General features: G+C 39.8%; 5 protein-coding genes and 1 long non-coding RNA gene across 6 annotated transcripts in view; all 6 read right to left on the reverse strand.

Moving 5' to 3' along the window:
• Window positions 1–55: 55 nt before the first annotated feature.
• Window positions 56–5,898, reverse strand: LOC145442224 (uncharacterized). The gene is made up of 2 exons (XM_080320137.1): window positions 5,749–5,898; window positions 56–1,147 (listed from the first exon to the last, which is right to left on the reverse strand). Exons 1-2 carry the CDS (start codon window positions 5,847–5,849, stop codon window positions 928–930), a joined length of 321 nt encoding a protein of 106 aa, XP_080176263.1. The 5' UTR covers window positions 5,850–5,898; the 3' UTR covers window positions 56–927.
• An 11,345-nt stretch (window positions 5,899–17,243) lies between these two features.
• On the reverse strand, window positions 17,244–20,695 carry LOC145441044 (uncharacterized). The gene is made up of 3 exons (XR_013915711.1): window positions 20,536–20,695; window positions 19,532–19,698; window positions 17,244–18,689 (listed from the first exon to the last, which is right to left on the reverse strand). It is a non-coding gene; the product is annotated as an uncharacterized LOC145441044 (long non-coding RNA).
• Window positions 20,696–33,946: 13,251 nt separating this feature from the next.
• Window positions 33,947–41,060, reverse strand: LOC145441050 (uncharacterized). The gene is made up of 5 exons (XM_080318834.1): window positions 40,050–41,060; window positions 39,259–39,390; window positions 38,490–38,603; window positions 37,636–37,738; window positions 33,947–35,552 (listed from the first exon to the last, which is right to left on the reverse strand). Exons 1-5 carry the CDS (start codon window positions 40,132–40,134, stop codon window positions 35,288–35,290), a joined length of 699 nt encoding a protein of 232 aa, XP_080174960.1. The 5' UTR covers window positions 40,135–41,060; the 3' UTR covers window positions 33,947–35,287.
• A 4,926-nt stretch (window positions 41,061–45,986) lies between these two features.
• LOC145441061 (uncharacterized) lies at window positions 45,987–71,275 on the reverse strand. Its single transcript, XM_080318842.1, has 16 exons — window positions 71,118–71,275; window positions 69,362–69,442; window positions 69,129–69,305; window positions 68,896–69,070; window positions 68,633–68,707; window positions 68,287–68,361; window positions 63,510–63,623; window positions 55,501–56,994; window positions 54,602–54,909; window positions 54,273–54,371; window positions 54,004–54,147; window positions 48,858–49,010; window positions 48,670–48,750; window positions 48,439–48,615; window positions 48,191–48,380; window positions 45,987–47,694 (listed from the first exon to the last, which is right to left on the reverse strand). The coding sequence occupies exons 1-16, from the start codon at window positions 71,262–71,264 to the stop codon at window positions 47,642–47,644; spliced, it is 3,543 nt and encodes a 1,180-aa protein (XP_080174968.1). The 5' UTR covers window positions 71,265–71,275; the 3' UTR covers window positions 45,987–47,641.
• A 1,489-nt stretch (window positions 71,276–72,764) lies between these two features.
• Window positions 72,765–77,677, reverse strand: LOC145441072 (NACHT, LRR and PYD domains-containing protein 1 homolog). The gene is made up of 3 exons (XM_080318852.1): window positions 76,203–77,677; window positions 74,664–74,968; window positions 72,765–72,929 (listed from the first exon to the last, which is right to left on the reverse strand). Exons 1-3 carry the CDS (start codon window positions 77,512–77,514, stop codon window positions 72,798–72,800), a joined length of 1,749 nt encoding a protein of 582 aa, XP_080174978.1. The 5' UTR covers window positions 77,515–77,677; the 3' UTR covers window positions 72,765–72,797.
• Window positions 77,678–140,400: 62,723 nt separating this feature from the next.
• LOC145441085 (uncharacterized) overlaps window positions 140,401–144,179 on the reverse strand; it is an 8,765-nt gene continuing 4,986 nt past the window's right edge. Inside the window, exon 4 of the mRNA XM_080318876.1 lies at window positions 140,401–141,568. Coding sequence (XP_080175002.1) covers window positions 141,310–141,568 — 259 coding nt within the window. The 3' untranslated portion in view covers window positions 140,401–141,309. The remainder of the gene's footprint in view (window positions 141,569–144,179) is intronic.

Raw genomic sequence — 144,179 nt, forward strand, 5'->3', positions numbered from 1 at the left:
TAAACACCTTGCGCGATTAGTAAACGTTAATAAAAAATATGGTGAATCGTAAAAATGCCATGTTGTGTAGCTTTATTTTCGGAAATTGAAGGCATTACTACACTTGCTTTTATACTTCAATATGTATGTTATCCAAACAAAAGAACTGATATTAATTAGAACTAAAAGTGTATGATACTGGGAATTGAAAGTGAAATATAAATACTACTTCTAAAAGCTGAAATTGTATTTAATGTCTTTAGTCCAGAAAGTTTCAAAGGTGGTTTGCTAAAAACAGCTCTAAAACTAAATCAAAAGTCCCCAAATTTCACTTTTCCATATTAGGACACACCATGGACTGCTAGATTACGATATGATAAGTAAATGCTAGATTGCGAAACATCAGTTTCAAACGTTTCATAGGGGCGAAGGGCGACAATACGGTGTGAACCGAACAACACTAACCTGTAACCTAAATTATATTCACCGATACTTTCGTGAAACCATACTGGTTACTCCGTAGCCACTGCTCGCGCAGCACGACGAAAATTCTGGGCTTTACTCAAGTTTTATGAAAATTAGGTGTTGATACTTCGTGAAAACAGCCCCGAAATTCCTCAGGCTATCTTCCTGAGCGGGGGATTAAACTACTTCTACTTGACAAACTGAAAATAGCGAAAAGTAAGTAAGTAGATCACAGAATATTACGAATTAGAAGTAGAAGTAGTGATGAATCAGATCTACTTGAGTAAGTACCAGAAGTAGAGGGAAACTACTTGAGTACTTCGAAAAAGTAGATGTACTTCTTTGCTGACCACCTCTCTATTGAATGTATGTCGCGAATTGTAAATGGTTGGAAAGCACTGAAAACGATATAAATGAAATGTTGTAATATCAAATCCAATTGGTTTCCTCATCTATTGATGTAGCGCCGTCGATCAACACTCGTCATCCTTCAACAACTTCGTAGATGTGATCACTGGATTGTGCAGAATTGAAAGTCACACCGATCACTGATTCATACGTATTGCTGTCTTCTAGTTTCGCTCCAGAAGAAATCTCATCGTTGTCGTACGGCGATTGCTCTTGCGACCCATCCAATTCGTAAATTTCGTATTCGTTCACCCCTGAGTGAGCATTTGAGCTGCTGTCTTGTTTACGTCCATTTCTTAAAAGCATTGAAATGATATGCTCTAATACAGTAGTTCTTAACCTTTTTTCTTCCAGCGTCCCGTTTCAAAAATTATCGTGCTCCAGCGCCCCCCCCCACCTCATATTGTAAGGACTGCAATTAAGACAATGGTCGAGAGGGAGGGCCGTTACAGCACTTCGTCATCCCCAATAAAAACGATTGTCTTGGGCACCCATAGCGTGATAAACCAAACTCATGCGGGCTTCGCCCCCAGGAACTCCGTTGCATGATTTCGATGGTCAGCAAAGTTTTTGTGGCCTGGTCGCCCAAGGAGCCAATATTTTTTATAATGCATGAATGAAATAGGTTGTAATTGCATCTCAGCCCACGTAATCAAATTTACCAGCAGCGCTGAGTGAGCTGTTGTATTGAAAAATGAAGGCCACTTAATTTATAATTTAACGTATTTGGGCGTGCCCGTTGGTACGATTAAATCGTTACATGTTAATGTGTTACCTCCTGTCGGCTATATAGTCAAAATATATTGGAACGCATAAACGTATTAAAATAAAGTAAGCACGCGATTCCAAATTGGTATTTTGTCACTGGCGAATAATTTTATCTGATGGATGTTATTTGTCCTGTGGGGTGCAGATTGCGACGACATGATAATTCGTCACGAGCGATTTAAGTACCTATGGACAATTTGACTTATATACATCGAAGTACACGCTCAGCAGAAGGGCAATCCTCTTCGGCTAAGGTTTTCTCGCTTACGATCTTTTGTGACACACTTCTCGGAGACCCATATTCTCCGGAACTTCATATGTCTTCGTGCATCGTGACGTGGTAATGGTCGCTGCCGAAATGCCTATTTCTATTTTCTATAATAATGCGTATTCTTTCGTAGGAGAGTCGTCAAAACATGATGTTTAATTAGTGTTCATTCACCGAAAGGGGGAAGCGAGTGACGCAGTTGGTTAAACACTGCAGTCACGACACCAATGGTTGCTGGTTCGAATCTAGGCTCTGCCATGTTTCTACGTGTCGGAGGTTTATCTGGGCTCCTTATCGCCTATCCCGCTGTAAATACAGCACCTTGAAAAGCACAGAAGAAGAGAGAGCCGAACTCTGTAAAGATGGCTGCTAAAGACCAGAAAAACGAAGCAATACCGCAAAAGACATTGTGTTAATACTAATAAAGTGCTGGGCGCGAAAAACCATATAGGCGATAAGCGCCAATGTTGTGAATAAACAAACAAACAAACATTAACTGAAGTAATTTAGGCACCCTTCGAGCTAACCGATTGTTTGATTGGTTTTGGTTGCAGCAGTTTCGGTCTTGGTAAGAGGTCAAAGTTCAGTCGGTCTTTTTGGAACTTTGGTAATGGAAATATTTCGCGCTTTCATAGCGCTCGAGGACCATTCGAGGACTATAATAAACCATATAATAATTGTGTGTGGTATATTAAGGGTCAAATCAAGGTTGTTATAACAACAATAGGGTACGGTCTCATACCCTGTGGTTCAAACCAATGTTCCCTCCAATTTTTGACGGGTCTGCGCACACTCACCAACTCACTGCGCAGACCCTTGGAAAACAGTGCGTAACGACTAAAAAAAAGGTCATCACTTCGGATATTTTGTGCGCAACTTGAATTTTCTGTGCGCAGAGACCGTGAAAGAAGTGCGCATTTCCGCACGTGCGCAGCTTAGAGAGAACATTGGTTCAAACCCTCCCGAATTCACATCGGCGATTGGCAATACGGGATAATTAATGGTATTGGATTTTGTCTTAGTGCTTTGTGTACCTATAAGTAAGTCAACTGATAATGGGATGCATATATATGTCCACATTGAATTTAATACTGTAACCAGCTATTTATTTTAACATGAATGTATTCCACACAAAGCAACTCATATTATATAACGTTCATGCGAGGTTGTGAACCACAACACGAAATAGTATCATCCTTTATGATACGTTGGAGAAATATTCTGACGATTTAATTTTGTAGCTCTCAAATACAAGTATATTTAGTTATTCATTTTGTGCACAAAGCTTCAAAACTAATTATATGTACAAGTGGCTCTCACTCTCAATCAAACGTGATATACAGTGTCTCATTTTTCAATTTTCACACGCTGTGCGCTGCGGGATATAACACCTAATTCCAGACATTTTGCTGAAAATAACCCCAGCAAGCGTGACGGCAGCAGAGATGAGCATGGATTAGGATTAGGTTTTGAAAAAACAGGATTTGTGAAATTTTGTCGGATTTGGATTGGATTTAGATCCGGCCCTTCAAAATCGCCAGCGCCCCTTCAGGGCGCCGGAGGCAAGTTTAACAACCACTGCTCTAATATGTATCAGTTTAAATTTCCATACTGAGCCAGTGTGTGACTATCGCACTACCGGACAGTGTTGGGATCAAGTTCCAACCTTCGAATCATACGTCATATCGAGCCATTACATACATAAGTCACAAAGTGATGTCGAATTTCCAAAGAAGCCAGCGGGCGTGTTCCAAGTCACTGCATTTTGTAGGATGTTTAAAATACCGATTGAGTCGCTATTAATTCTGAATGGAATAATGAAGATCGAGGTAATTAAACCTTGTATGCTTAACTACATCGGCATCTGTCAGTCAAATTGATGATGGAATATAGATCCTCGTGAATTAAGTTGAAACAAATGTATATGATGCAATATACCATCCACCATCCATACGACACAGATTAAGCTTGTGTCAAATGTTTATAAGTCTCTCCATAGGGATATAACATGATTATGCTTAAACTTTATACGGAGTCAAGCTCGATCAGACCGAGTTTAGCAGTGTTCCGAAGTGATATTCGCCTCGATACAGATGCTATACTGGAATATCATGGTATGCAATCAACGCAATGTTTTTTTTTATTCCAGCTTTCGTAGTGGCCTAAATATTGTGCACCACGGATTGGGCCATGTGGATCTACATACAAAATTGTCAAACGAAAATATTTTTTGAACGAGAGCTGATCTACAATTTTAATTGACATTTTTGGATTGAGCTCACAAAAAATAATAAGAGTCGACCGTTTTCTTATCGGAAGTAAACAACTTTTCAAAATTTGTTGAACAGTGGTTACCAAACTTTTTCAGCTTGCGGAACATTCGAAAAAACAAAAAAGTCTCGCGGCACACTTGGGCTGAGAAAACATGCTCTAAAAACAGATCGATGTTTAATAGTACATGAACAGTGGGGCTGTTCAAAAATAACTTTTTTTCCGGATCCCGGTCATTCATCGTCAGGTTATCCTAAAAAACACTGCACTCAAAATTTGGTTCAAGTCTAACAAGTATAAGCCGCTGCAGAGCCAATATAAATTTTTAATTTAATATATTTTTTTTTAATCAAGATTTTCTGTCAACCCCATGAAATTGTCGAGTTGTCTTCAAACACGATGCAAAACAAATTTGACTCAATTCCAACCTGTAGAAGTTATTCGAGTGTTTTTATTTGAGTTTCTCATTCATATTTCTGGTATTATCCACCGTCAATGCTAGTTTTTCAAATCCAGAACTTTTAACTGCAATAACTGTGAATGGCTGGAATCCGGGAAAAAGTGATATTTGAACAGCCATAATGAACAGGCATTATAAAATAAAAAGGAAGTTGAATTGTTCACAAACCTACCCGCATTTTATCATTAATTCTAAGCAATGTCTCTCGTTTACAGCTTTTAATTTCACTCAAATAATAAAGGTGTCCACCTAGCCATAAAGATGCAAATTTTAACTCAATATTGATTGTTTTGCACCAATTATGGAATAGGATTTGCTAGTCGACATCTAAAAATCTTCCAATTTCTTTGGGAGAAATAACTTTTAAACAGGGATTTTCGTAAATCATTTAGCTGCTCTTCAGAGATCGCTTGATTTATTAATTTGCAATAACTAGTTTCATTGTTACTTGTGCTTATTTGAAGAAGGTAAATCGTCTGTAAGTCGCACATGCTAGTCTGCGGTCCTTTTTCAAAATATTTATACCGCTCTTTTCCAAAACTACAAAGTTGTTTGCGGCACGCCTGATAATCTGTGGCGGCACACCAATGTGTCGTGGCACAAAGTTTGGGAAACAGTAAGAATCACTGTAAACAAGTATGATATCGTTTAAAACTTTTACCAAAAGCTATTCACGCTCATATAAACGACATGCCCGTGTAGTGATCGACATGCAGTGTTTCAGCAATTCGTCATGATATATTATTGCCAATATATTATTCAATAATATCAAGTCTTTACTCATTATGTGGGGATGGCATTATTGGCGGTCCAATAAGAAAATTCAACACCGGTTTACTGAGATGACGTCATAATCAGTGGTCCTCAGATACTCGACTCTACTCAGAATCGACTCATCATATCGTTACAGCGACGAAATTCTTTCTGTATCTCCAATATGGTTACGACTGCATTTCATACTCGCTCCTGATGAGAGTCGGTCGAAATGCTCTGACTGGACCAAACTTGGCCATATTAACATATTGCCTGTTGCGATTATCCATATGATATGCAAACTAGGTAATTTTCAGAAATTGTGGAACGATATGCAAGGTTTTTGTAGATGACGTCAGCGGCAATTGAAACTCACCTAATGTATGTCAGTATGAATAATGCGATGAAAATCAGTAGCAGGAAGCTTGCCGCAGATGCAATGATTGGAATACTAGTTGCGTGACTTTCTGAATCCATGCCTGAAAGGAATGAATACAATTCTTATCCGCTTTAAAATTAGCAATTATGAAGGTGATCTCCAGTTTCGCACGGATTTTTATCTGCGGCCCGCGACCTGGTTTCATATGTCGATAAATATGTGTGATTGTAGTATTTCGATATGCTTAAAATAATTATAATTGGAAAATTGCGATCGATATTACAATGATTCCTTCCCCCTCGCTTAATATAACCATTTTCCGCTATAAAATGTATTTGGCGGTACTAATAATGTGATCGCCCAAAGGCAACATGCCGATAAGACCGAATTCACCTCGCCCTCACAGTACCAATGAGATGAGTAAGCCAACACCGTAATGCATCTGCCGTGCGATCGAGACGGACAAAGCATCTCCAAGAAAACCAGCACCGACCTATCGGCGTGCATAGTTACAGCAAAGCGCGGTCAGATATCAAGTGTCGGGCCTACTACATAATAAACACGATGCTATAATCAAGACACATATTTGACGGATTTGTAAATCTTTCAATCTTTTTAACAATGTGTACCTCGCGGGTTTAACAATGTGTGCGACGCGTTTTAGACAACATCAAGTTAAATTGATTTAGTGCCTTTTCACCTTTGCAAAGAGCTAATAAGGTTTCAGCAACCAATGGTTGCTATGTTACGCGTGTATTCTCTAATTATATGTAAGCCTATGAGTTGTGGGTGTGCTGACCTCTAGGGAACCTACGAAACTGGCCCAGAGAACCCATGGTGTTCCGTGAAGCACCGGTTAGGAAACAAGGATTATACCTAACACATACCAACCATTGATCTTTGATGCCGATGTTGATATTCCGGTAGAAGCTGAAATATAATCTCAGATCAATGTCAGACATGAAATGCCTTAATTTTCATCAAGAGAGGAGTAATAATACCGTGTATCTGTGATCAATCAGTTGACATAGCGATTTACAATTTACCATGCGATCAATTAGGAAGATAAACTGAATATATGGAAAGATATTCCAACACTCATGGATGATCTTATTTGACAATCGATATCCAAGCTTTGGCATCTTTACTAGATTGGCTCAAGCGAACTTTTCAGTCTGAATACATGGAAATAAGATTTTCTAAAACGATCCATGTTAGCATATAGTTATGCGGGGAAACATATAATTGTCTGGCAGTGGTGTCAAACTAATGTTCAATTATAGTCTCATCTTGATTGTTTCACTTGCAGTAAAATGAGAGTCGCTAGATTATTGATAAATGTATATATGGATAGGAATAATTTTGCTTATATTAAAAGTTGAAATGAAGGATATAACAGTATATTTGTTTCGTCTTTATTCTGTATTAAAATAAATCATTTCATCTTGGACTCTAGTTTACCTCTTACCGTCACCCTTAACGTAGGCTTACCGTATTTTGAAAATGCAAAAAGAGGACACTTTTTCAGAAATTTGCAAGATACAAAACCGGAGTAGAATTCTCGAATACCGGTGAATTTTTCCCACTTTGCGGTCGGTTGACTAAAAAAAAAAAAAAAAAAAGGTCATCACTTCCGCTCAGAGCTCAAAAACACGTTTTTCACTCCACATTGCTAGGTGGATGACTAAAAAAAAAAAAAAAAAAAAAAAAATAGGTCTTCATTTCGCTCAGAGCTGTAATCACCGCTTTTCCTCCGAAATACCCGCCGGAGCTTCACTTCTGCGCTAATTTGCGGCATATCACTCGCAATTTCCTCTATATCTGACCTAAATTTTCAAAAAAGAGGACAAAATCTCAAAAAAGAGGACAAAAAGGCGTCCTCCGAGGACACTTTCAAAAAAGTCAAAAAAGAGGACAAATCCTCTTAAAAGAGGACGTATGGTAAGCCTACTTAACGTCACATGTCTAAATCGATTTTCTGTTATGAATTTTAAACGTATGATCCATATGTGAGGTGTCTGCCTCTCAAACCAAGGATTTCTAAAATAATATTGTCGGTGTACCGTTTACGTACCGTTTAATGCTGTTTAGTTCTTTATTTGCCTCATTTTTTCCAGCGAAGATGGAAATAAACCCTCATAGGTCATTTTATCCCACGTTAAGAAACTCAGATCTGAGAGCACGAAAAAAATAAAATAAATGGCAACATTCAGCAGGTTTGGCATTTCTACCTTCCATGTTGGCGTCGAATATTCGTCTTTATGTGGTATGCCTCCAATTATCGTGAAGATGTTTGCACATATTGAAACCGGCAACAGTATTTGTAATATGTGTTTTTGTAGGGACGATAGCGTCAAATCATGCATATGAATTTCAAGAAATGTCATGACGTACCATCAGCGCTGAACATTCCGCGAGTACTACTCGATAACATCGTTACTGCTCTGCCAGACTCGGTGGTTGTGGCTGAAAAATATTTTGTTTGCTTTGTTAGGATCGGAGATATTTTGATTTGCACTTCAGAATCCGCGAAAGTTATCTATCAAATTGAAATATATTAAGGTTAATCCTGATCAGTTGACCGCAACATTAGTTTGCGCCCGTAAAATATCTATCAATCTGTAAAATGGTAATATTATGAAGGTAAATAGTTAAATTGATGCCACAACGCGGGTGTGCGACAATTTCACCACACATCAGTAATTTACATTTCAAGCGCAAGTTTGTTTGTTTCTTTGTGGTATTCATGGTATTCAATGGTAATTTACACCAGGCCAAAATTATTTATATTTTTATTCCATAGCTGCCGACTTGTATCATGGCTCACTTCCAGGACTTTAGGAAAACGCATGCCCGGATGAGATGGCGCGGTGGAGCCTAGATGAACCTCCAACACTTAGGTAGGAATTCTGGAGTCGACATCGGTCGGACTCGAACCTACAACCTATTGGTGTTAGCTGTGGATTATACCACTACGCCAGTGGTTCTCAGCCTGAGGGCCGCGCCCCCCTTGGGGGGGGCGTGAAAGCATCGAAGGGGGGCGCGAAGACGCGGTCAACTGAAAAAAATCTTCGCGCTTCGCGCGATTTACCTACTGTTCGCGCGTGTTTCTCTATATACAGACCAAATTTCATATTTTTAATTCTCTCATCAACACTTATATCCTTCAACGCCATCAAACAATCTGTTCGGGTTGCTAGCATCCCGGTTGGATTTTGTGATATGACGATAAGGGGGGGGGGCGCGAAATTTTTCACTATCAAAAAGGGTGGCGTATCTACAAAAGGTTGAGAACCACTTCACTACGCTATTTAACAACCTTTGACGCGCATGTGATGAGACCTACATGCGCTTTTCCCATTCACCACTCAAACAATAGTTGAATATATATATCAAAAAGTTTCAAACTACCACGAATCCAACCTAAAGAAATTCATTATCACATTTTATTTCTGATGCCTGGGGCATGCGAACGCATACTGAGACTGCCCCAGATGCGGTGAGTTATTCTGGATCTGAATTAAACTTGTCAGAATTTAAAACCTGAAAAATTTTCAGTGGGTCCAAGTTAGAATAAAATTTATGATTATTGCAGTACATTTTTTTCGAATCAGATTCTAGGCGGGGCTACTAAATTCATGAAAAAATAGAAATTGAATTGATTTGAAAAGGAACACAACAAAAATAAAGTTCAATTTATAGCAAATCAGGGTTCGTTTTCATAAATATAAGTGTTCTTGATGCCATTTTCCCAGTGTGTCTCTTCTCCATTCGACAGTGTTGACATGAGACTGACAGCGGCTAATCAAAATATTCTTATTGCAGTTCATTTAATATTCCTTTAAATAGGCTTTTCGAAGTACAGAACTTCGATATTGCAGCAAACGTTACGTTCATATTGCCAAAAGCCGATCCTCTGTCGCCAGAAGGAACATCTCTACGCGCTCGGAATCTTCCATTAGTGTTGTTTTGTCATTCGGCTGATTTACAGCTGATTTTGTGTGTGTTGTACCGTAACCGTGCGTTGCTTACTGCTGTTCGCGAATCAGTGTACTTGTAATTATTACGTCACAATGACAACATTATTTCTGTATTTCGGACTTGGTCAACGTCATTTACTGGCGTTTGCTCCTGAAGGGAGTCAGTCGAAAAGCTTCGAGTGGAATAAGTTTGGCAACATGACCGTATTGTTTGCTGCAATATTCCTTTACAAATAGTCGTTTGAAAAATCATAAATATGGTGATCAGTTTTTGAGATTTGCACTTGCCCTATGTAATTGTGTAATCATGAAATATCTCCATAAACCACGGAAGTGATATCTCAAATATAGCCGAATGGAGTCAGGAAAGAGGAAATCATGACTGACAGGTATCTGATAACCCCTCAAATATCGCTTTTTTCGGATTTTCAGATCCAGCTGCAATATAAAAGACATTACAATCAGGTCACCGCAGACTTCATGGACAACTGCGGAAATTCAGATGTCACGAGAACGTTTATTGTGAGACATGAACTACAGCGAAACAGTGGAGGATATTGATTTCCCTTCAGATCAGTGGGTCTCAATCGACAGACCTCCGTGCGTTCCGGTGCATGTTACTTTTTCTGTCTCCCAATTCTACTGTAATCACAAATGTGGCAAGATTGTACATTATTGGGGGGTGTGATACTGATCCTAAATTAATTTATATTTGGAGATCTAATGTATGACAATACTACAAGTTTTCACTAAACTGTTCGAAATAGCCTAGGACTGGTTTATAAGGGTGGAGTGAAAAATGAAAATTTTTGAATTTCAAAAAAGTGTCTTGATATGTGGTGCCAAATAAATAAATTCTATCATAATTTTGGGTTCGTACACCCTCTAGTGGTCGTGAAATTTCACCAAACGAGCCAAAAACAGCTAATTTCGCCATATCTTGAACATCGCTCACACTAGAAAGTCAGTTTTGGGCTTAAAAGATGCAGAAGCAACATGTTTCTATCTCACTTCCATGGAACTTACTCTTTAAAATAAAAATAAAAAAGTTACAAGCAAATTTCTGATTTTATAGGTAAAATTAAGCACTGAAGCGGTGCTTAGGATGTCAAAAGCGTGTAGTGATTGATCTTATGACTGAGCAACATACCCTATCAATTAGAACTACTTTTCAAAACTTGCTCAAACAAATGAAACCCCCTCCAAGCATAAACAGGGCTAGGACATCGAATAGAGACTGCTAAAACTGTAACTGGTAGTGCAGCGTCACGATATCGGTAAGTTTATAACAACGGCCCCCAAAAATTCTCATACCAAAATGCTGTCGTAAGGTTTGCATCATATTTGTCACAAAGCTCCTGAATGAAAGCACCACAATTGAAAATACACATTCAAAACACAAACATCGATTCTATACTGGAAACAGGAAATGTTTGTAGCAGTATCATATGAGTATCAGTGTGCAAAAACATTGAAATCATGTTTAGTATTGAATAATTTCATCTGCTTTCAAGACTTCAGTTTTTGCCTGTTGATGCTATCTCTACGTTTAGATCCTGAAACATGGGTAGATGCTTCAGTAACCACGTTTTAATGTCTTTCCACTGCCTGGTTGTGACAAGGATGACTGAGCCTTAACAGTGATGATCTTAGGTTTCCACCTCGACATCTGACAAGGTCTTGATTTCAGGCGGCTGTTCAATATCTTTGTGTTTTAAGTTGACAATTTGGTGGAAAGATTAAGCCTGGATGCTGATAACTGGAATTTGGAAGAAATTGATGCTCAATATCGTTGTTTTTGGGTTTGGTATGGCGTGGTTGTTCTGCGCATAGCTGTAATCTTGTTAATTGTAAATCTTCGAACGTTTCCCTCCTCGTCACCAAAGCATTCCCAGCAAAATATTTTCTGGATGTTCAAAATGAGCATTTCTTCGTAGCAAAGATAGGTGCAAGGGAGTGAATTCGGGTATCTGTCAGCTTTGTAATATGGGAAACTATATTGTGGAAATTTTTGGCACCATCTACAATGGAATTGTGCATTTTTATTTCAAACCATGACGGAAAATAGACCTCCATGCAGAATTGAGCAAGACAGTTCAGATTTCTCGATGGACGACTCTGTCTCACATAGTACTTTAAAATTTGAGATGCGAGAGTCAACCATATTGAATGAACGACGGGCCTAGCCTCTAGATATTGCAGATCTGGTTCCAATGGACGACTTTGAAGGAGGATATATAAATGAAACCAAACCCTAAAGCAGCAGCATTGACACCAGCATCAGATTCTTCCAAATTCCAGTTATCAACATCAAGGCTTAATCTTTCCACCAAATTGTCAACTTAAACCTCAAAAATATTGAACAACCGCCTGCATCGCAATCAAGACCTTGTCTGATCACGAGCTGGGAAACCTATGATCATCACCATTAAGGCTCAGTTATCCTTGTCACAACCAGGCAGTGGAAAGACATGTGACAGTGGTGACCAGAGTTGGATCAATTGTAATTTGTAATTGAGCTGAATGTAATTAATTACATTTTTTCATGTAATTGTAATTGTAATTGAAGCATTTCTATTTCGTGTAATTGTAATTGTAATTGTAATTTGATCAAAATTTTGCTCAATTACAATCTCAATTACATTTTCATGAAAACCTGACAATCACAACATAAAATAATAATTTAATCAATCATTTATTCGTCGCACCAGTGAAAATCCGGTACGAACCACGATGACGACGAGGGGCCTTAAGGCCTTAGTAAACAGTCACCACATGTAATAATTAGCCTATTTACATCGGTGTTCTATGCGTGCTGCGTTATAACTGGATAATCTAATCACGCTAAACTTCAGTAGCAACAGAAAACTTTGAGAATTACAATATCAGCTAAACCAGTGGTTCTCAAATTGGGGTCGTGCCCCCTCGGGTGGCGTGAAAGCATCTGAACGGGGCGCGTCGCTCCAGTGAACTGAATTCTTTTCCGTGCTTGGCCCGATTCACCTCCGTTTTATGGTTATTGCTCGGTGTAGCCCAGGCATGGGCAAAGTACGGCCCGCGAAGCTATTCTGTGCGGCCCGCGAATGGTTGCTTGGAAATCAAAATATAGTACTTGCTTGTTGAATGACTAAAACCATAGGCTGCGTATCAACTCAACAGGAAATTAGTTTACTTCGAAGCCTGTTCATTAATATGCCACGATTACGCCGCCTACGTACCTCGCATAAATAATCCAGATTCAAAACAAAGGGAATGTGACAAAGTATGAGTAGCAATTAAAATAACAAGAAATCACTCTTTCCATATAGTTTAGTTCAAACCATCTTTGTTGCCATTGTCGCATTACGCATTGCAGGGCATGTGTTTCAAATTGTAACGCGTGCTACGTTTCCAAATCCCTAATTCGTAAAACAGGTCAATCAGTGCTTGCGATTACTATGTGACTCGGCAAGTCATCATATCTATCACCCATATAGAATTATAAATAACAGACATGCCAAAAAAGAAAGCCGAAAACTGAAATTCAATGAAGATTTTAGACTTTAAACTTTCTATTTGTATATTGGGGTCACGGGTAAACCCGTCCTTTTAGTTTTTGCCGAGCATGTCATCGAGATTAGGGATTTTAATTAATGTCGGTCTTATGACAAAAATACGGAATAAGGGCGAATCTCAGAAAAATGTATGCTTCGCTCGCCATGAAGGCTAATAAAGTGCGGCCAAGAGAATAAGCTTTGTACCGTTGCATATACATTTCAGTGCAGTGGTTCTCGAAGTGGGGGGCGTGAAAGCATCAGAAGAGGGATGCGAAGCCGAAGCTTGGTGAAAAAATTTTCCGCGCACCGCCAGATCTACCCCAGCTTACAGCTATTGCTCTGTGTATTGTTCGACTTTCATATTTAAGAATTCACTCATCGACAACCATAAACTCCAACGCCATCCAACTATCCGTTGGGAATGCTAGCATTCTAGCTGTACTTTTAACTATTTTGTGAAATCATGATAAGGGGCGCGCGAAATTTTTCACTATCATAACGGGAGGCGTGCCTAAAAAAGTTTGAGAACCACTGTTTTCGAGTCTTAATAGAAGAACGTGGATAGCGGTTTAAAGTGAGTTAAAATGTATCATGTTTAACATTGTTTCGAATCAGGACAGCAAATGAATATTTTTAATTAACCGTCAATTTCCCATCACCTGACATGAACACATTCACTGATCAGCATTTATTGACAATGTTATTTAGAAATAAAATTGAAATACGGCCCGCCAACGTCTTTTCCACTTCTCATTTGGCCCGCGGAGGAAAATAATTGCTCACCCTTGGTGTAGCCTATAGTCTGAATTTCGTATTGGAGAATTCTCTCATCAACAGTCATAACCTTCCATACCATCAAACTATATGTAAGGATTGATAACTTTCTGGTTTCATTGTGGGCTATGACGATAAGGGGGGGGCACGAAATATTAACTGTCATAAAGGGGGCGTGTCTAAAAAAAGTTAGAGAACCAGTGGGCTAAACTAAATCTTAATATTCCAAAAATGGATGAACAGCCTATAAACTCTTCTGAAACCTGTGCTGAACCATTTTCTACACCACGGTCAAAGTTTTTTTAATCTCTGACCAGTACCGAGGCTTGTTGCAACAATAGCAAAAAAAATTCAAGTTTCCAACCAAGGCTTCATCAAACTTGATCACGCATTTGTAGATATTATCCCAATCTTACCTCCAATCTTGGCCAAGTTTACTGGGGCCAGAAACTTTTTGCACCCTAATGTTCATCAAATGCAATCTAACAGTTTCCGAGCAAGTGAAAATGTAAATGCGAACCAAAATATTTAAATTCCTAATTATCAGGAGGTTCTTTTCTTTTGCATTTATTTTAATTTAACGCACCTTATCGGTATCATCATTATCGCTGACGCCTTACCAATTATTTTTCATTATCCTGACTCAGCTCTGAGTAGCCTAATCGTTTGATTACACTTCATTGACTGTCCTTTAGCCTATTCGCTGTTAGTCGCTCAAACCTTTGGTTCTTAACAGTCGCTTGAAACATTTTTCTATGCTTCTAGTTTTCAGTACTCATAATTAGGAATAGTTCGAATACGTTCGAGTTTTTTTAATTAAAGGGTATTCTACATATCAGGAATGAAACACGAATAGCTTGAGATTGTTGCTAATTACGTCGGTACGGTTGTCAAAGAACACCTCTTTACTGAATCAATTACCTGTTTAAAAGTAATTGTAATTGTAATTATAATTGTAAATTAATTACATATTTAACAGTAATTGTAATTATAATTGTAATTTGATATTTTTAGCTTTGAGTAATTGTAATTGTAATTGTAATTGTAATTGAATTGAAATATTGTAATTGATCCAACTCTGGTGGTGACATCAGCATCTGCTCAATGTTTCAGGATTTAAACGTAGAGATGGCCTCATCAGACAAAAACTGAAGTCTTGAAAGCAGATGAAATCTTTCAATACTAAACATGACTTTATTGTTTGTCCACACTGATACTCGTGTGATGCTGCCACAAAAATTGTATGTTTCCAGTATAGAATTGATGTGTGTGTTTTGAATGTGAATTTTCAATTTTTGCGCGTTCATTCAGGAGCTTTGTGACAAATATAATACAAACCCTATGACAGCGTTTTGGTATGAAATCTCATGAGGGCCGTTATTATAAACTTACCGATATCGTGATGCCGCACTACCAATAGACGCTGTTTTAAATACAGTTTTAGCAGTCTCTATTCGATGCCCGAGCCCTATTTATGCTTGGAGGGGGTTTCATTTGTTTGAGCAAGTTTTGAAAAGTAGTTCTAATTGATAGGGTATGTTGCTCAGTCATAAGATCAATCACTACACGCTTTTGACATCCTCCCCACTGCTGCAGTGCTTAATTTTACCTATAAAATCAAAAATTTGCTTGTAACTTTTTTTCTGTTCATTTTTAAGAGTAAGTTCTATGGAAGTGAGGTAGAAACATGTTGCTTCTGCATCTTTTAAGCCTAAAACTGACTTTCTAGTGTAAGTGATGACCAGGATATGGCGAAATTAGCTGTTTTTGGCTCGTTCGGTGAAATTGCACGACCACTAGAGGATGTACGATCCCAAAATTACGATAGAATTTATTTGTTCACTATTTGGCACCACATATCAAGACCCTTTTTTGAAATTCAAAAATTTTCGTTTTTCACTCCACCCTACTGGTTTATGATCTGTTACAAGTAAAAGATGAGAATACCGTTTTAACAGAATTCTTCAAAATCGAAAGTTTAATTTAGCGACACGCGACAGTAAAATAGAACTTGACAAGTAGCAAGGTCACAATTACATATTGGATTCATTTTGATGTTTCGAAGATTTTTCGAACATTTTTTCTGATTCTATTTAGTGAGCCCATCCGTTGAATCAAGGGTGGGCAACCTTCTTGTTGTACACAGCCGCTTTTCAAATACTTCGACAGCATACGGCCGCCAGCCAATGGTGGGCTGACTAAAAAAGTCATTCTTCCGTTCGAATCCCGAAATACCCGTTCCCAGTTCCTTTTTATTTTGGTTGACCAAGTCAACCATGCCCCGTTGCCCTCGCTAGCACCAAAATCCACATTTCACGCCATCTATTTTATTTTCGTACAATCCCCTGCCATAAAGGAGGACGAACTGAAAAAGAAACGAAAAAGAAACTTTATCTTTATAGAAAAACGTGGAAAAATCTTACTAAAGGAGGACGTGTGTCGTGTGGTATCCCTACCGTAAATTCTTGATTGCTTAATAGCAAGTAATCTTATGATATCTAATAAATATCAAACCCATTTTGAAACAAATTTATTTAATTAAAGTCTGTAACATTGAAATCATTGACTTTCTTGATTTTCATTGCGAGCAGACGAACTTGCAAAATTGGAAACCTCACGCGACACCATAAGTTTCAGTTGGGACTTCCGGTTTCCGTCCTGCAAGCGAGTTCTATACTCGTTTTCCAGGTATTTAGTTGCAAAAAAGCAGACTCGCACACGTGACGTAGGCGCTTCCGAAAATGACAAGAGTTTCTATAGTCAATACTCGCAAAAGTGGATATTCATGGGCCATTTTCCGCGTGTCGTGTCTATCAAATTTTCCTCGCACTTGCAACATGAAATAATCCAACTCCCATTAGATATTAAAGGTTATTTTCTCCTCTGTTACTGTTCTTTTTCGTTTTACGAACCTAATGCAATGTTGACTAACTTTATAATGTAATTGGGCTGTAGAAAAAGTTTTGTCTCAATGTACTCTCCTTCCATTTTCTCAATACACCCACAGAATGCTATCCGTTTACCAATGCTTTTTTAAACTACGGCTGAACCTGTCGCAGTATCGCCGATAAGCTTCTCACATTTAGACTCCGCGACAAGGGTGATTAAGCTCAGTCCTCATGCTCGACAATAATACGAATATTACTTCCAGAACTGCATTATTCCAATGGAATTTACTATCTCAAAGACTTTTTGTGCATGATTATGGGAAGAGGTTCAAATGAAACCCTAATTGGCAAAGTGTGTCGTAACAATGCAATAATAAGAAGGAAATATAGGTAAAGTCAACTGTACCGGTAGTCACAACAAGAGACGACAGGAAATGAAATCATCCATTTGACGAAAGGCGTCACACAGACAATCATCTGTATATGTTAATGGAAAGTTTTAAGATTGTATAGAAACTCTTTCTGCCCACATAAATAAGGATTGGACAATTTTATGATAGTTGACCAAAATACAGAAAGTTCGAAACAGATTTACATTTAGCAATCATTATTGTGCCATGAGCTCTTGATACGGCGAACACGGAAAGTCTTCGAGTAGATAAATTCTACTGCGATGAATGTAGTTTTGAAATAAATATTCAAGATTATTACCACCATTCACATATTACCATAATACGAATATTCGATATGTAATCCGATAGTATACTGTACTTTCACGTATGGCTTCATCGTCTTCTCAACTTTTAAGTAATTGAACCACAGTAGTCCAACCACTTTCATTTATGAAACAGACTTATGTCAGTGTGTATCGAAGGAATCCAGGGGCAAAGATGGTCCCACATCTGTATTGCTGGAAGCCTAATAAGCAAACTTGAATTTGACAAATTCGGACGAGGACGAGGACGGGGCTCGTTCACTTTCGGACCAAAAACACATTTTCTCCATAAGACTGTAGTGAATTTGGTCCGAAAGTGCACGAGCCCCATCAGGTCCGTCTTTTAGTCGATAGGTTGCAGTATCATATTATGTCGCTTGAAGCAGCTGGAAACGTAGTCATAGAGTATGCAGTGAAAGAGTTTAGCACACTGATTGAACTATACCCTCCATCGTCGTAATAAGTTTTATCATACATTTTAACATATGATCCATCAGCACACGGCCTCCAGCACATGCATTTTACATCACGTGCTCACGGCCACACAATTATGCCTCCACGCCTGCAGGTTGCTCACCCCTGCTTTAAATGCGGAGCGTGTGGTTACCATATTTCGAGTTCCGAACAAGGGGTAACTTTTTACAAGTAGCAAAATATATCGTAGCGTATAAGAAAATGGGTAATTTGAAATTTAGTGCGGAAAACACTATTGGGTTGACTAAAAAAGAGCATTTTTCTAACTCGTCTCTTAAAAGACTTACTCTCACTTGAAATCGGTAGGAGTTGACCTTTTATTGAGTCAAACTTGTCGTCACTGCCTTCATATTTCGCGTATGGAGTAGATATGGTAAGCCTAGTTGAGTATCTCTGATTTATAATACATTCAGCTAGCACACCTTGATCACAGATGTAAGTATTTCCCAGTGCTGGACCATAAGCGTTCTCGACATCGTCGCAAAAAGTTCCACTTACTAAACATGGCAAAATATTCGGACAGATTTCTAGCAATGTGTGGCTCAGATCAAAACAGCATCCTTGACCGGACCTATAAAAAAAAATTGTGTGTATATTGAGATTATTCTGATGTAGTCGAGACAGGCCTTATTTTTGTAGCCAATGCGAAAAAACCTCGATTTAAATGAACAAAATTAAAGTACAATATGAAAGAATCGTGGAAAAAGCAATGAGTTGCTAATACAACTTCATATATCCCTTGTGAAATATATACTCTTACGTAATCAGAAATGAAGGGAACCAAACTCTCCGTGTATCAGCAGTGCAGTGATGGGAATTTGTGGTGATCGGTCACTTTGATCATGTCAAGGTGCCGCAAATCAGTCTAGACAGCATCATCTACACACTGACTACATCAGTGTTGAAGGTTTATGCAGCGTGTGAATGCCCATCCCGTACATGTAGCCATAGGCAAAGTGGTTCCAGCTATAAATCGACATCATGAATGTCATCTAAAGGTCTCATACCCTGTGTCTATATTGACTCCATAGATTTCGCCTCATACAAATTAATAGCAACAACTTGCCCCGAATGACATTTTTTCAGAGAAAATTCTGTACAGAGACTAGACATATCTAATCCGATATCATAGCGATTTCGCTTTAACGCAATATCAGTAACACGGATAACAGTGACTCAAACAGTATTTGTCGTTTTAAGCATTTATAACCATTCCGGTATCGGTGTAATCGCCAGATTATTTCAAATAATGTATAGTCACTTCGGTCTAGTGTGGAACATCATTGGTGTCCGGTATTATATTTGCTCTACTTTTCCGTGTGTGAAAACACCGCATCGCTGGAGATATTAGTATATGCAATCTATACAGAATCGTATTTAGAAATGATTTCTAGATTTTCAGTATAATCTCACCCGCGTGATGGTGAACGGTAGATTTTAGATATGAGGTTTAGCACTCCTGCGTAACATTTTATTTCGTGATATGGAATATCACAATCCTCAAACACAACCGTATCGGACATGTCTCCAGTCCGTCGAAGGTATTCATCAAAAGAATCTATACTCCAAGTAGAGAAAATCTGTAAAGGAATGCAATAAGGTTTTGAGTTACAACGTATCGTCAGTCATTATATATTGATATCATCGAAACAATTTCTGAGCGACCGCAGCACCGTGTCCTTCTGTATCAATTCCGTTTAAAATTATTTGGTGTAAGTGATTTGGGTAGCAGAATAAGGAAATCGGGTGAATTGTCCAATTTCTCCGCCTATATGCATTGATCAGACTTATTAGCTTAATTATCCAACGCTAGAGGAATCAATTTTTTATTCAGAGAAAACCACATTTGATGAAGTTACAATGCTTGTTGAAATGATGTAACTTGGCTCCGAAAAGCCATATGTTCGTGACATATCATAAATCGTACGTCGAAATTGATATACCACCGAGCGAGGCGCAGGAAATGAATTCCAAGTTTAATAACATGATATCAATATTCACGTAACTGCTACATTTTCAGAGTCTACAAGTTTAAGACTCGTCTGATTGGTTTGCGGGGCGGAATTTACAATAAACTGTATGTACCGCAGGGACGCGACAGTGGTCGAGTATTTATTTTCTTCTTTTCTATAATGTACGGATTATGATATTGATACTTGATAATATTTTCAGTTGTATACGGCAGTGATTCTTAACCGAGTGTCAGCTAAACTTCGAAAGCATTGGTTCTTAAACTTTTCTTGCGGCGACCCGAATCTGAGTATTAATCGCATCTTGTGACCCTAGAGATGGGCTACATACCAAGCAGAATACATTTTTACCATTAGTATGCTACGTTTTCACGGGCATATATGACAATGAGAACGCGTAGACAACAGTTCCGCGCAACCAAGTTCTATGGAACATGTATGGCGCACCCGATTTCAAAGATCCAACAGTTTCCTCTGTGTGTTGCAGTTGTACTACTGGCATCCTATGCTGGCCAAAAGTTTGTGTCTTCGCGTGTTCCGGCCCGTAAGAGGTGAGCCTTGAAATATATAGGTAGCATATTCCCGTACCCATTGCACAGCGCTACAGCCCCCCCCCCAACAGTTCTCCGACAGTGTTTCCCAGAGAACCAAATGTCGGACAGCTCTTATGCAGTCATACCAACTTGTGTACTACACAGTAGGGATGGTGTGAACGTGAGGTTCACGTTCGCGTTCTGTGTGTGAACCTCGGAAATTTAGAGGTTCGCGTTCACAACAGAACCTTGGTAGGTTCTGCACTGTGAACCCATAGTGTCCTATATGGTGTCGACACAAGCAAATCGCACGGTTCAATGAAATTGTATCACGTCACAGTTTCCATTTGGCTACAGGCAATTTGACGGTGATTTTTGACCGACTTGCCGAGCATCAAATTTGATAAAACGGGTATCAATCGAAAGCTGCCGCCGCACTGATTACGAAAATATAAATTTTATTCCGCTCGCGGCCCTGGAACCCCCACAATCAGCCTCTAATTTTTCATTGTTATGGAGATTGGCATTGGGACGCAACAATGCTGTCTGGCGAAACGACAGACGCAACAATACTGTCTGGCTCCCTTTTTCTCAAGCACCTGTCTCGTTTCGCTAGACAGCATTGTTGCGTCCCAATGCCAATCTCCATAACAATGAAAAATTAGAGGCTGATTGTGGGGGTTCCAGGGCCGCGAGCGGAATAAAATTTATATTTTCGGAATCAGTGCGGCGGCAGCTTTCGATTGATACCCGTTTTTATCAAATTTGATGCTCGGCAAGTCGGTCAAAAATCACCGTCAAATTGCATGTAGCCAAATGGAAACTGTGACGTGATACAATTTCATTGAACCGTGCGATTTGCTTGTGTCGACACCATATAGGACACTATGGTGAACCTTTTTCATGTATTACAATTTTCACTTCATTATGGCATCTTTGGTTCGAATTTATTGCATTTCAACTGCGGGCCACTCTATGCATGGCGCTGGCAGCATAAAAAATCAACGCAAAACGAACACGCACCTTGACAATCTCAAAAGTTTTACTTGTTTTGTTACAAAAGTTTGCTCGAAATATCCAGCTTCCCCTTTGTGAATATTTAGTGACGCTCTGCTGTGAGCTTGACCCGCAATCACACAACAGCACGAGCGAAATACACTACATGTAGTCAGCGAATGATGTTTATTCAACCAATCAATGAGATTGATATAGTTTTTTGATGTAACAAATCTAGCAGGTGTACGGGATCAATCTTGGATTCATATGTTTACTGCATCATTGAAACCAAATCCGTACGATTGAGGTGTTGGCTACAGCTGTATAACTTGTGGGGTAGCCTAATATCGGTAGCAAGTATAGAAACCTGTTTTACACTCTGCTCGATATCAATATGGCAATACTCAGACGCCGAATACATTGTCCGGTCTGGCCAAGATCGTTAAGGCGTAAGCTTATATTCCCTGGCTAGTCCTCGTCGAAATTGTTGGCAACGCGACGGATGATAGTGATTTCATGGAAGTATTTTATCATCTGATTGCCTCAGTTGATACACCTAGCGACGTTTAAAACGCCGATATGAAGGCCTACTTCAGCATTGTGGCATTATGTGGCTCGAGTCATTGCTAGGCTATCACTTCATTGAAAGATAGGTTTGGAATTAGCAATATGACGTCACGTGACGTCATGAGGTTCACGTTCGCGTTCACACAGAACCTTTCAAAAAGGTTCGCGTTCACACGAACCTGAACCTTTCAGAGGTTCACACCATCCCTACTACACAGGCCAACACATTTTCATGATAAAGTCATATTATGATGATGATTTTTCTACTTGGCACGCTTATTCGCAATAGTACTCAACAGCCAACATAGCGGCTTCGAAAAGTACATTCCATCCACAAGATTATCAAATGGTACGAAATTTCATGTTGCAAGAAATTCAATAAATATTACATTCATATCACCAATAAAAGATCACTCTGGTACCATCGCGACCCAAAATTATACCCTTCGGAACCCATATTTGGGTCACTACCCATAGTTCAAGAACACCTGCAACAATGTTGCAAAATGGTTGATAACCTAATTTGTAGGGATGGTGTGAACGCGAGGTTCACGTTCGCGTTCTGTGTGTGAACCTCAAAAATTTAGAGGTTCGCGTTCACAACAGAACCTTGGTAGGTTCTGCACTGTGAACCTTTTTCATATATTAAAATTTTCACTTCATATTGACATCTTTGGATCGAATTTATTGCATTTCAACTGCGTGCCACTCTATGAATGACGCCGGCAGCATGAAAAAACCAACTCAAAACGAGCATGCACCTTGACAATCTCAAAGATTTTACTTGCTTTATTACAAAAATTTTGCTCGAAATATTCAACTTTCCGTTCGTGAATATTTGGTGACTCTCCGATGTGAGCCAACCCGCAATCACACAACATCACGAGCGACATACATAACATGTAGAGAGCGAATGATGCTTATTCAACCAATCAATAAGAATGATATCATTTTTTGATGTACAAATCTAGCTAGCGTACGGGGTCTATCTTCATCCTATGTTTACTGTATCATTAAAACCAAATCCGTGCGATTGAGGTGTTAGCTACAGCTGTATTACTTTTGGGGTAGCCTGATATCGGTAGCAAGTATAAAAACCTGGTATACGCTCTGCCCAATATCAATGTAGCAATACTCATACACCGAATACATTGCCCGATCTGGTCAAGACCGTTAAGGCGTAAGCTTATATTCCCTGCAACTCCTCTTCGAAATTATTGGCAAAGCGAAGGATTATATTGATTTTATGGGAGCATTATATCATTTGATTGCCTCAGTTGATACATTTAGCGACGTTTAAAACGCCAAATGTACTTCAGCATTGTGGCATTATGTGGCCCGAGTCGTCGCTAGGTATCGTGTACATTAATATAGGCTATCACTTCAATGAAAGATAGGGTTGGAATTAGCTATATGACGTCACGTGACGTCATGAGGTTCACGTTCGCGTTCACACAGAACCTTTCAAAAAGGTTCGCGTTCACACGAACCTGAACCTTTCAGAGGTTCACACCATCCCTACTAATTTGTATTCTTTTAAACTAGGAAAATCATGAGGCAGTTTCGCTTCGTTAGTTGTAAAACTACAGGACTCATATCAACAGAATGGCCGTCTGAGATGAGATATTCTACTGTTCAAACTCATTTTAATTACTAATTGCCGTTGGTTTACTGATGAAAACAGATGTTTTATTATGGATAGTGGATTAGACGAATAAGTTGGTAAGCAAGGTCAATAATTGTGACTTCGAAATGATTGTAAGAATCCATTTTCTCCTTTTATATATATAACCATTCCAAAATAACTTGAGGATGGGCTGCTGGATCAGTGGTTCTCAAACTGAGGGGCACGCCCCCTTGGGGGCCGTGAAAAGATCTAGAAGGGGTTTCAATTCCTATGATAGTTCCTGCTCAGTTTACCGCTAAAAAGTTACTGAATGGTTGCATTAAAGTGGAGATCTGGTTTGCTTGGCTTTTGGAAATACCTATCAGTAATGCTTCTGCGAATGTACTCTGGTAACTGCACTTGTACAGCGTGAAGAAAGTAGGGATTTCGGAGCTATGAATATCGCTTTGAGGTGTCTCGATTATATTCATTCGCCTCACGAAGTTTCGATGCTGGCATAGATAGATGCTCTTGACAGTACACTTTACAGACCGTGCTCTACGTGCCTTTGATGTTTCGAGACATTTAAATATGCTATACTCAATTCCTACTGCACCCTGTAGATAAGAAAAAGGAAATGCACAGAAAAGCTCTACGTACGCCCAGTCGTTCTGCAATAACGCGGACAACCAGTGAATTACCTGAAGAGATGCAATGAAAGTCACATTAGATCGCTAGGCATTTCTGTAACACTATCCATCAGTCATGACGACGGAGCTTATTAATCCTTGTGCATCATAATGTGACATACGATGGCATGGTATAGCTACTGTTTATGGTATCATTATTGCTACTCCGGTGCATGACTTATATCTATATTCAGCACGTCATCGCTCGTTGCACGTAGTATATTCAGTAAAGATTATTTCTCAACTTTTTCTCGGTGTGACCTGTATTTTCTACTAGGATCGTTCTATGACAGTGGTTATCAACCTTTTTGTCTTCGCGGACCCTTTCGGAACGTCAGGGACCCCGCGGACCCCCACGAAGTTTTACTTCCAATTTTGCTAAATCGTCGTGCAATCGTCATCTCTGTTTTGTGCAATTGATTTGTGTGGGCATAGTGATAAATAGTCACAAAATGACTTTTCTTGAAAATAAGATCACACTATTCATATAGAACTTGGGTTTACTTTTATTATTTCAAATCACATTCTGCAACTGCATTTCTTGAAATATACGTGGTCGTGTCTTGAAAATCCGCGTCTTCGATTTGATATGAACGAGTGCCGAAAATCCATTTGCACAAATAGATATGGTGGCGAATGTAATAATAGCACATAACGCTTCCGACGACGCATATGGGTATAATCGCAACAAATATGGCACGAAAATTGACAAACAAATTTTGTAATGAATATATACCGTCAAGCCTGGTGTTTTCTATCTAGCATTCTAGCAGCATATCTTGAAGTTATCATGAAAAAAATAGTTATGTATATCACAGGAGAATAACGATTTGTCGTGATTGACCTTACTCATCCAACTTTTTTTCACAATTCCTAACAAAACAGCAAAATGTTTGTATCAGTAGGCTATTGGCATTCAAATTGAGTCCGCACAGTGTAGGATAATTCATAATCCATAGTAATGAAGCGAAACTGTCTCGTGATTTTCTGAATTTAAAACAAAATTAGGTTATCAATTATTTTGAGGCTTCGCGAGCCCCAGGAAAATGCTTCGCGGACCCACGGTTGAGAACCGCTGTTCCATGAAATACTATTGCTAGGTACCGGACGAATTCATCCAGCTTCCACCAGCTCACCGTCTCACGAGATTTTATGATATCATAGTAGGCCTACTCGTTAACGTTGCTGGTTACTATGAACTTTATGTAACAAAACCGGCAGTAAAAGTGGACGTTTGTAAATAATTTGAACCCCACCACTGTTCTTAAAATGAAATAGGTGAAATGAAGCAATGTACGATTTATTAAAAACCAGACTATAATAAAATGGTAGCGGTCGGTAAAAGTCATCATCATCAAAAATCATGATATCTTGAACGAGAACTTAAAGGGGCACTGCGCTCTAAAAATGACGTGGTCTCAAATTGAAGGTAAAAACGAACAAAAATGGTTGGCCGCAGCCATTTCCTTCAGAACGCCACCGTAATGGAGCTGCAATTTATTGAAATTTCTACAAGACCAGCTGCCGCGGCTGCTTAACCCGTTACATGGCACGATGTCTTTATAGTCGCACTTGCTAGACGCGATAAGGCAGTCACGCAGAGAACGAAACTTAGACACATTTCCTTCATAACATCGGCTGACAACTATCTAAAATTTGTTCTCTGCGTGAATGCCTAATCGCGTCGAGCAAGTGCGACAGTGAAGATATCGTGCCATGTAACGGGTTAAGCAGCCGCGGCAGGTGGTCTTGTAGAAATTTCAATAAATTGCAGCTCCATTACGGTGGCGTTCTGAAGGAAATGGCCGCGGCCAAAAATTTTTGTTCGTTTTTACCTTCAATTTGAGACCACATCATTTTTAGAGCGCAGTGCCCCTTTAAAATAGTTCCCTTGCTTGTTACTTCCGCCGTGTATTGCAATACTGCGGCTATAGTTATCATGGATTCTGAAATTATAGTTACAGGTTATCGAATAAAAACTAGTGAGTTTCCGTCCATCGATTTTACCCAGACCTAAATACGAGCTTACGCTACGGCCGTCGAAGGTTTGAAATTATTTAAAAGCTGTCTGAACCCATGCTCGCGACTAGATTGGAGGGAAGGTTTACAGGTAGTCAAAAATCTTTGAAATAAATGCTATTTTCGGTAAAATAGCATAAATATTTCAGCCAGCGAAAGTTTTTTCAGTAGCCTACTCTCGCAATTTATAATAATCTCGTTTTTTATACTGTTATTGGCTAGGGCTAATTATATCAAATCAGCCTCTCTAGGGCTCTTAACAGATCGGGTTTGCGACGATGAAAAATGCTGTTGCAGACCCTATAACAGAGGTGGGCAAACTGCGGCTCTTTAATGATTGCCATTTTGCTAGTCAGGTTCAATCTCATTATAAATTGATGCATTCTATCAAGTATTAGCAGTAGGCGTATTGTTTTCGTGTTGTTTTTTTCCTTGTGGTTTACGTAACACTTGTAAAATTGAGAAGGTGGCACAACAGGGTTAGAAAATTGCAATTGAACTCTCGAATCGTGTTCACATTAGCGTTACACTCGTAACAATGTTGCATGATCTGGCCGTCAATCAGTGGTAAATCATTGTGTTCAACAATGAACTTGCTAATAATCAATCACGGTAGCGCAGGCAGACTTCGACAAATAGAAAATTTTCAGCTTTTCCAGAATAGATTAGAATTAGAATTAGAGCAGGGGTCGGCAACCTTTTGCTAGTCGCGGGTCAAATTTCGGGTGTACAACCTTTTGGCGGGTCGGATTTTTTCTTAGTATTATATTTTACGCTCACTTCGGTATATTATCCTACATTATATTAGGGCTGGGCAAAATCGAGTACCTGAGTGATTCGATTCTGAATCACGTAATATGCTTCGAGTCGAGTCGAGTAATCGAGTATCACTCATTATGACGTCACAACAGGATGTACCATGTCGAAGTCCAAATATGAACCTTTTATGCCACCACAAAGAACGTAATGCCTGATATCCATCACATTAAAGACACTTTGGTATTTTTTCGACCATACCGATTTCATTGCACTTCTTAACAATGTTGGTGGATGATAATGACTTCGGAAATGTGTTATTTCCAGTAACGTTCGTAGCTTTAAACTGTGCCTGGTATGCTGAAACACGGCTAATCAAGGTTTCACGGCTTCCTCAGTGGAAAATAGTATCAAAACTATAATTCTCGTCAGTAAATTAACTTTGAGTTGCGAGGACCGTATAATTTCAGTACTCGAAAAAATCGTCTTTTACTACTCGACTCGAATCATTAAAATTACTACTCGATTCAGATTCGAGTACTCGAATCATTTTGCCCAGCCCTACATTATATACATCCTACATTGCTGCAATCTCAATCATACCAATCCGAAGACACATCTATTTACACTTCAACGACACAGAATAATTGTGACAATTGACGCAGCTTGCTTTGTGAAAGGTTTTCAACTTCTGGTAACAAGTCAGATGAAACAAGAATCAGACCCTATTCAAAATGGACGTCCGAAATACGTGATCTTAGCTTGCTCTTCGTGGATTTCATTGTTCAAAACTATTGTTCACATGCGTACGTGCTTCCAAAAATCGATGCAATTTCTTTTACATTGCTGGTCAAGCAGGGATAAAGACCAATTTCAAGAACGTACTCTTGTCAAAGTCATGCAACGATCTGCACTTCGTATGAAATTCGTCATTCAATTCAACTGCATCGCATTTCAGAAAGGCCCATTTGAAATTTTCAGGCAATGGTATTGGCGTCCACATTAAACAGAGTACTGAATAGTCAGAATGCATTTTGTAGAGAAGGAATGTCGGAAAAGCGGGTGAATATTCAGTAGTTAAATTTCGTATCACAGTTACAAATGTAGTGTTGGTACTAGGTTTTCTCTCGTCCAGTATAGGTAAGTGAGCATAATTTTCTTTGTACTGTTGACATTTACAGAGTCACAGATTTGTTTTGAATGCGCCTCAACATCTCATGTATGTAGTTGTTTTCCCCCTGAAGTTGCAAGTTCAATTTGTTCAGATGTGACGTTAAATGTACAAGGAAAGCAAGATGAGATACCCATTTTCGATTACAAGATTATGGGTCGGCGATATTTGTGTTTTCGAGGAAAGTTGCTATTTCATTTCTCAGTTCATACACTCGTGCAAGCATAGCTGCTCGACTCCATGAGCGAACATGACAGAGATAGGCCTACATGACATCGCCATATTGATTCTCTGCTTCTAGTAATATCTGGCGTAACTGATTCAGTTGATGAGACAAAAATCATATTAACAGTTTTCACCATTGTGGCCAAAACACTATTCAGGTTTTTTGTCTTGGCACACAATGCCTTCTGGAAAATCAAACTATAGACAGGCTAACAAACATACGGAGGCTAGTTATCTATAATTGAATAGTTTGAGATCACGTCTGAGATGCTCCAAGCGTTGTTTGAAGCAAGAAAGAACACCTTTATTGTCACACTCACACCCCGTTAGAGTGATTAACCCTTTAAAAAAGCATGGAACACCTTCGGTTGCGAGATACACCCGATTGATATAAGCACTGATCCATCCTAGTCTATCTCCATCTCCTACTTCAACCACCTTCGTTTTATGGCGTAACAATAGACTAATACGATGTAGGCTACTATTACATCGTAGCAATGCCACATTTTTTTCATGCAGCGCTGCACTGCAGATTGAAACTCATTATGAAGCGGCGGGCCGTATTCTTGTGATAACTAATTATTATGTCGCGGGCCGGACGATTTCGCTTGGCGGGCCGTAGGTTGCCTACCCTTGAATTAGAGCTATCCAACTTTACCCAAACTAGATTAGAATTAGAATTAGAGCTACACGATGTTTTCCAAATTAGATTAAAATTAGAATTAAAGGTACACAGATTTTTCCAAATTAGATTAGAATTAGAATTAGAATTAGAATTACTGAATTCGCAAAAACCTGGAAATTTATTGAAATTGCAAATGAGAAATAAATACAGCCAAACGTTCAGTTCATGTCACATCACATCACAGTGCATTCCCATAACCATGGCAATGGGTATGGCAATAGTTATCGTCTGTACACCAAGCTTGGCTCGTTTTGCTGTTTGCTCGGTACTAGGGGTCATCAACGCGAGGTCATATTTCGGGGTTGGATATCTGTTTTTTTTATTCTTGAAGAATACGAAATAAAGCATTTTGAATTGATGAAATTGATTTCAGTTTCAAATTATTGTTGTTGTTAAAAATAGCTATTTGCCTGTGCCCAACAACACTATTCCTCTTTAGCTGAAATGGCTTCGGCGATGGCAGCAGCGTTCCATAGATGTAGGGTCAGCTGATATTAATAAGCATATTTCCTTGACGTGCGATGGTTCGGACACTGCCAAGACCGAGATGCTTAGAAAACGGCCTAGGGTCATGTCGACAAATCTATAGTCATTAGTCATGGCTAGGAGTTCTCGAGCAGCAGCAGCCTTCAGATGAGGAAAACGATTTTATTTTATCCAGTAACTCAAAACATCACGCAGTCCATGCTCTCACTCTATGCTGCGAAATATCTTTCGACCTCATCCTCTAATATATCTTCTTTGGTTAGATCTGAAGTAATCATCCTCTTTTTTGTTGGTGTAGTTGAGAGCAAGAAAGTGAACGAGCCTGTGATAACTATCTCTATTTCTTTGCTGCAGTTCTGTTTGCGATCGAAACTAGAATGTTGTTCGCATACCACAAGCTACTATGCCAGCATGGCTATCATTCGTCGCACAATACCGTACGGTGTAAGTAATGCGACGGCGGCTTGTCACTAGATTTCCCTGTGCAAGAGGGATATACTCGTTAACTCGCTGCAAACTGCCGCAGAAAAGCCAGCATTTTAAGGAAAACAATAAATTAGATTAGAATTAAAATTAGAGCCTAGGAACATTTCACAAATTAGATTAGAATTAGAATTAGAGCACAAGAACAAATCGCAAATTAGATTAGAATTAGAATTAGAGAATAGAAACATTTCACACATTATATTAGAATTAGATTACTGGCATTTCTCTCTAATTTAGTGAAATTAGACAACTAGAATTATCTAGTTGTCCGAGTCTGAGCGCAGGTCACGATCATTTCCAGCCAAACATCGGCGAATACGGCTCTTCCTATTTGTAATCTAAAGGCTGGCTATAACTGCAGCGTTTGGCCAACAAAATGTCGTTGAGAGATAAATGCAAAATGAAGGTAGGAACAAGAAAAACAGCACTTTCAAAACAGAATTGAGGGAAGGATTTGCATTCATTGAGTCTTATCTGTCAAGATTCAGTGAATAATTACAATGCCATAGTAACTTGATACGTCATTACGATACCAAGCACGAACACTTCGCCCCTAGTTGCCCAACGAAGACAGATTTACGGAGTAATGGGATTATCGAGCTACTGAAATCATCCTTAAATGCTCAGCAGCACTTGAAGGAACTGATCCGCAATGCTTTGACGTCATATTAGCCTGATTTCAAACACACTGCTGCCATGTGGGCCGCATCTATCACCACAAAATATTAAACTTCATTTGACAGCCTACATTTCGTTGTGACGGAATAAATACGAATTTTTGAATTTTGTGTCGCGGCCCTTTTAAAACTAAGATTTTTGGTATGCGACTCGAGCATGAAGTAGGTCTGCGCAACCCTGCTTTATGATATACCTGGGGACTCTGCGTCCCACGGGCCGAATGCGACTCTTTACGCAATTCTGTGAGACCCGCGAAACGCTCCATGGAATTTAGCCTATAACATCGAGTAAGTGAAGTTAATGCGTGGCCAAAAATACTGTATAAACTGATACGGAAATGCGTTCACTTTCAGGTGTAGTTTATCTATATGTACCGTGATTACGTTACCGACGTACGCCGTGCGAGTAATCCAGGTTCAAAATATAGCCAATATAGCTAAGTCTGCCGTAACAATTATAGTTATAATTCCCTGCTTCGATATTGAATGTAAAATTTTGTTTGTTGCCAGGTCTGTGCTTTAAACTGTTACGTCATACGTTTCCAAATCCTACTTCGTGGGATAATGCAATCAGTGCATGAGATCAGCGACCATCCTCACTCATGAACGATGTTATGTCAATCAATGGAAAATGCGGCTTAAGGTCCACATTTCAACAAGATTTGGAGCACTAAATATCTGTTTGCTGAAATCAGTCGTAAACGGATCTTTTTAGTTTATGGTGAGCACCGAACAGGTCTCTGTGTTTAAAGATTATACTTTCAGTTGACATTATGGAAAAATTATGCAGTGAACACATTTACTCGGCTGATTCCTGCCTGCTGGTGAGGCTGGCAAAAAAGCAAAGCCATTTTATCAACATACAGCAATGGACGCAGCCTAACATTAACGCATCCACTTAATAACACATGGTTATAGTGCAGGGGTGGGCAATTATTTTTCTCCGCGGGCCAAATGAGAGCAGAAATATGTTGGCGAGCCGAGTCAGAAATTTTAGAATATCCAGCGTGTTGATTTTATTTCTAAATTGGAGGCAATGTATTACACGAATTGGTGCTCACTGGATGTGTTGATATTGGGGAATGACAAAGTGACGGTTAATTACCCTAAAAAATACCTATTTGCCGTCATATTTTGAACAATGTGAAACATAATACATTTTGAACACTCTTTAAACCGCTATCCGCGTTTTTCTATCAATACCAGTCCCCAACGAGATGCACGATGCACGAGATGTCTTGTATACACCAATTAGCAACGTCAGTGCCCCAATCGCACCTAGCGCGGAATTTTTTGATGATTCATGATTCAATCGGTCAATAATATTGGTAATTGCAAATATATTGCTATATTTTTCAATCTCTCTCAGCCCACTAGTGGCCTACTCAGTTTTACCGCTGAAGCTGAATGGGGTACTGTCCTGGAAATATTCGGGAGGGCCCGTTGGTATTATTCCTAAGTTACATGTTGTTATTTCGTGACCTCCCGTCTGCTATGTGAAAAGATACGGAAATCGCCGAAGCGTACCAAACTAAAAAGACGACCCCGATTCCCGATTGTTATTCCTTCACTGGCAAATATTGCCTATGGACAATTGGACTTGAGGTTTTCGGTCAACATAAGGGCAGTCCTTTTCGGTCAAGATTTCTCGCTGTCGAGCTTTATTACCTTTACTTAGTTAATTTGATCTGCAGTTACAATTGCAGTGCCATCTCGGAATCCTGTATTGGGTAAAAGTTCATTTATCTTGGTGCGCCGTGGTGCGGTAATGGCTAACGCCGAAATGCCCATTCTAAAAACCATTGAATGAAGTTGCATAAATTTTCAAAAAAATACCCCATAATTTATGTTCACTCATGAAAAAATTTTGGGCGCCCGTCGAGCTCGCCACGCAATTGGGGGGTTTGTGGTGCGGGAGTTACGGTCCTAAGGATAATATATTGCTTATTGTCTTGGTAGCTGGTTTTTAGGAAGAGTGCAGCTTACCGAAATGGCCATGTTGATTAGCGAAGATTGCATCTTTAAATTTCAACTTTCGGCTTTATTTTTTTGACATCCTTCATGGGTGGTGATATAGTCATAGAAATCATGGGCAACGATTCACTTGTTTCACGAATTATGGATTTGGAAACACATCACGTAACAATTTGAAACACAGACCGTGCAATGCATAATGTGACAATGGCACCAAAGAAGGTTTGGTGACTTCTTGTGACTTGAATTCTGACGGCATAACTTGCTACATTGACATGCCCATTCTAAAAACCATTGAATGAAGTTGCATAAATTTTCAAAAAAATACCCCATAATTTATGTTCACTCATGAAAAAATTTTGGGCGCCCGTCGAGCTCGCCACGCAATTGGGGGGTTTGTGGTGCGGGAGTTACGGTCCTAAGGATAATATATTGCTTATTGTCTTGGTAGCTGGTTTTTAGGAAGAGTGCAGCTTACCGAAATGGCCATGTTGATTAGCGAAGATTGCATCTTTAAATTTCAACTTTCGGCTTTATTTTTTTGACATCCTTCATGGGTGGTGATATAGTCATAGAAATCATGGGCAACGATTCACTTGTTTCACGAATTATGGATTTGGAAACACATCACGTAACAATTTGAAACACAGACCGTGCAATGCATAATGTGACAATGGCACCAAAGAAGGTTTGGTGACTTCTTGTGACTTGAATTCTGACGGCATAACTTGCTACATTGACTTTAGTTTTAATCTGGATTAGGCATGCGAGGTACGTATAGGCTGCGTAATCACGGTATGTTAATGAACAGGCTTGATAGTAAAAGAATTTCCGGTCCAGTTTATACATCGTATGGTTTTAGTCCATGCAGCAAAATTAAAATGTAGGTTTGATATTTAAAATTTCAAACAGCCTTTCGCGGGCCGCACAGAATCGTAAGGCGGGCCGCATTTGGCCCGCGGGCCGCACTTTGCCCAGGCCTGTTATAGTGCAATTCACTGCTTTCAATTTAGAAATAAAGCAGAACGCTGCAGAAAATAGTCTGAACTTTTGTCTCGGCCCGGCCACGTAATTTCTGCTACACATTTTGGCCCCGGGAGATATAATTGCCCGCTCTTCTATGGCCTTGCTCTTCGCGAGCATCTCCATCGTCAAGCACACGAAAACGAACTTTGTTCTGACTTTTCTGACTTTCTAACTATTCACCGTGTACCATAATACAACTGCTGTTGTGTACCTATAGTCTTTTATGTGAATGCATGGGTAAATGACATGCTTGGCGATATATAAAACCCACATCATTGTGGCTTGGCTCATTAGTACCGTTTGATATACGTATTGTGACGGCATCAGTCAAATTTCGAGGCAAACATATCGGCCAGCCTTACATCAAAAGGATATATACCAAATGATCATTTATTTTGTGGACAATTCGTTTGCATAGGGACGTGCATGACTGCTTTTCTATTTGCCTTGGATCGGTTCTCAATGCTGTCGGCGGTGTCAGCGTGTCAAGTTTTGCTTAAACTAAATCTCGCAAAGCTACAACTGATACGGCATCAAGAATGTACTAGGCTTTTGACGTCGGCTAGAAACTTTCTTCAATTTTTTCCTACCGATGATGACTGGCGTAGCCATACCGTCGTTGTTCTATATAATTGTCATAATAGGATGACTACTATATTGCTGGTTATACTGAATCGAGTCATATCCAGATGTGACGAATATATTGCAATGTATGTAGGCATAATACATACAGAAAGCGTTCATCGACAGGCAGCGTAATACTTCCTAGTTTATAGGCATATCATTGCACGCATGACTGATCTTGTCGGTTGGAAATTACAGAGTCATTATGACTCCCCTGCAATGCGTGTGCCTAAGAAACGGCCAGTACTGCTATTATGTAACGACAATTTAACGATTTATTTATAAAGGAATGAGAAATGTGTCTAATGATCAAAATGGACATGATGAGTGGTAAATCCAAAAAAAATGGGAAGGTTAAAGCGATTCTACCAGACACCGACATATATAAATCCATAAATTAAAATAAGCAGTGCCCATCACGTCTGTGACGAAAGGAGATGTCCTCATAGTAAAGCCTAAAATTAATTGAAATCAATCCCGATTCCAATCCTACATCATGTCTCGTAAGTTACAGTACAATACACCATCAATCACATTCCTATATAATTTCAAATTCTAAACCTCCTTTAAAGAAAACCCATGTATGTAAGTTTATTATACAAAACCATTAAAGTTCGAAATAGTTGAACACAGATCCCAATAACCCATCATCTCCACTTGCATTCACACTGCAAAGCAATTAACAGGCTCCGTACGGAATGCAATCCTTCGGCAGAACTTTGTCGGTGGATTGCCGACCATCCCCCGCAAGATCATAAGTCGTCGACTTTTCCAATGTCGGATCTGTCCTATTCGTGCGGGAACTCATCGCTGAATAAGTCAAATTGTTGTCATCGAGACACGGGACGCTAGAAGCCCGGTCTTGAGCGTCATCCATCTCATGTATCTCGGTTTCTTTGACATTTGCGTCAGCACGCTTACGGATGCCCGTATTGGGACGATTCCTTAACAAAATGTTTTGATATAACCCAACCGTCACCAATACGCATCGTTGGGAATTGATCAGAGGTAGTGAGTAACGAAGCGATCTACTTTTTCAGAACACTGTAGTGGATATCGCCTACGGGTACTAGCCCTACTCACTCAAATGGCTGTTTTTCAATTACCTCCATTCGTGATTAATGACTTTATAGCTGTAACTAATTACGTTTTTTCCATTTGAAATTTAATCAGTCTGAGGTCGTAGATATATCCACGGTGTCACGTTCACGATGGTTCATATTGCATCTTCTGACGTAGCCACCATCGACCATTTGCTAACAGTCTACAACCCGTCGTCGAATCTAAGTATCAAGTTATGGCTCCTTCCGTCAACAGGAAAACCACAAACAAAACAGTTTCCGTCTTTCCTTAACTGGCCCTCAGACTCGCAGCACTTACGTGTACTTACAGCGTACTGACATTACACCATACACACAATTACATGTCGATTATAACCAGCATGTATTAAGCCAGAGAAAGGGCTCGAACACGCACCCCGCGAGACCATTTTGTGCGGCCCTCGGCGGTATTTTGGATTTCGAAGTATGCAACAATATTTAACTGCGAAATATCTTGTTTTTTAAATTAGAAAACTGCAAATTCACCCCAAAACTACTTCTGAAGCCTGAAACTACTCATTAAACTTCACATTACATCACTTTCAAAATTTACCACGCAGTGGAAGATCAATGAATACTTCGGCGATTAGAAATTTATATTGCTAAGACACAGTAATCAGTTTATTCAAGTTGTTATAGATCTGCTCTAATATTCGAAGGTAACTCTAACGCTGATTTCATTTGACTTAGGTAATGACAAGATCATTAGCCTTGTTGTCAGGAGTATGCCCGAAACCCGGATTTGGTTGTACTGCTCCAATGTTCTTGTATCAGATAAATCTTTGTAAAATTCTAAAGTATTCTACCTAGAATTGTGACACGTCAAATGTCCGCTGGCTGCAAAATTATAACGCGACAGCTTTTACGATGTCCTGATGCATTTTTACTCTCGCATGGTGTCTATAACTAAATATACAGCAACTATGCCAAGTACAGCAGCAACGTTATTCAACTATTTCTAAATGTGATTTTTTTTCGTGCCAGGCGTGAATTCACAATAGTAGGCTAAATCACATTTTCAACATGCGTGTGGAATGTCAGCCAGCAACACCCCGTCAAATAAGGCCTACTCGGAAATACATTGAATTCCCATATTATTGGTGCTGCGGCCCGCGGCGCCATCAAAAAGTAGGAAATTGGCCCGCGTGCACATTTGAGTTTGAGACCCCTTCATTGAGCCATCCGAAAAGCATCGTTGATATGGAAATATATAAGGCATGGAGTCACCACGAACCACATTCTTAGCGAGTTGCATCAACAACCCGTGACTCCCATGTCATCGTAGCAGTATGGAAATGGAGCGGCATCAAATTCGAGAAGTTTGACAAGGCTTAGCCTACATCCTCACATTAAATCTAACGGCAAGGATGAAAATATTATGGAACTTTAAATAGACTTGCATGGACGGGTTTGAGATGACTTGGTGTTTGCATCACCCGAGTCGTAGCTCGACTTGAAACATTTTGAAGTGACTTAGTTCGATTCCACATTTGCGGTGTATCGAGCTTAGTGACCTTATTTCAAAAATTCCTAAAAGCGAAAGTTTGAAATATAAAGCTTGTGGAGGTTGCATCCTGTTATCTCGCCAATTACTGTCACTGGCCTGAATAATGCTCATATAGCTTAACCACAGTTGAAACGTGTGGCGAGATAGCGTAGTGGTACGTTCCATCGCTGCGACACCCATCAGTGAGGGTTCGAGTCCGACCGAGGTCGGCTCCAGGATTCCTACGTAAGTGTCGGAGGTTTATCTAGGCTCCTGCTCGCCACTTAATTCGCGTATGCGGTGTCTTAAAAAAGCCTAGAATTGGCCGTGCTAAAAGTCGGTATATACGAAACATCAGAAGGAATATCGGTCTGGTGTAAAATGACCAATTTGTCGAAACACCCCGAATAACTAACAACAATAACAACAGTTGAAACCAACCTCATGTATATTATGATGCAAATCATTATTAAAATCAACACCACCAGGGTAGCCGTGGATGCAATGACAGCGGTAGAAATTCCTGGATCTGTTGTCTCCGCACCTGAATAGACAGAACAAACTCATCTTTTAAAACCGAAAGGCTTGAAGTATGGTATGATATCGAAATTTCTAAGTATTTAGCATTTTTCCAGAAGCATGGCTCTGATCCAACTTTTGATTTGTCAAATAGATTGCATAACTCAAAAAATCGTTCAGTGCCCGGTTTATGTGTAGCCTATATCTCAAATTGCAACTCAGACTCAACCACGCCGTCGACATCTATTTGAAGACAAAAAAAAAGTTGGTTGATTTGCATATGAAGGAATATAATAATAATCATAATTTACTAGTCCAATCTGAATATCATGAAAATGCATGATATTCGATCGCTGTCGCATTACAACGTTACAGTAAACATTTCGCTTATCGTAACCTCTAGTCCATAAACAACGAAGATGAGTTTTAAAATCGTGACTCTGTGAAGGTAGCAGTTACATAAATATTAATATCATTTTGTTGAACTTGGAAGTTATTTCCTGTGCTATTTTGCTCGGATGATTAAGGTATGGTATGGAATGATTGAGGCGGGTACGGAGTATATGGACATTTCCCATTCCATGCCATACCATTCCATGCCTTAGTGGAGGCTAGACGAGTTAATCAAGTCTTCTTTCATTTATTGCTGGTTACAATTATCACACATCAAGATTCTGTTTTGTGGAACAAATATATCGTGTGCGGCGACCTTTTACAATCCACGTTCCGCGTTGATGCCTTATCCTGACCCTGTAGTATCGCATGTCTATACATACCTGCCGAAGCAGTCGTATTGAAGCTACTCGTGTCGGCACTAGTCCTTGTCGGATTATTAGCTAATGTCGCATTGCTGTGGGTTGTGGAGTTCTTAGTCGTGTATCCAACCGTGACTGAAAAACATAGTGCAAATACTCGCATTGAAATGTTATCTAATAATACGTGGTCTTATCAAGCAAAATAACTCGTCATGAGAATTGACAATAATGCCTTATACGAAGGTCGACAGAAATTCGAGTGATTTCTACGAACGCCTAGTGAGGATCATTCTGACGAATACATTTTCCATATGCCATTAAATTTGCTGACGCGATACAACGGCCTCGAAGAAGGCAACGGCGACATTTGCTCTAGTAATATGAAAACGAACAGTGTAGTCCTAATGTTGAAATAGCGGGGTTCACAATTTATTTTGAATATTAGGGCCTAATAATGCTCAAATAGAGATACAAATAGCGTTGACATATGTCTCATTTTTAAATTGTACCATCATGCCTGCATTTATGTATTGCTGCATACTATGCTATATCATACTATATTGGAGCCTTTGCAAAATGCCGGTTTACCTAAATCTATGCGTCTCACCGGCGTGGAACTTGATCCATTTAGAAGTAAATATGAGTAGCATGGGAATGCACAACTAATGAAATGTGTTCTGGGTAGATCGAATAAAAACAAATTGATTTTGTTACATAACATAAGATATATTCATATATATCAAGATTCTATAATGGGGATTAATCCGCATTCTCATGTATCACTGCAAACCTGATGAAGTAGTCGCATTGAAGCTGGTAGTCGACTTTTTTATGTCGGCACTTGTCCTTGTCACATTGTCTTGTAATGTGGCTTTGCTTGATATGAAAGTAGTAGAATTATTCGCAGTGTCTGCAACCGTTACTGCGAAAAATAATGCTCATACTTGAGAGATATCCGATGATGTGTGATCACATCAACCCAAAATCATTTCCGATCGATTGCAATATCGTATACAGGAGGTTTGCAAAATTATGGATTCTTTCGAATCATGCTGCGTATTTATATAATCATTCATGAAAATACCTTTGAAAAAAAAACTATCATATATCATGGACCATGGAGACTGGAAGGCTCCAATATGTTCCATCAATCATCAACCTCCAACCAAGAAGACCCCGGCCATCGTCGTTGTAAAATTAGTAAATCTAACAGGCTTTCGATCCGTATTGACATATAATTAACACCGGTTACGTTACAAGTTACTAGTAGAAAGTTTGCAGGAGGGAATGTGCCTATTTCGTGTCCGGGTAAACCGAATTGGGAGTATAGGCAATTGCTATAGTGTATCTACGACAAAGTCATATTTCCATACATCTTTATGAAAGATTTCTCACGAGAAAGTCATATACTAATTAGTTCATAGATAGTTTGATGTGATCATCTTGGGCTTCAATGTTGGCTTGCTACATACAAGCGGACGAATATGAATGAATGAATTTGTTTTAAAAACAATTATTCTGATTTCTCCGGTAACTGAGGCAACACATCGGTAAACCTAACTAAGGCGAAGTAATAAATACCTTCACGAGTACCATCGATCAATTGCGTATACTTCGGGTGGGCGGTTGTAGTAATTGCACCAGTTGATGTCGTAGCATTATCCATTAGGAGAGGGAAAATAATACTAGGACAATTAACGACTTAACCCCTAAGTTTCTGGGAAGCTATTGAAAAAATGAAGTAGATACTTGGTATTACAAGTTATCTTTTTGATCGACTAGATGTAAGGTAGGGTGTTTTTTTTTATGGTAGACCGTTTATTGTAGACCGTGGATATTCTAACATGTGGACCCTGGCTAAAATTAGCACCGATACTATACAGGCTTATTTTGATCAATAACAAAATTCCTGAGATGGATTTAGGATGTATGCAACCTTGTTGTCATCCTTAGACATATTTTGTTCTAATAATCGCACAAATGGAAACAACAGAATTCTAATGCTGACGACACTGCTAAACCACAGAATGTACAGTCAAAACGGCCAGATGTTAATGGGTATATTAGGCTGAGTTACCAAATGACCAGAATTGATCGAAATGGGATTGAAGACACCTGAGGTACGAATGAGAATGCAAGGAGATGATCCGCTACAATTGGCAAACAATCAGACGCAAGATATAATCGTTTTTACCAGAGATCTAAGCGGACATATGGTCAGAATAAAATCATTTTAGATACGCTGTCATGAGTATTATAGTTTCTCTATCACTTGGGATTCTGTTGCAGAAAATGTTTGAAAAATATCGCCCGATTCATACCCGGCCAGCTACACAGGTTCACTTCTGTCATAATGTAACATTGTTAGCAAGGATTCTGTAAATCGCTTCAGGTGGTATTTCAATTAAATGCATTTCATTCACACTATGAAGAAAAACAGATGGGTGTCATAACGAAGCAATTCTACTGTTTGAAAGTACTGAAGTAGGCTATTCATCCAGTCCTGGAAATTGCTACGATTGTACTTGTAATTGAATAGATATTTAAAACATTACCTACTTGCATATCAATACCTGTTACGTTACACCCCCTGAAAAAGACTGTAATGAAATGAAATATTTTAGTACACAAAATTTTTTCGCCCAACCCATGACTCGCCTCAATATACTCGAAAACAATCGTAGTGTGATTCATGACTAAAACTCTAACATGGGTGAAAAGGCGTATCACATAACATCATCACTACGAGAATTGAAATCGCTTGGGACAGCCCTTTAACATATCCTATCCCAGGGTTTGCAAACCAGCATCCAGCTGAAACTCATCATCTGTTTCATTATTTGACAAAAGCTGCATTTTTACGATTACAAAAAGACTGAGCGACGGATTTATACGCTGTTCATTCTCTGGTAAATGTAACAAATACACCAGTTTAGTGAAATATATCATTTGCATTAGAAAAAACGATTTTCGCTTTTCGTCACTGCGAACACCTCGTTATGGGACGAAATAGTGGTTTGAGGTGACTAAAAATCACATCTCTGTCTCGGGTTCAACCTCCGAGCGATGTTGTCGAATAACCTGCCTCTCCAATAGGTTTAGCATAAATTGCAGGAGGAAACCATGTTCTGAATTCAGCGTGAAACCCTATTTCGATATCATTAAAGAGCATAATGGCGATATAAATTGGTTGGACATTAATCGAAATCATCTTTCAGTGGCATGTAAGCCTACATATGACCGCACTTACCTTATTGTACAGCTCGGGCATCTTAAAAGATTTTATGAGAATCGTAAGTTGCCACCCAGTTGAAAATACCTCGCAATATTTATGAAATAGCGACATGAGTCCATCAAATATTTTAGGGATGACCAGCAATGGCAAACTTGCCAATTTAACATCATCCATGATATAGAAATTTTTACGATGTCATGCTTTGAAATCTTGTACAGAATTTCCCCTGAATTCCCCCAATAAATCAGGAGTTTTCTTGAACATCCTAACTTTAATAGGTCCGTTTTAGTTACTTCCAGGATGAGATGGTCATGCCCATGCATATTCTATCAGACGAATCATGTATGTGCTTGTGGCTGTACTGTGCTGGCATATATTCGATGGCTACTGGGCTAGACAGCAGGGCAAGTCTTGATACTGGTATGTATAATATTACCCAATTCGGTCAGTGTCGGTTGGAATTGAATAAATTCCAATTCTACAACATGGGCAACACCAATGCCTCTATGCTAAGTACCGGTCGTCTTATATCAACGCGACGTTGTGTAAGCTATATTACTATGCATCATTCCTGAAATAATTACCAAGTGCAATGAGACCAATTCTGGTATATATAATTAATCGATAAAATCGGCAAAATTGTCTTTCACTATGCTCAACTAAAATCATTCGCTTGCAAATACTTGAAACTCTGTGCTTCACCGCATATGCTGACTTCAGTTTTAGATTTCCAGATTATATAGGTAGCAGAAAGAGCGATTAGGTAGTGTAAATATGTGCGAGTAATCGTTTCGCTAGATCGCATATGTCGTGAAATTAATTGTCAATTAAGAATTTGTAATTCTTCCTGCGAACGCAATTCGATAAATCGTGAAATATTCGCATAATATCGGACTCTTTGCGAGTCATGTTTAGGCTACATTGGTCTGTGACAGAGAGCAGACAACATACCCATATATTTCCGCGTAATTATTCACGGCAGCACAGTCATTTCTATCGCAGGTATTTTAGGATGATTTGTCCTCCTTTCGCACGTAAATGTTCTATTGTCGTCATTGTTCGCATTTCGTACCCCATGCCATGGTGGAAATATGATAAAGCACGAATTTTGCACCCGCGGATATACATGCTTTCTTGAATGTTGTTACATACATTGTTCGACATTCTCTGTAACATCTAGACCTTTTCACATGCGAGGATCTGTCGCAATTTTTAAAAATAGCATACCCTAACGATATCACCGCTAGTCATCTAGACAAGTTCTTGTTTTTACATTGGGGTATGTTGATACAAGTTCTTATTTCTTACTCAAACGTGACAATTCTACTTTGTTTCAATTGCCAGCAAAAAGTCTCTTCTTTTTGGGTGTTGAAATTATGGTAGGTTATCCGCTATCGGAATAAAGACGGCGCAAAGCGCAACCCATTGATGTTGCAACTGTGAATTATACCACTATACGCCACCTCGCCACTGCGCTGTGACTTGAAGTGTGGATCTAAGGTGGTTAGCAGTGTTGGCACCGAGTTCGCACTTTCTAGTCACAAGTTCTTTCGAGTCATGACAAGTTGTAACGAGTCTGTAAGTTACGGATAATTATTTGAAGAGCTTCTTATGAGGTACAGAACTTCAATATACAGTTGAATAGTATATTCATATCGAAAAGAACCCGAATATTCTCGGCTGACACTCGTCAGGGATATAATCGTCAGCAACTAGTAGAGAATTGGAAAGAACATTCTATATCAACAATCGTATCACAAAATATGAAGTCACGAGCATGAAATTTCGAATACGAGAGCGTTCAATGTACTATTTTTAGATGGAACACGACACAGCCTTTGATGGTTATATTGATAAAAGTCGACTCCAAGGCACTCGAATGAAAGTGAGAACGGCTCCATCCAACGAGGTGAAATCTATCGTCTCGATAAATATTTTCGCATGCTAAATATTGCGGGAATGTCGTTCAATGTAAGCGAATCTATTGACTAATTAAAATAAATTCGTCAACTGCAAATTGCGTCAAAATCGTGAAAACAACAAAGTCTTTAGTTCCTGATCAAAAATATGAGCGTTGAATAATGGTGCATCGTGGATATATGATCCCATTTCCCGAAAATCCATGCTGACCTTTAGTTTGTTTGTTTCATATTCACGGAGGCTCGACTACATTGGTCATTTTACACCAGGCGGATAGTCTTAATATTGTATTCCGTATTTACCACCTTCTGGCACAGCCTACTTCTAGAGCTAATTATAAGTGTCCGCTTATGCAGATCACGTGGCGAGGAGGAGCCTAGATAAACCTCTCACACTTCTGCATGAATTCTGGAGTCGACATCGGTCGGACTCGCACCCGCAACCCATTGGTGTTGCAGCTGCGGTTATACAACTAAGCTATGTCGCGCTGACCTTTAATATTGATGAGAATTCAATGGCGGAAATCCGTAATTGCGCACAAAGTTCAGTACTTTGTTATTCCAAATTCCAAATTGTTATAGCCCGTATAATTGGTGATGGTACATCCGGCATATCATCGGGCTCATGATGGTTTGAAGCATGTGTGACATGGTCGCTCAGCTAGTCTCACACAAACGATATTTATTGAATACATAATTCAAAACTGTTGTAACGAGAATATATTGCCCGTCAAGGGCTACTACTACTACAACAACTAATAAATAAATGATCTTCCACCACATCACGGGTAAAGTTTACTTATTACGACTAGAGTATGCCATCGTAATCACGGAGAGTATGCGAAGCTTTATATGTTGTCTAAATGCAGGGTTGTAACCAAGTCACACGGCTCTGAGTCACAAGACAATCTCATTTTTTAAGTTTTAACTCGAGTCAAGTCAAGCCTTTTTCAATTCAGCATCGAGTCCAAGTCATCGAGCAGAGGGTCGAGTCCGAGTAATGATATTATGACTCGAGTCCGAGTCCAAGTCATTGTGGTAACTGCTCAGTTTCCAGTTAAAGTCTTGTTAAACACACCTTCTATAACCCTGCGTGATGATATCAAATGGTTCCCATTTATAACATACTAATTATCCTCAATTTTAGCAGTTTCTGGTCGCATTATCAACTACCAGTACCAATAGACCAAATCACAATGGTTTAGTTACTTTACTATTCTTCGAAATTGCAATGAAATGTCGGTATTGCCCGTCTGAGTCTCGAGGCATGTGTCTTGGTTCGAGTCATGCGCAATGACTCGAGTTCCAGTCGAGTCAAAACACAAATTGAGTCGAGTCGAGACAGGTCATTTCTGTAATTTGGGAAAATGACTTGAGTCGAGTCACCAGTAAATCGTGACTCGAGTCGGACTCGAGTCATTACAACCCTGGCTAGATGCCCCACTTTGAAGTGCGATGTCATTTCTCCCTTCATTACAATGTTCGTGCCATCACAACAATATGTACATTGTCTTGCTCCTAAATTTCAGTCGTGCTACGCCACTGAAAGTTTATTGGGCAGAATACGAATCCTGCCCTATAGTTCGCTGCACCGTTGGCTCTTAATACAATTTGAAGTGTTGTAATCTGCCCGAAATCCGAAAAGATCGCCTATATCTTGTGAGGGGTAAGCAATTTTGAATCGATCATTTTATACAGTTGCTCACGCGTTGAAATAATGTAAGAACTACTGCTTCGTATATAATAAATTACTGCTATACTGCTACTCCAGATAATTAGACCACTTTGATATCCAACGAATTAATCACCGAGTGCTCAGGAAAACGAAATCTATGTTTCTCGTGGACATGCTACAAATCCAATGTAAATTGAAATTAGCATTTAAATGAACACTCGGGTTTTGTAATGCATGTGACACTTGGAACCCGATCGATACTCTGTCTAAAGCAGTGTTTCTCAAACTGGGCCCACCCCCATTAAAGGGCTTGAGAGTATCTGAAAAATTCCCGCGTTGAGCGATTTACCTTCAATTGATGGTTCTTTCTCTGTGTATAGTCCGAATTTCATATTGGAGAATTCTCTCATCAACAGTCACAATCTTACTTGTCATAAAACTATCCATTGGGATCCTAACACTCTGGTTGCATTTTGTGATGGGACGAGAAGGGGGCACTAAATCTTTCACTGTCATAAAGTGGGGTATGTCTAAAAAAAAGTTTGAGAACTATTGGTCCATAGGATATGAACCCTTGTTGGATTTCTACGAATCTCTAATAATACATGACTAGTGTGAGAACCTGAGTAGTAATTGCTATCGACGATCTTACTATCAGCATTTAAAACAATACGATATGGAAGATCGAATCTTCATCAAACGTGTCATATATTGTACATTTGCGATATACATGGTTCTAATACACACACAGTCACTACAAGATATACCATACCTAACAATGATACATATTCGAACATCATCACCGGATGCAATACATCTCATATGACGTGCATTTTGAAAGAATCTAGGAATCGTATGTTAGCGATGCTATTGCTACACATATAACTACACAATCGGAAGTAATTAGTATTATATATTGCCACACATATAACTACACAATCGAAAGTAATTATTATTATATATATAACGGAGGGAGGGGGTATACCATCGTTTAAACAAGTGGGCCAGATATCTATAACGCATTGAAACCGAGAGCGGCACATAGGATTTCTACTAGAATAGCCCAAGAGCCCATTTAAAATCGGGAAAAATGAAGGTGAGTCTCATCACTAAAGTTTGACATCGAACTATACATATAACAGTTGTAAATAGTCGAAAGTGATTGCGCGGAGCCCTAATTACTCAGGTCACTGAACAAATTGTCTTGAAAAGAATCAAGTGGTCGCAAGACCAATGAGCATATTTCGCTGTTACTACGCACTGCACTTCGCCCTTATCAGACAAAGCAAAATAAGAGAGCCATTCAGTGAGCAATATAAAATTAAAAATTCACCCGCAATCCTGAAATATTACTCTGCAGGCAGCATTCGGCCATTGACAGTACGTCGTATGTCCCTGCCATATTCTGTCATCTCGCGTACAAATTTAGGCTCATTCAACAATTGTGAAATTAAATCAATGTTGCATCTTGGGAAAATCAGATTGAACGTGACTTGAATACGTAAACATATAGGTTGATTAGTAGATACATTCAATATACAATCGACTAGTATATTCATATTTAAATGAACCCGAATATTTTCGGTTGACACTCGTCAGGGGTAATCGTCAGCAACTAGTAGAGAATTGGAAAGAATATTGTATATCAACAATCGTATCACAAAATATGACGTCACCAGCATGAAAGAGAGAGCGTTCAATGTACTGTTTTAAGGTGGTACACGAACTCCTTTTGTTGACAGAGTTTTGGTTGGTGTATTTTGATAAAAGTCGACTCCAAGGCACACAAATGGAATTGTGAACGGCCTCGCCCAACGATTCGAAATCGGTCGTCTCGATAATTATTCGCGCACATCGGATTATCTAACAGATGTTTGCCGATGGCAGAATTAATGGCCTTTGATCGATCAGCATCGATCTTAAGCGGATGAGTTAAGGGTGAGCTTTTCACTGAGCTTGATGCACTTGTTCTGATGAATCATTCACGAAATTTCATGCTGGTGAGTCATATTTTGTGATACGATTGTTGATATACAATATTTTTTCCAATTCTCTACTAGTTGCTGACGATTACCCTTGACGAGTGTCAGCCGAAAATATTCGGGTTCATTTCAATATGAATATACTGTTCGCTTGCATAATGTAGTTCTGCACCTCCAAGAAGCTCTTCATATGTACATTCGGCACATCGCGTAATGGTCATAATTTTAACAATCAATTCAAGCATTTACGGATGTTTTCGAAAGGATGTCACTATTGATTTAAAACGAATGGAAATCGATTCCAATTTTGAACGTATAAGTTTGTAGGCGAGGTCACAGCCTTGTAGTCACGACATTTATTCTCAGAGATGTTTCAAGTCCAGCATCCACCAAGCATCTCGACTGTCGCGTTGACCTGAAAAACGATTTTGTCTCTAAATAGACAATATCTTTCACCTGGACAACTTCTGATATTATGCTGTGAATTGCACTGACAAGCAGAAATAATTATTCAAGAAAAAATGAAATGTTCCTCATGCAATATTAATATACCATTTATTAGTATATTCATATTGAAATGAACACGAATATTTTCGGCTGACACTCGTCAGGGGTAATCGTCGGCAACTAGTAGTGAATTGAAAAGAACATTGTATATCAGCAATCGTATCACAAAGCTCTTCAAATTATTAATATACTATCTATCAGCTACATACTTCACTTGCTCTTATAGTTCAAAAGCATCGCAGTAGACAGCCAACAAGGAGTTATATATAATTATATATGATTGGTATTTGATTTTTATATGATTTTATTTTAATTCCAGGTATGCTCTAAATGTAGCACATTCACGATAATAAAACCCTAAAATTAAGCAACTGGATATCATCTTAAGCAGAAGATTGGCTCACAGCAAAGCAATTCCAGTCGAATACCATGATCTTCGGAAATATCATGAACTCTTCTCAGCTCCTCTTTGTCTAGCATACGATCTTCGTCGAAGTATACCAGAGTTAGTGCTTGCACATTGCTGGCGATAGCGATAATATCATTCACGAGTGGGCGATATCGCCAATCAAATACGCATCTGATTGATTCCATCTGCGGTGAGAGAAATCTTTCAAAAGATGCATATGATACCAGTTATGGTAAATACTACTTTTTTCTGCTGACAAGCGTCGAGTAATTCATGAACCTCTTTTTCATTTCCAGCACAGAACATCCAATGAATGCTAACGCAAACGCCAACATCATTGATCTCATTGCAGTGTTTCAAAATATCGTGGTATTGTTCATTGGAAGCTGCACCCTTCACAACAATATTCAAGAATGCAACCTGGCAAGAAGATGGATTTTAGTGACGGAACTATAATGCCAACAGGGTTCCGACCTTGTATTTATTGACAGAATCTTCGATCAGGGACCAATCGATATCTTTCTCATCATGACAATCCAGCAACATTTTACTGATCTAAACAGTAAATGGTCCGTGGGCAAGGTTTTACTTGTGAAATTCTTTCCCAATATGATTTATTTCCTATGACACTGACCAAAGGCCTGGAGCTCACTGGAACTAACCTTTTCCAATTTTGTTTGTGATATATCTCGCAAGTCGTTCTCCGTCGTGTACACAAGTTGATCGGGTACTTCAATATATTCAGGCTCGAAAAGTCTCAAATAATATGTCAAATGAGAGATCCAATGGACTCTGTCGAATGCGAATCTTGATTCCTATGAACGAAAATGCAGTTTGATACGTGATAATTTATTCGCGATATTTTCGTCATTTCCAATCAGTCCGGCATTCACTGCAAGTTACCCACAATCATTCTGCTACTATTTCAGGAATGGTATCATTGGGCCGATATTTTTTGACATGTCAAAATGTTCAAATTCAGTCCAAATTGTAGCGTTAATCAAAAAAAAAAAATTCAAAATTGTTTACGAAGTCAAAATTTCTCTGCTACCTGTATTTAGTTTGTATCGTAGATGTTTGCACTGTCGCTTAATTTATCATTAGACATTTTACAGCTTGTAGCCTACCGTTGTAGATGGTACATATTGTCTGCTCATTGCGAATCATGAAAGGTCAAATGAAACGAATAGCTTGACATGGTGTTATGCTCGACGTTCTGCAATAACCTAACTGAAGCAAGACTGAGTGGGCATTGGTTCTTATATCAAGAAGAGCATGATGAAAAATTGTGATGTATACAACATTGTCAGAATGATGCAACACGGTGTATCACCGGAAGTGTACGTACAACTTCAGTGTTGCCAGCCACCAACTACTGGTGCTGAAAGTTATTTCTTCATTCTTGCCGAACTGCTTTGCAAGGACAGACACTTTCGACCAGAGAATGCAGGAAAGTGACATTTCGTTGTTGTACTACAACATATGTTGATAATTTCCACCTTAAGACGAGAAGTAATTATTAGTCAGGATTCCGTTTAAATAAATCGTTTTCATGTAAAAATTGGTCAGTTTTTAAGTCAAGAAAGTTTTTACACACCAACCTACACAGTTCCAACCAGAAATGAATATACGTCGTACAAATCTAACATTACATGCGCAAATTCCTAATCTACATACTGGAGGGAAAAATTCTGTCAAAATTAAGTATTTTAAGGTCAAAAAATGTCAGGATTTTGATTTTTTAGATCAAAATCTTCCGATTTTAGGTAAAGAAATCGACCTAATTATCCTACATCACTAGACATGACATTAATATTGTACCAATATTGGCTCATTTGCACTGCGATCGATAAATATGAGTAGACATCGTTTAAGCCAGACCTGGGCAAAGTGCCGCCCGCGGGCCAAAGGCGGCCAGCGAAGCTATTCTGTGCGGCCCGCGAAAGGTTGCTTGAGATTCAAAACATAAAACTTGCTTTTTGAATGACTAAAACCATAGACTGTATCAAATGAACAGGATATTCGTTTACTTTTAAGCCTGTTCATTAATATGTCAAGATTACGATGCCTATGTACCTGGCATGCGTTATCCAGATTCAAAATGAAAGCAATGTGGCAAAGTATGAGTAGCGATTGAAGTCACAAGAAATCACTCTTTCTATATAGTTTAGTTCAAACCTTCCTTGTTGACATTGTCACATTACACATTATACCAGTGGTTCTCAACCTTGCCTCCAGCGGCCCCCAAGGGGCGCTGGCGATTTTGAAGGGGGCGGAAACGCTCAGGGGGCGATATGGGGGGCGCTGGGATCAGGGGGCGATAAGGGGGCGCTCAAGAAAGATGGCTTCGCCGTAGATGATGTGGTAGTAGGACATATCCTTAATGAGTATTCAGAACAAATTAACATTCCACAAAACATTTCAAATCCCGAACTTTTTGGTCGCGCTACACGACGATGTTTCCTTCATATGTTTTCATAAATGTAGTTGGTTATTATAATTCATATAAAACGAATTGCGCGTACTTTTAGATTGCCAATTTCCCGTTAGTTGAAACACTGCCGTCACACTTGCTAGGATTATTTTCAACAAAATGTTTCGAATTGGGTATTATATCCCGCAGTGGACAGCGTGGGAAAATCGAAGGAGGCACTGTATCTCACTTTTGATTGAGAGTAAGAGCCCCTTGTACACAAAATAAGTTTTGAAGCATTTTGCACGAAATGAATAACTAAATATACATGCATTTGAGAGCTACAAAATTAAATCGTCGCAATATTTCTTCATCGTATCATAAAGGATGATACTATCTCGTGTTGTGGTTCACAACCTCACCTGAACCTTATATAATATGAGTTTCTTTGTTTGGAATACATTTATGTTAAAATTAATAACTGGGTGCAGTACTTAATTCAATGTGAGCAGATATATGCATCCAATTTTCAGTTGACTTACTTATAGCTACACTAAGCACCAAGACAAAATCCATTACCATTAATTTCCCGTATTGCCAATAGCCGATGTGAATTGGGGAGGGTTCGAACCACAGGGTATGAGACCGTACCCCATTGTTGATATAACAACCTTGATTTGACCCTGAATATACCACACACAATTATTATATTATTTGACTATATAGCGGACAAGAGGTAACAAAATAACAACTTGTAACGAAGTAGTAGTACCAACTGGCACGCCCGAATATGTTTAATTATTAATTACGTGGCCTTCATTTTCCAAGACAACACCTCACTCAGCGCTACTGGTAATTCTGATTACGTGGACTGAGAGGATAAAAATTTAAAGCGACATATATATGCAATTACCCCCTATTCATTCATGCATTATTGAAAATATTTGCGCCTTGGGCCACCAGGCCACACACACTTTGCTGACCATCGAAATCACGCGACGGGGTTCTTGGCAGCTAAGCCCCCAGAAGTTTGGTTTATCACGCTATGTGTGCGTAAGACAACCGTTTTTTAGGGGGGCTGACGAAGTGCTGTTACGGCCCTTCCGCTTACCCATTGTCTTTATCACTGTCCTTACAATATGTGGGGGGGGGGCACAAGAGCCTGATAATTTTTGATAGAGGTCGCTGGAGGAAAAAGGTTAAGAACCACTGCATTATGGGGTATGTGTTCCAATTTGTGACATGATATGTTTCCAAATTCCTAATTCGTAAAACAAGTCAATCAGTGCTCGCGATTAGCCTATGACTCATCCTATCTATCACCCAAAAAGGATCGATTAACGGGCATGCCAAAAAAGCCGAAAACCGAAATTCAAAGAAGGTCTAGGTTTAGAATTTAGAGCTCTAACTATTCACATACTGGAGTCAGGGGTAAACCCATCCTTTACGTTTTTGCCGATCATGTCGCCCGGATTTTAATTAAAGTCGGTCGTATGACAGAACCACGCAACACTAGGTCAAGGGAGGGCGCAGTTCAGGAAAACTGCAAGCTTCGCTTAACATAAAGACTATTTAGCCTGCACACTGCTCGGAAGGCAGCCGTGCACTATTGCATATACAGTGCAGTGCAGTGGTTCTCGAACTGGGAGACGTGAAAGCATCAAAATGATGGCGCGAAGCAGTAGTATATTGGAAAAAAAATTCGCGCTAGGCGCGATGTAGTTCCCGCTTATAGTTATCGCTCTGTGTATTGTCCGACTTTGATATTTCACAATTCTCTCATCGACAGCCATAATTTTCCATGCAATCAAACTATCCGTTGGGATTGTTAGCATTCTGGTTGCCCTTTTTTATATTTTGTGATGTCATGATAAGTGGGCGCGGAATTTTTCACTATCATAAAGGGAGGCGTGCCTAAAATAGTTTGAGAACCACTGTTTTAGAGTCTTAATAGAGGAATGTGGATAGTGGTTTAAGGAGAGCTAAAATGTATCATGTTTAACATTGTTTTGAATTATGACAGCTAACAGATATATTTTTAATTAACCGTCACTTTCTCATTACCTGATATCAACACATTGACTGAGCAGCATTTATTAACAATGTAATTTAGAAATAAAATTAAAACACGCTGGAGAATACAGCTAAACTTTTTCACTCGGCCCGCCAACGTATTTATTTTTCTCATTTGGCCCGCGCAGGAAAATAATTGCCCACCCTTGGTTTAAGCAATACCTTTCGGCGTATTGCCTTTTATGTTTTGGTTGGCTCGTAAGGCCAATACCGAGAAAATCATAAATTTTGCTAACATGATCAACAAAATGCTGCGCTGTAAGGAAATTACCAACAATTGATGAGGCCTGGTGCGAATAACAATATATGTCGAACAGATTGCAAATCCTACATTCATCACTGTCCGACATCAAGTTGCCAACGGCCGCCACATTTCATTTCTTATAAGTAGGGCGATATTTTTAGCTAGAAAAGGGGAAGATATTGACCTAAAAATAACAATGTTGACATTTTTTTACCTCAACAATCTTTATTTCGAGCAAATTTGACCTAACGTCTGCAGATTAGGTGTCTTCCCAAATAATGTCAGTGTTTTACTACTTATCTTCAATTCTGGTTAGAACTGTCTGTCCTTATGAAGTAGTTTGACCCGAAATAAAACTTGCTGAAAAACTGACAAATTTTTACATAAAACATCGTTATCTTAACGAAGTCTGGCCCTATGAAGAATTCCAGTAGTTACATTACGCATAATGGCAGAAATAATTTTAAAAAATGTAGTACAACGAAAGATACTTTCCTACATTCTCGGGTAGAGAGTGTCGAGCCTTACTAAGTAGCTTGCCAAGACTGGAGAAAGAACGTTCAACAGCCGCAGTCGTTGGCTGACAACACTGAAGTTGTGCGTACAGTGCTGGTGACACACCGTGTTGCTTCATTCAGGCAACTGGTGTCTACATCACACTTTTTCATCTTGCGCTTCTTGAAATAAGAACCACGCAGTCTTTCTTCAGTTGCGATATTGCGGTGTATTGAGCATAACACCTTGCAACCTATTTGTTTTATTTGATTATTTATTATTCACAATGAGTAAACAATGGGCCGTCCACAACGGTAGACCTATAAGGTAGGCTGTAAGCTGTAAAATGTCAAATGATAAGTTCACCGATAGTGCAAAATCTACGGTACAAACGAAATGCAGTTTGCAAAAAAGTTTTAACTTTGCTAACAATTTTGACATTATTTGACCTAATGCTACAATTTTTACCCGAATTTGACTTTTTTGGACAAAATCGCCCTAGTTATAAGTAAGTCATGACACTCATAGTGCTAGTCGGAGGAGATTAGCTTATGATTCGAGAAAGATGCGCTCTGTAACTCACACTCATGTTGAATCGTCCTTTGAAAAATACTTCATCATCGCGCACCTTGATGATGCCTTCTTCGTTTGTCAATTTAATGTGCCGAGACATAAATAGATCAAATGGAAATGAGGATTTCGGTAGAGGTCTTGTTGATCGGACCACCTGAAGGACAGAATCAGGACAACGTTTTAGCAAGAACCAATGCACACTTTAGGCGACAACCTCTCTACCATTTGGGTCGGTTTGACATATGCTCATAAACGTTATCACCAATTCATCAAACTCACTTTCCAGTCAAGATATCGCGATTCCTTCCGACGAAGTCCGAGAAACGAGCCTAGCGTCCCTGCCGAGAAACAATTTCCTTGCAAGTCCATATGATGAACCTAAATGTCAAATGTATTGAAGATGGTAGGAACATGAGAGCAGGATAACTGCGTATTTAGAATTCCAACATATTTGTCTAATTATGGAAGTTGCAAGACTACGTGGAGAAATCCCGGGATCTTGGTTCACGACGAATCTTCACGCCGAAACGATATTGATACAAATACAGTTGCTCGATCTACCGTCAACCAGTCAGAAATTCAACTGTCCAGGCTTTGTCAAATCTCACCTGAATTCGTTTCTTTTGACACTTTATGATAATATTCAGAATTTCATCGTCGATGTCGCAATAACTCAAATCTGCTGATTTAAGATCTTCGCTACGTGAAATCAGTGATCCCACTATATGAGCTTCATCGCGACTTAGCGATATTTCAGAAACATCGACTGCGGTGAGAGTCTTCAGCAGATCATCGTTATTCGATTCATAAATTGCGGCGTATAGTTCCATGCGAGTTCGCCCGCCGAAGTCTGTCTTTTTCAATTGCGAAGTCATCGTTTGGGAAATAATTTCGCGCTTCTTCATTCGATCTGAGACTGTTTTACAAAAAATAAGGCTTTAAAATAATGATATGCACCAAGCACCGAAAATGTAATGGAGGGCACAAATCGACCTGTTACGATTGACAATACAATTAACTTTGTCAAGTGGGTCTCATACGAATTGCAACCAAGTTTTCATGCTTTTAAACCGCCTTTTTTAGTACTACTGTATTGTTGAGTGCTGATATTGTCAATATATTGACAGGGAGCCACTCTTTGGAGTAAGCTACCCAACTAGTATATTGATTACTTGCCTTATACTTACAGTGGTTCAATTTTAGACTACGCACCCTTTGAACCGTTTTTGAAGCTGAGATATAGTCTTGTCACTTTTCCCTTTTGAGGTTTTACCAAGTAGGATGTAGTATTTGAATAGATTTATATCACTTTCATAATTGAACTTGTCTTAACAAATAGTCAATGAACCCCCTATTTCATTGCGACAAATGCAATAATCAAGTTGATTTTGGATGTCTTCAAATAGACACATCTACTTGTGTCCACTACATGACTACTTTAGTACCTCTGGTCCAAGGCTGATGATTTCGCGGAGACAGAGAGCCTCACTAAGACATAAAGCCTCACTTTTGTGAATTCCGTTCGTTGATTTATCAGAGAAAACGATTCCCGAGACAAGTCTTCTGACCTCCGACCACTGTCTGGTATGAAGATACTCGTCGTTGAAGCGAGAGAATTCCTCCAAATTCATCTCTGTAACGAAACAAGCAGCGAGAAATTCCTGGATACCTGGATAGGAGAAGATGAACTCGCAAATGTCTTTGTTGGACGGACGAATGTGAAAATCGTTGTGCGTAGATTCCGTCATCAAATATTGAACATCTCCTACGGGTACATCGAAGCGCTTCAAGTATCTACCAGAGAACACAGTCTTTCCTTCAGAAAGGCCCCTAAATGCCAGGGCTTTTAATTTGTGTGTTATCTGAGAAATCTCGTTGTCCGCGTTTTGAATGCTCGAAGCGCTTGGAAGAGAAGCCATGCCATTCAATGCATCGACTTGATCCGAAGTCCGTTGCTGATTCCGGATGTTCGCCGTGCTATGAAGGTCTAATAATATCATATCGTATAGTTCTCTGAGTGCAGTGGGCGGAGGTCTGTTTGGATCACCTCCCATTACGATTGATGTTAGAACTAGGTAAGCAGGCGTAGATACTAGCTGGACTAAGCGCGGAGACGTAGCTTGGATATTTCCCCATACTTTCCCACCGTTCACGCCGAGTAGGGATATGAAAAGTCTCTCTGAGTCCTGCGCAGAGAAACCCTTCAGTGCGAGGATTCTGTCTGGCCGGGCCATCATCGGTATCTCTGAGACCTTTAGTTCACGTGAAGCTACGAAGATTTTTACATGACGAAGAACATTGCGAGCCAAGATGTTGTACATGATCGTTGAGGTGCTTGCGGTATGATATTCTTTTGTTTTCCCAAAATACCGTCCTGCTTGCTCGAGCCCTTCGACATTTGAAATAGACTGTGCTGTAGGCTTGTCCGAAATTATCCGAGAGTCATCGAATAAGAAATCGGAAGGTTCGAACCCGTCAAACATTAAAACTGCTTCAGTTTGATGGTCAAAGAGATATCTATAAGCTCTATCCTGCTCATCTTTACTTTTGGAAAGAGAACCAAATGGAAATTCCGATAGTGTAATGGACGATTGTTCTTGGATATCCTTCAATTGAATGTAATGAACCATCTTTGACGACATATCCGCTTCCTCGGATGACGTTCTGAGCGATTTCTGAGCTATTCTACGAAGGAGAGTTGTTTTGCCCGAACCGGGTGATGCGACAATGAAAGTGACACCAACTGCATTAGATGGCCCTGGCGAATTCATGGTGGGACTTGGTGCCATGACCTCATCAATTGTAATTGATTGACCCCTATTTTTCACTCCACCGTAACGACCCTTCAGCGAGCTGCTTACATCAAAGATCCTCATCTGTGGGTGAATTTCGATGTCACGTTTCTGCAGCCATTTATGTCTGATATTATCGAGGACTTGAATTGACGTCATTTCCCTGGTATTGTCGTTCACAATCTTTATCACGTTATTCCACTTTTCTTCTGCAATTATTTAGAACTTACAGTCCGTTTGACATACTGCCATGGCTATTTAGCATGGATGTGATAATTCGAGTCATGACTCGATTCGAGTCAGACTCGAGTTGCGTATTTTTGATGACTCGACTTCACTGGAATCAATTTCTATATTGACTCGACTTGTACTCAAGTCATTGCGCATGACTCGGACAAAGTCATATGACTCGGGATGGGGTCTACCAATACGGCATTCATTGTAATTTCGAAGAATAGTAAAGTTATCACACTATTATGATTTCGTCTATCAGCAGTGATACTTCAAAATGCTACCAAAAAACTGTGAAAAGTTAGAAAAATTAGTCTTCTATGAATGCAAAGTTATCGATATCACCAACCAGAGTTGTGAAAAGTGGGTTTTACATGATAGTATCTTTAGGAACTGAACAGTAAACACAATGACTTGGACTCGAGAGTCAAAACCCTATGACACGGACTCGACACTCTAATCCAGGGGTTCTCAACCCGCGGCCCGCGGACCCGCGGGCCCGCATAGATTTATTTTACGGCCCGCGACATATTTCATAATGAACGCAATTAATACTCACACGGCATTGTTACATATTAATTTATCTGCTTAGGTCTCCTATCGCACCGTTTCTGTTTCGTTTGAATACTCATTTTGGATTGTTCTGGTTTCTTGAAATATGCTCGAGTTTAGATTGTTATTGTTTTGAATCTGTATTCGGTTGGACTCCGGTTCAACAGATTCCCGCTAGTACATTTTTAAAGTGTTTTACTCACCGCGAATGGTTTGAACAGAAACAAGAAAGGGGAATGGGAAATTAAACGGCGAAAACTTGGGTTGTAACTCTGCGTGGAACGATGAATTTGCTTTCTCAGATATAAATGAAAAGCCGATGTGTCATATTTGTCGAAGAGCAGTTTTCGTCAGTTGTAATGAAGCGTAGAAGCTTTAAATGATACCATGGCAGTTTCGTCTGGAGTTAAACATATCGCCTGATCTTGGAAAAAAACTGCGCGAGTCATTGCCGTTTCCGGAAGTTAGCAGCAATGACAACATCCCCTGGCATATTTCGAAGTTACAATTGTCTTATTCAACCGTGGTCAAAAGAGCAACAGCAACGTCAATCGTTCATATTTCGTAAGTTCTGAAACACGTTGCCTCGTAGACTGCTTTATCCTAATTCCGAATTCACCGACTCCACAGCTAATTGTCTGAGTGCATTTTATCAGAGTGGGCATATTTGCAGAGCAAATGCTGGCTGGACTAACATGGGAGGGGGACCAGCGAAAAACATTATTTTGACAAAACTAACAACTGCTTTTTTGGCAAACAAAGATTTCGCATCATGTCATGTTAATATTGATAGAATGACCGAGAACAACATGAGGGTTCTTCATAGTAAATTATCTGTACTGTACATGCATAGTATAAAATTAGAAAAAACTACGATTTTCTTCTTAAGAAGTGAAATATTTAAGAATAAATAGCAAAATGTTCGGATTTTTTAGGGGTATAAATATCTTCTGACAAAGAGCCAATCCGACAAAACTAATGTGATATTCGTAATCAGTAACCTCAAAAACCCCAGAAACGTCTCTCAGATGTTCTGCCTAAAAATTTTTTCTCATTTTTTGACCAGTGTATCGCTTACTGCCAGCACTACATTCAAGATCCCAAAGTCTCTGAAATAGCAGCCTACTGTCTTACCTGACACACCATTATTGCAGATGCTATTTGTAATTACAAATAAGTTTATAATTAAAATGCTATCATCAGATAACGATATACATTCTGTACGCTGCGAAACAAAGTTGTTTACTTTGCTGGCGCACCTTGGCATATCGGCGATCAGAGCCCAGAAGTGATAAAGGTGATAGAGCCGGTTCCAGAAATATCGGTACTCAAACAATTTCAAGTTTATTAGGACTCGTAACTCCAGATCAGTGTATTAAAGGTCAACTATATCGACCAAAACAACTTTGGCTAATTCTGTAGAGTTTTTCATGCTGATTCCAAAAATATACATCCTTTCTCCGAGAATTAAGTATTTACTGAGATATCGCAGCTCAAACTGCCGACTTCTGAGAAACGGCTGTAAAACCAGCACCCGTGACGATGACGTACTACCAGGAGGCTTTGCCGATGCATGGAAAACTGAATGGGAAGTCATAGTAAGTCGTGGGTTGTTGTTGTCCTCTAAACTTCCTTATTCTGCGTTCTTTTGATCCTAGTCTCCAACTGGGCTATTAAATCTCCATTTTATGGTACTTTAGGTTCTTATAATTTGTGATGGCTAGCGTAGAGGGAGTGATTAAGAAGAGGAAATACAATCTCAGGGGACTGCGTTGCGTTGCATATGGCTGTTCCAATAGTATACCAAAGAGGTCATTTCATGTGTTTCCCGATGTAGAAAAGGATAGAGAACGCCATAATGCTTGGGTAAGAATGGTCAAGAAGACGAGAGACAAGTGGAAAGGGCCGCCACCAAAATCTTCTCCAGTCTATCATGGTTGTGTTTTATGCTCTGAGCATAAAGCCAGGTGCAATCCCAACGAAATTCTTCCATAGACTTCATGACAGCGAGCCAAAAAAGAAGAGAGAAACTGCAGTCCCTCAAAAACTAAAGATTGCCAGAAAACGTTCAGCATCGTCCATAGACAATGAGGACAAGGTAAAAATGTGTGGTTCTACTAGTTTATTAGTTAGTTTACTTGGGTGACAGTGAAATGACTATGATAAAACAAGCCAACTTAGGTAAATATTCATTATCTGGTAGAAACTCTTGATGACTGGCAGTAGACTAGTATTACTTAACGCAGGTCTCCAAGTCTTCATATATTGGACTAACCTGGATGCTCTACAACAATACCGATGTTGTCTGACTCACTTCAACATTCTGTGACTCCTGTCAAACTAGATAAGAGTTGTCAAACGCATACTGTGCAATCTATTCATTTTAGGAGCAAGGGTATATATCATGGTTTGTTATGTTCATAGCATGAGCTTACATATCAGTGTTCTAGGAGTTACCGCAACCCCGTCGACGTCCGATTTCTCCTGTCAGACTGGACCAAGTTTTGTGGATTCGAGTCAGTGCATCAGTAGCACCAGCAGTTCTGATACTGATTCGGAAGTCGGTGATTACATGCCTGAAAGTGAAGAAACGTCCGAGTAAGTCATTTGAGGTGCAGGAGTAGTGTTTCAAATTCGAAGATGAATTTATGTTTCAGACTCTCCGAGGACGAAGATGTTGCGTTGAAATTTCTCCTTGTTGAAAAGAAGAAGCTGATAAGTCTATTTACACAGTGTCCACTCTGTAATACAGAATCATCACTCCAGGAATACCGTTCTGGTAGCTTGTTAACCATTCACCAACAATGTGACAACGCTTCTTGTAAATTTCAACGAGTTTAGAAAAGTCAAAAGCAACTGAACAGGGGAATTGGCGAAGGGAATATTGCGATAAGTAGCGCTGTATTCCTGAGTGGATCTTCTCCAGGAAAGGCCTTGAAGATGCTTCAGCTGATTGGAATGCAAGCTATCTCATATGCTACATATATGCAACATCAAAAAAGCTATATCATTCCATCAGTAGGTTATATTTACGATGAAGAGAAGGCGGCATGTATGGCACGGGTAGCAGGGAACTTGTTAACGCTTTCGGGTGACGGGAGGTTAGTTGTTGTATCATCACACTTCATTTACCGACCGGTTCGAATTAATTTTCAGAGCTGACAGTCCTGGACACTGTGCCAAGTATATGGTGTACTCTTTAATGGACACAGCCTCGAAGAATATTTTATGCTGCGAATTGGTACAGGTATGTAGCATAATACTGCACTCTTAGATTGTGATTATAATGAGTGTTTTTCAAGTCCAACGAAACTGGAGGAACTTCACGCACGGAGAAGGAGGGTCTGCGGCGTTGCATGGCTTCAGTTATGCAATCGGTTACAATAAAAGAGCTTGTGACTGATAGGTATCCACAGATACGAACGTACCTTCGTGATGAATATCCAGAAGTCAAGCATTCCTTTGACACGTGGCACATTGCAAAAGGTATCGTACTTATTATTCTTACATTATTTAAATATTTAACCCACGTCATGTATCTAATGACACAATTGTCCAAATTCCCCATTTCAGGACTGAAAAAGAAATTATCAGCCTTGTCAAGGAGGAAAGACTGTGAGCTCATCGCAGTTTGGCAAAAGGCCATGACTGCTCAACTTTACTTCTGTGCAAGGCGGGGGGGATGGAAATGCAGAGGTTAATACCGAGGTCTGGAAATCTGTTGCTAATCACATCACCAACCAGCATGTTCATCCAGAGCACACACATTTTCGTGCTTGCGAACATGGGGAGTTGACTCCTGCACGGCGATGGTTCAATGAAGGTATATACAAAATTTAATGCAATGACAGCACCGCCCATTATTCAACGACAGAATGATGCAAATTTCTTAATCACAAAATCTGTTCTGCTTCAGATTCCATTGTGTACCAGAAGCTGTACGACGTGATGTACTCCACGCGTATGATGAATGACATTAAGCAATTGTCAGGGTCAAGCAAAACGTCAGGGAATGAAACTTTAAACGCTCTTCTGAATCACTTTGCTCCGAAGCTGTATCATTACAGATACAGAAGCCAACGTGCAAGGCAAGTACCCAGTTCTGTTGCCATCACATGTATTGATACCATGAAATCACCACCTCTTCAGGATGCGGCTAGCTGTCCTGCACTTTAATGAAAACAGCTGCAGAGGGCAGAAGAAAAGCAGGTCCGGAGAGTCACTGTTCGCAGTAAAATATGTTAAATACAAGGAAGGCTGTATCGTTAATAAAAGTGCTAACCGATGCTACTTACAGTAAGCTGCTGTAGTCATTGATTAGTTTAAGGAGTACCTCGTCATCACACTTCCTCTGCCACATAGGATACTGTACAGAGGTGAAGAATGAGGTTTGGAAGCGTATCTGTCATTCCATCGTAGACGACGAGGTGCGACCAGACCTCCCTCCCTTGCTGCTGCACGTGCAAGATTGCCACGAGAGCAAGCCATCAGAGAGCAGAAAACTAGGTTCAGCACATCATGATGATACCATATCACAAACGGTAATTATTATTACTTCGACTTCCGTTTCCCTCACAACTTCAAAGTGTTTTGTAACTTCAAACGACCACCCCTGAAATAGGCTTATATATAACCCCCTTAGTATTGCTGCTGGCTTTCACTTGGGTATCGAACCAGTGTTACGATGAAACAATAAAATGGTAGTGTCTATGACCAAACATGATAATTGAATTTCTGCTTTAAATTGCTATTTCAGCCACGCTGACACTCCAGGCTGAGGGCATCATCCTGGAGTATAACATCAAAAAAAGAGAAATCGTAGAAAAATCCTGGAAATAATGAAGACTTTTTCGAGCAGATTTCTTGACACGATTTCTTTCTGTGACATTATAATCCTTGCGATTTTGTATGTATTCAAACCTAGTAAAAGCTTCTGACTTTCCTGTATGTAGTAGTAACAGCTTCTCAGTAGTCATTATATTTTATACAAAGATGAGGTCAAAGTAGCAGACTGTGAGAACTGATGAGGAGTGTAGAAATCCAGTGGATGCGGTAGAGCGGAGTTCCTGTCGGATGGAATCTAGTCTGGTCTGGCCAAGCGTCTCTGAAAAGTCAACATGTACTCGGTATATGCATCAGCTCTCGAGCTTTGATCCTCAGCAATCTTATATGCATTCACTAATTTGTTTGGACAATCCCAATCACTTGAAAAAAAGGAACTACTTTGGTCACCTGAGGATCACCAAGTAATTCAATGACTTACCTTTATAAGGGTATTCAGATCTATTTTACTTTTATATTCTCTTCTTCACTGTCCATTGAGTGTGTTCAAGTGCATACCTCTTCTCTACTTCGCCTAGGCCCTAGGGAGGCCAAGGTGGGTGTCTGATTTCACAGACTACTCTAAGTCGTTTCGACACCTTCCTAGCTTTCCATTGTATCGTAGTTATGTGGTGTCTTCAGATGATGAAAATGTTAATAAACTGATACTGAACAGACACCGTGTCGCTATCATACAACTCCATAGCTTCGGCAGATGTTGACATTATCCCACTTCAATGCATGCACAACAGCCGCAGCATCGGAAATCCTCCTGGTAATACGTCATCGACATACTTTATTGATTTAAGTAGCGTTTTTGCCGGTGATGGCATTTTGAGACTTTTGCTGCTCGATATTTCAGAAAATAATTAATTTTAGAAGGTGGGATGTATATTTTTGGAATCAGCATGTTTAGGCGATATAGTCGACCTTCAAAAGTAGGTTCACCGACAAAGAATTTCGATATAAAGTCGACAGGTTTGATATTCGATCGTGTAATATTCGCACCAGGATCGCGTTTTTTATATCCACAAGCGGGCGAATCCGACCTAAGTAATGACTAGAAAAACCGTTTTTACCACAGAAGAATATGCGGAAGGAGGATACGACAGTAACTCACGTTGTTCTTCCATTCCGAAAGCGCCTAGAAAACTCATCGGAGTGGGTCTCCTAAGAAGGTTAATCCCTATATCATCAGCTGAAGTGTTCATCCTTTTTTGAGCAACCTGCTCGCCTGCAGATGAATTAAAGCACATTTTCATCCACATCTACTCGACCTCCTAATAACGGCAAAAATGGAGATCACACATATAAATGACTATCAGCTATGACATCGGTAACACGTTTAACAGATATCAGTCGATACGGGTAAGCTAACGATATGAAATGCATATTTATCAAATAGTTCATGGGCGTAAACAGACTACAGAGTTTGCTGCACTATAGTCAGGCCGTGTTGTAGTTGGCATTTCGGTAACCGAATGCCAAAACTTCTCGAAATAAAAATTTAAAATGTTAAAAATACGAGTTTTTGAAAATATGGATTTTTATGGAAGATTTGATAAAAATGTCAACCAGTATCACCAGAAGTCTGTATGGAGCGACAAAGCAAGTGTTTGATCAGAATTCATGAATCATAGGGTCCGTAGATCCTTCGGAAGTCCGCATACTACTCTCCGAGGGGTTCATGAAAGATTATTGAAAAGGAAAAAAAACTTCAGTGATAAAATCTGGGTATACAACCAATCTGTGGATTGATCAATCCAGCGATTAGGAAGTAGATGGTATTAAGCGATTAGGAAGAAGATGATCTCTGCACGCCAAAGTAGTAATAGGCTTATTTCGGAATCTGTGATAGCGGGCCCCAGTCTTAAGATTTAGCGCAATTACTAGGCATTTCATTGTTGCCAATGCTCATGCATTTTGTCGCATCATGCCACGCCACGAGCGCTAGTGATCCAGGGCAAATTTAGCTCAATGTGCATTATGCCAAAATTCCATTCCCTTTAAACTTGCTATTGAAAACTGTATGCATGTTCATTGTTCTATAACTCAAAGATTGTGTAACGTTTTCCAATAGGGACATAGTTTCATTAATGAACAGACATTGTGCAAAAGGCCTCCAGGTTTATACCTACCGTGCAAACATATTTACATTCAGTCCTTTCCTAGTTTTTCATTGCGGAATTGGATAATTTTTCATATTATAAATATTGATTGCACTGGTCAACACATATTTTTAGGCAGACAAACTAAGTGTGGTTTTGAGAGTTCTGAAGGGCACTAATTCCGAATATGACCTTAGTTTCTTCAAATTGGCTTTGGTTTTGGAGATAACCCATGGGGCTATTTTGACTAAAATCACCCATTTTCGTTGTATTTGCTATATGGAAAATCGGCTCAGTCGTACCATAAAGTTTAGAGATTAAATCAACTTGTAATTTTTACGCACAGAGGACTCTTCTAAATCGAAATACAGCTACAGCACTATATTTAGGGGTATTTGATTTATCATAGCTACAGACTTTCACGGATATCATGTAGCTCATATAAATAAACTCCAGTCTTTGTATTTAACTAGATCAGTGGTTCTCAACCTTTTTGGCTTCGCAGACCCCTTTTGATTGTTACGGACCCTCGCGGACCCCCTAAAGTTTTAGTTCAATTTTAGCTCTATTATGGTGTAACCTTCATCTGTTTTGTGCAAATATGAACTGGAGGCTTGTGATAAACAGCAAAATGAATGATTTTTCTTGAAAATAACATCATACTATTCATGTAGAAATTGGGAGACTTTAATACGTCGAAGCTACTTTTGCTGCTGTATTTCTTGAAGTACGTGGTCGTGTCTTGGAAATCCGCGTCCTTCGTTTTAATATGAACGAGGAGTGCCGAATACCATTTCTGCACATATAGATAGAGGCTAATTCAATATCACCGCATACCGCGTCCGACGATACTTTTGGTGTAATCGCAATATTTATGGCACCAAAATGAGGAAACATACATTTTATGAACATATCACCCGCAACATCTAGAGCAGGGACGGACAACATACGGACCACGGGCCCTATTCGGCCCGCGACGGCATTTTGATCGGCTCGCAGAGAGTTTCTACCGTCAAAGTGAAATCCTAATCAAAAAGTATAGATAAATTTTATTCGCCAAAGAATGGATCCAAGTTTTCCAACCTTAGACAGACTGTTATGAAACGACTTGTTCTGTTCGGGTTTACGTATATATTGACGAGCAAACATTTTCTACCATGAACAAATGAACATTAACGAGACAAGGCTGTAACTGGTGGTATGAATTTCGGTGTTGGAGCGTAATGGCTTAATAGCAACGAAACACTCCTTGTTCATCCAAAAACAGCCTTTTCGATATGGCATCCGCAATAAGAATGCGCCAAATCTGATTGATAGCCGCGAGCTTTAAGAGCAGTTATATCATTGTCCGATTTATGACGGTGTTAGCCGACAATAGTCTTGTCATTTCGATATGAATATACTACTCAATTGTATACTAAAGTTCTGTACCTCCAAGAAACTATCCAAATAGTTGTTACGTATATCACAGGATAAAATGGATTTCGCGTAGCGAGGTTTCAATCCCTGCATTGGGACAAATTGGGGAAACACTTCGGAAATTTTCATTTCAAACGAATGTTCAGTAAATTTGACGAGACTGACAACTTCAAATCGAGAAGGGTTCGCAGACATTGCGACGTCATCCTGATTAACGGTACTATCTCCATATTTTTATTTTTTCCACAGACCCCAACAAAACGTCTCTAAACAGCAATATGTTTGTATCAGCAGGTTATTGGAAAATTGCTATGAAAATGAATTTCCCCTCTACGATAGTTCATGTCAGACGATTATTATGATGATATGAGTCAAGAGGTTTTAGCAGTTGTGGTGCGAAACTTCCTCATGCTTTCTCAAATTAAAAAATAATATAAAAATAAGGTTATCAACAATTTTAAAAATTTAGTGGTCTCGCGGACCCCCTGAAATTGCTTCGCGGACCGCTAGGGGTCCGAGGACCCCCGGTTGAGAAACGCTGAACTAGATACTCTAACAACGTGGAATTCATTCAATCAGTTTTACGTCAACCACCTAACGTAAATTTGAAATAATCAATTGGAATTTAATAATAACAATTTATTTTAAAGCAGAATTGTTTATTGTACGATTTTCACTTGTAAGCTATTTAGTGCAGTTTTTCAACATGTTCCAGCTAACCTGCCACAATACGCTCATCTCATCTGCCCTGATGTCTTTCTTTTGTTGTTTTGGTGTCTTGGTGAAACCGAGCCCCTTGCTAATCAACAAGATAATTAGGAAATATATCAAAATGACCGAACAGGTCGTGAACTTTTTTGCTCAAGTTTTCCATATGCAGATATCAATTTTCGGACCAACTGTTTCTAGTTGGATGCTTTGTGATTATCTAAAAAGTTTCATTTACTACATCTCAAGAGAAATTCCATGCGGTGAAGTCCTTCCTGATATGAAATTGGACTCTTTCATCGGTATTCGAATCTGAAATCTATCAAAAATACCAGATTTAAGCTTTTCGTTTGATAGGGATGGCAGTGACTCAGCGGAAAATTACCCATTTACGAGTCAAAAGAAATGAGACGCATATGAGTATTGTAGTTAAGCTTTTTAAGGACAAATTTCATAGCTTCGTACTCCTATTGAATCTTGGTAGAATGAACAATTGATACAGGACAATATGTATTTCCATTGTGCAAAAGTGCAATTTTTAGGCTTGACAAATTTCGCATCAGGTCATGTTTTGTTAATATTGATGGAATGACTGAGAACGACATGAGGTTTTTTCATACTCAATTATCTATTCATAAGCAGTTTAGAATTTGATAAAACTACGATTTCTTCATTCCAAATTAAATATTAAAGGGTAAGTACAGTATTTCGGGGCTTTTTGAGGGGTGTAAATAACTTCTGAACAAGAGCTAATCGGGAAAAATAATGTGATATTCGTAATCAGCAATTCCAAAAACCCCAGAAACGGCTCTCAGATGTTCTGCCATTTTTATTTTCATTTTGTGTACCCATGTTATTAACGTCGCACAATTTTTCTAACAATTGGTTGGGAAGTGAGAGCCGTGATCCAAACGTGTCAGATATTCTTTTGCATTGTTATCATAAGTATTGTGACATCTGTGAATGCCGGTAATTTTGCACACATGGTGAAACGACTATCGAGAATATACAGTGCAGAAGCACTCGGTTTTGTATCGGGTAAATTTGGTCTTCAACATCGTTTTCAATTCGGATTTGAATATTGCTGTTTGATGGCACAGCTTTGCTTGTTTTGGGACTTCCGTATCATATAAAAGACCGAACTGAAGCGTTTCACACGGTTAATTCGAGTCTATAAATATGAATTCAATCTGTCAAAAATGAAATTTGAAAAATACCAAAAATAACACGGTCTGACTATAGGTACTATATATGAATGTTGTGCACAAAGACTCCTTGCAGCTCATTGCCGTCCTTGGATGTAAATTTAAGTTTAGTACAGTGGTTCTCAACCTGGGGGGCGCTTCCTCCTTGGAGGGGGGCGTGAAATCATCTGAAGGGGGCGCGAAGAAGCGGTAAACTGCGCGATTTACCTCAAATTCAAGCGTGTTTCTCTATATATAGACCGAGTTTCATATTTTCGAATTCTGTCATCAACAGTCATAACCTTCCATGCCATCAAACAATTTTTTTGGGTTGCTAACATCCCAGTTGGATTTTGTGATATGACGATGAGGGAGGGACAAAAATTTTCACTATCATAAAGGTTGAGACCACTGGTTGAGACCACTGGTTTAGTAGCTTGTTTGACTTACTAACGAACGACTAATAATCAATGCATACTTGCTATAGGAGGAATACGTGAGACCTCGTCCGGCAGTTCTATAGTTTTCTGTGGAATGACGTCTTGGTAGTTACCTGCCAGGACAATAATAAGTCAAATATTGCAAACGTAAAGCTATTATAGGAATCTACCATGTACCGTGAAATATTCATATTCCTGAAAATTGCATACGGTTGGTATGATGTGTGGTTATGAGGAAATTGAGTTTATCGTAATTGCATATGCTAGCAGCGCTATAAAATTTGCGGATCACACCGAAAGTACCGGCTCAATCACGCTTGTTCCATGCAACCAAATTACTGCCATCCACAATATTATTTTACATAAACGATGAATCGTACGTACTGAGTTTTCGTTTTGCATAACGCCATTCTGGTTGTAGTCGAATACCTACTTGCCACCCAGTACAGTAATCGTCACCTGGAAATAGGATCATTTAGTATTGCGGAAACAAATTAGTATCAACTCCCATTTAAAAATATTATGTAGGCCTACGCCAATTAATTATATAGGGTATACAATATGATTTCCACCATAATTACTTCAAATCAGTAGCCTATTGTTTCTAACTTGATTCCATAATATTGTGAAACGAAATAATTACATACCGTTCAAAACTTGAACGCTTGAAATCATCAGAACTTTTTCTAATTCCATTTCGTCCAACATTTCAGTCTCGCGCCAATATATCAGCATGAGCATCTTTGAGTGCTTAGCGAGAGCAATGATGTCGTCAATTGAAGGGCGATATAGCCAATCAACTACACATCTGATGCACTTCAACTGTGGTAGGATACGTTATTCCATATCAGTTAAAAGATAAGAAAATCATTTTTATTACTTCCTTCTGTTGACAAGCTTCAAGAATACTTTGCACGCACGTCGCATTCCGAACGTAGAACACCCATTGCACATTCACGTTAACACCAAATTGACATATGGTATTGATATGTTTCAAAATACCATTATGATCTTCAATAGAAGTTTTCCCGTTCCCACTAATACTCAAATGTTCAGCCTGGAATAAAAACAAGCTCAAACATCAAAAATGAATGATCTGTAGAATTATTTGACCTGATATTTCTCGGCATAATCTTCAATCAACGACCAGTTGATGTTGTTGTCTCCTCTGCAATCAAAGAAAATCGTTTCCATCTAAAAGTAATATTCCACAATTAGACAGAGCTAATCGCGAACGCTGGTGATTATTTGCACATTCTGAATAATACTGTATAGTGAAAGCCTATTCACCCTATTTAGCCTATTCAGACTCTTGAATGCCTTTTTAAATGTACAACATGATATTTGAAACGACAACCTGATAGCTGCGAGCAAATAAATATATACGTACTTTTCATACATTTTAAGACTACAGGACGTTATCATATCACATGACGAGTGAATATCACAGGTTCTTAGTTACAAGCTCCTACACCTCGATTACATACTCGAATGCAGTTTGTTTTCCCCAAGTAGAAATTACTTTATATAGCGATCACTCTTATATAAGAAATATCCATTAAACTTTGACTGAGCTAATTTTATGACGGTTCGAGATTACAACCGATAACATTGCACCATTTATTTTTCATCAGTCACTTTATGTTGGTCACAAACATGCACATTAAAATATGAAAACTGGCGCCACGACTGAAAAACTTTAACATTCGTTCTCAAACTGGGAGAGGCCGTTCACGCTTTCATTTGGGGCCGTGAAGTCGACTTCTATCAAAACATACAAACCAAGCCTGTGCCTACAGAAGGAGTTTGTGTACAATCTAAAAAGAGTTCACTGTGCTTAAAAGCTCTCTCTGCCCCGATCACTCGAAATGACATGCCGGTGACGTCATATGTTGTGATACGTTTGTAGATATACAATGTTCTTTCCAATTCTTTACTAGTTGCTTACGACCACCCCTGACGAGGGTCAGCCGAAAATATTCGGGCTCATTTCAATATGTATATACAATTCAATTGTATAATAATATTTGCAACAAGATTTCAATTTGAATAGAGTTAATATTATGTTAGCTTATTTCCGTGAGGGTAAGACTGGTAATATGGCTTGTATCTAGATTCTAGAACAGTGGTCCCCAACGTGGGCGATATCGCCCCACCCCAGGGGGCGATTTGGCGATCTAGGGGGGCGAAAATGAGGAAGGGGGCGACAGGGGGCGAAAATGGACAAAGGGGGCGACGGGGGGCGGAAATAGCGAAGGGGGCGATTATTTTTTTTTTTTTTAGTCATCCACCTAGCAATGCGGAGCGAAAAAACGTTATTTTCAGCTCTGAGCGGAGATAGATGACCTTTTTTTTTTAGTCAACCCGCCGGTGATTCCAATCTGTATGCCCGATTATCGGTGCACAAAATTTGTGGGGCGATGATCGGTGTTGACCTTGAAAAGGGGGCGATGGGTCGAAAAAGGTTGGGAACCACTGTTCTAGAACGACACAAACTAGTTCTGAACTCATGACCGTTGCAGTTTCGCGGTCGAGATCACATTTGTTGTATAACGGTGATGGACAGTGATCGTGTTGCTCTCATGAACCTGTAGGTTGAATGACTCGCTTAAAGGTTATAATGACGCATATATGCAGTGTGGTATTCCAGAGTCATGCGTTTGTGTATCTTCCATCTAGGCCACATAGAACACGCCTCAAATGAATGCACTAAGATTCAGACTCATGTAACTATACGGATAATTGTGCTGCATGAAAGCTGAGTTATCTGATGATGCCATGCATGAACCGAGGACAGCTGCAATCAAGGACAGAGATACTGTAAATAACTGTCAATGAATCGTTACAATGATAAGTATCGATATATCACCTTATTAGTTGATGTAGCTCTCATGATCCGACGTAATTCATCCTGCGGAACATTGATTATAGTAGATTCAGGCTGAAGAAAGGCTTTGAAAAACGTTGCGATGCTCAAACGGTCAGTGTTGTGCAGTGCTTCGAATACCAGCTTCATTTTCTGAGACAGTAAAAATGTATTAATAGGTTTAACGTCGTCATTTAATATCATCTTCCATAGTTGGAAACCCAATAAATGGATAATACAGGAATGAGCCGAAATTGCTGTAAGGAATTTCATTGTTAAGCATATGTTATGTTTAGTATGTCTGGCTATAATATCCTTCAGATCAGTGTTAGGGGAAAACGTCCGCTAATCTACAATGCTTCGCAAAATGAACCATATTGTCATATTTGCCGTATTTCAGAACGAAATTCTTAATTGTGAACCAGCATGTGATTAGCCAGTGCAGTTTTCCAACAACTTAACAAGGTCATAGGTTAAAACCCCATACACAGGGGTGTCAAACGTACGGCCCGCGGGCCGCATCCGGCCCGCAAAGCAATTCTGAAGTTCACTAAGTTATCCCACAATATGGAGAATGTCGAGCATGGTCATACGCCTCATTATGACCACCAGACAGCCAATTGACACCCAATTCCAAGAAGGCAAAAATGGGCACACCGAGTTCAGGGTTTTATAGAAATATGGATCAAATGTAGTTATTCACAGAAGCGAAAACGCTAATGCGAAACCATTATATGCCGGCTACATTGAGACTGGAATAGTAGCACAAAATATAATTAAAATATCCGTAATGACACTACGTTTACATATAAATCTCTTGTTCTCCTGACAATCCATACGCAAGACAAACGCGAGAACAATAGCCACTTTATTTAACCATCCAATTATCGTACCTTTGCAGGTACGTTATTTTCAAATAACGGTGATGCTATAGAATAGAATCTCTATGATCCGATTTATAATGTAATGTAACATAATATCACCTGCATAGGCTTGGTAATAACGTAGTCAAGTGAAAAACAAAGGCATGGATTTAGAGGTAGCTTTATGGAATCATTTGATTGGTCCGGCCAGCGAGCGATCTGAATGTTTCAATCCTGCACGCGACCACAGTTGAGTTTGACACACCTGCTCTATAATAACTATATTGTAGCACTGCGTGATAGTATACTAATTACGCAGTGCATCATTATCCCACGAAATTCTCTCGCATGACCGACTGTAACACTTATGAGTCCGTCTCGTTTCAGGTATAGGCACATTTTGACACATCTACGTGAACGTAGGCTTGCATATATCCAGCCATATTTGTATCGCCTATAATGACTGTAACTTGAGACTTCACAGGCCAGGGTTCAGGCCTGTAGAAGTTAAGTAACGAGACAGCCATAACCGACAATACTGGTTGGAGTTGGAGTTAATCTAATAGCCTACTTCGCAAACGCAACAAGACTCAAATCACCCGCATCAAGTCACATTTTAACATGTGATGGAGTTGACTTGTAACTTAAGTATATATAGGCTACTATTCAATATTCCATGATGTATGTGTTTGTACTGGCCATATGGCCATTACAGTATCAGTTTGTTAATACTAAATTTAACCCGGCGGAAATTCATTTTTTCTGCGTAAGTGTTAGCACCGCCCGACGTGTCACCAGCAAATATATAGTCATAACATTCTTAACAAAGCTGCACCTTTTCTCTCACCTTCAAGTTAAAGTGCCCCAAAATACCTTTGCCCCTAATGTTCATAACGCAGCCCCTCTTCGTCAGTTCAATGTCGTGATTGGTTGTGGTGGTCACTTTGAGAACCTGAATATTATTCAAATTAGTAGCAGAAGATTCTTAGTTGTACATCATGATGAAGAGTACCGATCAGAGGTGGCAGAACTGCGGCTCGCAAGCCGCATGTGGCTCTCTGAACCCATTGTTGCGACTATTAAATGATTGCAAATATGTGCATGCTATTCCCCATCTTGTTAGGAGATTCAATGTGATGCATATATAGCCTAATATAACTTCTTAACAATATGCCGACAAAAATAAGTACCAAATTACTGTGAAGTGCAGCACTATAAAGACTATGTTAGGCATTTGGGATGCCAACACGTCATGATACTGTGACCTCTGGTCTGGGTTAGCATTGTGCGCTCTGTACTACACGAGGAATGTGGTACAACACAGTCATAACGTGTCAACAAAGCAATTTCAGCGCGATTTCAGATAGGGGAGTGGCAGAAGAGAGGGATCTTGCGAATAAAGAACTTGGATACGAAAGTGAATTAAGGTTAAATGACGGTTACCAAAATTTTATGAGGGAAATTTCAGGCACTCTTTAGCGCCCGCTAGCGGATTTTCAAAAAGGCTATAACACATGGCCTGTCAATATGACGTAACACTCGCAAAGCATTGTGCATCGCCTGTATACGGGAATGGAGAGGAACATAGGGCATAAATTAGGCCCTCTCTAATGTGAGCTCTGGTGATTGCTACTTTCTAGGGTCTGAAATAGATTTCTTCACGGGCCGGATTAAATCGTATGGTGGGCCGTGTCTGGCCTGTCGGGATTGTATTTGACAGCCCTGCCATACTGTTTGGTAGTTGCGCCTCTCTGGCTGTGTGTTGTAACCAGGACCAATACAACATTTTTTCAGCCCCTTATGCCCAAAAAGCACTGATCTTGGGCCTACCGTAGGGTAATCTATGAAACTTCTTGGGCACTTACTATATGCATGTGGTTGTTAAATTTTATGAATGAATTCTCTCGATAATATAGATTCTTCATTATATTAGGCTAATATAAAATGCACCAGCAGGTTGCAAATCCGGCGATTTCCAATCTTTCATGGTCGCGACCTCATTTCCAATTTGAAAATGTTCCGTGGCTCTACTCAAAATTTGATAAGCTGACCACGGTCTATTTTGGAAGCTGATTACGTCCAACATCTTCGCGATCCTCGAATAAAGGCAAAACAACCCCAAGACTTGGAATCACAGTCAGTGACTGAAGCATCCAATCTGCCTTCACGAACTCTAGGAATACACCGTTACCTTATAATTGTGATTGCAATTAGACTTTCTTTCAGCAAATTGTGGTTATTTATATTAATTTTTTATTGCATTTTTTGCGAGGGCGATGCCTGGCCCCTATATTAATAACAATATACGTTGCATTAACTCGCGCGCAGCGCGAAGAAAAATTTCGGATAGCATCAATCTACTTGAAAATAATATTATTTATGTTGATTTACGAAAAACTTTTGAGCCTACTTCAAGCCTTCCAAATTCTGGACATTAAGGCATATTTTAGAATTTCCCTCGGAACGCACTTTTTACAGTGATATTCCAGACATGTCCGGGAAACTCCGGACGTATGGCAACCCTAGGCTAAATGTCATATGCATATAAGCAAGGCTTGATATAACAGGTTCATCGAAATCTAGCCACCCACGTCGGGAGCATACTGCAAAGTTGTTACCTTCAAAACTTCAGATTACCTAACAAAAATAAAAATGTAGAATAAATTCAAAAAAGTAGCTTACACACCTGAATGTGACTCGAAACGTGTTTTGCAATGACATGCAGGTCATTATCGTCAATGTTGCATTTGCCCAAATTCAAAGCTTCGAGACGTCCACTTCGTGCAATCAATGATCCAACGACGTGAGCTTGATCACGACTAAGTGACAATGCTGACACGTCGATCACGGAAAGACTTTTCATCAGGTTTCTGTTTTGAGATTCGTAAATCAAGGTGTAGCATTCCATACGAGTGAAACTATCCGTTGTCTTCTCCAATTGCGGAAGAATAGATCGAGATAGAACCTGCTGTTTTTTCGTCTGATCTGCAACTGTAACGTAAAAATAATTTATGAAAGGGAATAATGAGTATAGGAAGATGTATATATGTTCAACCTGATATTTTAAGAGCTATGCTTAATGTTAAGAAGACTCGACAGAATACATCCTTGAACCTTGATATATCGCTATATTACAATAGTCTCAAAACCGCAGAGTAAATATTTGTACTTGATGATAAATTGTAGGATAACTTGAAATAATATTTGCGTAAGTCTGAAATCATATGATATACCAATATATCTCATCTAGTCAGTGTTGGGATCAAGTCAGTACCTTCGAGTCACGAGTCATCTCGAGTCATTGCACATTTTGACTCGAGTCAAGTCAAGTAAATTCGATTTTCAAAGGTGACTCGAGTCAGGTCAAGTCACTCGTTTTTTGGAAGTGACTCGAGTCAAGTCAAGTCAAGTCAAGTCGAGTCACGAGTCAAGTCACAATTCAAGACAAATTGAATTTTCGAAGTGTCAGTGACGATTCAAAGTCATTACATTTTGCTAGCTGTGTGAAAAACAGAATAATTTGTCATTTATCTTGCATCAAATAACTGATATAAAGCTTAATATGCATGCAAGAAGGCGTCTATCACACACACGTAGAACCGCAAATATAATAAGCGACTAACTGTATAGCTATGCTACAGTATGTTATAATATCAGCCAATAGGCTCGAATACGAAGCCTCGAGGAGTTGTAACAAATTGATATGAATTTGAATCTTTAAAGTGGGTTGGTAAAGGTGATCACTGCGCAATGTTAGCACTGAGCCGTCCAAGAAACATAGATATGTTAATTGCTATTGTATTCTTATTCTTATTCCACTACTACTATACTACTACGACAGCGTAAGCGTAACCTGTGATCTTTTCGTCTGTCGTCAATATATTTGTGATGCAATAATAGAGGATCATTCAAACGTACATTCAGTGAATGCCTGGTTACCTTCACAAGTGACACAAGCGTATTGCGAACAATACGAACATATGCACAAAATACATTGATTTGATTGATACCGTTTACTTGATGACTTGAAATTGACTCGTAAATTTTGGTCCGAGTCACGAGTCAATCCGCATTTTTGAAGCGCCGAGTCAAGTCAAGTCAAGTCATTTTTGCAAAGTGACTCGAGTCAAGTCAAGTCATACGAAAAAGTGACTCGAGTCTGACTCGAGTCAAGTCATGACTCGAGTCATCCCAACACTGCATCTAGTATAAGGTGATATCTGACCTTCGTGAAGATCATTCTTTGATTTGGAGAAGACAATTCCCGTAACGAATCGTCGGACTACTGACCAACGATTGTCGCGTTGATATCTGACATCGAATCGCGTGAATTCATAATATTCCATTTCGGATGCAAAACTGGCAGCAAGAAATTCCTGAATACTTTGATGGCAAAAAAAGAACTTGAAGGTGCCTTCCATTAAATGACGGCTGAGAAGATTGTTTCCCGGAACTTTTGTCATCAGATCTTTAACTTCTTCTGCTGAAAGTCCGACTTTTGCCAAGTCGGCATCGTAAAATATGAGTTTCCCTTCCTCCATTCCTTGATATGCCATTGCTTTCAATTTGTTGATTACAGCAGCAATTTGTTTCCGATTTCTGATGTTTTCTACGCTTTGAAGATTTGATATGATCCTGCTGTACAATTCCGTGATTGTTGTGGGAGGATCTCTGCACGGGTCCCTTCCCATCACAATAGCAGTTAAAATTAGGAAAACGGGTACGGACACCAATTGCAGTAAACGTGGTGACATGGTTTCGATTTTTTCCCATAGTTCTTTGCCGTTTTTTCCGAGCAGAAAAATAAATAGTATTCGGGCATCTTCACTGGTGAGACCATTCAAAGCGATGATTATCTGAGGTCGGGCCAACGCCGGCAACTCCGAGATCTTATATTCACGTGAAGCTATGAATATTTTGACATGACGAAGAATATTTCGAGCTAGAATGTTGTACATAATTGTCGAGGTACTTGCTCGTTCGTATTTCTTAATCTTTCGAAGGCGTCTTCGGTCAAAATCCCATGTTGCTTGATCTAGCCCATCAAAAATCAAAATGGATCTAGTTTGGTGACCAAGCAACCATTCGTATGCCTGATCTTCTTCAGCTTCGCTTTGATATAGACCACTGAATAGAAAGTGGGATGGTTTGATAGATTTTTCCTCTTCGATATCCTTCAATTCGACATAGTGGACCATTTCCATTTGTTTGTAATTGTCCTTTTTCCTTTCTTGGCTAAGAGCTTGGAGAGCTATTCTTCGCGTAAGAGTCGTTTTCCCCGATCCCGCCGATGCAACTATAGCAGTAAAACCAATCTCGTCATCTGGCACTAAATCTTGGAGATTCCATATTGATGCCATAAAATGGTCCGCATCGATCACTTTGTTATCATTTTGTTGCTGAGGTTGAAACCCGACTTCCTTGGTAAACTGATTATAGAAATCTTCCTGTCTTGATGCGTTATTTCTAGCGTTGTCATCCGAATATTCCGTTCCAATGTGACCTTTGTAATAGTCTCCGACGTCGATCTTCAGCATCTGGGGGTAAACCGCAAAGTTCGGTTCATGAAGCTTTTCGTACTCAAAGTCGACGAGTAGATTGACTGATGTAATTTTTTTGGTATGGTCGTTGACGGTCTTTATCAGATATTCTTCAGCGACTTCTGCAACACATATAGTTATAGAACGCTGGAGTTAGGAGGGATATATAGGGAGGATATGTATGCCTATCTACTAGTGCGGAGCATGGACCGGAGCCGGATTGGATATCCGGCCGGATTTTTTCAAATTTGGTCGGACCGGATCGGAGCCGGATCAATACTTTTTCTGATACGGCCGGATCAGTACTTTTTTGATAAGGCCAGAATCTTTATGGATAAGCATGACGTTTGTAACTAAATAACTACCAACAAACAACACGCAAGTAACCGCCAAGCAAGTGCGAAAAAGGAACGAGCCATATTTTTCAATTCACGGAACCACCGTACCGCGTTGGGCGGGATTTCCGGCAGGACTTTTTCATTTTTGGCGGAGCCGGATCAGTACTTTTTCCTGATACGACCGGAGCCGGATCGGAGCCGGACCAGAGAATTGGCGAACCGGATCGGAGCCGGACCAGAGAATGTGTCGATCCGCTCCGCACTACTACCTACAGATAACAAGAGCACCTACTATATGTTCGAAAATTCTGATTATTATTGACTTAATTCATTATTAAAACGACATCATCGTACTCCAGTTGGTGGTGAAGTTACTTGTTCTCTCTGTTAAAGTTGATGACATTGGAGTGACATCCCAATATCCTAAAAGAATATGTACACGATATTTAGTCATGCAAAAACAATGGACAGTACAAAATAATACGGGTTTGTGCGAAACTTTAACGACTTCAGGTAATTTGCAATTAACTCTGAATTACTATCGATTGATTAGAAAATTACAGGTTCTTGTAGCCAATCGCAGATAATTTTGATTTCACATTGAAATATTACAGTAAAATATTTGGACACCATTTTAGAGCAACATTCATTTTTATATGCAGACATAGATGTTTCTCTGATAAAGATAAAATTAAACTCAAAATATTGTAAAAAGGTGTCTTACTATACAAACCTTGGTTTGTACAACTTCCTTCGACAGGGCAGTAAATCGTTTCAATCCCACCAGCGTAAATATTGATAGATGGTGGTTTCTTTTCGCTTCCGGGACATGGTGTACTGTACCTTTCATCGATTCCTGATGTATATACGAAGTAATATTAAGAGTAGTTTTATATATTTATATCTACCACTAAATACGGAAACCACCACAACTTCATATACTTTCACTCAGTGGCGGCTCGTGACAATATCGGGTGGTGGGGCAATGGCTGCGAGCGACTTTTATCAACATGACGTCACAATGGCGTTTTCCAATGTAAAAAAAGTAACTTTATGATGTCACATGAATTTCCCAACAACAGTGATTTTAACGTAGGTGCCGCGAGAGGTTTGCCGGAGAGCCATGACTTGAAGTGTGGTAACAAAAGTTTTATTCATTTTTTTTTAAATCAAAGGAATATTTTATAAAATGTAGGTGAACTAAGAATCGTCCCTGTGCCACGAATCAATTATCAGGTCATCCTTAGTAGCATGCGTTATGATTTCATGGTAGAGTAAGAGATTACGCAAATCGATAGGCCCTAATTTTTCTAAGCCCGTCCGAAAGTGTTTCGTACACGATCCTGGTGTGTTACGACCACTGAGCTGGTGGTTACGACCAGGTGATAGGCAACGATTGGATCAGTGGACTGGACAACTTAGACCTCTAATTTTCGCTCAAAAGGCAACTGCGTAAACTACGTACGGAGCAAAGATTCAATACGATTCATGTTCGCACTTGACTTGACCTGACTAATTCCAATGACTAGAACTCGAGAGATTGCGTAAGCCTAACTGGAAAGGTCAACGAGTTCGGACACATACGCAATTGTTATCTCATAGATTGGGTCTGTCATATTGAATCCAGAACATCAATTTGAATGGTCTTTGAAAAACTAAGGACAGCAGCCTCGGAACTTCGGTCTCGGAACAACATAGGACATTTTGGCCTTGAAACTGGAGACTGTGACACAACACATATGGCTTACTGTCTATAAGTCTGCTGCGAAATCGCCGTTGGAAAATATATTAATCAATAAATACATGAATGAAAGCCGTAAACTTAGTATACTGTTACAAGAAATCAACGAGAAGTAGCATACGCAATCTCATAATCCATCCCGGCATGGTACACTGTCAAAATCAATACAAACAGACGAACACCGAACTTTGAGTAAAATAGATCGAGGAATAGGCTGATCCAATGATCAGCTGTTAGCCGACATCGAAAATGAAATAGCTATCGCATTTGACAGGGGACTGTAAGCAAATGGTTTGAAGGCCACAATTTCACAGTGAAATGGACGTTGGCGAACACAAAATTATGTGAATATTGAATGCAAACCGAGAATCTTAGTTAGCTGTTTCATGCGATCATCGAGATATGCCATTGGAAATATCATCACCGATCTCGTTATGGAACGCAGACTAGATTAGCACAGACCGACGCCGGCTTTTGCGAGAGAGCCGCAATGATGTACCTAGGCTAAGTATCAGATCAGCGCGCATCTCTACCATACTCGACCTCGAAAACGAAATAACTGCCTCAATCATTGAGTGTCAACTTTAAGACTTGGCACCGCGTTCGATACTAAAATCAAGACATACCGTGCAAAAGCTCATGACAGATCTAGGTATGGAACATCGTTAAAATCAATAGAGACCAATAACGGCTTTTGCGTAAATCTGTTAGCGATAAATGAAGAGTCAGCTCTCACTCGACTTTGGAAACGAAATTACTACCAACATAGTTCAGCGACAAACTTAAAACTTGTTACAGCGGTCGATACTAACATTAAGACTTACCGTGCCAAATGTCATGACCGATCTCGGTATGAAACATCGTCAAAATCAATGGACATCAATACCGGCTTTTGAGTAAAATCTGTTTGCTGTACAATGTACATGATAGATCAGCACACACTGAACTTCGGGAACGAAATTACTACCCTTATTTTTAAGTAGCAAGCCTGAAACTTGTAGCAGTGGTAAATACTACCTTCACAACATATCATACCAAGTTTCAAGAATTATCATGGTGCGAAACACCGTCAAAATCGACCTATACCAGCAAAGGTCGACTCAACGCATATTGCGGTAACCGAGTTCAGATATAGATACGATTGTTACATCACACCTTAGGGGCAACCAGACATATTTGCCCCGGTTGCTCGGCCATTTTACGAATAGGAGAGAGTAAATCACCGTTTCTTTATTGTGCGCGGCTTTGAGAGAATAGATAGTGAAAGCTTGTTATGAGCGCTACCGGGGCAAGCCCCGGCTAGGCATTCACAAAGCGAAACACACAGAAGATAATTCGATTTTCGCAGAGACTTCGCTATGTATGGGCATTTGCAAGCGAAAGCACAAGAAGAACGCGGGTTTCGCTGTGATCTCGGTATATATTGAGCGCTGTGCGTCTATAAATGGTTAAATTGTTATTGAACAGAATTTTAGGTGGGGCAATGCCCCAGTTGCCCTAGAGGGCGAGCCGCCACTGCTTTCATTACAGTTTGGTAAAGATTTTAAGCTAAAACCGAATCTCAATGCCTTTCCTTCAAATAATTGCTAAAACGCCTTCAAATTTATATCTCGTATCAAATACTATAGTTCAGTGCTTTTCAACCTGTGTGACGGTTCGCACTGGTGCGAATGAAATAAAATTCAGTGCGAATGACGAAGGTGATGCGAATAGTGCGAATGAAAATCCGGATCAAGTGCAAATGACGAAGGTGGTGCGAATGGTGCGAATGAAAATCTGGATCAAGTGCGAATGAAAATCGTGATTAATTGATAACTTTTCTGACGTGGAATAATTCGAATAAACCTAATAGGAAATTTAAGACCAGTGTAACTTTTGCAGTTGCGACGCAATTGTAAAAACTTAATACGACGCACGACTAATCGTAGCTCTCGTAAGCCGCAGTAAATTAATATTCATGCACTATAATTATTACGTAACCAAAAGCCGGGTCTGGTAGCTGGTGTCGTGGCAGTATAGAGATCTCTACAATCTCTATAGTGGCAGACATACAGTATATCAGCCCGTCTCAGCCTTCGACAGGCTGAAAAAATGACATCAAATTGACTTTCTGCTTTCTTTCGCTAAACATTCATAATATTTTCGTAATAACTGTGCGATTAGCGCGAGGCACGAGGATAGTAGTAAATAACATCATTACAGACTCGCATTTGCAAGTTACTGTAACAACGCAAATATAAACCCTTCAAGGGCTATTAAAGTATCGACCGCAAAGGGTATAATTTTGGGTCGACACGGTGCCAGAGCTATCTGTTAATAGGTATGTAAAATTTATTTAATTTATTGCAAAAAAACCTGCGCTCGTTTTTACATATCCAAGATCACTTTGTTGGGTACTGTAGCCAATAATCGAGACAAGCTATAAATATGGCTTTATCATGAGAATTCATGATAAGATTTGTCCGACTGTTTTTTTCTTGAAAACATGGTCAAAGACCGTTGCGATGAACTAGTGTAGGGTGTGCGACGAGCGAGATCAGGCCTATGAGACTCATTCATTTCGACGCCAACCCCTTTTGCGTCGGGACACATGACGACGTAAAGTTTTGGCGAACAAACCGCTGATAAAATGCGGCGCTAAAAACATAAGCAGTCTAAAAATGACCGATGGTGGATGGCCAAACCTTTCGAAATGGATTGGATATGATGCTCCGTTGTCGGCACGGAATAGTCCCGTTATTGCAATCTGAGTAGACAGTAGTACAACCGCGATAGGCAGAGGAATTTAATTCGCCCTAATTTGGAATAGAGTGCGTCAGACATGTTTTGTAGAGCTGTGTTGAGTAGAATCGTGGCGTGCACGTTCTGTATGTCATACATGCCCGTAAAATCGTAGCATACAACTGTAATATTAAAAATAAATTCATTTGTATGGGTGAGGCTCGGGTCGCGAGATGCCACAAAAACCCAGATTTTGGTGGTATTCTAAAAGCTGCTTTACCGTTATTAAACTGTCATGAATTCTCAAGTTAGATAGAGTAGATAGAGTAGAGTAGAACACAAAGTATCGTGAGTTATTTGCTTTTCTCATAAACTTGCGAGACAGAAGTGTGAGCAACGTATCATCAGATAGCGAGCGCTAATGTTCCTACTCTCCTTGATCGTTTTGCACCTTATTTTTCAAAGGCATAAGGCAAAAGCTTCAACACAAACATGTGTGCTTTTCATTCTTTCGACAAACTACAAACTGGAGCCTCACGGGACCTTCGTGTCAGCTCTCAAAAACGATTTCTGCCAGCAAGCATTTTTCACTCGCGAAAAATACGCAATATTTTGGATAGGAGTGCAACACAGATTTTAAGACCTGGCCATCCAAGCACTGGTAGACGTCCTTGTGCAAATTCCCAACAACATTGTTTGGCCGAGAAGGCTTTAAGTGAAATATTTGAAAGCAAAACGAGCAAAAAAAGTTGCCTTTTTAATGAGACACTTGATAGCTTCAGCTACATAGTAGCCAATTTTGATGCACATCTGAACGACATATTGTTAAGTAGGCCTATCTTCATCTTCGTTTTGTATAAAAATTTTCGACTAGTTTGTGCGAATGAAATTTATTTTACAAAAAAAGTGCGAACGGAGCTCAAAAAGGTTGAAAAGCACTGCTATAGTTCAATACGAGATAGAGGAGTTATTTTTTTTTAAATAATTGTGAAAATGGGACATTGTGGCGCTTGTCACCTTATCGGTCTGGTGCGCCACGACAGAAATGAGGCGATAGAAGTTCCGGCCGTACGAGAAGGTTATATTTGGTGAACTCAAATTTCAAGTTCAAGCAAAATCAATCAAATATGCTCGGTGCCAATCGTATTTTGGGCATGCGAGGAGGAAGTGATCCCCATTCTCGGGTACCAGGCATAAGTCACACAAAGAGGAGTTAATAATACATTTGTGATAGCAGTGTTTCTACATGTAAATTTTGATGATTAAAAATCCTGACTGACTAAACTAGCAACCGCACATGAATAATATTAGGTATAGATGCCACCTATTAGATCAGGGGTGGGCAAACTACGGCCCGCATGCGGCTCTCCACACCGTTCTGTGAGGTGCGGGAGAGTCTAAAGAAACTTATTAAAATATTGATAAGATGCGTACTAAAAATCGAATAGGGACTTGATTAAATTTTGTCTTAGTAGATTTCACCATGATAATTCTAAAGCAGCGGTTCTTAAACTGGGGGACGCACCCTCCTTGGGGGCGTGAAAGCATCTGAAAGGGGCGCGTCGCTGAGCTCGACTAAAAAAATTTTCGCGCTCTGCGCGACTTACATCACACTAGTCATTGTTGCTATGTATTTAGTCTTAATTTCGTATTTAAAAATCTCTCATCCATAATCGTAAACTTCCATGCCATCAAACGATCCGTTAGGTTTGCTAGCATCCTGATTGTGTTTTGTGAAATGGTGATATGGGGTGCGCGAAATCTTAAACCATCATAAGGGGGGGGGGGGGGGCGTGTCCTAAAAAGTTTGAGAACCACTGTTCCAAGTTAAATACTTCCTATATTATCCTTTATGTTTAATTTTCGGCGCGACAGCCCCATCTCAAGCCCCACGCAGTTTGAAAGGAATCATCTGTTAAACATCACAGAATTTCTAAACGAGATTGACCTAATTCGGATTGTGGTGATTGTTGTGATTGTATAAGTGCTGATTACTGTAATTAGTTTACTTTGCTCTGTTCATTCCTTTCGTACCTCAGTTGCTTATATCTGTGTTGTCGAGTGCATGTCCTAGTTCCGTGAAGTTGATTGTAGCTGAATTTCAGTTAATAAAAACCTAGAAAGCTGTCAAGCAGTTTCGTCTTCGTCTACCTACGCTTTCCTCGAAAGGTCACCACAATTTTATTAACTGCTATTTACACAATCGACCCTTGAATGACTTTCTCTCAAGAGAAGTATATCCGCGTGCCGGTTCTAGATTTATTACCGAGCTCTCAAGACTCTTCGAAAGTATTCAACCACTGGGACAAAATGTTGTCGAGCTTTATATCGGCTGCAGAGTCTTCTTTGCCATCGACCAGCAGCACGGACACTGGACAAGAATCTAGCAGTGGCCGTCCCGGGGCAGTTCTCGATAAGTTGGCTATTTTGATTGGTTATGTATCGCCAAGCGTGTACGCTTTGATCGAAGATCATGGCACGTTCGAATCTGCCATGGCACACCTAACCAAGTTATATCGGAAGAAAAAGAACATCATATATGCTCGACATTTACTCGCAACTGCTAAGCAAGACTCTGGTGAGACCGTCGCTGATTTCTCACAAAAGTTGATCGCTCTGTCTCGTGATTGCAATTTTGAAGCTGTTAATGCAGAAGTCCATAAAATGGAGGCCGTGCGAGATGCCCTAATTACTGGCTTGCGGTCCTCTGCCATTAGATTGCGTCTTCTCGAACATGATGAGTTAACACTCGAAAAAGCCATGCAGATAGCAGACTCTCTTGAACGGGCGCAAGCGTTTTCCTCGTCCTATGAAATATCGCCTCCTACCGCCAACATGGTACCGGGAAATCAGGAAATGCAGAAGACTTCACATACGCCTGATCAATCGCCTATGTTGTCCTGCAGCTCTGAATTGGCTGCATTACAGAAGTCTCCTGAAAAAAAGAAGTGCTTATTTTGCGGCGGTTTCCATACGATGCTTCGCAAGTTTTGTCCAGCCCGAAACAGCGAATGCTCGAGATGTGGCCGACGGGGTCACTTTGCCAAAGTCTGCAAATTCAATTTGGCTTCGCTAGCCGGTGTACCCGGTTCTTTGAGGCGTTCGACGTTGGAAGTTTTTGTTGCTGAGAGATTGGTCAAAGTACTTGTAGATTCGGGGGCATACGAATGCTACATTAGCTCATCATTCGCCAAAATTCTCAATCTCGCTCTTACTCCTCGGGATTGCACTATTACCCTTGCATCAAAGTCATCTTCTGCTCGAGTTATTGGTCACGCATACGCGACACTTCGTATTGAAGATAAAGATTACGGCGCAACTCAATTTTGCGTCGTTGATGAACTGTGCGCCGACGTAATTATCGGTTTGGAATTCCTCAAACAGCATAAGAGAGTTATATTTGAATTCGGTGGGCCGAAGGGAGATCTCGTAATAGGACGCAAGCATTGTGCCGTAGCTGCCGCTAAAGTGATTGATCCGCCTGAAATATTCAAGTTTGTCGACCCAGCTGTAAAGCCTGTAGCTGTGAAGTCGAGAAAGTACAGCTCAGAGGATCGATCTTTCGTACGGAGCGAGGTGTCAAAGCTCCTGGATGAAGGCGTTATAGAGAAGTCGGTATCTCCCTGGCGAGCTCAAGTTTTGGTAACCAAGGGCCCTCGACATAAGAAAAGGTTAGTGATTGATTACTCGCGGACGATAAATCGATACACCCCTTTGGATGCTTATCCGCTACCAAAAATTGATGACATTGTCAATGAAGTTGCAAAAGGTGTTGTTTATAGCACGATCGATCTCAAGTCTGCCTATCACCAGGTGTCTCTCTCTGCGGCCGACCGACCCTTCACAGCTTTTGAAGCTGATGGTTGTCTGTATCAATTTCGTCGCCTACTCTTCGGCATCACCATTGGGGTCGCTGCATTTCAGCGGTTCATTGATAAATTTATAGCGGACAACCACTTGAAAGGCACAATAGCTTACTTGGATAATGTAACTATATACGGAAGGAATCAGAAGGAACACAATGAGAGGCTCTCTTCGTTCATGTCCGCCGCTGATTCAACAGGTCTGACTCTAAATAAAAATAAATGTGCGTTTGGGGTTTCGAAGCTCTCACTGCTCGGCCATCTGATATCCCACAATGATATTCGACCCGATCCGGATCATTTGCGACCCTTAACGCAAACGCCGGCTCCAAGCGATACTCGTAGTCTGAAGCGCTGTTTGGGCATGTTTTCGTACTATTCAAAATGGATTCCGTCCTTTTCCGACAAAGTGAAGCCCCTATGTGAAAATGTCGTGATTTAATTATTTCAGTGCGTGTAGTTGGTAGATTCGTTCTCTGTATGCGTAGGATTATAGTATTTATATTTTATCTACACATAGTAGAACATGAATCCTATCATGGTTTTGATGGATTCCGTCCTTTTCCGACAAAGTGAAGCCCCTATGTGAAAATGTCGTGTTCCCCTTGCTTGAAAAACAGAGAAACGCGTTTGAAACGTTAAAACAGAATCTACTTCGTGCCTGTTTGAGCTGCATCTATGATGACGAACCGTTTCAAGTTGAATGCGATGCTTCCGAAGTTGCGATCGCCTCTATTTTAAGCCAAAAGGGCAGGCCTGTTGCGTTCATGTCTCGAACGCTATCAAAATGCGAAATGAAATACCCCGCTGTAGAAAAGGAAGCTTTGGCCATTGTCGAGTCTCTTCGAAAATGGGATTATCTCTTGAACCGAAATGAATTTAAATTGATAACGGACCAAAAGGCATTATCTTTCATATTTAGAAAAGACCATCCGAGTAAGATTAAAAATGCAAAGCTCACTCTGTGGAAACTCGAGTTAAGTCCGCTAAAGTATCAAATAATTCACCGCCCTGGATCCGAGAATATCGGACCTGATACTTTGTCTCGGGTTTGTTGCTCGTCCCCAGGCCAGCCACACATGAGCCTTCAAGAGATCCATGAAGCGCTGAGTCACCCTGGAATTCGACGACTTGATTACTTTGTCCGATCCAAGAATCTACCTTTTTCTATGGAGGACGTTAAAAGAACTTGTGCTAATTGTCAAATATGTGCTAAATTGAAACCTCGGTTCTTCATGTCTAATGAAACGAACAAGTTGATAAAAGCTACTCGACCATGGGAACGTATTAGCATCGATTTCAAAGGTCCCGTTGATGGACCCAGAAAGTTTGTACTTGTTATTATTGACGAGTACAGTCGCTTCCCATTTGCTTATCCTTGTCGCGACATGACGTCGTCAACGGTCGTCAATTGTCTCTCATCCTTGTTTTCGCTTGTCGGTGTACCGGAATATGTACACAGTGACAGGGGTGCCTCATTTCTATCTAAGGAAATCACCGATTTCTTGACACGCAAGCGTATTGCCACCAGCAAGTCGACTCCTTATCACCCCACAGGCAATTCGCAATGCGAGAGGCTTAATCAGACTTTGTGGAAATCCGTCAAGTTGCTTTTGGAAAGTCGGAGATTGCCGGAGAGACATTGGGAATCGGTTTTGCCGGATGCTCTGCATTCCATCCGGTCGCTCTTATGCACGGCAACTAATTGTTCTCCTCATGACAGGTTCTTCAAGTTTGAAAGGAGATCCATGTTGGGCGACTCCATCCCCGACTGGCTTCTTCATGGCGGCACCGTACTTCTACGAAATTTTGTGCGGAACAAAGGCGACCCCCTCGTTAATGAGGTAGAACTATTGGATGCCAACCCTAAATACGCCTTAATACGTTACAGAAACGGCGTAGAATCAACGGTTTCCGTTAAAGATCTCGCACCCTACCCTGTTTCTACAAAGTCTTCTGAGGCGCTTGAAAGAAAGGAAAAAGAGTTTTCCTCTGTCTGCGATACAACGGAGCCGTCATCCGATGAACTTACCACCTCGTCCAGCAGCGAAAAAGATGGCGTTGCTAGTAAAACATTTCCTCCGCGTCGCGACGAAGTAGTGGAGCCCAGTAGCAGCGCAGATGTCGAGGAACCTCCACTGCGTCGATCCACGCGCATAAGGCGCGCTCCCGAACGTTACGGGCAAGGGACCTCGTAAAAGCTAGTCCCTATTTTCTTGGTGGGGGTGAATGTGGTGATTGTTGTGATTGTATAAGTGCTGATTACTGTAATTAGTTTACTTTGCTCTGTTCATTCCTTTCGTACCTCAGTTGCTTATATCTGTGTTGTCGAGTGCATGTCCTAGTTCCGTGAAGTTGATTGTAGCTGAATTTCAGTTAATAAAAACCTAGAAAGCTGTCAAGCAGTTTCGTCTTCGTCTACCTACGCTTTCCTCGAAAGGTCACCACACGGATCACAAGTGTGATTTCAGATTGGCCACTCAAGTTTTAATTATTTCAGTGCGTGTAGTTGGTAGATTCGTTCTCTGTATGCGTAGGATTATAGTATTTATATTTTATCTACACATAGTAGAACATGAATCCTATCATGGTTTTGATGCTGTCGGCATTGTGTGTACTGGAACTGAACCAAAAGTGGAATTAGTAAATCTGTTAATAGATCGCTGCCCACAGATTCAAATTTAAATCCTGTTCTAAGAATCGGGACAACCGACTTTCATCTTTAATAATATAAGCAAATTTATTTTATCCATGTCCGCACTAAAATCAAATACCAATATTGCGTTTTGGTTTATAATCTCAATTTTATATAGTGCGGCGCGCGCATTGATTCAGACGTTGAATGCGGCCCGCGAGCTCAAAAGTTTGCCCACCCCTGTATTAGATAGTAGACTTCACTAAAGATGGTGCGGGATAATTTTTCTTGCAATAAACAAATCAAATCATTGACACACCGTGTAAAAATTTTTTATTCAACACTTTGTGCTTCGAAATTTTGAGATAATATGTATGAGTTGTTGTGTAGTTGGACAATCTGGTTCCAGAACATGTCGATCGATTTTAAGAAAGAAAAGAAAGTAGGTGGATACATTCATAAGATCATAAGATACATGATCGACATTAATTTTGAAAATCGGTTTGGCACATATAATACATACTGTATGCTATCTCCAGTGTAAACAATTTATCACGAAAACCATACCCGTTATTGTTAGAATAGGTACGTTGTGATTGGGAGGATGGATTGTCGCAACAGAAAAGCTTATTATCTACCTTGAATGTCTGTAAAAGCAGACGTGATGATCGACTTAGTCAGCGTTGATACTCGGGTAGAAGTATCCGTAACAGCGCATATCGCTAGTTAATTATATGTATAAATCGGGGTAGCTGGATAGCGTAGCGGTATAAACCGCAGCTGTAACCAATGGGTTGCGGGTTCGAGTCCGGCCGAGGTCGACTCCAGAATTCCTACCTAAGTGTTGGAGGTTCATTGTGGCTCCTCCTCGCCATATCGTCAGTGTAAGCGGTGTCTTATAAAAGCCTGGAAATGGGCCGTGCTACAAGTCGGTAGCTACGACATATAAATGACGAAATTTGGCCTGGTGTAAATGAAGTTGACAAACACCGTGAATATCGCAAACATAAATCATCGAGGTTTCCGGGACACGTCAGGAGTACTTTGAGTGGAAAAAGCTAATGAAAGTATCAAAAAGGTACAGAAATTTCTAAAAGTCAATTTTGTCTGGGAGACGCAAATATTCTGCAATCATTCAGAGATTGATCTTGGTGACAATCGCAATATGACTAATGACACTGACTTCTAAAATATCCTCAGATACCGTGACACGGGGCCTGTTTCATGAGGTTTGAATGACAATTTACAAATAAAAGAGAATCAAATGAAAACCACTTAAAAAACTTAAAAAGGGAGTTTATTTCTTAAAGAACCTGTTGAAGAAACAGTTGGAAGTAGTCTACAAGAGCATACGAGCAAAGTAGTGCAAGAAGGCAAATTATACTGTCGTTCCCCAAAAATGGAGTAGTAGCCTACTTCGCTACTCTAAAGTGCTGCAGAATAGTATCATTGGTGTCCATCTTTATGCACTAATTTATACCAATAACAATCCATTTTTTCAACCAGTTTTCGAATGAAAATAAAACATATATACTACGGATGGTACAAACCCCTAAAAGGTTCAGGTTCGTGTGAACGCGAATCTTGTTGAATGGTTCTGTGTGAACGTGAACGTGAACCTTTGGACATCACGTGACGTCATATTGCCAATAGAAACCCTACATTTTAGAACACATAAGCCGCAATGCATAATTAAGTACTTGCTGACGCTTTAAACGTCACGAAATGCGTCAGACTGAGCAATCAAATGCTGTAATAAAATCAATATCTTCCGTCGCTTGTCAATAATTTCGACGAGGACTGAAAAGGGAACATAAGTTAACGCCTTAACGGTCCAGGCTAGACCGGACAATATATTCGACTATAGTTACATTGGTATTGAGCAGAGTGTAAAACTGGTTTCTATACTTACATCCGATAGTACCCCATGAACAATTTATACAGTAGCCAACACCCCATTCGCACGGATTTGGTTTTTATGATGCAATGAACATATCAAATCAAGATGCACCCCGTATGGTTGCTATATTTTTTACAGTAGAAAACGATGATGTATTCTATATATCAATTTCACTGATTGTTTGAATAAGCATCATTTGCTGACTTCCTGATGCAGTGTACTATGGTATTGATGTCGGGTCATCACGGGTCAAGCTCACAGCAGAGAGGCACTAAATATCCACAAGCGTAAAGCTGACTATTTCGAGCGAACTTTTATAACAAAGCAAGTAAAATATTTGAGATTGGCAAGTGCATGCTCGTTTAATGTTGATTTTTTATCCGAAGTTGAAATGCAGAGAATTTCAACCAAAGGTGTTTTTTTAGTGACATGAACAATAGGGCTCTTCAAAAATGAGTTTTTCCTCAAATCGTACTGGTTAGTTGATAAAATTGTTAGGTTACCTAATTTAAGCCTACACACGAAATTTGGCTCAATTCCAGCCAGTAACCGCTTTGCTACAGGAGAAGTAAGTTTCTATTTATTATATAAAAATAAATAATAAAAAATTTGAAAATTTTCTGTTCATCCCATGAAAGTGTTAGGCTGTCTATAAAAACGACGCTCACCAAATTTGGTTCAATTCCAACCAGTGGGAGCGGTGTTATTGCCGTCGAAAAATTTGGATTTGGATATAATAGTATTTACGGTGACCGATTCTTCGTTTATTTATTATAGTTGTGCTCACCGTAAATACTATTTTATTCAAATCAAAGTTTTCGACGGCAATAACTCCGTTTCTATAGACAGCCTAACACTTTCATGGGGTGACCAGAACATTTTCAAATTTTTCATTATTAATTTTTATATATTAAATAGAAACTTTCTTATTCTGTAACAAAGCGGTTACTGGCTGGAATTGAACCAAATTTTGTGTGTAGGCTTAAATTAGGTAACTTAACAATTTTATCAAGTAGCCAGTACGATTTGAGAAAAAAAGTCATTTTTGAAGAGCCCTAATGACTGCGATCTGTCGCATATAAGAAGTACTACCGTGCTTTGTAATCCAAATAGTTCGTGTGATGATGTCACCCAAAGTGAAGAATATGACGTCGGTAATTTAAATAAGATTATATCCAATACCCACCCCTTGCTCTTTTTCGCCTGTATGGCGGAGATTATCAACCGAATTATTGTGGCGTGTCGACAGAACGAAGAACTAGATGTTCCTACATTGATATCGTCAGCGTTCGGAAAGTGATTGAGTTTATCATTCGATTCTACCGCCATAAAAGATATGCTAGATACGATACCGGACAATCTTCAATCATAATGGCTTGTTAATATTACAATGGAACTGTCGTGGTATATACCGAAAGCTACCTGAATTTAAAAGATACATAACGGAACTACCAACACAACCTGACATCATACTTCTCCAGGAAACGCATCTAATTGCGAATTATAAGCCGGTATTTCAAGGATATTGCATACTACGACTAGATAAAACTGTACGCAGTGGTGGACTGGCAGTAATCATCAAACAGGAACTGAAGTTTACGCAATGTAATGTCACCAAACCCCCCGCTATCGATGTTCTTTGCATTGATGTATCTGGAACTAAAATATGCAATGTATATATTGCACCAGATTCACCAGTAGACCGCAACACGTTTAGTTCATGGAGAACTTATCAAGAAAGGCTTTGATCTTCGGCGATTTCAATGCGCACCACTGGGCGTGGAGTGGGGACGTAACAAACAGACGAGGTACATACTTATACGATGCATTAGATAAATATACGATCGTCTCTCTCAATATCCAGTCACCGACTCATTTGAATACAGCGTGCAATGCTGTACGCAGATGGTCGCTTATTGACCTATCATTAGCATCAGCGGATATCGCAAACAAATGCTCGACCCACGTAACTACCGATGTTCTGGATAGTGACCACCTTATAGTGCTCACCACGTATATGTGCAGAACCCAGAGAGCGAAAATAAAGCCACCCAGCTGGTCACTCGGTAAAGCAGATTGGGAAACATTCAGAAATAATGTAGGTACCAATAGTCATTCAGAATCGAATGCTGGTATCGATGCCGTTGTAAATGAATTCACGGAAAGCATTCTCCATGCTGCTAGTATATCAATTCCTATGACTCGCAACCATCGGAAATCTCCGAATCCTTGGTGGAATGAAGAGTGCTCTAGGGCTGTAAGAAGGAAGAAAGCAGCATTTATGAAAATGAGAAGAACCTTTAACCAGCATGACATTCTTCAATTCAAAAGGGAACGTCCCCGATGTAAGAGGGTAATATTGACGTCGAAGCGAGATTCTTGGAGGGCTTTCTGTGGAATCCTTGAAGCACGCGCTAATCTACAAAAGGTATGGAAAGTAGTTCATTCAATTTCCAATAAGCATAGTCATCGTGGGGTACCTTCATTGAAAGTAAATGGTAATTTAACTACAGCCGACCATGAAATCGCTAATGAGATTGCTTCAACGTTCAAAAATGTAAGCAGCGATTCGAATTTCCCGTCGAACTTTATTGCAACGAGACAAAGTCTTCTTTTGACTGATTGTTACAGTGGCCCCGGTAATGATCAACTTAATATCGCCTTTTCATTGACGGAACTGGCCATGGCTTTAAGAACTAAGAAAAATACGTCACCTGGGGGCGACCAATTATGCTATGCTATGTTCAAAAATCTTCCGCACCAAGGTTTACTGAGATTGCTTGAGATAATAAATTACTCTTGGTCAACGGGTACTATTCCGAAACATTGGAGTCATGCGGTGATAATCCCAATCTTGAAGCCGGGTAAAGATCCCACCTCTGCCAACTCTTATCGTCCTATTTCCCTGACCAGCCATATGTGCAAAGTAATGGAAACTATGGTGGCGAATAGACTTTCATGGTACTTGGAAAAGAATGGATTACTACATACATCACAGTCCGGGTTTAGGAGAGGGAGACGAGCCCTCGATCACGTTCTTCGATTGCATGACACAGTTTATCGAGCAATTAACAATGGACGGGTTGTATTAGCGGTTTTCCTTGACATTAAACGGGCTTATGACATGGTATGGCGTGATGGATTAATTTTAAAACTGAAACAAATCGGAATTTGTGGGGAAATGTTAACTTGGATGAAATGCTTTTTATCAAACCGAACATTACAAGTAAGGATTGGATGCACTCTCTCAGGAATCAATGAATTGGAAAATGGTATCCCACAAGGAAGTGTACTATCACCTTTATTTTTGCAATTATGAATAATGACCTTCCTCAAGTTATATGTTCCCAGCTTGGACTATATGCTGACGACTGTGCAATCTGGCAATCTGGGCTCAATATTATTGAGCCGACGCAAAGTATTCAATCCAGCCTAACTGCGATCTCCAACTGGTGTGCTAAATGGGGTTTTGTTATATCGAAGGAGAAGACGGTCGCCATGCTCTTTACAAGAAGGCGTAAAGTCACGATTCCTGTATTACGCATTGATAATTATATTATCAATTTTGCGGACAATTTCAAGTATCTGGGAATTATTTTTGACAAGAAACTGAACTACAAGGGGCACATCGACTACGTAGCGACGAAATGTGCGGGCCGCATCAATTTACTCAGAATGCTTTCAGGTACCACATGGGGAGCATCCAATAATCTTCTAGTTGTGCTCTACAGGACTCTCATCAGGTCAGTAATCGAATACGGTATGGAAGCATACTTCTTCGCTCCGAGGACATATCTGAAGAAAGTAGAGACTATTCGCAATCAAGCTCTACGTATATGTTGCGGAGCGATGGTCAGTACACCAATTTCTGTAATTGAAATTGAATTCAATGATATGCCTCTATCCCTACGGCACTTGTATCTGTGTTTAAAATATAAATATTGTCTCAGCACCCAACAAACCCACCCAACTAGTTCGATTTTGGAAGAATCATGGGAAGATATATACAGCTTAATAAATGAACGATTTTCAACCTTTCGATCCTTAACCAGTGGTGCTGACCTTCGTGATTTGCACGCAACTGGGCAAGTCATATTACCAATACCCCCGTGGATTGCTCAAGCACCTGATGTAGACTCATCATTGACAAAATCATTTGGCAGAAATTCCCCTGCAGAAATTGTTAAGGTGACATTTCGGGACCATATTTTCTCGAACTACAGTGATCATACACTTGTATATACGGATGGTTCGAAGACATTGTCAGGATGTGGTTATGCCGTATACATTCCTCGGCTGAATGTAAAACTGTCTGTGACGCTTCCTAAATGGTTTTCAATATTTTATGTAGAGTTGCATGCCATCAAAGATGCATTATCGTGGGTTGAAAGGAACACGCAGAGTAAAATTGCTATAGTAAGTGACAGTCTGAGTGCCCTAACCGCCATCGCCAATCATGGGTCGGTCAATGACTATGTTTTGAACGATATATTAGAATATATTGCAGAACTGCAAAATAACAATAAATCAATCACGTTCATCTGGATACCTGGGCATGCTGGTATTCGTGGTAACGAAATCGCCGATCAATTAGCCAAAGACGCTGCGTCAAGAAAGGATGAAGGGAACAATCACTTATTACCTCTGCGAGATGCATTGTCCGTCTTGAGACAACATTGTAGATGTGAATGGGATCAGATGTACCAAAGCACTGAGACCGGAAGAGCGTATAAGAATCTGCGACCATCAATTACCGACGATATAGCTCAGATTGGAACACGGCGAAGAGACGTAATTCTACTTAGATTAAGAAGCGGCCATTGCAGACTGAATCAACATCTGCATAAGATCCGCTGTTCTGAGACTCCACTATGTCAGCAATGTAATGCAGAAGAATCTGTAGAGCACTTTTTGTTACATTGTGTGAGATATGAACATCAAAGAAGACAACTACATCATGCTGCGCGAGTGAGCCGAATAAATTGGGAGCTGAAAGACGTTTTAACAGATCCAACGATATTGGATAATGTTGTACAGTTCGTGATATCGTCTGGACGACCTATATAGTATAGCTAATACATGTTGTATATTCATTATTTGTATAACCAAATGTCGTGTTTGTATATTGTCGGCTAGCTCCTTACATTGAATGTGCATATTGGTATACCTGTAGAACTGAGCGATGCTGTATATATTTTGATAATGCAAATTCATTGTAAAAACAACTATAGAAGTGGCGCACAAAACCTGAGCCGTGATAAGCGCCACTATCACGATTTTTACTTATAATAATAATAATAATAACAATCGTAATATATGAAAAGGGTTCACAGTTCAGAATCTACGAAGGTTCGTTTGTGAACTTGAACCTCTCAATTTCTGAGATTCACACACATAACGCCAACGTTAAACTCATGCTCACACCATCCCCAATATACACATATAAACATACCATTGGATTATATATCATGGCTTTTTCGATACGCTTTCAAACCTTCAAGCGTTGTCGCGACGACAAATCACTAGCTCCATATTTACTCCACGTTTTCGCACTGATTGGACTGTGTTTTGTCCCGAAACTAGTTCTTAGAGTGGTGGATTCGTTCGCATAGACAAATGATATATTTGAACAGTTGGTTTGTGGTACAGCACTTGAAGATAGCTTTCAATACAACATCCATTGTAGTAAAATATTTATTCAACTCGAAGACTTTTCGGGTGCCTCTTTTCAAGAGTTAACGGTACACTAAAGGGATTTAAACAGAATGAAAAGCAAAACCAGAAAGGTGAAGTATGACGCAACAATCAGAAATAACATACGATGAAGTCCGCAATGTAACGATGGCAACAATAAGAAACTTGAAGAGTACTGTACTAGTAACATAGCATTTTGAAACCAAACAATAGCAAACACGAATTAGAACGCACTAATGGGAAATTTGTAAGTTATACGTTCTAATTCGTGTTTGCTATTGTTTGGTTTCAAAATGCTATGTTACTAGTACCATACTCTTCAAGTTTGTTATTGTTGCCATCGTTACATCCCTTCAGTGTGCCGTTAACTCTTGAAAAGACGCCAGAGGCACCCGAAAAGTCTTCGAGTTGAAAAAATATTTTACTACAATGGATGTTGTATTGAAAGCTATCTTCAAATGATGCATTACTTTTGATAAATTAGTTGAAAAAATACCAATGTGCATCGTCTCACAGCTGTCAACAATGATATGTTTTTATCAAGTCCAGCGTACTCTGAGCATGCCGCGAGTCATGGTGTCATTCACACTCTATGTATTGATTCGAGTCTTTTCAAAGAGAGATCAGCGTGTTTATTTGTGCGATTATCAACAGTGATACAAGGTTTCTTTGATCTCGTGTTCTGTGAGTAAATCTCGAGACCTGCCGCCATTCATGGCGTGAGCAAATTTATATTTTTTATCGTTGTGGAAAATCAAGATGACTTACTTTTAGACACGGAGTCTTGCGCAATTAATTTCATTTTTCCGCAATCTTCAATGTTTGCGACTTCCAAATCCACATAGCGACGAAGCTCTTTGCTATAATACTGTATTGTAAATTGACAGTTCCTAATTTCCTCTTCGAAAGCTTTCCAGACTGCAATTTCGACCTCTGATTCGTCGGTCACTTCCACAGCCTTATTGAAATTTTTGTAACGAACTAATAGCTTCATAACGTTGTCGTTAAATAGTAGCCTAGCATCTGTACACGAAATCAAATTTGAATAGGCCCCACGAATATACTTCGACATCTCTATTGAAGTATTTCCTACTCAGATGTCGATATCATACGAAGGTCTCCGCAAGTTCAGTCGGACTTGAGTGTAACTATTCAATTAAGCAAATAAAATGTCTTCAACACTGGGCCTACTGTCTCCGCGGGAGCAGTTAATAATAATTTGTAAGAGCAACATTCCCATATTTAAGGAGCGAAATGGTTTAACGGAAACGTGGAGACACTGCTTCATTGTGCAAACTGGTGCTATCACCAATATTTCACTTCTGGAGGAAGACTTCGAGTCACAGTGGAATGAAACAGTACAGTTAGTATACCTGGACCTCAGTGTCGAGTTATCACGAAACGAGTTGGTCAATTACCTTAAACGACAATTTGGCGAACCAACCAGTTTCGAAATGCTTTTTTTTCTGCGTTGCGCTGTTCTGCAAAACAAACCGGCAACGGTACGCGACCCAACGGTCACTGACCACTCACGTGACATGAACGGAAACTTGTAATACAAAACAAGTTATATTCAAAGATATTTACTCGGTAATTGTCCGTACTTGTCTTGTCCGTGAAGGGTATCTCGAATCCTAATTTTAGATTGCAGAATCCGGATTAAACGACCATCTCTATTGACGGAAGAGTCTCGATTACGACCTTGGTGCCGCATACGCGGTCAGAGAATGTTTGTAAAATATTCCTTCTCGCAGATCTCAATATAATCAAGCGATGTGAACCCTAACTGAAACCGCCATCCTAATAACATACAACTATAACGCGTAAATCACCATGTTCACGAATGCGTATAATATGTACGTGCAAGTCCAGCCATTTGTTTAGCTATGTTACGCGGAAGGGCAATTGGTAAAGATTTGAATAGGCCATCCATATGCAGGGAACAGTAAGGTCACTCAATGTCGTGGGGTAAGCCCAATCACCTGGAGTACCTAATATACGGATCCACGCGCACCTATACCATTGCCGTGCGCATTAAAGTGTGTGTTACAACAATTAATCATGTATTGGTTAAAAGAAGACTTTTCAATACAAGGAAGATCGGATAGACTAGGCTTACCATACGTCCTCTTTTAAGGGGATTTGTCCTCTTTTTTGGCTTTTTTGAAAGTGCCCTCGGAAGACGCCCTTTTGTCCTCTTTTTTGAGATTTTGTCCTCTTTTTTGAAAATTTAGGCAGATTTAGAGCAAATTGCGAGTGATATGCCGCATATTAGCACAGAAGTGAAGCTCTGGCGGTCGTTTCGGAGTGAAAAACGGTGATTTTAGCTCTGAGCGAAAAGATGACCTTTTTTTTTTTTTTTAGTCATCCACCTGGCAATGTGGAGTAAAAAACGTTATTTTGAGCTCTGAGCAGAAGTGATGACCTTTTTTTTAGTCAACCGATCACAAAGTGGGAAAAATTAACCGGTTTTTGAGAATTTTACTCCGGTTTTGCAAGTTGCAAATTTCTGAAAAAGTGTCCTCTTTTTTGATTTCCAAAATATGGTAAGCCTAGGATAGACTGATCCAGGAGAGTAGAGATACGCTTGTTCCCGCGACGTCTTTGTATATAACTTTTGACCCATCAGACCATCAGCATAAGATTAAAAAATGGCGTTGAAATGTCACTGAAATCGAATGCAGACTCGCATAGTCGGTATTCGAATCGCTTTGTCTCATCTCATATGCCCATTAGGGTGGTAGATGTCCCAATTATATAGTCGTCGAGAGAGCGAGATATGACATTGTAAATATGCGCGAGTAGTCATTTACCGAAATCGCATATGTCCTCGATATTGGGCATATGCCGGATATGACACTCCAGCTCTAGATGTCCTGATAAGATAGGCGTGTGTTCGTATATTTACGTTGGTATCCTTTGACTTTGAGTTGAGTAGAGCTAGTAATCAGTGGCAATCATTATTTTCTCGTTGAGCTTGTTTCTATATTTATACCGTGTGTTTCGTGATAGACCTACATCGTGCCTGTATTCTCCCTAAAGAAGTAATTCTATAGTGTTCGCCTCTGTTAGAATTCTGTTTAGGAATAAATATAGTTGACTCACATTAAAATTTACTAGTGTTCTAGAAATGTTCAGAATGTAGCAACCGGCGTCAAAAGTGATATTTCAACACACCTCTCCATCCCGTTAGAAAAGAATTTTTGTAACTTGGTGACTCCGTACATGATTGACAATTTTTCGATTCGCACAGCGTTTGCACATCGCTGAAAGCATTACGCTGTACTCACGGATATTTTCATGTTTGACAGATCGTTGGTTAGTGTGCATTAGCTACCATAGAAGAATTAGCATATGTCAAATAAGTGTTCATAGGGCTGTTCAAAAAAAACTTTTTCTACAGATTTCACTGGCTACTTGATAAAATTGTTAGGTTGGTGACAACGCTGCACACCAATTTTGGCTCAATTCCAACTAGCGGAAGCGATTTTCTTGCAATAGAAAGTTTTGAATTTAGCATTAAAAACTAAAAAATTTAAATTTTTCTGGCAACCCCCTAATATTGTTAGGCTGTCCGTAGAAATGATGCACAACCAACCACTAGAAGCGAAATTATTTCAGCATAAAAGTTTGGATTTAAATAAAATAGTAGGCTATTTACGGTGACTAACTCTTTAATTATTTATTATAAAATTATGGAATTGGGAATTTTTCTACTGCAATACCTTCGCTTCGCTTCGTTTGGTGCAAACACCAAGCACTGTTTGTGACTTGTTGCCGTCCGCTAGGAAAGAGCAATGCTACCCTTAAAGTCACGAATTTTCTACAAATTCTTGCGTGGTACCAAATTTGTGGTCGTAACTAACCGAAAACCGCTGTCAGCTATTTCTCACGGGACAAGATAACTCCCATAATTATGGTGCAACGCTGACTGCTATGGGCACTAACGCAGATGGCTCGCCAATACGTTTCCGTTACCAATTGACTCGTTCCTCATTACCAACATTGCATGGATAGTTCACTGTGATGACCTGTTGTAACTTGCCCGTGCACACGGAATCCACTTTTTATTCAGATAGGTGAATACAAAAGACTTTTGACAATATATAATGATTATGAATGGCTATCAACGGAAGGAATACATTTCCACGGAACACTACACTGGTTACCATCCAGAGTCACTGAGAGACAAAACCATGAAACTAAAGAAATTATCCATCGCTTATGGCAGTGCTTCGCAACCGGTGGGTCACGGAGCAATGCATGGTGGGTCGTGAAGACGTTCTAAATGTCATACCTTCGTATTCAATTTTCAAACTATTCCAAACACTCGTTATTCTCAAGATTAGACGAGTAAATGCACATTCTCCTCCTCCAAATAAAATTGTTTTGCGCCAACAAACGCCACAAGCCACGATGCTGTGCTCACAATAGTTCGTGAGCCAGATTAGTACCCGTTCACGTTCTGTGTGTGAACTTCAGAAATTGAGAGGATCACGTTCACAAACGAACCTTGGTAGGTTCTACACTGCGAACCTTTCTCATATACTACAATTTTCACTTCATTATAACATATTTGGTTGGAATTTATTGCATTTCAACTGCGGGCCACTCTATGTATGGCGCTGGCATCATAACAAAAAATCAACACTAAACCAGCATACACCTGGACAATCCCAACAATTTCACTCGCCTTGTTACAAAATTTTACTCGAAATATCCTGCTTTCCATTTGTAAATATTTAGTGACTCTCTGCTGTGAGCTTGACCGGCAATGACACAACATCAAGGGCAAAATACACTATCATGTAGTCTGCGAATGATGAGTATTCGACCAATCAAGGGAATTGATATCGTTGTCTGATGTAAAAAATCTAGCAGGTGTACGAGGTCAATCTTGACTTCATATGTTTATTGTATCATAAAAACAAAATCGACGCGATTGGGGTGTTGGCTACTGCTGTAAAACTTGTTAATGTGATAATATATGTAGCAAGTAGAGAAACCCGTTTCAAACTCTTCTCAATAAAAGCGTCGCGATACTCAGACGCCTAATACATCGTCCGGTCTGGCCTATACCGTTAAGGCGTAAGCTTATATTCCCTTGCACGCCCTCGTCGAAATTGTTGGCAAAGTTGCGAAAGGTAATGATTTTGTGGGATTATTTTATCATTTGATTACCACAGTAGATATATTTGGCGACGTTGAAAACTCCAATATGTACTTCAGCATTGTGGCTTTATTTGGCCCGAATCGTCGCTAGGTATCGTGTACACATAAATATAGACCAGTGGTTCCTAACCTTGCCTCCAGCGCCTCCCAAGGGGCGCTGGCGATTTTGAAGGGGCGGAAACGCTCAGGGGGCAAAATGGGGGGGCGCTGGGCTCAGGGTGGCGGTATGGGGAGCGCTGGAGAAAAATGGCTTCGCAGTAGATGATGTGGTGGTAGGACATATCCTTAATGAGTATTCGGAGCAAATTCACACCGAAAACTTCGTTATATATAATCTACAAAGGACATGTAGGTTTAATTGTCCATGGGCGCCTAAATGACTGGCACCGAATGTTCCTGTCTTGGCACTCTCAACCCCAGAAGAGGAATTCCATCTGGTGGGGAAAAATTATATGCCAGTGACGAAATACCAATTTGAAATCGTGTGAGTCTTTTAGTTTAGTGATTGGGCGACAGGGATATCTAAAACTAGATATTCTTGTTGAGCGATTCTATATTTTGTGATATAGCAGACAGGAGGTCACGAAATAACATCATGCAATGAAGTCATACCAACGGGTTCGCCCGCCCGAATATGTTTAATTAATAGTTACGGGCCCTACAGTTTCGAAGACACCTCACAATGTTCGCTCTACGTTTTGATGAGTCTGCGCACACTCAACAACTCACTGCGCAGACCCTTGAACAACAGTGCGTAACGACTAAAAAAAGGTCATAACTTCGGATTTGTTGTGCGCAACGTAGATTTTCTGTGCGCAGAGACCGTGTCGGCACTATGCCCACGTGCGCAGCTTAGAGGGGACATTGCACCTCACTCAGCTCTACTGGTAAATCTGGTAACGTGAGCAGAGAGGACAAGGAATTGATAGCAATATATATGCAATTCCCGATCTTACTGACCGATTTTATCATGAATTATCGTAGGTTTTCGCGCTTCGCACTGGCTCGCTAAACAGTACAGCTGATTTCGTGGCAAAAGCGAACAACGTGATGGGGGGGGGGACGATCGGTTTATTACCCTATGGGAGCCCAAGACCCAAGTTTTTTCGACGAGCCTGACGAAGTGCCGTTTCGTTCCTGCCAACGAGTATACGTCCGAAGATGTATAATTATTATTGAAGGGTCCTACCTTTTCAATCACACATCACTCAGCTCTACCGGTAAATGTGTTTACTTTAGAAGAGAGAGCATAAAAATTGATATCAATATACATGCAATTCCCGATTATATTGACCAAATCAATCCTTAATTATTGAAACTTTTAGCGCTCGGCGCGTCTAGATGAGCACAGCTGGCACAGTAAATGGACAGTGGACACCCAATGTAGATGACTAGTATCAGCAAATAGCGGATAGCAGAAGTGGGGTCTGGGATCGAAGCCCCCCAGAAGTTTGGTTTATCACCAGATGGGGGCCAAGACCAACGTTTTTGGGGGGGCTGACGAAGTGCTGTTACGTCCCTGGTAACGAATTAATTGTACCTACGGGCACGCCCGAATATGTTTAATTATTAATTACGTGCCGTTTATTTCCCCATACAACAGCTCACTAAGCGCTACTGGTAAATCTGATTTCGTGGGCTGGGAGGATAAAAAATTTATAGCGGCTTATATATGTAACTAACAGCTATTCATTCATGCATTATAGAAAATTTTGGTACCTAGGGCGAACAGGCCACACAAACTTTGCTGACCATCGAAATCACGCTACGGGGTTCTTGTATCGAAGCCCTCGGAAGCTTGGTTTATCTTATCACGTTATGGGTGCGCGAGGTAATCTTTTTTAGGGGGTTGACGAACTGCTGTTACGGCCCTCCCTCTTACTCATTGTCTTTATTACATTCCATACAATATGAGGTTGATGGGGGGGGGGGCGCTGGAGGAAAAAAGGTTAAGAACCACTGATATAGACTATCACTTCACTGAAATGTTGGGTTTCAATTAGCAATGCGACGTCACCTAACGTCATGAGGTTCACGTTCGCGTTCACACAGAACCTTTCAATAACGTATGTGTTCAAAGGAACCTGAACCTTTCAGAGGTTCACACCATCCCTACTTTATATACGCTATTTTGTCACCCGTGCATTTACGTTAGTATCCTGACCCTGATTTGTATAGGACTAGTAATCAGTGTCGATCATTATTTTCCCATGTGCCTCTTATGTATTTATACAATGTACACCTTGATCAGCACGAATGGCAGCGACCTGCTATATGAAAAATTTATCGTTATATTCCCCACCTTTGCTAGTGATTCTGGCTTCTCTTCATTATATGCGAAAACATCGTTTACTCACAGACAGAGAAATATCAAAACATATATATTGCAACGCACCAGTGTTTGAGACTTATAGATGCATTTCTTCTTGATTCGTCTGGTCAAGGGTAAATATATTGTATTTGTATTGGAAGTTCACCACACGTGTATATTTACCCATCAAACAGAAAACATATTAAATATATTTTTAATATATCTCTCACGAGTTGAAAATATATCCTGCAATTACGTACGTAAGATATACATTTGTCGAAAGAAATGGATATCTTAAAGAAGTCTTGGAAATATGTCTCGAAGATATCCTGATAGACATCCTCAATAACAGTGCAAGTCTTGTGGGGGGGGGGGGATTATTTCAACAAGAAGTTCCGGGTGAAGGGAAGCATGGATTCGAAGTGTAACTATACGTGTTTGCTATCAAGTTGATCAGATATTCAGTACATAACGCCGCCATTTTATTTTCAAAGGGTCTGGAGGGGCCGCAGCCAACCTCCCCCTGTAGGGTTTGCCAGGGTGTCTATGTGGTGTCTATGTCTTTGTGGTGAGTGCGTAATGTCACCACCATCGTGTCAATTGAATGTGGCAGACTTCTTCGAATTCTTGTTCTGGTGCAAATGCACCCTACTTTCGACATATTTGAAGTGTGATATGTGACCAACATGGTACCACCTAATATCCATCCGGGATGGGCTTTTTTCCGTAGTACGTTTGATTCCGACAGATATAATTTACAGACCCGCGGGGCTCATGCGCGTTGGGACCTCAAGTCTAATTACAATGCAGCCGCATTGGAGGCGGATTCTGAATTTATTCAACAGTCGGATTTTAGCCCGATTTTTCTATTATAATTATGACGTGATTTTGACAGGAGTTTTTCGGACACAGAATACGAAATTAACCAGCCGGATTATTCGTACTTTCAAATCGCCAACTGGAGCCGCATAGATTCGGATTCCAAAATTTGGGAATCCGACGATCTCTAGGGTTGGAATCCGACTGCGTAATACCAAATACACTAATAGTCCAAATTCATTGGAGGCTTTATTAAATGCTCTGCACCGAAAGCAACGGATGTGACGGAGCGCAATGATGCGACCTGAAGTTTGTCCTGCAAAACAGCGCAAAGCATCGTGAAACTAGGTGTGTGAGAGAGAGAAAGAGAAAGAAAGAGAGAGAATATTTATTCGTATACATTACATATCAACATAACACTACAAAAATGTAACAGTGAAATGCGACATGCAATGTAGACGGGAGGCTCGATATGACATAGTCTTACGAGCCGAGCCACCCGGGACAGGAGCAATTTTCACAGTCGATAACTAATAAATAAAAAATAAAATTAAAATAAACTAACGAACGTAAGGAAAAATAAGACACAGTATCATGGACCAATTCGAAATACAATGAAAATACAATTTAGCGGTAGTTAGAGATAAGAGAATGAAAACATTGTTTTTTGAAAGCACAAGAGTCTAAATTGCGGAGATTAGGTGGCAGCTTATTCCAAACATTGACAGCAATAAAACTGATTGAATTTTGTACTAGACTAGCAGAGTGGTGTTGCACTAACAGAGACAAGTTAGAAGAGAATCAGGTATGATGTTGGTGGGTATCTGAAGGCATCTTGAACGGGATTATCAAAATATAGGGGCAGTTCACCCTGATGATAGCTATGCATAAATTTCATTACCTCAAATTTGAAAATACCTTCCACTTTCAATATACTAACGCTTCGATGCATGCTATTACAATTTTCATATCTAGATTTCCGACAGAGAATTCGTATGGCTCGGTTTTGCAAGACTTGCAATTTCTGCAGATGTTTTTTCGCAGCAGGTCCCAAAACTAGGATCCAATTGAAACATTCGGTAGTGACACTTATGGTGACTTATCAGTTATCACTTTATAACAGTAAAAAATCAACTGTACATAAACCCACTTTACCATAACATGAAACAATAACCGAATTTGATTCCTCACAAATCTATTTTCAGCATTCGACAAAATTTGGTCAAGAGAAATATATATTTAGGTTGTGCTACAGCACGAGGTATGTACAAGATATGACTTTGGCATAACTGGACAAGAAATAGATATCCTATCTTGTTCAAATATGTCTATTGTTTGCTGGGTACAAAGGTATCCGCGCGTGGCGGTGCGATGAGAGCACGATGTGATTGGAGTCAACATGTGCAGGTTGTCGTTTCGGTAAATCACATATGTCGTGAGAATATTTTGCATATGCCGGATATACCCACCGAAGTGATAAATGTTTCGATTTATATTTAGCACACACTGAGTAAGTGCGAATATGTTCAAGTATTTGTTTGGCAAAATCACATATGTCGCGAGAACATTTTGTTTGCATAACCATTGAACGATTGCCAATCATCTCTTCCTTGTGGTGTGATACTACGGTGATAAAACATCTGTCTGTGATCGTGCGATGATTCACGGCAATGGCATTTCGACAGGCAACGTAATATCAGGGTTACCATATTTTGGGAACGTGAATGGAGGACACTTTTAAAAAAAATCAGACTTACAATACCGGAGTAAAATCCCGAAGAATTGGTAAACTTATTCCGAGTTTGTAAAAAGGTCATATTTCCGACACAACTCACGAAATACCCACCGGACCGTTACTTAAGTACTTACTTCCTACAGCTAAGTTGAATTTTCACATACATTTAACCAAAATTTAAAAAAGAGAGCACGAATTTTCAAAACATAGGACATTTGGACGTCCTCCGAGGACACTTTCAATAAAGAGGATAAATCCTCTTGAAAGAGTACATATGGTAACCCTACGTAACATGGTCGTGAACTCCAATTACGACGACCTTCGCTTTCCACTCTGGGAAACTCATCACAGCGATCGTCATCCAGCGCTATGAAAGAGGTGGCCGGGAAACACCAACTTAATTTTTTTCTGATCTGACTGTCATTATATTCCCTGACGCCAGTGTCAGTGAGACATGCAGTCAAATAGCATATCATATATTCAATTTTTAGTCACGATCAAGTCATCAAATATTTTTATTTTGTTTCGCATAGATAAATGCGTATAGATGACTGAATTCAGGTACATATTCTGTATGCTAGACATCGTATACTTCACAACCTTGGTGACATGGCTTTTCAAGGTTGTATATTGCGACATCAGTAACGAGTTATGTAAGTGCTTAGCATTGCCGTATCATGCTAAATATTGCACAGTTTTATGTAAGAACAGATTCCTGGAGGTGCAGAACTTCAATATACAATTGGATAGTATAATCATACTGAAATGAACCCGAATATTTTCGGCTGACACTCGTCAGGGGTAATCGTCTGCAATTAGTAGAGAAATCAAATGAACATCGTATATCAACAATAGTATTACAATATATGACGTCACCAGCATGAAATGTCGAATACGAGAGCGTCCAATGTATTATATTCAGATGGTTAATGAATTCTCTTTGTTGACACAGCCTTGGCTGGTGTATTTTGATAACAGTCGACTACAAGGCACATAAATGAAAGTATGAACGCCCCCTTCCGACGACGCGAAATCTGTCGTCTCGATAATCTTTCGCACAGGCGGGATTGTCGGGCTCTGCTATTCACAATTGAAAAATAACGAAATAACTCCTTGTCATTGGGGACCTTATTTTCGAAGACATCAGGCAAAAGCGAACATGTGCATTTTTCACCCTTTCCACAGATTGGAGCCTCCGGGACCTTTGTGTCACCTCTCAAAAACGATTTCTGTCAGGAAGCATTTTTCACTCGCGGAAAATACGCTGTATTTTGGGTAGGAATGCAGAACAGTTAAATATCTGGCCATCCAAGCAATAGTAGACGTCATTGTACAGAAAATAGAGTTGCCTTTTTAATGATCGGGACACTTGATGGCCTGAGGCAGGGTTGGGCAATTATTTGTCGCCGCGGGCCAAATGACAAGCTGAAAATACGTTGCCAGGCGGAGTCTAAAATTCAAGCCATGTTCTCTAGTGAATTATTTTATTTCTAAATTGAATGAAGTTAATTACACTGCTACTAAATACTGCTGAGTGGATGTGTTAATATTTGGGTATGATAAAGTGATGATAAATTACAAAATAATATATTTATTTGCCGTCATGTTTCGGAACAATGTTAAACATGATACATTTTGAACTCCCTTTAAACATCTATCTGCGTTTTTCTGTCTAGACATTAAAATGTATTTGGGATACTACCAGGGCCGAAACAGTACTTCGCAGGATTATAATCAAACTTTTGGGTGGCTCCACCAACCAGAATCCTCTTCGCGACAAGCCTTTTTACCACTACCAGTAAGGCACGCATCACTGTTATAGCGGTCCTGTGATGTATGTGATCTCGCCATGCACGAAAATTTCCCATATTCGGAATAGAAATTTTTCTATAAGATCGGTAATTGTATAAAATGTATTTAATTTTTCATACCCTCTCTTAGTCCACGTGATAAGATTTGCAGGCAGAGCTGAAGGGTTGGCGCGGGACTATTCCGCGCCAATGGACAATCGACAGTTGCCATGATATATATTAATGGTCTCGGTCAACATACGGCGGTCATATTCAGGAAGTCGCGTGTTGGCCGAAACTTCAGAAGTCTTGGTGTGTCGTGGAGCGGCAATCGCCGGCACTAAAATACCTATTTTTTTAATGATGTGTATTTTTTCTTGGGGTACGGACGGTTTTCGGAGTGGACATTCAAGTACAGTATATCGCGCCCAGCAAGAAGAAAGTTTTGAAGTTGTAAGAAATCTCATACAAAACACTCTAAAACTTTTATAGATTATCGTAACAATTTTGGGCCCGCCTTCGAGCTCGCCCCCAATTGGGGTGTTTGGTGCGCGGCAGTTACGTCTCCGGATACTACAACGCTTATCGTGTGCCTTCCGAAAAGTGAGCAGCTTGCGAAATAGCCTTGATGTTGAGCGAATGTCACAGTTCTACTGAAATCAACCCTCCCTTGGCCGAGTGTATGTCTTCGTATTTTTGTCATGAAACAGACTCAAATTATACTTCTTGAAGATGGGATCTGTTCGGGACTAACTAACTAAAAAGAAAGGTTTACCTGTGAATCAAGTAAACAAATATTTAGTTCTCAAAACCTTCTTTGAATTTCAGCTTCCAACTTTCTTTTTTGACATGCTCGTTCATCCTTTATCGGTGATGATAACACATGTAATCAATGGCACTGATTGACTTGTTTTGCGAATTAGGGTTTTATAAACGTAACACGTAACAATTTGAAGCACAGACAGTGTAATGCAGGGGCAGGCAACTTCTCCAGTCGGCGGGCCGGATATGGGTAAATTAAATACTTGGCGGGCCCGATTGCCGAATCGAAACGTTATTCGCACATTTATGCACATATACAAGGAATAAATCGTATTTAATGAGTGTATTTTAACGACAGCAATGTAACTTCAAAGCCTTTTCTCGCCAATAATGACGAAGACAATGTGGATTTGAGAACAGCATTGTCATACAGGCACCACCATGTTTGCTTCTCTCTGATCAATCAACACACGGTGCAATCCTTAATTAAGATTTCAAGGCGTTCGATAAGCCCGGTACCACAAATTCACCAATATATCTCTTCATTAGGGTTTAGTACAGGAGTGGCCAACCTCTCTGCCATTCACGGCCGCATTTCGACTACTCATGCAGCCTATACGGCCGCATTCCAGGGCATAGTCGTAATGAACTTTCTGGGCGCCAAATACACATGTTAAAGTCTCTATGTCCTTTTCCGGTGAACTCCGGACTTATCGATTTAATCACATAGGCTTACTATACGCACCGACTTCGCGAGTGTCATGTCATGGGCCGCTCCAAATCGCGCCATGCGCGAAAATATTTTACGATTCATCTATGAATTTCGTCATAAATAATAATATTTTTCATATTATTTCTCATCCCATGTCATGAGATTCAACTTTAGATTTGATGGGGGTGGTGTTTTTCGAAAATTTAGGAATGGATAAAAATGATGATGAATCTTCGGGTGGGCCAATTGTAATTAGTCACTTTGTTGCATGCTGTTATTTCTTGACCTACCATCAAGATTATCCAAATAGTGAGGAGTACAAGACTCCGAGTTGGTACTTCTATATGAGGCGCATCATTTTCATCTGGTGTTCACGTCTGTACTCTGGGGCTATGATTGCAAAGGGTGCCACTATAATAAAATCGATAAACGAAGTCACATTGGATCGCGCGCAGCGCGAAGAAAATTTTATGATTAATTAGGATCTCTCAAAATATCGTGACTCAATTTGTAAATTCAAATTGCATGTCGACGGCCACCAACACATACGGTTCTAATTGAATTACTTTTCCACCGTCGCACAAATTTCTCTTCTACGGCCGCAGGTTGGCCACCCTGGTTTAGTAGGTGACGAGATATAGCGTGGTTGTTCAACTGTGTGGCCTAATTTATCTCGATATTGAATTCATGCGGCCCGCGGCCTCTACGACATTTGAAAGTGGCCCACGATCCGTTTCGAGTTGGTGACCCCTGGTATAAGCGATGTCTTACAAAAGCATAGAAGTGTGCCGTGTGCTACAAGTCGACGGTTACGGAATCAAAAATATGAAATATCGGCCTAGTGTAAATGACAATTGTAGTCGACAAACATGATTACCACAAATGACATAAGGGTTGAGCACATCATAAATGCCCATAATGCAAGTCTTCTCGCTTCGATCAACTTACGAGTGAGCACCAATCTTCCCTCACTGCGCAGTTCGCATACATGTGTATAATAACATACAGTCACTAAAATTTGACGTTCACGCAAGTAGTGGGGAATCTCTGAATACCGGGGCCGCGGGTCACATTATCATGTAAGACGGAAAACTGTCCGCGGGCCGTATGTTGCCCGCCCCTAGACTGTAATGCGTAATGAGACAATGGCAACAAAGATGGTTTGGTGACTTCTTGTGACTTCAACTGTTACGACATAATTTGTTATGTCTACTTTATTTTGATTCCGGATTGCGCGTGGGAGGTACGTAGGCGGCGTAAATGCAGCATACCGCTTAGAATAGATCCACGCGGGTCGCATTTTTCCGAGGTCTGACCTAAAGTATAACAGCCAATTTGTTGCACATCTAAACAGAATATATTCTCAAGTGTCTTCATCTTTGTTGTATAATAATTTTCGGTTGGTTTGTGCGAATGAAATGTATTTTAGAAACAAAGTGCGAATGGAACTCAAAAAGTTGAAAAGCACTGGATTATATTATTATTATTGTTATCGAGACAGCGGATTCATGAGTAAGTTGTGGCAAACGCATTACTGGTGCCCGATGCTCGTGCTTGATTGAGATGTGGATAGGATGTTATCAAGAGCTGAGGTACCATTCTGCACTGACCTGAGGTGAGCCTTTGGCCGAGTTTGTTGCGCGTCAATGCCATTCTGTGCATCGTACCGACTATAACACGGCCGAAAGTTTTGTTTAGCAAATACAATCAGAGAGTGACTAACGTCATATGAAATCGACGTGAGTGCTTTCTGCATAGCGTCTATCCCGTATACTTCGTGAAAAATTGATTTGTCGTCTGTATATCAGATGTCGTGGTATGGCTATCGAAATTTCAAGGCTAACATGTTGGTTAAAAAATATCGAAACTATAATTCTCGTTGCAAATATCAATCGTAAGGCAATGTTCCCTCTAATTTTTGACAGGTCTGCGCACACTCACCAACTCACTGCGCACACCCTTGGAAAACATTGCGTAACGACCAAAAAAAAAGGTCATCACTTCGGACTTTTTGTGCGCAACTTAGATTTTCTGTGCGCAGAGACCGCGAAAGCACTGTGCAATTGTGCACGTGCGCAGCTTAGAGGTAACATTGATCGTGAGTAATCGAAAATATCGTCTCTGACTACTCGACTAGAACCAATATTTTCAATACCCGATTCGACTTGCAGCACTCAAATCGTTACGTCTATTTACATGCAGCATGTCTTCCTGAAGTATAGGTCCAGAAGGGTATAATTTTGAGTCCCATAGCGATTTTTTATTATTTATGTAATATTTTTTCAATTTCTGGCAACAAAAAAGTTAGCGACGCTTCGCACTATATCGTCAGATTCGATGCGCTTAAATCGTTTGCAGCACCACCACGCTATTTTTCTAAATGTAAATTTCATCCGCGAAAAACAACGGACGGTTGTTAACTTAACGATTCAGAGTAATTCAATAACTGTAAACAAATGATTTATTAACGTTTTTGACCGCAAACCAAATCTGAGTGTTGATGGGATCTCGCTACCCAAGCCTCACATACCGAAAATAATACGTTTTGATCTTAGTATGCTACGTTTTTACGTCATGTTTCACATAGAGAACGTGTAGACAATAGCAGCAGCTCTATGAAATATCAGCAGCAACAAAATCAAAAAATATTCTATGAAACATGCCGGAAGCGCGCGATTTCAGATTGTAGTGCATTATTGTCCTCTGGGTGTCTCATTTATACTTTATTTGTACTACTCTCTACTCAGATTGCCGGGATAGGACCATTCAGGGGTGACCATTTTGTCGACTTATATATCAATATCGAAGGTTTTGACCAATCAGCGATGGTCAATTTTGGCCAAGGTTTTTGTCGTCGCCTATAATTTTGCACCGCGCCGCTTAATGGCTACAGTACCCAACCTAGTGACTTCGAATGATCAGTTCTATAACCAGTTAGCGAGACACGTCCAGAAGTGAGTACAAATGCGACATCTAGAGCAGTGGTTCTCAACCGGGGGTCCGCGAACCCCTGGGGGTCCACGAAGCCTTGAAATAGTTCATAACCTGATTTGTATGTTTATTTTAATTCGGAAAATCACGAGGCAGTTTCTCTTCATTACTAGTAAAACTCCAGAGCACACATCAACAGAATGGCCGTCTGGGATGAAATATCCTACTGTGCAGACTCATTTTAATTGCTAAATTGCCAACAGCCTACTGATACAAACATTTTGCTGTTTAAAGATGCTTTGTTGGGGACTGTGGAGCAAAAGTTCGATGAGTATGGTCACTGGTCAGTCACGGTGACTTCGAAATTTTTACAAAAATCCATTTTCTACTGTGATATGCACAACCATTTTTTCCATGATAACTGCTGCTAGATAGAAATGACCAGGCTTGATGTTATATGTTTATTAAAAATAAAACTGTTTGTCACTTATAGTGCCATATTTGTTGCGATCATACCAAAATATGCCTTCGGAAGTGTTAAGCGTCATCATTACATTCACCACCACCTATATTTGTGGAAATGGATTTTCAGCACTCGTTCATATCAAATCGAAAGAGCGGATTTTCAAGACACGACACTGTATCCCAAGAAATGCACTTGTAGAATTCACTTTGAAATAATGGAAGTCAACCCAATTTCTATATAATTAGTAGACCTATGATCTTATTTTCAAGAAAAGTCATTTTTGTTACTGTTTATCACTAAACCAACAGCGATCACTTGCACAAGACAGATGACGATTGCACGATAATTGAGCTAAATTTGATCAAACATTCCTTGGGGGTCCGCGGGATCCGTGACGATCCAAAAGGGGTCCTCGAAGACAAAAAAGTTGAGAACCACTGCTCTAGAGGAAAATAATGCACCACAATTAGATATCGCTTGCCTCAGATATGTTTCATAGAGTAGGCTTACCATACGTCCTCTTTTAAGAGGATTTGTCCTCTTTTTTGACTTTATTGAAAATGTCCTCGGAGGACGCCCTTTTGTCCTCTTTTTTGAGATTTTGTTCTCTTTTTTGAAAATTTATGTCAGATTTAGAGCAAATTGCGAGTGATATGCCGCAAATTAACACAGAAGTGAAGCTCCGACGGGTATTTCGGAGTGAAAACGGTGAATTTAGTTCTTAGCGAAAAGATGACCTTTTTTTTAGTCATCCACCAGGCAATGTGGAGAGAGAAACGGTATTTTGAGCTCTGAGCGAAAAAGATGACTATTTTTTTTAGTCAACCGATTACAAAGTGGGAAAAAATTCACCGGTTTTTGAGAATTCTTCTCCGGTTTTGCGAGTTTGAAATTTCTGAAAAAGTGACCTCTTTTTTGATTTCCAAAATATGGTAAGCCTATCAAAGAGCTGCGTTGCGTGAAACTGTTGTCTGCGCGTTCTCTATGCCATACGTGCCCGTAAAAACGTAGCATACTAATATTAAAAATGTTTTTTTTTATCGATGTGAGAGGCTGGGATTGCGATGCGAGATGTCATTAAAACTCAAATTTTGGTCGCGGTCTAAAAGTTTAAAACCAATGTTATGGCGATTTGTGTCAACTTCTCTCACTAAACCAACTGTCTCGTTTAGTCAAAGATGGAGAAAAGAGAAAGGTCATATTCGTTTTCGCCTGCACCGTCAAGATGCATTAACGATGGAGATTCGATACGACCGTATGGTCGTGTAGCCTAGTCTGCATTCCCGTTTAATCTTCTCCATGTGATCCGTGTATGCTGAGCACCTAGCAGGATAGCCGCGGACACCAGTTTTTGAGTCTTTGGTCTGACCGGACCGGGTATCGAGCCAACGGTCTACAAGGAGCCGGACGAATCACCATTACACTATCTCGCTCGGTAACAAAAAAGGAAATATGTTTCCTGTCATGTTGGGCTGAGATTCGTCCCGTGGAGTCGAATATTAGACACGACTTGAGTTCTAGTGTTGCGTGAAAACGATTTCAGACATAATTTTATCATCCTTGCGCGTATTCAAGCGAGGAAAAACGGTAGCCCCAGTTGTAGGTGATCCTGCATTTTCAATTATATACAGCTAGACCAGTGGTTCCCAACCTTTTTCGACTCATCGCCCCCTTTTGAAGCTCCACACCGATCATCGCCCCCCAAATATCGGGAAACTAAAAACAGCACTTCGTCACCCCCCAAACCCATCAGACAGTGGGCCTTTTGTCGCTACATATCAGCTATACCATATTTCATGTACTGTTTGGTGAGTCACCGTATTTCGCCTAAACGCGCGAAGCGAGACAAATTTATGTAATTCATGTTTGAATCGGTCAATATGGTCGGGAATTGCAAAAATATTGCTATCAATTTTTGGTCCTCTTTCTGCTCGCGTAATCAGATGTGGAGTGCTAGAAAAGGTAGGACCCCTAAATAATAATTAAACATCTTCGGGCGGAATCGTTAAAACGTACCAAACTAAAAGACGCACATGATTTCAAATCGGTATTTCTGTACTGGCAAATAATTTTTTCCTTGCGGGATGGCATTTGTCCTGTAGGGTTAAGTAGTCTTACCGTATTTTGGAAATCTAAAAAGAGGACACTTTTTCAGAAATTTCAGACTTGCAAAACCTGAGAAGAATTCTCAAAAACCTGTGAATTTATTTTTCCCACTTTGTGATCGGTTGACTAAGAAAAAAAAAGGTCATCTTTCCGCTCAGAAATCAAAATACCGGTTTTTTCTCCAGATTAAAAAATAGGTCATCTTTTCGCTCAGAGCTAAAATCACCGTTTTTCACTCCGAAATACCCGCCGGAGCTTCACTTCTGTGCTAATTTGCGGCATATCACTCGCAATTTGCTCTAAATCTGACCTAAATTTTCAAAAAAGAGGACAAAATCTCAAAAAGAGGACAAATAGGCGTCCTCCGAGGACACTTTCAAAAAAGTCAAAAAAGAGGACAAATCCTCTTAAAAGAGGACGTATGGTAAGCCTGGGTTAAGGTCGCCAGAACAGTGACATTCGACGTCAGCCATTGAGGCGCCTATGGACAATTAAACATATATGTATCTATATCGAAGTTGTCGGTCAGCACAAGGGCATTCCTTCTCGGCCAAGGCCTTCTCGCTGCTGATCGTTCTGGCACACTTCTCGGAGTCGCATGTTACATGGCGTCTAACTTCATGTGTCTTGGTGCGTCGTGGCGCAGTAATAGCCGACGCCGAAGTCTCCCATTCCCATAAATCATGAGTATTTTTGTTGGGTGACTGGTACCCCAAAATCAAGATATATGATAATACTAAATTGCACGTAGCGCGAAAATTCTTTGAAAAAGTTGCATGAATTTCTAAAAGATTACTCTATAATAAATGTTGATTCACGAAATAATTTTGACCTCCCTCAAGTTTGGGCCCCCAACCCCAGTTGGGGAGTTTGGGATGCGGTAGTTACGGTCCCGACTCCAATATAGCCGCTTTAACGCACCATCGCCCCCTATCGCCCCCTTCGTCTGTTTTCGCCGCCCCCCATCGCCCCCTTCGTTATTTTCGCCCCCCTAGACCGCCAAATCGCCCACGTTGGGAACTTGGGATGGTGTGAACCTCTGAAAGGTTCAGGTTCGTGTGAACGCGAACCTTTTCGAAAGGTTCTGTGTGAACGCGAACGTGAACCTCATGACGTCACGTGACGTCATATTGCTAATTCCAACCCTACATTTCAGTGAAGTGCTATTTTAAGGTACACGATACCTAGCGACGACTCGGGTCACATAATGCCACGATGATGAAGTAGGTACTGACGTTTTAAACGTTGCCAAATGTATCAACTATGGGATAATCAAATATAATATAATATGTATCGATATTCTTATAAAATAAGTATCTTCCGTCGCTTTACCAACAATTTCGACGAGGTCTTGCAAGGGAATATAAGCTTACGCGTTAAAGGCTGGGCCCTAACGGACAATGTATTCGGCGTCCGAGTATTGCTACGTTGATATCGAGCAGAGCGTAAAACGGGTTTCTATACTTGCTACCGCTATCACCCTATTAACAAGTTACACGCAGTAGGCGACACCCCAATCTCACGGATTTGGTTTTTATGATACAATAAACATATGATGAAATAAAGCTTGACCTCATACGCCTTCTTTTACATCAGACAACGATATCAATTTCATTGATTGGTTTCATAGGCATCATTCGCTGATTACCGACGTAGCTATTAGCGTCGTAGCGTATTTCAATTTTCATGTTGTGTAATTGCGGGTCAAGCTCACAGCAGAGAAACACTAAATATTCACAAACGGAAAGTTGGAAAATTGTAAAACATGAAAAAGGTTCACAGAGCAGAACTTACCAAGGTTCGTTTGTGAACGTGAACCTCTAAATTTCTGAGGTTCACACCTAGAACGCGAACGTGAACCTCACGTTCACACCATCCCTATTGGGAACCACTGAGCTAGACTCATTTTCAGCCTTAAGAATTACGAAGTCTCGGATAAAATTATCGTCCAATCCGAGGATATATTATTGCTAAAATCCTAAATTCGAGGCATTTTCCTAATTCAGATCAGACCCGACTATATTCTCAAATCGATATACTCTTATGTCAGCGCCGGCTCCGGAATTGGATAACGAGAATCTCTGATCGCCAAACTACTATTATCGTAACATCCGCTAGATGTCAGTATCTGAGTATATTTACTTCTCGATGTTGTCAGGTAATTATTGAAATAGGCCTATGTAACTGCCATTCAGAGAATCACGAATACGGTACGTGTGCGTGCCGTCATGACATCGTGTACTTCATTTTGTTCCGCCTAATAAATTCCATCCTCGCCACGCCATTACATGCTTATTTTGTAAGTATTGCAGTTATACTTTTAACCTATACCTATAGGCTACTCCTAACTCCATTGGATTTTGTGACCTACCGGTGATCGAGAGGTTGGCCCACCGACATATCGAACAGCCTTCTGTAAATACCATAAAACACCTGGCAATCCTAATAATGTCACAATTTCTTTGCAGAAGCAGGCTGTCCTAATCTAAATATGCCTGCAAAGGATTGAATTGACTTTGATTCTTCATTGGAATGGATAAGTATAATCATTGTGGAATTTATATTTGCTGTTGCGAGGAGTTTCCACCGTCACATCTAGTAGCCCAAATGAACGCAGCTTTTCTGTATAGATGGGCTTGTATAGGTGAATGAGGTGGATTGGACCAAATCTTTCAGTGGAATAAGAACGTCACGGTGGTTTGAGGCAGTCTCGATGCTTCAGATGCATTTATCATCCTTTTACGAGCTGCTATTACCACAACTTGCATGTTGTGATATAGGCTATTATTGGACAATTTTGCACCGCAAAATAGGCCTCTAATATGCACTTTGGTACCCATATCTCTCGAATTCCCCAGAACCTTTCATAGTTCATCTCCTTGGAGCCTTTAAACTTAATTGAGGTAGGCATATGTCAGCGTCAGTGTCCACTTGGGGAGGACTTGAACGGCATCGGTCCAATAACACAAATTTAAGCAAATTCCACGAGAAGTCCCTAGTTACCAGTCTTGTAATAGCCCTAGAATTGCTACTCATATTCTGCTAACTTTATAAGCATCTCATATATCAGAAGTCCAAAGTATATTTATGTATATTTTTCGTGGTTGCGCGATCTGATATGCACCATGGATGGCACTTTTCTGTATGAACAAATACAATCCGGAAACTAAATATAAGAAATTGGCCCTAAGAAATGCAGATTTGGGCCGTATAAAACATTTGTGCAATAATATTCCTGCTACGTCAATTTCATTACTACATTCGACATTTGTACATCGAATTATTTCAAATTATTACAGTTATGAATGCTGGCATGCTAGACTAATCACGCTTCTGAATTAGTGTTGTCAATTTGCTAACCGGCATCGTTAGTCGACTTCACAGGCCCACAAATTACGTTATCTACAAACGCATCGACCTGAGTCTAACACGGACTGGCGTTTAACTGGCAATTAACAGGTCCCGTACAGGACGTTTTTCTTGAGAGAGCCGTCTGAGGATGCAACAGTATTCTCGGCGAACGTGTAGTTTGTTTCTGTCGCTGCTAGATTAGCATCATTTGCCTCGAGTTTCTTTCCTGAAATACAAGTGTTTCCATGTGGATTCAGCACGCCATCTGTTTGTTTTTGAGATCCACCCATATCGTATATCTCATTTTCTTTCACCTCTGCGTCAGCGCGTACACTGCTCTCTTCATTACGACGGTTCCTTAACAATAATGTAAATAGCAACTTCGAATTAATATGGTATGAAGAGTTGTTGCACAAATAGGCATTTTGTATGTGGGTGAGAAGCCATAAAAGGTTTCGGACGTGTGAAAACAAAACATATGACAATATCAACGTCTGATTCGCTCCATTGCGGAATGCCGAACTTCTTGCTATACGAGACGAAAGTCCTTATCCTGCGACTTCTAATTACGGGACAGTGCGGGCTAATCGATCATGTGTACATGATGGGATGCCCTGACAACGGGTTATGCGACCTGAGAACAGAACCTGAATCTGCGAAACATTTCCTGCTAATATGATCTAGATCAGTGGTTCTCAAACATTTTTTAGACACGAAACAGATGATACAGAACAATTGCGCGCCACTTTATCGTCATATCAAAAATACGGTAAAAAGAGCGACTAGAAAGTTGGCAACTCCAATGCATAATTTGATGGCATGGAAGGCTATGACTGATGAGAGAATTATACACGGAGCAGCAATTACGAGCTGAAATAGTGCGCAGCGCGAAATATTTTTTACTTTAATATTTTGTCACAAACAATCATGCGCAATGATAGCACGGAGTATATAGATATTTTTGCGATTTTAGTATAAAATCTCTTCTATTCCCCTACTTGAATTTAGGTCAAACGTACCTCTAACCGTAAACTGAATCAAAAACACTACACGCATTCGCCTGTTTCTCTTAATTTAGAGACATATTCTGATCGGGGCAAGTTGCGGTATCAAATAAAATGTAACATCAGTGTAGGGATGGTGTGATGCACTTATGACATTTAAATCGGCATACAATTAGGAATATTGTCGTTGTTAAAAGTTGGGAGTTTCAGCACAAATTAAACTCATTACGAGTTCAAGAAACATCATTTTCTTCCAGGCGGTCCCGCGCCCCCTTCGTATGGATGCTTTCACGCCCCGATGTGGCGCGACCCCAGTTTGACAACGACTGCTCTAGCTAGATACTCCAACAATAGAAAATATACCATCGAAGTTGCCAGTAATCATGGTTTCAACTTTGCGCTACAAGACTTAATCTTCTCATCGTCCCGTTCACTGTAACGCCTGGTGTTGGATTTGCGTTCTAATCCAGTAGAATGATATAAAAAGACTTCTTATGCATTCAAAAGTTTCGCTCTGTGGTACAAGGCGATGGTAGCCCAGCACCAAACTCGCGCCTATCAATCAACCAACCAGCATATGAAATCATGTTACGTCTCTGTCTATAGGATAATTCAGACATCAATCGTTTAGGGCGTTAGGCTTATAGTCCCCCGGGTATAACATATGGTTACAGCAGTAGTCAATCGTTGAACTCTCCGTGACATTCAAAAACTTTCACCCATGACGACGAAATGACTGGATTTAAATGTTTTAACATGAGAATTTAACATTATTTTGATAAATTTGGAAATATATGAGTTTGGTTTCCCGCTAGTATGGGCCTATCTGTATGCACCCACTATTATTGTTGTGGTATGGATTTACAATACATTGGCGCTCGGCCTCTAATGGTCATTCGCACTAGACCTACATGTATGCGATATATCGTACTTATGTACTACACATAGAATCTTCTGATTCTAAGGAAAACTTCACACCTCTGGATCAAATCGACACTGGTGATGACTTCAGATCTATTTACCTCACCACTGCGATGGTAGAGAGGTTGAAGAACTTGGCCGGATCAAGTATGTTTCGGGCCAAGACACTTAATAGCGACGGAATCGAACCATATGATATTTACGACTGACACAGCGTGTTATATTATTCAGAATTATTGGAAATCAGTACAAATTCTGGCACGTTCACTCATATTAAAGATTTTTTTTTCATGCTACCAATATGATTAGATGGGTAATATAAAGTGGAAATTCAAGTAATTTGTAATAAAATTGTTAATGTGAGGCAGACATTGAATATTTCATAAAAGTTTTCACAGAGTTATACCAAGAAATGTTAATTGTTGAACATCCACATCTGAATTTCCAATGTTAGCATACGGAACGAGAAGAGGAGCTAATGTTGGCACCATATCTTAGCTGCAGTTGGTGGCTGATCACCGCAGTAATACCCAGTAGGCAGATTGCTTGAAACGGCCTGATTTACCGTTATGCACCCAACTTAGAATAATCTTTAAATGATCACCATCATCCATGATGTGCAGGCTACAACATACGTATATTGTCATATACCTATGAGATGTGCAAATACTTATGAGCGAGAGCTAGCCTTCGTGACATTATGGAGGCATTTTCCATCTACGAGGTCGCATATACCAGGAAATTGCGTAGTAATACTATATAGGTACATTTAATACTAAGATCATCGGACATTTTGCTCCACTAAATACTGTTATCCGATAGCTTATATCCGAGTTATTGAAACGAGGCTTCTCCTATTTCAATAGCGGTAGCATGTAGGTTTCATGGGAATAGGAAGATCAATTATGTTAATCAGCATTGATTGCTTCCATCTATCACGGGGGAGATGTGGTACCGATGGATCAAAAATTGGAAAATGATCGCTGGCCCCAAAATGTTCAGCCGAAAACAACAGGTCTTTTGCTGGCTCAGCACTTTGATACAAGCTCTACCTATCGCGCACATATACATGAATATCCGTCTTTTCAAAAAATATTTATGGACGTTCAAAATTTGTTGCTCGAAAGTGTCATCGGTCCCCACCCGGTGGGTCCAATGGCACACGACCCGGGGACCTATGACACATATACCCTAAATACCTCAGATGTGACAACTTTTCTTGCTCAATATTATAATCTAAGCTACAGTAAGCCAAAGAAGAATGTTTGATCGCAACCGTCAAGAAATAGAATAAATATTAACTCAAATGTTGTCATAAAATCACGTTTCGATTTAGGCTCGGACTTATAAATTTGAGGGTGCATACATATTGTGCGAAAATCGACAGTGTGACTTCCAAACACCTCGTTATAGCGATAAAACATCATATGCAATTATTACATAAAGATTTTCTGCACGTAGGCACGTTTCATTTGTTTTATGATTAGTATGCTTGATTATATTGCTTGATTTGGCTATTGTATCATTGGTCCCCACCCTACGAATTTTATACATGAATCGAAAAAAATTCCACTCAAGGAAAGTACTGAAAAAAATAATAGGTGCCATTATATAGCCTGATACAAGCCCTACACTTCACAATAAAAATGATTGCTGGTTTGTTCGTGTTGAAGGTTACAAAGAAAAATGTATATGTCGATATAAATTTACTTTACACCCCCCAAAACAAAAAACATCTGTGAGAGACCCCATAGCTCGCGCACGTCGAATTTTTTTGTATGTGAGGAAAGATTTTGCCGGCAAGCAATTGTGGACAAGTTCATGGAAGGTAATCATGGAATTATCATAGAGAATTTTCAAAGTATTTTCGGTCCCAGTGATCCATCGGTACCACATCTCCCCTAACACGATGGCATTTCAAACATGAATTTATTGCAAATAGAAAGAATTTCAAAATGGCAGGCTTTGAAACATCGTCATTGTCTAATTATTTCCTATGCGTATAGCGATTATACCACTAAATTGATGTAGGCCTATGCCTTGCCTCTTGTAGCGTTTACGAAAGTGGTGGCCTACGTCTCGCTTTGTCGATTTTGACAAATTCAAAGTATGCGAAATTAATGAATGCTTGATTTAATATTGTAATCATGAAAATTTTGTATTATTAGTTCATTCATTATGAAAAAAGAACATAGGATGAATTTCAAGTATTTTTGAAAATAAAAATTACTTGGAACTCGCTTCGGTTAGAAAATATTCCATTGAAATTTGACCCATCTTTCTCTAGGAGCATGGTTGACACGATCAGTATATAGCTATACCCTGCATGTATTGCAGCAATTTATTACTCTTTGTAGGTAAGATATATATTCACTTAGTGGTGCTTTTCTTATCACAGGTTTTTGCACCAAGGCAAATTGGCCATTATAAAGTCAACGATTCAAGGATGTGTTATGTATCGCTCTTTTGCAGTGAAGATGACAAGCATTCAAGTATATGTTGGAAATTTCTCTCTCATACAGCAAGTGGTATCATTATCTTTGGCCTTGCGTTTCGGTTACCGTAGACTAGTAATCAATGATTGCCGCCTGTCGCAATTCTTTCAATCCAAATTCTAATACATATTTTTTCAGCAGCATAATGGTTCGAAATGTGACCAGATTTATTCGGAAGTATTGAATGGAAGTACCCCAACGATATTCCTAAAGTTACCTTACTGTGCCATATAAACCAAAGTAACATTTGAAACGGAATGGGGAAATTTTGAGTGGAAAATTTTGTGCTTATCGACATTGTCATGAGTAAAGCCGCGACATTTCTCCTAACAAATGTGATCGTCCAAAGAATCGTCAGCGAAACGTTAAGGGGTCCCAGTCATGACGAACTGAAAGTCTTGACAGGGCATATTGAAGCATGATTTATGTAATCATAGTAACTCCCCGCATTTGAAACTTACCTGAACAAAAATATTATCAAGACTGTTAATACAATTAGCACCAGCAGACTGGAGGTAGCAGCAATGATCACGATGCCTTCGTCAAAAACCGTCACATCCTTACCTATTAATGGAATAAAAGTCGAATCACCTTCACGTCTACTTCAAATTTAGTATTTTGTAGTCAATATCATAGAGTTTGTTCCAAGGATGCATGAAAGGTGCTATTTTGGGATGGTTTTGCGACTGTCCAACTGATTTTTTGATTTTGACATAATGATGTACTTGCAGAGGTAGACTAATTATTCTGGAGTTTAACCATGTGACACAATTAAAAACGACACTTGATCATACGGATTTATGACCCAAAAACGAAGAATGACACCAGCATAAACCAAGGACCTGGCCGTAACCCGTACTTGAATACAAATCTTACCTACCCGCAGGCCCTTACAGAATGTGCCACAACCAAAATGAAACTGTAGCACATCTCATTTCGGGCTGTGGTGCACTTGCAGCAAACGAATACACATGGAGACACAACAGGATAGATCACTACATTCATCTTGAATTATGCAAACATTTTAACATCACCACTTCGACAAAAAAATTGGTATGAATATAGGCCTGCATCAGTGACAGAAAACGACCAAGTAAAAATTATGTGAGATGTACCAATTATAACTAGCCGCCAAATCATTAGCAACCGTCCGGATATGATAATCAAACTAAAAAAGAAAAGAGAATGCTTCTTCATTGAACTGGCCGTTCCAGCTACAAAAAGAATCAGAAAAACAATCCAAATACGAAGACCTCAAAATGGATTGTCAGAAAATGTGGCGATGTAAAATAAACATTGTACCAATAGTCATTGGCGCTACAGGAGTCGTAAGCAAAATACTCATGAGACATATACAACTGATCCCGGGTAACGTTCGATTCGACATGATCCAGAATATCACGCTATTGGGCACTGTCCATATTCTTCGGAAGGCCTTGAATGCATCACTCGACGAAAATTACACTTATGAATCACAGCATAGTTTCTGTAATTTCGATTCGTAATTTTCAATCATCTCTACCTCTGCTCTGTAACCCTTGCCAATTCTCCATCTACTGCAATTCTGTAATCTGTCTTCTCCATGTATTGCATAGGAATAACATGTTGACTGTATTACTGAATTTTTTTTTAAATACTCCAATCTCGCCATTTTCCTTTGGGGGCTGGTTGCTCTCCGGATTATGTGTGTATTTACCAGTTTTACTGTAAATAATGAATATATTAATAATACTAACAATCCTAGCTTCACCCGACATGCTCAAGTGCTGCATGTTGACATATCGCGTGCTGATGTGTCATATGCTCATTGCTGATATGTAGTGGACCACAACAAATATATATTTGCCTAAAACTGAGAAGATAAGATAAGGAGCTGGTTCAAGAGTCGGAATTGATGAAATAAATTAAAATACTTCGAGTGTGTTATTTTTTGTCGAAATGAACAAATTTTTTTTTTCAATTTTCACACTATCTATTGAACCTCATCCGGGTGGGTACCGATTAGAAATATCTAGACTCGACTATCTCGTGGTTATATTTGTAGAGGGTACGAGTCGAGGTATTGTGATGTCACAAGCCCTTTTCAAGCTGAATTCACTGAAAAGCATCACTCTCTCGGCAGACATGCCTGTATTAGGATGTTTTGTGACAGCCAAGTGACAAAAATTTCCACCGTCAATACTAGTATTTCTAAAAATGTCCAAAATTTTAATTGGATCTGCGTCGGCTTCTACTCGTTGAATTGAGTCAAATGTGGTGTGCAGTATTTTTCAGGCAACCTTACAATTTAATCTGTGAATCCCAGGAATTTGAAAAAAAAATCGTTGTTGAAATATGCATGCATGCATGCACTGTTGCATATCACTACAAACCTGTTGAACGGGTCTCGCCCAATTTCATGGCAGTACTTGTCAATGCTGGGTTTCCATCAATGCTGGCACTGCTGAATGAGTGTGAAGTAAATTGCTTGGACGCATTTTCCAATGTCCCTTAAAAACGCTACAATCACTCGACCACAAAGAAAAATAGGAATACAGTTGAAATCTTTATAACATTGGACCAGATACGAAATGAATGACATCAACATTCAACATGTTCTAGTCGTCAGAACCTTTGTGAGGTGAGACAAATTCGAATTCTATCGACCTGGTCATTCCTGTAACCAAAAGTTATCATTACCATCGCTAGTCCTAATGATACTTGTAGATTCCCAATCGCCTGTCGTGGTTATTATGCTTTGTGCTGATGTAGGAGAAGAGGATGTGAAAGATGTTGCCGTAGTCGTAGCGACAGGTGTGGTAGAATAAACGTTACCTGTAAAACAATTTAGTGTGAGGTGATATAATGTTTGCCGTTTCAAGTCCAATTTAAAATACACGGATTTACGAACTTGTGTATATATAGATGTAATAAATTCTAATAACAATCGATTCAAATCGGTAACGCATGTATATCGAGTCAAATCGCTGATGCTTTATTTACCGATATATAATGTAATGGTGATTATTACCACGCCGACGTATTGAATGAGAGCGCACAGTGTACTCTGTATGACTGAATACGTTGTAGGTTCGATTTGGTCGGAGGGCTGTTTATCTACATCTACATCTGCATGAGAGATTCGGCGGTGTCAATCCAAGCCAACATGTCTTTCGATAGTACTACAAGGCTTCCAGAACATGGTTAGTCCTGTTCTTGCTTACATCGAGATTTAGAGAACCAAAATACGACGCTGTCGAAATGACAGAAAGATATCAGCTGGTGATGGAAAAATTTTATTGGAATGTAGTATGCTATTGCGATAGAATTAACGACGATTGAACGCCTAATCGCAAAATAAAATTAGATAGAATTGAGACAAAAAGAGCATGTCGTTGAAGGTATAAACACTATAGTTTGCAGGTGCGTTTGCATTGAATTTAGTCAGCATGATCGGCGTCTAAATATATATATATATATATATATGTCCGCAATGCTTACACTATTCCTATTATAGCATAGTATCGTAGATTCGTATTACTTTATATGATATATAGTATAGTCATTGGCTGAGCATGCCGATCTCATAAAGTAGTTTTCAAAAACACGTTTTGTTTCATACCAGCTGTTCGTTAGTAGCTGCGAGCCTGCGCAGTTGTGCAGTGTGCACTGCTGACACGGGGCGACACAGAAAACATGTGCTAGGCACAAGAAGAAATATCAGCCTGTGGTGCGAAAAAAATAATGAATATTTGTTTCGCAGAACGTAGACGTAGGCACTAATGCTTATCAGAGCAAACTGGAATCCCATTTAGATGTGAAAATGTACATTACTAATTTCTAATCAGTAAATAGTAAACAGACAAACCGATGCGATCTCGTTAGATCTTCTCTCTCGATCATACGAGCCAATGCCCGTTTGTTTGTTTTTATAAACATAGTGTTCCGACTCGTTGGTCATTTTACACCAGGCCGACATTCTTTATTTTTGATTCAGTATTTACCGACTTGTATCACAGCGCACTTCTTTTATTAGGTTTTTAAAAGACACCGCTTACGCAGATCACATGGCGAGGAGGAACCTAGATAAACCTTCAACTCTTAGGTAGGAATTCTGGAGTAGATTGCGGTTGGACTCGTACCCGTCACCCATTAGTGTTGCAGTTATGGATCATACCACTACGCTAGGGTTACCATATTTCAGCAACCCAAATTCCGGACACTCTTTAGCGCCCATTAGTGGATTTAAAATGAGTTATGACGTCACTCTAGCAAAGCTTTGCTCATAGACCAAAGGTATGGTCACGATCCGGTTCAGGAGTATGTGGCTGTGTGTTGTGCAACCGGGGCCGAAAGCACATGTTTTCAGCTATTTCCCGCCCAACTAAACAATGATTTTGAGCCCACACTATAGGGCAGGGGTGGGCAAACTTTTGAGCTCGCGGGCCGCATTCAACATCTGAATCCATTCGCGGGCCGCACTATATAAATTTGGGATCATAAACCAAAACGCAATATTGCTGCTATTTGATTACACAGTGGGGACATTCAGTTAATATATATGCTTATTTGAAACAAACCAAACAGTGCTATGATGATATCGTACACGCGCCAGAAACAATGGCGAGATTTCATAGGCTTGTCGACCTCAATAACCAATTTGTCAAAACTATAGAGATGAAAGTCTGTTGTCCGGATTCTTAGAACAGGATTGAACTTTAAATCTGTGAGCACACTGAGCAGTGATCTGTTCATAGATTTATCAATTCCGCTTTGGGTTCAGTTCCAGGACACACAATGCTGACAGCATCATAACCATGTTAGCTTCAAACACGCTTCTACTATATGTGTAGATTTCGCGCCCCCTTATCGTCATATCACAAAACGCCACCAGGATGCTATAGCAAACCTAACGGATAATTTAGTGGCATGGAAGGTTGCGACTATTGAAGAGAGATTTTTAAATATCAAATTCATACTAAATACAGAGCAATAATGATGATTTGGAAGTAAATCGCGCATGGCGCGAAAAATTTTTCAGTTGAGCTCACCTTAGCGACCCCCTTCAGATGCTTTCATGACCCCAAGGGGCACGCATCTCCAGGTTGAGACCCACTGCCTTAGAATTATCATGATGAATTATACTAAGAAAAAGTTTAATCAAGTCCCTGCATTAATTCGATTTTTAGTACGCATTTTATCAATATTTTTAATGAGTATCTTTAGACTCTCGCGGGCCGCACAGAACGGTGTTGCGGGCCGCATGCGGCCCGCGGGCCGTAGTTTGCCCACCCCTGCTATAGGGTAATCGATGCAACTTATGGTTGGGCGGTCTTGCTATATGAGTCTGGTTTCTATATGCATCTGGTCGTTAAATTATTTGAATGAATTCTGTCAATAATATTGGTCGTTGCATGTATTACTACTACTCTCCGCCCACATGATCCGAGTTAGCGGTAGAGCGGGTCATGGAGGAGGATGAGTTCGAAAATACAGGGAGCGTAATTGCACATCGTTAAGTCATGTTCATGTCCTACCGATAAAGAAATTTATCAGCCTTATGCCGGTGCGCAACACGGAGCTTATAAACACCCCAAATCCAGTGGTTTCCAACCTTTTATGGTCGCGACTCCATCTCCAATTTGAAAATGTACCGTGGCCCAGATCAAAATTTGACGAGCTGACTAAAATAAGTCAGCACCTTTGCCCAGACTAACTCACGGGCAATTTCGGAAGCTGATTACGTTCAACATATAGTCGCAAACCCCAGAATAAAGGCAAGCGACCCCATGTTTTGAACCACTATCTTTGAATAAAGCATTTAAACGGCCTTAACGATCTCTAGGAATATACCATTCTCGTATAATTGCGATTGCAATTAGGCTAATTCCAGTAAATGAATGTTTTTATATTTCTATTTTATGGCATGTTTTGCGAGGGTGGTAGTCTCCATATTAAAATCAATAAATGTGGCAATAAATCGCGCACAGCGCGAAGAAAGATATCATGCATCAGCATAAATATTCCCAAAACATATTGTTTTTATGCTGATTTACGAAAAAATTATGAGCCAACGTCAAAATTCCGAACATTTGGCATATTTGAGAAATTCCTCCCGAACGCTAGTTTCAACAGTGAAATTCCGTACATGTCCGGGAAATTCCGGACGTATGGCAACCCTACCCCACTACGCTATCTCACCACAGCAAACACACGTTCTTGTTCTCTAAATTATATTGTATGTGCGCCTGCGTCCCATTCCCATGTTCAAAATATTTGGTGGGCGATTTTCGTGTTTGTCTTGCTGGACAGTGTGTTATTTTGTACGCCTACGAATTGCAACTAATCAAGCAATGGCCGCGATGCGAGATAATCAATGCGCGGGCAGAACACCATCGTGTTGGCTACATGTGACCAATTATGGATTTGATGCGCGATCTCGCGTTTCTAATCATCTGTTTACCGAATACTGTGCATGCATGTTTTCTGTACCACCATCATAGCCGCTTTTATGTATTTTGGTAGGATGAAAATAAATACTATGATCTTTGTGTCTCGGCTTCGGCGATTTATCATTATTGTCTGCTTGGGGAAACTATAGTGGCGCAGTGTGCTAAGCGACACTGTCACGACACCAATAGTTGCGGGTCGAGTCCCGGATCTGTCACGCTTCTATGTGTCGGAGGTTTGTCTGGGCTCCTCATCGGCGACCCCGCGTCTTGAAAAGCCGAGAAGAAGAGTGAGTCGAGCTCCAAAGTCGGCAGCAGATACCTGAAAGTGGACGCACAAAAGCGAGAGAGGATAAAAAGTGACAGTGCGCGCGCAAGAAAAGCCGTCCTCATCATCCAGAGCTAAGACACTGAACTTTAGGAAACGTACTGTCTTGGCGCACAAGGCCTACAAAGGCGATTAGCGCCACTGTCATTGATGTGTTATGATATTATTAATTATTGATTTCTTGATACAATCGTATTCCCAAATTTTCGCGCAATGTGACTTGACAATGCGTCGGTCAATTCGTTACTAACGCAACGCGTTGTGCTCTGCACGCGTTGAATTACATTGTCAAATATCGTTGCAACACTGGATTCTCGTTGGCACAAAGCCTGATTTTCTTCGATTAGTTAGAACGGGAGCCTTCTATCTTTCAATAAAGTAGGTCGCCGCTGGACAGACTGGTAAGACAGCACACCAATATCGACTTTCCACTAGTTGCGCATTTGGCAGAAAGCGAGTTCTTATTGATAAAGTCATACACTCATATTCTTCTTGCTTCAGTTAGACTTGAATCATCGTATAATTGTATCCGCTGTATGTTTTGGTAAAAATGAGAACAGGGCCGGTCAGGACTGTATAGAAATGTCGCGAGGGTTAAGAATGCAAGAAGCAATACCTTGCGACTTATACCAGATTCGACACCACAGGGATCTCATGAGTGTAATGGTGAATTTTAAAAAATCTTATACAGTTGCAGTTCGAATTCGGCCTTCCAAAGAAAATGTCTGCCACCAATTTCTACCCATTTTATGTTCATTTGAGACCGCATTGCCCCTTATATTCCCCGCTCATAATGTGATTAGCTGATGTCTTATTTTAATAATTACGTAATAAAAAGAAATGTAGATTCAGTGACTTGATTCTGGTGAATTGGATCGACGCACACATGTCCAGTGTTGGGCACATCTGCGCACACTCGTGAAAAAGTCGAGGGTGTATTGTCCATACCGCAACATGACGGATTTATAATCGTTTGCGAATCGTGGTATATGAAAGTTTAGGACGCATTGTCCTGAAGTATCATTACGGTAGAGATACATAAAAATTCCACTCACCAGAACCGCCATTGCACATTTCTTCGACAAACCGGATTACGGTTCAACGCGACAGAAACGTTTCTGACTAATTTGACTTGATACTTTCTTTAAACATATGTATTTATATCATTCTGGTAAATATCACCATCGCTTCGTATTAAATACCAACCAGTTACTTCAGCTGTTTTATGTAAATTCCATACGCGAAATAATCGACGCAAACTTCTCCACTCGAATCAATACAGTTCAAACTCGACTCATATTGAAGTACTCGAATACCTGTGCATGAGCTCAACACGGTGCAATAGTCGAAGATATAGTAACCTGCGTCGTACATGCGCTGACCACTAGTGCTCCGTGAATGACGTTCGATTTTACCAATACGTTATCTCAACTAACAATCCTAGTAGCAATACGTTGGTGGACGACTTCCTACGAACAAATTAAAGGCAATTCTCAACATCCTTCGCAATTCTACGTCTTTTCATAGATTCAACTCCTCTATAGATATGTTTTTCATAAATATCCCACGTAAATGCCCAAAACCACCATCTACTTAAACTTCCGCTCTGCGCAATACAAGGGTACCGTTGATTTCACATTACAAGCGGTTAATACGCCCTTTAAAATCATATTTGCACTAATGGTAACGTGTCCAAATATCGCAAGTGGAAACTGAAAGTGATGGTCCGTTTTTGTGTGTTTATTTTGGTAATATAGTCGATATAAAATTGTTTGAGCGTATTAAGCAGCATATCCCAAAATTGATTCGGTCAAAAACATGCGCAAATGATCGCACGGAGCTTGCACGTCAGTGCAAATTGGCTGCCAAAACAGACTGCTATGACGATTACCAAGCATATGCTTCGTAAATTGGTCAGCATCTGAGTGAAAACCTGGTCTGTGCAGAGCACTATGGTGACAATATGTTCACTGTAATTGCACGTGGTAGGTCATTGTTTCATTTAAGAGAGTTAGAGTCTACTATTATTGAGTTGAACAAACCTATTTTATGCTAGGCTTGCCATATTTTGGAAATCTAAAAAGAGAACACTTTTTCAGAAATTTGAGACTTGCAAAACCGGAGAAGAATTCTCATAAATCGGTGAATTTTTCCCACTTTGTGATCGGTTGACTAAAAAAAAGTCAACTTTTCGCTCAGAGCTCAAATAACCGTTTTTCACTCCGAAATACCCGCCGGAGCGTCACTTCTGTGATAATTTACGGCATATCACTCGCATTTTGCTCTAAATGTGACCTAAATTCTCAAAAAAACCTCAAAAAAGAGGATAAAAGGGCGTCGTCCGAGGACACTTTCAAAAAAGTCAAAAAAGAGGACAAATCCTCTTAAAAGAGGATGTATGGTATCCCTATTTTATGCAGACAAAAAGATTTCCTCTATAACCTACAAATTTCTCATTAGTGCGTGTTGTTTCGTGCGTGCACCTGTTTATTCACAAATTGCGCTGCTACTATAGTACCGTATGACCCTATACTTCATATTTGTTATTGTTGCCATTGGTACAATGCGAATTACATGGTCTGTGATTTTGATTGTTGCGTCATACTTTGCCTTTTTAATTTTGCTTCTAAATCTGTATAAATACCTTTAGTGTGCCGTTAACTCTTGAAAAGAGACACCCGAAAAGTCTTCGAGTTTAATAAATATTCTGCTACAATGGATGTTGTATTGACAGCTATATTCAAGTTCTGTACCAGGAACCAGCAATTTAAGTATCCCAGTCTACATGCATGCCTGTCCTCAGTAATATATACGTTTGTTTTTATTTACATACTGGAGTAAAGGATTGCTCTTACTCTTTTACGTTTATTTGTGCAATGTAACGCATTTTTCAACTCTCCGTCACTGCATATTTGAGCATTGAGCATTCATACCAATTCTTAGGGCGAAACCACGCTTGCCTAACACAATGCATATGGTATCGGCGACCGCTTTCACATTATGGGCAGTTAAGCGACGCCGATTACTTCTTTTGAGCTTATCTTAACAGGCCCATATATCACATGGGGATGACTGTAAATGACATTTTTTTTGTGCGTTTCTTTGTCACATCACTCTCAAACGGTTGAACAGCATTTAGGTAGAATGCAACACACCAATATGTGCGATGAACATAAACTATTATAAATGATATTGCTGCAACATCAGTGCTCAAATAATCCAACCCTAGGATGGGACTGATCCGCGTAATCGTAGCCGGTGTCTTGAAAGGCCTAGAAATAAGAGCTACACGTCAGCATACTCGAATTCGTAATAAAGAATGCCGGCCTGGTGTATAGATCACCAATGGCCATGTTGTCGAAAACCATAGGTTGCAGCTGTTTGAATTATTTGGGGACTTTATCAGTGATGTCAAACTAAATTTGGGTAGCTGGCCGGTTTCAGACCTTTTGATCGCTTGCGTGCGGACCAGTCAAATGATTTCAACAATATGTTACCCGCCAAATCATTTATTTTACAATTGAATGTTGTTTTTAACAGGCCTACACACAATAGTAATAATTATATTTCGGATGATAAGGGCTCTATTCCTGCAACACAATCATTGCAAATACCTCAATTGACAAAATCACGATGATAGGCCGACCCAATACAATCATAAATTACCAAAACTGCGACCCTACCGACGATAAATGTTTGCATAATTCCATGCACGAACGTATTCATGCTTGTGAATAACACTGGTCAACACATTTTTAGGGGGACAAAGTAAGAGTGGTTTTGGGGGTTCTGAAGGGCACTGATTCCGAATATGACCTTGTTTTTTTCAAATTGGCTCTTGTTGTGGAGATAACCTATGGGGCTATTTTGACCGAAATCTCCCATTTTCGCGATAATAACTAGATATAAAATCGGCTCAGTCGTACTATAAAGTTTAGAAAATCAATCTACTTATTATTTTTACACACAGAAGACTCTTTTAAATGAAAATACAGCAACAGGACTGTATAGGGGTAATAGATTTATCATAATTACAGATTTTCACGGATATCATGTACATAAATAAATTGCAGTAATGTACATAAGTATTTACCTTGACACTCAAATAACGTGACATTAATTCAATCAGTTTTACGTCAACCAGATATTGTAAAGTTGAAATAATCAGTTGGAATATAATAGTATTGATATATTTTGAATCACAATTGTTTTTTGTATGATTTTCGCACGTAAGCTATTTAGTGCAGTTTCTTGAAAGTTTGCGGCAATGGTCTGACATAATATGTTCAATTGTTCATCTCATCTGCCCTGATATCTTTCTTTTGTTGTTCTGATGTCTTGGTAGAACCTCTCCCCTTGCTAATCAACAAGATGATCAGGGAATATATCAAGATTTCTGAACAGGAAGTGAACTTTTATGCTCATGTTTGTGCTCAAGTGTTCGATATGCAGATACGAATTTTCGGACCAACTGTTTGTTATTGGGTGCTTATGATCATCTAAAGTTTTATTTACTACATCTTAGGAGAAATTACATGCAGTGAACTCCTTCTTAATGTAAAATTGGAATCTTTCATCAGTATTCGAGTATACCAGATACCAGATTCAAGCTTCTCGTTTGATAGGGTTACTAGGTATACTAGGCTTACCATACGTCCTCTTTTTTGTCCTCTTTTTTGACTTTTTCGAAAGCATCCTCGGAGGACGCCCTTTTGTCCTCTTTTTTGAGATTTTGTCCTCTTTTTTGAAAATTTAGGCAGATTTAGAGCAAATTGCGAGTGATATGCCGCATATTAGCACAGAAGTGAAGCTCCGGCGGGTATTTCGGAGGGAAAAACGGTGATTTCAGCTCTGAGCAGAAGTGAAGATCTTTTTTTTAGTCAACCGATCACAAAGTGGGAAAAATTAACCGCTATTTGAGAATTTCACTCCGGTTTTGCATGTTGCAAATTTCTGAAAAAGTGTCCTCTTTTTTGATTTCCAAAATATGGTGAGCCTAAGGTATACCCACTTTGTTGACTCAGGGAAAAATTATCAATTTACCAGTCGAAAGAAAGGAGACGCATATGAGTATTGTAGTTAAGCCTTCCAAGGACAAATTTTATAGTTTTATACTCATCTTTAATCTTGGTAGAATGACCAGTTGATACAGGAGATTATGTATTTCGGTTGTGCAAAAGTACAAATTTTAGGCTTCACAAACTGCTTTTTTGACAAACAAATATTTCGCATCATGTCCTGGTAATATTGATAGAACGACTTAGAATGACATGAGGATTCTTTATAGTCAATTAGTTATTTATAAGCAGTATAACATTAGAAAAAACTACGATCTTCTTCATATCAAGTGAAATATTTAGGGACAAAAACAGTAATTTTGGGCGATTTTAGGGGTGTAAATATCTCCTGACAAAGAGCCAATCCGACAAAACTAATGTGATATTCGTAATCAGCAACCTCAAAATCCCAGAAACGGCTTTCAGATGTTCTGCCTAATTTTTGTTGACCAGTGTAACTGCTGTGTTTACAGTAAACTCTGAACAGACTGTGCATTTCTTTCCTAATCCTTGTTCCTAATGGTGCCTAAGGTAGGGTATAACATGCAACAGTGCCGTTGTTTGGTTATAATGTGATATATATCAGCAAATGAATATGTTCAACATTTGCTGTCTTGAGGGATTGTTATCGTGGTAGTACTCCTTTTTAAATCTTAACTTTTGTTAGACATGTGTTGAATATTATTGGCATTCTTCCATTCTTTCCTGGATTCATTAGCGAGCCGGATGAAGTAGCATGCCAGGCCGTATCTTTGACAGCCCTGATCCACATTCTATATTAGGTGCAGGCAACAAGCGGTTCGTGAAGGGATTTTGAACGGCTCGCAGACACTTGCCGGTCTTACATGATAATATGGACCACGGTCACAGCCTGCCGCAATCCCTGCACTACTTCCTTACTACGTTAAATTATAGTGCCAGTATAGGTTATTCTTTATGTCTTTGTTGTCTTTTGTGTTGCGCGTTTATGTGTCAATGAATGGATTCAAGTTTGCCAACCTGAGAAAGATGGCCACGACATTACTTGTTCTGTCCGGGTCGGCATACAATTGCGAGTAAACATTTTCGAACATGAACATTAATAAAATGAAGTCAAGTTCCAATCTAACTGATGTTCTCATGCTGGGTTTCTACATCAGATATGTAGCCAGAGTTCAAAGAACTTGTTGACAACTTTGATCGACCACATATATCTAATCGACTTTAACAGCTATTGACGTACATTACGTTAATAAACTCGTTGAATACTGTTTTTAATTTCTATGCTTTAAAGTTGAAGTTTACTTTAGATATGATTTACTCCTTGTATGGGTGGATAAATCAGAGAATAAAGTATCGATTCAGGAATCCAGGCAGCTAAGTACTTAACTTTTCCACATCAGGCCCGCCGACTGGAGAACTTGACCACCCCGATGCTGTCAATTACCACATCTTAAAGCGCCTCTACTCATATAGGCAGGGAAGGAAGACATACAGCAGACCACGTGTAGTATATAGAATCAGAGGAATACCGCTTTTATTCCGACACTCTGGGTTATGCATGACTATCTGTTACCTATTCCATATCCGGATGCATATTGTGGCAGATGCTTTCAAATATGTTTCCCGTATGTGATGACAAACGCGTGGTTTGGTAAAGCTTATTTTAATCGTATCCCCGGTGTTGTATGTAAACTACCTGCCCCGATCCGTTGATATCATTGTGGAAGTTACATGCAGGTTCAGTGTGCGCTATCTTCATATTCCATTAATTCTGGGAAACCGAGTGTTAAAATTATTTTAGTCTGTAAATGGTAATCGATATTTAATCGAGATTCCAATATCTCGAATCACAGTGACGTACTATTGTATGCTTTAGGTGTGGATCTTCCGATTATGTACATATGAGGAGATTAAGATGACACCGTGCACATTTGCCGAGGCGTTGTTTCAGTGACTCGCATCTCAATACGAGTAAATATTTGGCTATCTGGAAGAATATTGATGGAGAGTTAAGCGCACAGTTGTAATTTTTAGAATATCGCTGTGCCATTCGAATAATTTAGTCATTCGTGCCACTGTCAATAAAGCATTTGAATCTCTCGATAGGGCCTTCGTAGATCATGAGTGTTATATGCGGCATTGAATAGCTAAACTGCAGTTGAGCAAGTCATTTTGTATGATCCTTCGATCAAGGAGGCCTATATATTAAGGCCTGTATTTAATACTGTTGGTGAATCGAGCCTTTATTTGGCGCACCAAATGAATTACGACATAGCAGTTGCTTCGTGACAATACTAATGAAATGAAAATGATCGATAGTCACCAGAAACTCGCAGGCTCCATGACTGGGCTAAGCCACGTATCGTAGTTCGATTTTGGTATCATGTCAAATCGTCACGCAAATCATGGCAATGACAGAAAGGATAAATGTCGTTACGACCGAGCTATACGAAGGTGATCTCTAATGAAGTAGGCTACTTCTACTTTTCCGGACAACCTAAGTCGACTTTGAATACTTTCACTACTCACTGAATTGGTTAGGCTTTCAAACTCTTTCCACCATAATCTTTTAACAGTTTTTGAAGCTACCTACTTTTTGGAATTTTGATTTTATAAAAAGAAGAGTATATTTTTTAGGTATATGTTTGCATCTACTTTATGAGTCTAATTGTCATAAAATAGCCCCTCTATGATTCCGAATGGAATTATTTTTCGAATACATTTATTTGTAGTGTAATTATCGTGTGGCTGCGATACATCATTCCATATTAAAAGCAATCTGCCCCGAATAACTGCCTAATTAGTAATTTTAAGCTAATATGTGCAAGATAATTCAAAGAAATTTTGACATGTCCCAGCATTAATTAATCTATTCGTTACTGAAAAGAAATCTACGACAATACCTCTACAGCAGGGTTGTCAAACATACGACCCGCCAGACGATTTCATCCAGCTCGCGAAGCCCTTCAGAGTAGATTGAAAAATGCCTATGTTATCCAGCACATTGGTAACAAATGTTTTAATCTTACAGTAAACAATACTGTCCACAACAGAGTTGGATCAATTGTAATTTGTAATTGTTAATGAATGTAATAAATTACATTTTTCAATGTAATTGTAATGTAATTGTAATTGAAGCATTTTTATTTCGTGTAATTGTAATTGTAATTGTAATTTGACAAAAATTTTGCTCAATTACAATTTCAATTACATTAAATTGCTATTGAGACCTGACAAGCACAACATAAAATAATTGACTTATAATGCATTCTCTTTAAATGTCGACAAGGAATTTGGTGGGTCCATTCGCGGAAGCCCTTGACTGCGCCCTTGCGGGCGAAGTTTTTTTTCTTCATTTTTACCGATATGATGGCCTCGGCTGCCATTGTATACAATTTTTAGATTACTAATCAACGGATGGATTCGCAACACCTGACTCACGATTGAATACGCCGAGAAGCGAACTGCTGAGCCGGCTAAAAGCAGCAGAATTGATAATCCTATAGCTGGCGATCCAAGCGCCGAAATTTGACATGTATGGTCCTAATCGAAAGCTAGTGTCGCACTGATTCCGCGATAAAAGTATATTTCCAGGCAATGGTACCATCCCAAAATAGTCGTGAAAGTCTGGGAATCGGCATTGTTCTGAACAATCGCTGGGCGTAATTGGTAATTGTTGTGGTCATGCTGCTGCAGCGCTTTCACTTTTCAGAACAGTCGGCCTTAAACGGCTATTTTGGACCAGTTACATTGCCCTGACGAGATTTTACTTTGTATTTTCGGAATTAGTACATCAATAGCTTACGATAAAGACCAGTTGCATCAAATTTGGACGCATGGATCGCCAGCTCTAGGACTACAAAGTTTGCTGCTTTTAGCCGGCTCTGCAGGGCAGTACGTTTGTCGGTGCATTCATCCGTGACTCACATCTTGCGCATCCGTGGGTTGGCAATCTACAATACGATTTCAGATCACGATGCTGCATCGTTATTCGTTACTTCGTCTGGCTACCTAACCACACCACTGGATATTATATAACGTCTTATCTGACAAAGCACGGTTTTGTTTTTACTCCTCATCCTAATTCCTACGTCCCTCGATAAAAATATTAATTTTTCTTTAATTATATACTATATACGCAAATCCAACACGTGCATATATTATAATACTTTTTCAACGACATACTGCACCCTATCCTTAATCCTAACCCATAGGAAATTACGTAAATAACATTTTACATTTCCAATTACGTGAGCCATAATTACCGAGCATACCAAACACGCTTATATTACGTCACAATGACTTCTTACATGGCATACTATGTACGGTGTACGCACATAAACGCATTTATTACTACACAATCTGAACTAGACTTGAATTGTTGTTAAATACGACGATACGGTTGTCAAGGAGCACGGTTGAATTTATGATTATTTAATTTCATGTTCAACAGCAGCAATTGTAATTGTAATTGTAATGTAATTGAAGCATGCAAAGAGTAATTGTAATTGTAATTGTAATTTGATATTTTTAGCATGGAGTAATTGTAATTGTAATGTAATTGAAACATTCATGAAAGTAATTGTAATTGTAATTGTAATTGAACTGAAATAATGTAATTGATCCAACTCGGGTCCACAATTCAGAAAATGTCAAGATCAAAGGTCACATTATGATCATGCTACAGCGGTGGTATGTATACTGTACAGCCACGGTCAGGAACCAATTGGTGACGCTGTTTATTTGTTTGTGGTGTTCATGGTGTTAGCCGACTACTATGGTCAATGGTCATTTACACCAGGCCGATATTCGTCATGAGAATAGTGTGGACGGCGCGTGATCGTGGCGTGCCACGGCTGGAACACCAATTGCTTGTGGGTTCGAGTCCGACCGGGGTCGACTCCAGAATTCCCACCCATGTGTTGTAGGTATATCTAGGATCCTCCTGGCCATGCGATCAGCACAGGCGATGTCTTACATAAAACCTGGAAGTGGATCGAGGTACAAGTCGGCAGACACACAAAATAATTAGGAATATCGACATGGTGTAAATGAACATTGTAGTCGACAAGCACCGTGAATACCACAAACAAACGCCGAAGAAGAAATCGTGAATTTCGTCGAATAACTCCGCAGCGTTGGGTGACACTTGGGTAGACGACACATCGCGGCAAAACATTTTAACTTCCATCCCATTCCGATTGGACGAAAACGAGTAAAATGCACCAATTTGTACGGCTATGAATCCCAGGGCGGTAGTATACTTTTTTTTAAAATAACTACCTCAATAATGCTGAGTATAAGGCCTTACATTACAACAGTATTGATGTTGCGGATAGCGTAGACCTACGCACGCTGCTCACCATCATCGACCGCATTATTGCGTCATTGTTACCTAAACAAGTTATAAACTTTCCATCGCTGATGTCGGACAAATCCTGTCGTGAATTCAAACGAATTTGTGTAACATAAACCTCGTTACATTTTGATCATGAAGCCATGTTGTTAGTAGCGACTTCTACTTGTCCTGCCTCTTGGCTATAGTACCCAACACAGCACATTTGGATACGAACGAGAATTTTTTTTAATTATTTTCTTGCAAGAAATTCAACAATAATGACGCACATACTAAAATATCGCTCTGATGTCGTCACGAGCCTAGGTAACCTACAAAACTTCAGTCGACCACGGTCGCACTCGAGCCTGCACGTTCGCTCATTGTTGCACCAAATCGGACTGGATTCCTGCATGCCCCACTAACGGCTGGCAAAGTCTTGGAAGAACGGATTTATTTCCAATTCTCAGAGATACATAGTAACAAACTGTCGAATTTCGCGCATCAATAAAAATAATAACTGATAACTGATAATACCGAATTCGGGTTCATTAATTATTGCGAGAACGGGAACGTGCCCTGCGGCCATTATGGGCTTAAAACAATTCAATTTAGACTTTAGAGGATGAGAACGTGTATTGCTCGTCTAATCGCGAGAGGGCAAGATGCTTGGCATTTTAAATAGGAAACTCCGCGACCCAACTGTTGGGAAGCACTGTTCTGTGTCAACGCGCACGTGGATCCGAACCTATGACGTCATGTGACGTCCCATTCCTAATTCCGACCCTATGTTTCCGTAAAGTAATATATTAATTTACGCGGTACATACGGACGACTCCGTCGACATTATGTCACAATGCGGAAGTATACATGCTGACTTTTTAAACGTCACCAAACATATCAACTGGCACAATAGAATACCAATATCTTCTGTCACTTTGCCTACGAATTGCAGAGGGCTCGCAACGGAATACAAACTTGCGCCTTACGTTCTAGGCCAGAATGGACAACGTATTCTTGAGTGGTCAGAAAACACTTTTACTTTGTTGAACATTGTAATCAGTGGCGCTAAACAACGCCATAAAAGCCAGTTTCACCTTCTCAGTAATTCCAATGCTTACATGTCACCAAACACATCGCACCGACTGAGAACTCCTATGAGCTTCTGAAATTGCTATTCAATATTCCGCAGCCATTAAAAGTTCTCGTACATGGCATTATCCTCGACAAACCCACCAGGGGATTGAACACTGTTATCGACAACACTGTAGGTCGTATCTGTCGCTGTTGGATTCCAATTGATTGTTCCAGATTCCTTTCCTGAGCAAGTCACAGTGTTTTCATCTAAACGAGGAACGCCGGATCCTTGTTTTCGAGATCCATTCCTGTCGTATATCTCGTTTTCTTTTATCTCTTCGTCAGCATGTCTTCTGCTCTCTTTATTGTGACGATTCCTTAACAAAAATGTAACGCTTAATTTTCAAAAATATGCTGTGAAGAGTTGTGGTACAAATGACAATTCTATAGTGGGCGAACATGTTAACTGGCGGAAGGTGATAATTTCATGATTATCCAGCAGATGGAATGTAAAAGCGACACAATTAGGCTTTCGCCATCCACCTCAATGTCTATACACGTCCGATATACTTGCTAGCTGCTATCATTGATCAACGATCATGGATAACATGTATACCTATTTTGACGTGTTACTGAGCTATATGAATACTGAAAAGCGACGCTGCGTTAGAGGATGCATATTTCTTCTGCGATGGCGCAAATCCTATGATACTACGCCCCTAGTGGTGATCGGTAATAAGGTCGTCATTATTTGTCATTTGAATAATCTTCCGTTGATTACATCGATATTGCCTTATCTTTACTGTGTGATTTTATTTCCAACAGCCGGTCATATTGTATGTGGCTTAAATCGACGTTTGTTACTTTGATTTCAATAAAGCGATAGTCCGTTACGATAACGCAATAGTCAGTATACGAGTCCACGTAGTCGACTCTGTTTTTCATCAGTATGACCTCAGTATGACTTACTGTAGTGCCACTCAATCGGGTTCCCAATTTTAATTCTTATGGGTACCGTACGGAAATGAGGGAAATATGGTTGTGGCCGTCATAAAGCAAATAGTAAAGAGGTATATCTTACTACAACTCTTTAAATTACTGTTGGAAGTGGGAAAAGCATATTGGCAGGAGCAATTTCCCTAAAAACATCACCGTATTCCACCTGCAGCTAAATAATTTCACGACGCCATCCAAACTCTCTGTAGCATTGGAAAGATCACTAAAATGAAGGTATCACTGGCTACGAGGCAGTGATATTTAGATTTGGCTGCCAAAAGTCATTACATTTTTTAGTCATCACCATCAGATTCCGGGCTAATCCGTGGTCAAACGTAGGTCGTGGGTTGATGACGTATTTAGTCACCACCTTTCAGATCTTGCATTCCGGATACTGTTAATGCTAGGGTGCTGCGAACTATTACCAGAGGTGGTCAGTAACGAAGTACTTCTACTTTTTGAAGTACTTGAAGTAGATTTTGCCTACTCACACTACTTTTTAAGTAGTTATGATTTTAGACTACTTCTACTTCTACTTGACAGTTTTCAGTTTCGTAGGCAAATATAAGCGTAGAATGCCTACTTACTTACTTACTTGTGAACCACCACTCCTACTTCTACTTGAGTAGATATTCCGGCGTTACTTCTACTTCTACTTGAGTAGCGACGGTGACTACTTTGACCACCTCTGACTATTACCCTTTCCGGGAGTGACGCGAGGTCAGTAATGTTAATAACCACTGACTATATAGTTAATTTATTCACCCAAACCTCACATGCCCTGAGCTTGAGGGGCTTAGTAGAGGGACACTCAAGACACACACCCGACTCATACGTCAGACATCCCTGATTCGAAGTTAATACACATTATAATAATGTTCAAATGGATTGATATTTTAATTCGTTGATGATGTCCGGCTCATTTACCGCACCAGTATTATGTATTTGATGCGTAATGTGGTAACTTTTTATTTTGGTGACTGAGCGATAATTTCGGGTTCGCCAAATGTTTGCAGATTAGCGTAATCATTTTCCCCGTTAGTAAATGGTAGGAACTGGTGCTATAGTTACATTTATTTGTACAATTGTGACGCATTTTGCGTTATCAAATACTGTGTTTCAGTAGCTTATATCCGAGTCATACCAAAGGATTTAATCATTTCAATAGCAGTGGAATGCACGCTTCGGCCCAATTATGCGGGCACATGATATTCAGCATGAATATTTGAATGTAATATCACACGAAAACTAGTGATTCATGAGATGCATGTATTCATTGTGGATAATTAATTGAGGGATGTTCCAAAACATGGCCATTACATACGGACACGAACAGCTACTTATTTCATTATTGATATATGCTCTGTCTGTTCCATCACTTACGAAGTTGGCTGTACTTTTGTAGACCACAGGGCCGACGAAAAAATATGTTCATTCAGTCGGAAAAAGAATCTTACGTCAAAAACCAGTGTAAGTTCGTAGCTGATTGTTCTGGAGAGAAGCATCACATCACCAAAATGCGTACGGTACGTCACATAGGTCACCGAAATCGCACAAAATTGTTCAGTTTCACAAAATTCCGATGTCTTTCAAAGCCCATTTCAATACTGGAATAGTTCGAAGGAATATGCAAATGAACGAATGAGATTGTGGCTCGACTTTATTGAAGAAGGGAGGTTTGTAATTACCGTAACCATAGAAATTGGGATGTCGATATATTCTTGTCGCATTATGACATCTTTCTCGCATACCGCAGGTGGTACAGATATCGCCGGGTGCGGGCTACGGTTAGTGTGTGGACTGCGAATCAACGATTGGTGGATTGCGTAATTGATTCAATCTCGTTTTTAATGTATTTTTAGGTGTTGAATAGAATTCCCTCAGCGATATTCCTTTGCGATAGCTATACATATTTTACCAGTTAAATATAAGTGAGATTTGAGCGGCGATATCTCTTCATGGTCAAAGTCTGTGAGTAAAGTCATTTGTCCT

This window comes from Botryllus schlosseri, chromosome 1 (assembly GCF_051294905.1).
Source record: "Botryllus schlosseri isolate E-star chromosome 1, Bs_hap1, whole genome shotgun sequence".
In the NCBI taxonomy this organism is placed as follows: domain Eukaryota; kingdom Metazoa; phylum Chordata; class Ascidiacea; order Stolidobranchia; family Styelidae; genus Botryllus; species Botryllus schlosseri.

What these genes read in the sequence shown, in the direction of transcription:
- LOC145441050 (XM_080318834.1), bottom strand. Translation starts at nt 40,134, where the DNA reads ATGGATAATGCTACGACATCAACTGGTGCAATTACTACAACCGCCCAC. An exon ending in CAATGCGACTACTTCATCAG is followed by an intron (nt 38,604 to 39,258) that starts GTTTGCAGTGAT and finishes TATGTTTTTCAG; the next exon opens with TCACGGTTGGATACACGACT. An exon ending in CAATACGACTGCTTCGGCAG is followed by an intron (nt 37,739 to 38,489) that starts GTATGTATAGAC and finishes CTGTCTATTCAG; the next exon opens with GTGCGGAGACAACAGATCCA.
- LOC145442224 (XM_080320137.1), bottom strand. Translation starts at nt 5,849, where the DNA reads ATGGATTCAGAAAGTCACGCAACTAGTATTCCAATCATTGCATCTGCG. An exon ending in TTCATACTGACATACATTAG is followed by an intron (nt 1,148 to 5,748) that starts GTGAGTTTCAAT and finishes AATGCTTTTAAG; the next exon opens with AAATGGACGTAAACAAGACA.
- LOC145441072 (XM_080318852.1), bottom strand. Translation starts at nt 77,514, where the DNA reads ATGCTGAAGATCGACGTCGGAGACTATTACAAAGGTCACATTGGAACG. An exon ending in AAAGAATGATCTTCACGAAG is followed by an intron (nt 74,969 to 76,202) that starts GTCAGATATCAC and finishes TTTACGTTACAG; the next exon opens with TTGCAGATCAGACGAAAAAA. An exon ending in ACGTTTCGAGTCACATTCAG is followed by an intron (nt 72,930 to 74,663) that starts GTGTGTAAGCTA and finishes AATAATATTCAG; the next exon opens with GTTCTCAAAGTGACCACCAC.
- LOC145441061 (XM_080318842.1), bottom strand. Translation starts at nt 71,264, where the DNA reads ATGAAGCTGGTATTCGAAGCACTGCACAACACTGACCGTTTGAGCATC. An exon ending in GTCAAAAGAAACGAATTCAG is followed by an intron (nt 54,372 to 54,601) that starts GTGAGATTTGAC and finishes TTTGACATTTAG; the next exon opens with GTTCATCATATGGACTTGCA. An exon ending in ATTCTGTCAATAAATACAAG is followed by an intron (nt 48,616 to 48,669) that starts GTCGGAACCCTG and finishes TCTTCTTGCCAG; the next exon opens with GTTGCATTCTTGAATATTGT.